General features: G+C 40.7%; 3 protein-coding genes across 3 annotated transcripts in view; 1 reads left to right on the top strand and 2 right to left on the bottom strand.

Annotated features, from left to right (window-relative positions):
• The first annotated feature begins 40,791 nt into the window (after positions 1–40,791).
• YES1 (YES proto-oncogene 1, Src family tyrosine kinase) lies at positions 40,792–92,848 on the top strand. Its single transcript, XM_035317696.1, has 12 exons — positions 40,792–41,012; positions 72,835–73,107; positions 81,276–81,375; positions 82,406–82,504; positions 85,333–85,436; positions 85,621–85,770; positions 85,987–86,142; positions 86,412–86,591; positions 88,442–88,518; positions 88,846–88,999; positions 89,565–89,696; positions 90,554–92,848. Exons 2-12 carry the CDS (start codon positions 72,843–72,845, stop codon positions 90,760–90,762), a joined length of 1,626 nt encoding a protein of 541 aa, XP_035173587.1. The 5' UTR covers positions 40,792–41,012; positions 72,835–72,842; the 3' UTR covers positions 90,763–92,848.
• Positions 92,849–112,536: 19,688 nt separating this feature from the next.
• TYMS (thymidylate synthetase) lies at positions 112,537–125,524 on the bottom strand. Its single transcript, XM_035319000.1, has 7 exons — positions 125,213–125,524; positions 124,456–124,529; positions 123,066–123,240; positions 117,564–117,665; positions 116,220–116,395; positions 114,124–114,195; positions 112,537–113,197 (listed from the first exon to the last, which is right to left on the bottom strand). Exons 1-7 carry the CDS (start codon positions 125,382–125,384, stop codon positions 113,060–113,062), a joined length of 909 nt encoding a protein of 302 aa, XP_035174891.1. The 5' UTR covers positions 125,385–125,524; the 3' UTR covers positions 112,537–113,059.
• A 1,664-nt stretch (positions 125,525–127,188) lies between these two features.
• CLUL1 (clusterin like 1) overlaps positions 127,189–136,386 on the bottom strand; it is a 14,131-nt gene continuing 4,933 nt past the window's right edge. Inside the window, exons 4-9 of the mRNA XM_035316235.1 lie at positions 135,858–136,025; positions 133,582–134,026; positions 132,197–132,334; positions 130,534–130,748; positions 129,221–129,391; positions 127,189–127,398 (exon numbers count right to left, since the gene is read on the bottom strand). Of these exons, the coding sequence (XP_035172126.1) occupies positions 129,224–129,391; positions 130,534–130,748; positions 132,197–132,334; positions 133,582–134,026; positions 135,858–136,025 (1,134 nt within the window). The 3' untranslated portion in view covers positions 127,189–127,398; positions 129,221–129,223. The remainder of the gene's footprint in view (positions 127,399–129,220; positions 129,392–130,533; positions 130,749–132,196; positions 132,335–133,581; positions 134,027–135,857; positions 136,026–136,386) is intronic.

The following is a 136,386-nucleotide window of genomic DNA, read 5'->3' as shown; positions in this document are numbered from 1 at the left end:
CCCTTTATATATATATATATATATATATATGCAGATTTCTATAAAGAAATACCAAGAGCAATCCATCAAACTGTCTGGAACTTTATTGGTCCGTAAAGCCGGATGATATCTCACGCACACTTGTTGGAAGTGCAGCCACTCTACTGATGTGTTTTTTTTTCTGCGCATCCCACCTTAGCTGTGTGTTTTAAAAGGAATTTGAAAGACTGATGGACCTGGAATATGTAATGTTATCATGAAAGGTTATACATTTTTCTGCCAATATAGAAAGGAATGAATTGTTCTTTTTCAAAAGCAAACAACCCTACCAATGCAGCTGCATCTCTCTCACACACGCCTCTATGGGTTTCTGAGTTTCTGGTCACTATCTTTTCCCTGGCCTTCTCTCCTATGGAAATGGCTTGGGAAAACCATTGCAAACCAGTCTGCTGGTGAACTCTGTTCATGTCTGCATCAGCTTCATGGTTGTAATGCCATCCTTCATCTTCTCACAGCCCTCCATCCTCCTCCTCCCCATGATCTGGCACCTGGGAAAGACAGAGGTAGCAGAGGGGAGATAATCTTGTCATTGGAGTCATGAGGGTGTATCTGTGGCCATCTGATGATGGTTAAAGATGAGGTCAGCTGGCAGAACAGAAGTTATGAAAGCTCCAGGATGGGAAGCTAGGGTTTGTTGGATATCTCAGCACTTCCAGCTGAGATCTGGCACCCACGGTGGAGACAGGAAAACCTCACTTTCCTCATTGAGGTTAGATCGCAATAGGCTCAAAGACAGCAAAGGATTCACTTATAAAGATGGTTTTCTCTGGTTAAACTTTCCTGTCTTGTGCTTTCTTCTGCAAGTAAAAGCAGCAGTACATTTAGGAGCACTGTGAAGAGCACAAACACCAGAAAAAAAATGAAAGCAACAACAAGGAACAGAACAGGGACTGCAACTCTAGAGACATGTACAGTGAAGGGTCTGAAGCACAAAAGCACTCTAAAATCCCAGGAGGGGAGGGAAATGCATTGGCTGGACTGAGAGTGCTTACTTGCTGATGGAGTCCCTTGACAAACTCATCACAGGTGACCAGCAAGTGTTAGATATAAGCATCCCACAGCAAATTCTTTGGGAGGATTTTTCTGATAATTCCTTGTTGACTTTTATCGCCTTACCTCCATTTCCAAGCAAACAGTTGAAACCCATTCCTAAGTATGTTCTGAGAAAAAGGGCTGGTTTTTGTTTTTCTTTTCTTTTCTGAAGTGATGAGCCACAACAGCATTTCTCAGGACAGCAGCGTGGGAGTACGGCGAGTGCAGTCATCCCACTCTTGTCCCTGTGTAGAGCTCATGGTGAGAGACAAAGGCAGTGGGCTGTCAGCGCCTTGCTAGACTGCCCACACAGGAGTTCAGTGCTTGACCTTACGTGACGGGTGCCCTCCTCCCCCTGTGCAGCAAACCCAGCATGATGACTGCGACAACACAGATGCAAAAGAAGAGTCATTCCTATCAAAACACAAAGGCAAGAAAAGCACTTTCTGGATTAATGAAAGACCTAACAGCAGACTTGGCTCCACAAGGAGGTGCCACCATGCTACGCTTGTGATGGCTAATTTCCTTGGATGAGCAATAGGTATATTTATAATCTCCCATCTTTCGCCTGTGTAAATTCATATTCTACGAGAGTATAAAACTATTGTTTTCCTTGACCCTTTCTGACAATGGTTCTTTGATCAGTCATTTACATTTCAACAGTGGAGAAATAAAGTACGAAAGTCAACAACAACAAAAAGTCACCTTTTGAAGATTAAATATTCCAAGGGCCTACTCTGTGAGCCAGCAACCTACAAAATGTCTCTGAAGGTCTTGCTAGTCCATGGGGTGGAATAAAAGCCCTCAGCAATGGCAGCAGATCCGGGCCTATTCCCTCTCTCCTCTCTATCTGGTCTAGTATTCACAGGAGAAAGAATCCTTAAACAGGCTGAATATGCAAAGTTTTACAGAGTGCTGCTGAGCTACAATAATTTATACCAGACAAATAACAGCCACTTTTTTTCTGTGCTCCAGGTTGCTTTTGCTGAAGCTGTAACCCAGCATGAATGGCAAGTACCAGTTTTGTACCCAAATGTGTCGGAGTTTTGGGTACACCTTTAGAAACAGTGGGACTGCCTCATGCCTGCGTCCAGAAACTAAAACCCATCTGTAGTTTTGAGGTATTGCTAATGGCATATCTAAAGTTATTCATAGTTTAGAATTACCAGAAATAGTTGGAACAAATTAATAATGAATTAGAACATTTCTTATCATTGCAGGAGCCAGAGAGAATAAATAGAACCATCCATATTTTCTTATTACCAAACAGTGTGCGGCCTGTTACAAAACACTAATTCAGTGATGCTTGTGCTGGAAAACTGTCGAACGCCCCCCTGGCTTCTGACAGAGAGGCTTCATCCTGCCTGCTGGCAGCGAGGCTGTACAGAGGCAGCCCAAGGCGGCCAGGTGAGGACTGTCCCAACAGGGGTGGGCCCCAGCCCGCCAGAGCCGTGCTCCGCTCAATAATTCCAATTAACCATGCTGAAGATGGCAGGGACAGGTCATGCAGAGCCCGGTAAATATCAGTCAGAGCTGCACGTTGCGATGACAGAATTGCAAAGGCTGTCTCATTAAGGAAAAAAGGAAAGACATTTGGTCAGGAATATGACCTTTCTAGGAGGTTTTTACACCCCACCGTGCCAGGCAGGACAGACAGACACCAGAACCGGCAGCCAACACATGCTTTGGCTGCTGTTGCAGCTGGGCTCACGGCAAACAACAGAATATCTACAAGGTACTGTCCCCAGAGAGGCTGTGGGCTGGATCCCTCCATCCACAGCCCTTCACGCTCCCTCCCACCCAAGGCCACTTCTCCAGCTGTCAGCGACCAGGGGCTATTGTAGCACCCAGTTGCCTTCAACTACCAGTTTCTGGGCTTCCTGCCCCAAAACACACCATAACCAAATTTCATGAAATGAACATCTAGCTCCACACTCAACCCACAGGGGGATGTATAGGGACCAAAGACTGCAACTATATTTTAATTTATTTTTTATTCATTTAAGTTCAGTAAAGTACTTGAGTTTACTTAGCTTAAAGAGAAATGGGTGATTCTTATTTTTTATATATAAAGAAAGCACAAAGAATTTATTTTGTATGTCTTTATGGCCCAATCCATCTCTATCCTCTAATAAAATGCATTTCTGTAACAGCTGAGGCAATTAATCACTTAAACAAAATTGGATTACAATCTCCATTACTTGAAAATCTTTAAAGTCAGGCTTGCTGTCTTTCTAAAAGATCTTGAGCTATTGAGCAAAATTCCTTGGCCTGCTTTATGGAAAGGTCAGATGAGATGTTCGTAATGGCCTCTTGTAATGCCAAAAATCAGTCTCTGACCCTTGTAATGCCACAGGAAAGGATATCACTGACTTCAGACAGAACTGGATGAGATTTATTGACCTTTCTCATTAGGAATGAGGGTTGTCTGCAGAAACTCCTATGTGATTTCTTAACTCCAGGCATGTGTCTATTGAGCTCATTATGTAAATACTGTTGCCTTTGGTCCTGTTTGAATTTCATAGCAGTTTAGAGAGCTCAAGACAACCAGAGGTTGCTAGGACATTTCAGGACTGAACTTTCTCTTTCGATCCTCAAATCACCAGAGGAAACTGTATTTGTCAACAATAACCACTGTGTCTGAAATAATAAACTACATTATTCTGTGGAGATGCTTACAATCCTGAAACTTTAACATGATTTTTTGCACTGTAGTGTAATTCCTTTTCCTGGGGCTTTCTTATTTGCAAGTACACTATTGACTCTGCATTTGGATCCTAGGGGCTTTTAGAAAAAGGAGTTAATTGCATGTAATTTGGGGTGATTCTCTGACATATTTCACTCTACAATGAAAACAGCTTTCTTCTAAGTCTCAGCAGCTCTTGAGATTGCTGTAAAATGTATACATTGGTCTCACTGGTCTTTTAACAGTCTGAAATGAATGTTTTATCACTGGATAAATGAGATCTGGGGGTGACAAGGATTTGCTCTGAAACACAAAAGACAGGAAGTATGAGCAACAAATTATAAAAATAATCTTATCTCATTATCTAATTGTAGCTATTTAAGGTAGTTTGGCTTTTGGGTTTCAATTTTGCATTGTTGTTAATAAGGACTCCAAAGGGAGGTACCTTTATATATTTCATGCACTTCTCTGAAGGGGGAAAGAAAATCTTTTCATTGCAAACAAATGAAACCTGTTGTCAAGAATATGATCTACTGAAGCCCCTCTTCTTCAGAAAGTAACTCTCTTTTGAATATATCTGCTGAATTTATCTCTTCAGATCAGTTCTCCCAGTACTGTTCTGAGCTAGGGATTGCTTCCTCCCAATGCAGAATATTTTTATGTAATTATCCCAGAGCTTGAACTAGGTAAATACAGGAATAAGGGTTTAAAGTTCTGTTTATGAAAGGGGCAAATATTTGTTCAGTTCTGAGAAAATTATGTTAAAATCCCTACATCACAGAGTTAGCATGAAAGATAATCTGCATGTGATCTGCTGATGACATATCCATACTTACTCTATGGATTCTTCATCATTATAAAATATCCTACAATGATGTTATATCTTTCATCAAAAAGCATTACTGCTAGTCTCACAATGCTCTTATAAGGCATGTATTTATAAAAATAATTTACTTATTTTACCCAGTACAGCATGATGTACGGCAAGTATGTACAGCAAGTTCAGTGACTTCCTTGGGAGCATGCAGCTAAAAAACAGAATAGCTCTAAGATAAATACCTGACCTCACTGACGTCAAAGGCAAAACTCCTAGTGACTTCAGTGAGGTCAGATGATCACCTTTGGTAATCATTTTTTTTTTTTTTTTTTTTTTTTTTTCCATCAGTGTGGCTTTGCTACTCAGGAGTTACACCACCCCCATACCTCCAAACACTCAATGCCATTAATCTGTAAAGTAAATATCCCCTGATGGGTTCTGTCATGGATTCAGGGAAGTACAGTGTTCAGCCTCTATACGGGTGATTTTAGCTCAATAAAATCCCATCCCACCTCCCAAGATAGACATCACTGAGTGGTGGCCTTCACCAGGCTAGGTAGAAATCAGCATTATTTTGAATAACAAAGAAAACTACACATCTGAAAAAGAAAATCTACACTGAATGACATGAAACACTGGTGAAATCTGTAGTTGTTGATAGCTTGAAGATGATTAATAACCTTGAACTAAACTAAAAATAATTAAAACCACATTACTCATCCTCAGAGAACAAGGTAATCAAAGGAGACTTTGCAACTGAGTAAAAGCTGTCCTTCAGAAGAAATCTTTCCCCATCTTCCAGTGTTGATTGGTGAACAGTACTATTAGTCATTACATTCAATATTGTCGGTGTCCTTCCTTGATTTTCCTGGGGGAAGAAGAGGCAGTAGGGAGAGCTGAATCATGAGTTTTCCTCATACTTTTCTTAATGAACAATTGTGTGTACTGCTGTTCTGGAACATGGCACCAGGTAATGTCAGCACGGTCACTGGATTGCATTAGAAAGATGACAAAAGTTCCCAAGCATGGATCCATAAACTAAAAGTATAAACTTGATATTAGAATGTGAAAAGAAATGTTCAGCAATGTCTCCTGTTTTCAGAGCCTGCATTTGGTTTAAGTTAAACCTATAGTAAATATTTTCACAGGATCATGCCTCCCTGTTTCTGTAAATACCAAAGGATGGGAAGCAAAACATCCTAGAATGTATGATTCGTGGTTATAAAATTTAGGAACGGTTATCAGGGAACAGCACTGCAAAACCTCAAATCCTGGTGGTATTCTGTGCTGTGCTACATTAGTCCTAAGCCTAAATGAGCCTGCAGTGAAAGGGAAGCTCATCGTGGAGAACAAAATAGCTTCTCTGTTCCAGTTAGGCAATATAAAACTGAAAGGTCACAGGGATATTAGATTCATTTTTTTTTTAATATATTTTTTTTTAACTGGTAAGACATTGGGAAAAGGTGAGGGGGCTGTGGGTTTCTCTTTTGTGAAGTTTTTATGAAAGAAGCGAAGTGCAGTCAGGTATAGCTCTCTAATTCCACTGAGACGTGAGCAAAGCACTTACAGTTGCTTTAACTCACAGCCACTGCCTTGTACTTGCTGAACACTGCATCCCTGCATCTCTCAGTGAACTATTACATGTTGCTAACATCCCTGCGTGGCCTGGAGTCCTGAGTAGAAACCCCCAAGTTTTAAATATTAAATACAACGAATGGGAGTGTTGAATGCCTGACATCCTCAGGACTTGGCTGTTAATGGAACCGGCACAGCACCAGGTGTAAGAACTGTATATTTTGTTTATTTGATATTATCTTACACCCTCAGATGGTCTTCTGTGTGAAATGTTAAGGCAGGGGAAGAAGGAAGACTTTCTCAGGGTAAGAACTATTCTTGCAAGGGGGGCAGCAGAAGCTGCACCTCTGATGGAGACTTCTAAACATCATCCAAACTACACAATGGGAAGTAAGATATAGGGAAAGCTCTGGCTCCGCCAGAAGCAGTATTGCAGAGAGAACAGCAAAGATCATAAAAATGCATTTCAAAGAAGCCCCATCATACACTCTTTAATAACGCAGCCTCAGCTTCCCTCTCTCTCTACCACATCCTCATGACTCAGTTTCACCTCAGCAAACACTGCAGCAGTACAAGATGCATCCATCCGTTCTGTCCCATCCTGTCCTGTCCACCCCCAGCCGGCCATAACCTGCTGAATGTCACAGTCATCACATATGACAGAGGTATGACAAATGCCCCAAGGAAGGACTTATTTGCGACAGAAGACGTCAAGTGTCTCACACTTAGGTCTCAGTGCAGAAGGCAGCTGCACCCTCCTGTGTCAGTGCTTTTCCTCATTTTGCCGGATGTTATATCTTTTGTAGATGAGGTTGAGAACGGAGATATTAGAATAGCTGCAGTGGGGATAGCTGCTGCTCATCTGGGCTCTTACACCCTGCTGCATAAGACCTGTTGCAGGCAGGTGAGCGCTGTGGGCTCGCTCCAGCTTCATGTTCTGCTCATGGTCTGCTTTCCTTAGCCTGAGTGCTGTACTATGTTTGCAAGGCTGCTCTTCAGACACCACTGACCCTACAGGACAGAAAGTGGCAGGCCTCCTGGGGGGCATCTGAATGGGAAGGGAGGATTGGTGCAAGAGTAGGCATACACCCAGGCTGGTCTTAATCTAACCAAACTGAGAAACAGCAGCCACAAGGACATAGCAGTGCTGCCTTTTGTACACAGCAACCTTCAGGGTCTCCCCATACAGCTCTGCAGGCTGGGGGAGACCAGCACAATGAGGGAGCAGATGACCTGCTGCCACTCGATTTCATGCATTTCACAGAGCAAAGCCTTCGTGCCACCTTGTGGCTGCAAGATTACATCTGGGATGCCACCCCTTCCACTGTTTGTGGGCATGCTCTGAATAAAACCACTTTTCCCCCGCAAACCATGGGGACATCAATCTGTCACTTCAGGGGGTGTGCAAGCCCTCACCTTCAGTATCCCCTTCAAGCACATTAAGGGTCCTGAGTCATCCCAAAGAGCACTTGGAAGAAGAGGCCGTTGGGTCTCCAAGGAGAGGAGGACAGGCAGGGGTGCCCACCCCACTGGTTCTGCCTGTGAGACGTGGGGAAAATCACCTCCCGGGCTGGGTACACGATGTTCCAGGCGAGCTCCATGGCTGGCCACGGTGAGAAAAACATTTCCTTGTTCTCTCCCGGTGCATTACGAAAACCCACTAAAAGGAGCTTTTCGCACCACAAAACCTTTTAAAAGGATTCTGTCAACACAAAAGCAAACATTGACAGCAGTTTCCTTTAAAAGTACTTGAGTCTTCAAACTCTGGAAAACAATTCTTCATTTTATTTTATTTATTTATAGTTTTCCAGACTTGGTCTATTCTCAGGCTTCAGAGAAATACATTCTGTAATTGCATGAGTAAGGAAACATGTCGTGAGATTAATTCCCATAACAATTTCAAGGCAATTTGTAAACATAGTCTTTGCAAATTGGATATTCAAATACATAGGCCTTTGCCTCAGTGCTAATATAAAATTGCTGTAGGGAAAATTTACCAGAGGCATCAAGAGGAGGACAAGTCCCATTAGCACATGGTGGCCATGGCCCAAGTCACATCACCAGATGATCACTACTCTCTCCTGTATTTACTTCCCCTTCTCCTTTACCCTTCACCCACAGGTATCAGCATCCTGGCACTGGCTGATAGGATGCAGAAAGCTGATTTTCCTAACACAGATTTTCCTCTTCTTTTGATGATATTAAGAGGCAAGTTGCCACACAGAGAGAAACATGCCCATCTCATATACTTCAAGTACATTGCTGTCATTGCTATCTCTGGGAGAACATATGGATGTGGCGCCACGTTCACCTTTTTCATCTCTCAGCAATTAGGTAAGTCATTTTTCTTAGAAGGAGTGGGCACTCAGAGCTCTGTCTCCTAAAACTTCTCCCTTGGCTCTCATTCTGATCATCTCATTACTGTAAAGCTTGTGCTTCATATAGAGCAATTTCAGCACAGGAATTTGCAAGTCAAAATAGCCAATTAGTTTATAAATTACCAGACTTCCATATTTTGGAGATTGCTTACAGCTCTGGCCACTGCAGCATGCAGTTAAGAATGAAAAATCTAGAAGATGTTAGTGCTGATGCTGCTGAGAAGGAATTGTGTTTTTGTACTGAGAGAAACTAGTATTACAGTAAGAAGAGCCCACTGGCTTGGAATAGTACCAACCACCAACTTATTTTGTGTTTAAAAAGCTTTTTATGATCATTCAATAGGAAGCATCAAAGATGCTAGTAGCTAAAAATTAGTCATCCTGCACCAAAATATCCTGCTTCCAGAAATAACCATGCAAGTGATAAAACTTGGGTCAGCTGATGCTTTGCAAAGAGTTTTTAATCTCTAACAAGAGGGCAATCTACAGCTTGCGTCAGTTCCTTGTCAATCAGAGAAAACCAACCTTCTTGGACAGCTAGTAAAAATGAAATTTCAGATGTTCAGAACCAATTCAGTTTGTGAAGACTTTGGAGCTCAGGTTGACAGTTGACCCTGACACCTGTCAATAACAATTACTTTGCAAACTGATCCCAAAAACGATACCCTACATCCAAAGGCTGGAGAACATCCCTTCTTAAGATGCAGTTATAAAAAAATCTCAAAATGCATAATACAAAATTCAACATCACTTTTTAATTATTTTTTTAATTATTAAAATACTGTGTCCAAAGAAAAAGCAAAAATACTTCATCTCACTGCAATACAAACCCTGAGGAACTACATCAGGACTGCAACATACTAAACATTGAAGATTATGAAGGACCATATGGAACTTTCTGCATCTGAGGAACATTAACTCTGGATCATGTGGAAAAGTCTAAAATAAGGACATGACTAAGCTGGCCTCTTTAATGACTAGAAAAAGAAACAAAATGGAAAACATCCACCTTCTAGGCCTCACCCTGTGCAGTGACCTGGAAAAGAAAACCTATTGGCACCAGCAATCAAGCTTTCCTGTATTATCTTCCCAGGGGGTTGATTGCACTGTCCTAAATGTGGGTGACTGCTTGAGGTCCAAAATTCTTTACACTGTCACTATTTCTCTGAAACCCAAACTTAATTAGAAAAGCAGAAATTTCCAGTGGTAGCCAGTATACGGTATGGCATACCATAACAACAGTAAAGAATTTCCAATCAAGCTGGGTAAGAAAACAAAGCTACCAGACTGCCAGCTGTGAATTTCATGATTTTAAAGGTACCTTTTACAAAAAAAAAAAAAAAAAAGGTAGAAAAGTGGTGCTGAAATTGGAAAATCACTGCAGTATTACCTTTGTTTCTCCCAAATGGGCAATCTTTGTAGTTATTTTGAATGCAAAAACACACACATATTCTTGAAGTACCGTTCACCAGAACCCATTTTTTCTGTTCTATTTTTAAGAAATTCTAGTTTCATCTTGCATACATGACTTGATCAAAGGATGCTTGAAAAGTAAACTTCTGAAACCAAAAGCTTTTATGCATTCTAAATAGTTAGGTGATGGGTTTGTTTCATTCATATTTCTAACTTACTTCACTCTAAAATTAACAAAGAACAGCAAATGTTCTTCCATTATTAGAATATCACACTGACAGAGAGTTTCTCAATGTTCCCCTCAGATTTTTATTCACATTAGGATCAAATCATAATGTATTGGCTAGTACAGGCAGTGTATTATACTAGGCACTGTATGCACCTGCTTGAAACAGCTCTGGTCCAAAGACCACAATCTGAACAGAGAGGATAGAGATGAATGAGCAACTGTAGGAACAAGAGTGATTGCTTTCCCTATACAGGGAAAGAAAAATAGATGCAAATTGGTCTCAAAGTGGGAGATCAGCTCCATGTCTCCACTTTTACTGTTCTGTTTCTTTCACCACACAACTCTGCAGTACACGTCTGGGGTTTTGTTTGTTTGTTTGTTTCTTGTTTTTGTTTGTTTCCTCTTCATTTATTATGATGAATGTAGAAGGAGATGTAGGGATTTAACAAGGTTTGCTCTCAATGGCAAATTCCAGCAAGAGATTATAGGGAATGTTTTCTGTGAAATACAAGTCTAAAGTTTCTGACCAAATTTGTGCTTGCCAGCTAACCAGCAATATTGGTGTGGTGTTAGCTACTTCACTTGCAGTGTTCACACTGGAAACAGAGATCAAACTGTATGGACATTTTTCCTTTCAACTTCAATAAACAAGCATTCCTGCTGCTTGCACTCCCGTGGGGAATTCACATTCAGCACTATCATTTCCAATTCTTCAGACTACCAAGTATTGTTGATGCTCTCTCTATTTCATACCAGACAACAGAGCAGAAGTTGATTTTTTTATTTTTTTTTATTATTATTTTTTATCTATAAACTTGTAAATCCCCCTAGAGGCCTTAAGGGGGAAACCATATCAAGTTATGTAAGAAAACAACAGTAAAAATCATGTGAAATTTGTGTATATCCATAGTCTTATAACTGCAGTGAAGGTCAGCTAGTAATAAAGATGACATATACTTGTCCATATTTCACTTTATATGCTAATTCAATACAGTTTTTTATTATAAGGTTTGGAAAAAATACCTTTCTGTAACAGTATGTTGATCCTTCATCTAAATCACATAACTTTACGTGGAAACCTATCCCAGGAAAGATCGGTTAATATTTATAAAGTGCATTAAAGATAAAAGAATGCCATACTTATACATTTTATTGCATTCATGGCATTACTATAAGCTTAAACCTGAAGTGAATGTTTCTTCTGTTGAACTGTAATCTGAACTGAGAAACTTTTTAGCAGTAGAGGTTTTTCTTCACTTGTATTGAAAGCTTCAGCCCTGAGGTGATGAAATCACCCTGAATGCCACATGGAGAGAATGCCATTCAGTAAGCAGTGATTTTCTAGTTGGAAAGACCAAGAAAGTAATTTGTGGCCTTTTACATCTTTAATGCAGGACAGAGTTTAGTCATTTTGGACAGAGACAGATTAGATCTGTCTGGGTGAGTAACCTGAGGGCAATTCATTAATTAGGGAGAACATGCAGCTGCATATGGGAAAATTCGGAAGAAAACACATTTATGGAAGAATGAATGACAGCATCAACATTTTCTTCTCAATATTTGTATTTATGCTGTCATAAATGCTTGATATTTTTCTACAACCTGATAATTCATTTTTGAGAATTCCAAAAGTCCCTTTGGAAGTACAGGTGGATGAACTCCATACAACAAAACCTATTCCAAATTGCTTTTATCCAGCTCCTCATGATTCATTTCAGATTTGCACTGCATGGTGTTTTGGCCAAGACAAAAAATGTGGTTAATTGACATATGAAACCAGGTTTGGGAGCTGAATGGCCTTTCTCGTGGGTAGCTGTACCCAGAGCACTGGTGGTGGGTGGTAAGCAAAATGAAAGGTTGGACGCAGCAGTGAGGGAGATGAGGAAATGAAATAACTTTTATGAAGCTGGTAAATATCTGGTGCTTTCTCTCAATTTGCAAATTTCTGATGAATAAGAATGCTTGCAGAAATCATATTTAATACAGCCAAAATAATGAATGTCATTATACCAGTCACCGTTTTCCTGTTCTCTTGACAAAATGATTGTTTAGAGACTACAGATTGAGGCAGCTTGAAATCAGCTGTCCTTAAATATGATGGGAGTGGAGGAAGGGTTGGCAGTGCAGTAGATTCTCCTTTAAAAGAATTTCTTTCTCTATACACCATGCTTCAGAGATCAGACACATCATTTCCTTTTGCAGTTAATTTCATTACTGACAGATGTAGAAGATATTGAGAGAGGGGAAAAGAAAACAGCTAAGCAAACAGAATCGTCTGTTTAACATGAGAACTGAGCCTGTCAATGTTTTCCTCTACTTGCTTTACAAATGAAGACCTCCTGGTTCTCACATTTAGGCAACCCAGAATCTGCTCTAGGCTTCTAAAATATTGTAAAGAAAAAAAAAATAATAAGCTGGATTTTCTATTGATATTTTTTATATTTAAAGTTCAGCCAAGGTGCTTGAACTAGAAATAATACAGCAAAGTCCTTAGACATCAGGTGCAGCAGTGGATGTTGTTTTCTTTGTAGGCACAGAAAGGAGCATAGCTTGGTGCTGCGGCACAGTGCCTCCCTAAAGTGATCAGGACTATCTCTGGTTTACATAATTCTTCTGCCCCCAACCACCTCAACTTTCACTCCTCATTCCTCACAAACCAAAAATATTTGCAGTGAAGATGGATGAAGACAAATAAAGTAGGCCATGCCCTTGGTGCCTTAAATCAATTAATTAGCCAGGTATGACAGCCTAAACTACTGTTTGTGAGTTCCAGCCTATGGACCAGTTTATTGTTTCGTTAAAATTGAATCTAAGCATTGTGTGCTTAACCTAGAAGCTTGTGCTTTCTGCATCACACAAGACAGCAACACAGGTTGCCCCTGAAGTGTCCCTGCTTGTAGGGCAGGAGAGAGGAGACTTTGAGAATAACAGTAAAGAGCTTAGAAAGGCGAACCATACAAAGTTGGCTGTCTGCAATCTGCCTCAGAACCAGTGCCACAAAAAAGGCATGAAGGGTGTTAGTCACTGGAGATTCCTCTCTGAGAGGCACTGAGGCACCCATTTGCCATCCAGATAATCTCCCCAGAGAAGTTTGCTGCCTGCCCAGAGTCCACATACGCAATATTATGAAGAAACTGCCAAGCCTGGTGGGTCCTAAAGACTACCACCCCTTCCTACTTTTTCACATAGGATGAAATGAGGTCCAATGGGTGGACCATTCAGTGGATAAGGAATTGTCTGAAGGCTGCACTCAGAGAGTGGTGGTCAATGGCTCCATGTCCAGGTGGAGGCCAGTGATGAGTGATGTCCCTCAGAGGTCTGTACCAGGACCGGTGCTGTTTAATATCTTTTATCAGTGACACAGACAGTGGGATTGAGTGCAGCCTCAGCAAGTTTACAGATGTCTCTAAGCTGTGGAATGTGGTTGATACAGATGAAGGAAAGGGTGCTATCCAAAGGGACCTGGACAAGGTTGAGAAGTGGGCCCACGTGAACCTAATGAGGTTCAAAAAGTCCAAGTGCAAGGTGCTACACCTGGGTAGGGGCAATCCCAGACACAAACACAGAGTGGGAGAACTCACTAGAAACAGTCCCGCAGAGGAGGACTTGGAAGTTCTGGTGAACAAAAAGTTCAACAAGAGCCAGCAGTGCATACCTGCAGCCCAGAAGCCAACTGCATCCTGGGCTGCATCACCAGAGCAGTGGCCAGCAGGTGGAGGGAGGTGGCTGTCCCCCTCTGCTCTGCCCTCGTGAGGCCCCACCTGGAGTGCTGCATCCAGGTCTGGGGCCCCCAGCACAAGAAAGATGCAGGGCTGTTACAGCAGGTACAGAGGAGGGCCACGAGGATAATCAGAGGGCTGGAGCACCTCTCCTATGAAGAAAGGCTGGGAGAGCTGGGGATGTTCAGCTTAAAGAAGAGCAGGCTCTGGGGAGACCTCATTGCAGCTTTTCAGTACCTAAAGGGGGCTTATAAAAAAGATGGGGAGTGACTTTTTGCTCAGGCAGACAATGAGAGGACAAAAGGGAAATGGTTTTAAAATAAAAGGAGGGAAAGTTAGATTAGATGTTAGGAAGAAATTCTTCACTGTAAGGGTGATGAGGCACTGGAACAGGCTGCCCAGAGAAGCTGTGGATGCCCCAGCTCTGGAAATGTTCAAGGCCAGGTTGGATGGGGCCCTGATCATCCTGAACCTGGGTTGGCATCCCAGCCCATAGCAGGGAGTTTGGAACTAGACAATCTTAATGGTCCCTTCCAGCCTAAGCTGTTCTATGATTCTATGATTCCATGAAAGCTATTATCACTGCTGTCTCTACAGCTTTCTACAACTAGGGTGGAAACACCATATCTGAATCTTTGGATATTACCTTTGGTAGAAAAGTTTGGGATTCTGAAGCATTAAGGATAACACAAACTGAATTACAAAGAATTTGGTAAAGTCTGGATTAGCGTATAAACAGATTTTTTTGCTGAGCTTGCTTGGAGCTTTTTTTATTATTATTTCTTTTAGAAGCAATGCCTTTAATTGGCAGATCAAGACTGCTCCAGATGCAGGAAAATGTTTAAATAGGAAAGTTAGACCTGAGGTTCTTAAGAGCAGAATTTAGTTTCTTAGTTTCTGAGGATCATGTTTCCTCTTGGATGAGTAAAGTAGAAGAGGTAGAAAGATACAATTGATAATTACAATTCGAACCATGGGCTTACACAGCAGGATAGCTCACTGAATGAACACCAGTTTTATGCTTCTTCCTATGTCTTCCTAAAATGTCATTCCCTGTACTTCCCCAAAATAAAGGCAAATAGCAAAACTGACAATAACACTGATAGGGATCCACAACTGAAAGGGCAGATGTTTTAGAGGTCAGTTCAAGGCTGGTGTGTTGCCAGCTTTGGAGTTTACACAGTAGATTCCCTTGCCATGTCTATTAAATTCTGTGTCAGAAATCAGCCAGATGAAGTACAGACTTACACTGTCAGAGCTGCAGGTGATTCCTGTGTATAGGAACGTATCTTTTTACAGAATCCAGGACTTATTTTGAATGTGTTTATGTTAACATTATAAATCATCTTTCATCCTGGACTGCACATTATATTTTGGGATCTTGATGTCAAAGAAATGTGCATATGAACAGATGTGCATATGATGCCAACTTAGGCATCAGAAGAGGTACTCAGGTTTTCAAACTCCTGGCATTGGTTGTTGGGTTTCTCTGAAAATCTGGACAAAAATACTGCAAAGGTGATTTTCTGAGGTCTTAAAAAACATTATTTTTTGAAGGTGGGTGCTCATTTCTTTTGATAATCTCTCTCTTAATAACTAGCAGAAAAGCAATTTTTTCAGTAACATAAAGAAGAAATAGAATGCCAGAAAAGACAAATCATAACATATAATTAGAGAAATAATTTGACATGGGCATGCACAGAAAGCCTCCATGACTCTCCCAAGCATCTAAATTGTCAGAAATTAACATTATTTTAAGGCTGTTTTTTATTAATTACCCAATAAACCCTATAAAATATCACAGAAGCATCAGTTAATACTGGAATGGAAGCAACATATAAAAATGTAAAGAATCATAAAACAGAAGTGCCTAAAAGGAAATCAGACACTATTAGCAAATGAATTTGCATGTGTCTGACAAGAAAGGGCACAAGAGAATTAGTTATGCAAGTTGTGCACATACTTATGGGAAAACAGATGCTTACAAACTTTAGGACAGTAAACCAAGTACAAAATCCTTCAGATACTGTAGTTACTTTAGTATAGTTTGAATGGACCTCAGGTTAGCAATTTTGAACGTGTCGGAGTAATAAATAAAATCCTTGGCAGAAAGTAAAACTGTGATAGCTTAAAAGAGGAATTCCTTGAGGAAATCTGAGAGGCAGAACAGATGTTCCATTCTTCAGACAAAATGTGTTCAGCAAACCCGTGCATCTACTGTTGTTTAATTGCAGATCAGTCCATCCTCCATTTTCACAAGGTGAAGGAGACACTTGTTTACTGATGGAAGAGTGTTAACAGTACCTCCTTTTTCAATAAATATTTCATTATATAACTACAAAGAGCGACAAATGAAACCTCCAAACACAAGCTAATAGGTCCAAGGCTTAATGGTGCTTTACAAAGTAAAGGACACATGACAGTTCTTTCCCACATTTGCTTAGAAACGATTAAGTACTTCAGTTCCAGGAAAAAAAAAATAATAAATAAATCTTATTCTGGTAAATTACTTCTGTAAGATCAGAAAAAAATAGACTTCTTTGCAGACATATAATAGTCTCTAAAGGCAAGATATTTATTTTCAAGTAAATGTAAACAACAAGCTTGGAGTTTAGACAATTCCCAGTTCATTTTAACTAACAAAGGCAGAGATGAGATCAAAAAATAGTAATTGTCAGCTGACAGCATACAGTGTCTCACCTTGATTTGCAACTTTGGAACTTTAAGAGCCAAGTTTTCAGAAAGGCTCTGCTTTCACCCATGGGGCCGTATCACTGCAGTCACAAGTGGCTTTCATCTGCCCCCGCTTTAGTAGGGAAGGAAGGACTGTGATTCATACCCACTCCAGTGGGCAGGAGGAACTGCAGTGCTGTTCTTGGCAGTTCCTATCCACATTTTTAAATTTTTGTTCTTTCACACCAGAGGGGGAAATTCAGATGTTTAAGTTTCATGTCTTAAGCCTTGTTTAGCCAAATAGCAAACAAAATAAGTTATCAGTTGACCAAACCTCACTTTGTTTGACCAAATAAATAGATAAGCTACTGGGTTTGTTCTGAAGATTTGCTGGAACAGAAAACTTCTTGTCTCTTTTTTCATGGCCCAAAGATCCTGGCAAAATCTTGAAAGAAATTGGATGCAACAAAAAAATATCCAGACAATGGATAGACATGTGGTGGGCTTCATTCTCTGAATAAGCTTTTTACTGCACTGAGGTAGCTCACATTTATGGAAGGTGACCAAAGAGTCTTATTTCTGGGCATCAGGACACTGAGTAGGAAGGCTGCCATCACTCCTGTAGTGCAGGGAAATCTGTGAAGTGCTATGCAGTGAAGAAGGAGTGTGCTGACCACCTGAAAGAAAGTCAAGAAGAAACCACATTAATCTTCAGCCAAGACTAGCTAAGTGAGATATGCAGAGGACTTTCTAACTGGGAAGGTGACGAGTCTCAGGGCAAAGCCACAGCAAAATCCTCAGGGACATCCTTCACTCAAGGCATTTAGGAATCATTTGACAAACCTCTTTGCCAGTAGCCTAGATATACTTGATACCTCTCACCAAAAAAATAGATTAGGTCATTTATTGAGGTCCTTAGCACATTAGATTTCTATGATTCCTATTTCTATTATTGCTGAGAGTAAGGTATAGAAATACAAGCAATATCTTACCCATATTTATTATGTCGTATGAAAACACATACGTATTCTGGAGCAAGACCCCCAGTAACAGTCCAAAAAAAAAACCAAAATGAAAAAACAAACAAACAAACAAACAAACAAACAAAAAAAAACATATTTTTCATTTCCCACTCTTAAAAGAAGGATTGTCTTTGACACCTTTGCATTAAAACAAAATTTTGAAAAGCAGAAAAAATTGTCATCTCCTACCTGAAAAAAGGAAAAATAAAATAAAATCCAGAGTGAGAGGTTGACTTTTTCATCCATTTAAAAGAAAAATAAAAGGAAGAAGAAACCATCTCTTCTGAAAGTGCTAATCCCAATGGCATCGTAATAGCTGAAAAATATCTTCTTCAAGTTCTCTATGCAAATAATCTTTATCCACTTTTAGATAATGACATTTGGGGAGAGACGAATAGATTTCCTGTGGGAATGCTTTTATGTCACATGTGGCATTCAGTTCCTGAAAACTGCAATTGATCTGTGGGGGTCAAATCTACTTAAACCATGTTTAATATTACCAGAAATTAGTCCTTCAATAGTCTCCTCTTCAGGCAAATTATCAATAATCAACTGGGTTTTCTTCCATACTGATATAATGCATACAATATTGTAGTTGCTTTGCAGAGTACATACTTTGCATTTTTCCCACTTTCAAATTCACAGTTTGGTTGGTATTAATAGATGTAAACCCATAAACTGAATTTTCACTGAGATTAGTACAATCTACAGGGCTCCAGGCCTTCAGTTTTGGTAGTATCAATGCTACCTTAGCAATGAGTCTCTGGTGAGAAAAGCTCTGTGCAGAAATTGCACTGTACTCACATGATAGCTGTTGAATATGTGTTTGAAATGAAATATCAGGTGTGTTTGCAAATAAACTGTGTAGGGAATCCTCAACACAAAATGATAGCTGTCAAAATCTAGTCTTTCTCCTACTCTAGGGCAAATCTTTGGAGAGATGAATTTATTGCAGAAGCACTAATAGCCGAGACTAATAGCAATCTGCTGAGCCGTAAGTTTGAGACCCTACTCTTATTTTCTTGGAGCACTCTGGTATTTGCTTGTACGGACAGCAAAGGAGCTGCACGAGACTTTATAGATGCCATTGCTTTCTGTATTTCCTTATGAAAACCATTGCACTTAGAATACTTGTTCAAAAATGCACACAGCCCCACATTGGAGGTGTCTGTCTCCAACACAGGGGACACAGATTGAATTTCCTGGGACTAGAGCACCTCAGAGCTGTAGAGAGCAGAGCTGGGGTTGTAAGAGTGTAAAACCTGCTGTACTATCTCAGAGCAATGGTCCATCAAACCTGCTTGCCTACCTCTAATTGCAGCTGCTAGCAGAAGCTTGGGAAAGAATAAAAGAACAGGGCACACATATATTGATGATTTCTCCTCACATACTCACAGCTTCTGGGTATCTGTGGCTTAAGGAATTATTGAGATTTTAAGTGTATCCTCATTCTGATGTTCTGTCCTTGTTTGACTTTTCCCTGTGAATGTGTCTAATTGCATTTTGAACTGGTTTATACCTTTGACTTCCATTAGATATGTGAACAAGTTTCACAGCTTAATTAGGAGCTGTGCCTAATCAAGTGTCTATTCTGGACTGGACTATGAGTTTTTTTCCCCCCTTCATCTTGTTTCAAAGGGATCTTTAGTGTGACTAGAATTTCAGTTCAACACTTTTCTGAAACCAGAACTGCTACTTATTCCATGCCTTTGCTCTTATTCTCTGGTATACAGGGCAATACAGAATTGCCCTCTGTGGATGACAACTGAATTCTTTATCTGCATATTATTAGCACTGTTGACTTGCCCTTCAAACATAACCAAAGAGTCCACAGGCAACTTGGAGGCTGGGTAGCTCAAAAGCTTGTGCCAGGTTCCCTGCAGACAAACATGCTCAGAATCAAGTGCCAAGCAGATGTAACTTAAACTACAGCTTTCTTACTGAGTAGGGTGGGAAATAACAGAGCTGACAGTGTCAAGCTTTCCACAATGATCTTGGCTACACTCCCCTTATCAGGCAAGAAGAAGAGATAAGCTAATTGTCTGATCAGGATTAGCATTCTCAGCTACCAGTCACTAATGTCCATTTAGAAGCAAAAATCAGTCAGCTTACAGTATTTATATATACATATTTACAAAATATTATTTTGCACTTTAATTACTAGTGTGAAAAAGGGAGTATTGTTATTTCACTTAATTACTATATGGTATTTGTCTTTCATATTTATCTTACAACCATATCGCTGTGTAGCACAGAAACCAAATGAGTTGATATTATTGGAGGCTGTAGCAGTGCAGAAAAGAACATATCTATATTATGGATTTTTAAACTGATGTAGCAGCATAGCTGCAAACCTACTTTCTTGCCTTGATTGAAGCCAGGCTTGCCCTGAGGTGATCCACTGCAGTATGAATACCTAAATTGCGCTGGTTATAATACCATTTTACATGGAGCATTGTGTTTCTCTGTTCACTTTGCTGGTATTATGACCAATGTACAAAATTCAACACCTTGACAGCAGGCATAGCTTTTGTATTTAAGTGACAAACAATATTTTCCAGTGTTAAGAGTAAACACAATTTATTTGTTTTAAGGAGTTTTTTATTATTATTATTTATTTAAGCATAACTTTTGCAAATGTTATATGGGTTTTAAGCTTTTATTTTTTCTCTCTATTTCTAGTGTTCCCTGTAGAAGACCAAGAAAGGGACAATTTTACTGTTACAGAGACTATTTCACTTAACAAATAAAATTCTGTACTGAAAAAAAAATGATAGCCATTCTACAAAGAGCCAGGAAAAGGAAGGAAAGAAGACAGTTTAGACTGTCAGTAGCTGCCATTGGGATGTTCCTCCTGTGCTCAGTCTCAATCCAGCCAGCAACAGAGATGGCACAGAGCTACATCTCAGTTTTTACATCAGAGTAATATGTTGTATCTGCTCTGTTCTGATGAGCCTGCCAACCAGTAGCACATACAGGCATTTCTGGGACACAGGAATTCCCTTCTCACAGTTTATAGGGAATCCTTGGAAGGTCCAGTATTGATGTGGAACCATCTGTGGCTGGGTAGATAAGGAAGAGGGGTGAATATGTCCTCCTGATGCATTAGGCCATCCCAACGTTAATGCTGGCTAGAAGGAAGACCAGGGCCGACAGCCACATGGGATAAAATTAAAGAAAAGCCTTCAGGTTTTGGCTCATTTTCTGTTGGAGCCCATAGCACAAGAAACATCTCAGAAGAGCCATATTTTTGTTTGTACAGGCCTTTCTGTTATGTCAGCCATTCCCGGCTGTTTCAGCAACCAAGAGAGGCAAATGCAGCAAAGATTTAAATCAGGGCAGATTTGCCCTGTACATAGGACAACAGCAAGCTTCAAAGAGATCAGATGGCCCAACCCATCCATGTTTGTGCCATTTCCCCAGTCTGGCTCCAAGAGATCTTACCAACGATGCACTCTCTCCCACATGAACAGTTTGCATTGAGTTGCAGAAGGGCTGCTCTTTCTCAAGCCAGCATGTTACAGATGTACACTGCTGGACCAAGAGTTAATTGTTTCAGTTTTCAAAGAAGGGGACAAAATTTAGCTCTGGAAGACCATTGAGACTTGATTAACAGAGCCTGTTGGGGAAGCAGTTTTGGAATAGAGAATTCACTTTCATTATCATCGACACATTTGCAAAATGGCATAATTTTCTCTGTAATTTCGTTCAACAAGTGGGAACAAAGAGCAAGAGAAGTTCTGAAGATGTTGAAAATGCTCTTTTTGTCACTTTTGGAAACATTCTGAAATGTACTTTTTTTTTTTTTTTCAGAAGGACCATTCATTTAATTTTATATTTTCCTATAAAATGGCCACATCTCAAAATGAAATATCCAGGTCAACCTGAAACTAATCCTTTATGAAATACCCTTCTGCATACAACCTGTGAAGTTACTGGTGCTGCAGCTAATGAGGACAAGTGTCCAGTCCTTTGCCAGGTAGAATTTCCATCTTTTGCAAGGCTCTATTAATAAATTGTAACTTCAAGGGGTCTGGAAGGTCATGATTTTTCTCATTGCACACTTGTGAGAATCAGATTTTCTCACCACAGATAATAGCAGCCTGGATACAAATGATTACTATATGGTCTCATTACCAGACTGTCTGGCCTTGAGACAGCTTCTGCTGAATGGCTTCTGTAGTCAGATAATACGTTGTTACCCATCTTCTAGGATTTACCTTTTGCTGATTGTTTTGTTCCCAACTCACCTAGCATGGACACTCATTATTTCTCTTCTTTCTCATGAGCTTTTTTTTAAATAACACTACATGGTATGGTGGTAAGTTTAGAATTGGACCCATCCTCTTATTACTGTTACCACATCTCCCATCACCCCATCACAATCCACTTATTTTTCTCATTCATCTGCTCTATCTTGTCTCCTAGCTGATACTCTCTTTGAAACAAGTACTGTCATTTTCTCTGCGTATCTAAATGGCACCTGCCACAGTGAAAGGCTAGGCCAGCTGAGAAATGCTATTATATAATTGTGTAATAATTATAATTAAGATCAAAGAGAGAGAGACCTATAACTAAAATGCGTAAAACAACCTTGTCTTTCTGCTTCCCTGGGGTGTTCTTATCTCCCTTTTTTCTTCTTCTTATGCTTTTTTTTACCCACTTTTTTAAAAAATATGTTTAAAAATCAACAAAAACAGGTAACTTCAACTAATGGGCTTTCTCGGTGTCCCTCTGTATTCATCTGGTACATGTGCTGGCTGGCACTCTTATTGCAAAAATAGTTATCAGTGAGATTTAGGAGAATTGGCTGAATGGTGTCCACCTTCAGGAGCAGTGTCATTAAAAGAAAAAAAAATGCTGAAGTTAAATACAAACTCACACTCTTTTGTTGTGCCCTAGTTCAAAAATGCCCTTCAGACAGATGGATAGCTTTTACTTCACTTATGCCCTGGCAGTGAAAATTAAACACTTGAAAGACAGCAGCAGTCTGACTCCTTCTCAACCTTCGCGGGAGAAAGACTATGCTCGTTGCACAACGGGGTCTGCATGCTCTGTGATTTTGCATTTTGACCACAAGATGTCTCCTGCAAACCATGGAAATAGCAAAAGACTGTAGGAGGCTGCATTCTGGCGAGGTGACACATTGCACAGTCCTGGCACTTAGGGTCAGCCTGTCTCACACCTTCCTAGCAAGAAACCTGACTCAGACGCATCCCACTTGTTCCAACAACTCCAGCTCCAAAAGGTCTGGAGCATGGGCAGGATTAGTTTTGCATGAAAAGTTTACAAATGTCACAGAGTGACACAGTCCCTGTGCAGTTGTGAAAAAAAGATGTGGTAAAAAGAGAGTTTATCATACCAAGCAGCCTTCGGGAAGATGCACAAGAGGAGCTTTCCAAGGAATGGAAACGCAATCCACACCATCTGCCACCCTAGGGAAAAGCCTCCCAGCAAGCAGTGGTCAAGTCTGAGGAAAGAAGGAAAACCTGCTTAAACTTCTTGGAGAGACCGACTAACTGTAACAATCTGCAAGCATTTACAGAGAGTTTATAAATATCCTATGGGTAGTACAGACCAAAAGACTGGCAAACACTAGTTGCTGAGAAAATCTCATGGAAAACAACAATGTGCACAGAAATGAGAACTTCCTTGAAACACAATATTTGGGGGATTGAGAGAAGCTTCAAAAACAGGCACGAGTTAGTTTGTGAGAACACAGAGAGCATTTAGCTTTCCTCTTAGCAGAGTTATTTTTACACTTGTCCAACACTGGCTATTGTCTCTGCCCATGGTGGATGGGTGGTGAATGTAGTCTGCACTCATTGTTTCCTCTCATGTACAGCGAGGCCCTCAGCATGCAGCCAGTGTTTCAGTTAATGTATTTCTTCAGCCGTACTCTAATGCTGCATTAAAGAAAAGGCTTGCCCTTAGACTGCTTTGTTTCTAGTGTAGGTTCTCCTTTCACAAAGGTAATTGAGTGTAACTTGTAACTGAATTGCCCACTTTGAAGTTGGAGTTTGTCAGCGTGCTTGGAATATGTGTTTCTACAGCTTTCCATTAATAAAAATCTTGTATTTAAAAATGTAGTGCATTTGAGTTTAAAAACAAACAAACAAAAATACAATAAATAGAAGGTTTGGGGTATTTTTTTTAAGAAATCTTTTGAGATCTTCTGTCAAAACATTTATTTTTGTCCTCATCAATTATCTTTTCTGGAAGAAACTGGGATTGAAATGAGTTCTTAAAATCAAAAGTGTTGGTTATATTGAATGATACACTCTTTGAGTCTGTCATCCTATTGATATTTATAATTTATAACTGCAGCTTGTAAGGCAAAGTGGCATAAAAAAAAAAAAAAAAAAAAAAAAAAAAAAAGTAATATTAATTGCATCCTACAGATTGACAGGAGACATCATTTGGCTGAAGCAAACAAGAGAGGGAGGCAGGGAGGGAGAAAATCCTGATCTCTGGATTACCAATGCTATACCAGATCTACTGGCCTGCAGAGATTTCTGAAACTTCCACCTGAAATCATGGTGTTTGACATGGTGTTTCACCAGCCAGCAAGCTGTGAGGGGAAGAAGAAGCCTTAAAGGATGAGCAGCTGCTGGGAGTGGTGTCCTGCAATGTAACCCCCTGAGGCTGTGCTTAAAACCAGAGCCACCACAGAGAGAGGAGACAAGATTGTTGTCCCTCCTTCACAAGCCCTGTACTTCAGCATTTCTTAAAGCTCTTACCTCAGCAATAGGCTTCTTTTTATATATATATACATTTATCTGCTGTTTAGCTCTACAAGACATGCATGTCTGGTACATGTCGTAATGTATTTGAAGGCAAAACTGCCTGTTGCAGTGAGGAGAAGGGTGTAACTTCACGTGGGTAGTTTTCAAGTTACATTCCTTGTTACGAAAAGGTATGCTCTCCTCAAAAACTTTTTCTGTCCTGAGCAGCTCCACTGAGGTCAACAAGAGGCCTTTACAGGCAATTCAACTGTTGTTGAATAGAAGTAATTACATACACACACACACACACAAACACACACACAAAAATGAAAAAAAGACTGGCTTTTAAATATATTATACATATATATATATGAATATATGTATATATATAAGTAGTCTAAATGATAGCAGAGGCTATTGTCAGGTGTAATATATAAACTGATTTGTAGTCTTCATGTGAAATTGTCATAGAATCATAAAAGTTGGAAAAGACCCCTAAGATCACCTAGTCCAACCATCCCCCTACCACCAACATCACCCACTAAACCATGTCCCTAAGCACCATGTCCAACCTTTCCTTAAACACTGAATATATACCTCCAATGTGTACTACCAAATAATACAATATGAAAGAATTGTTCTAAGCATTTTTGTAAGATTTTGTTCTTGAAGTATTGATTCAACAATTTTGAAGGGCCACTTGGATTTTCTGTAAATACCAAACCAAGGTGGGTAACAAATGTGTTGTATGGCTGCATTTCTCTATGCAACGTACATTATGCAATTTATTATGTATGTATGTTACTCATCAATAATGAATCATTGTTAAAAGGAGATGTAACTCAGAATGCTTAGTAAGATGGGTGAATGTGTTGTAATTTCAAATTAACTGTGGAAAAATTATAAATAAATTGGTAATTACTACTCTCTTAGTTGTATGACGGTAACTGCAATACTTAATAAGAATTTAATTGAATGGTAACCACTGTCTTTTCTAAAGCTAGTAGTTAGGCCTTGAGCTGAAGTATTCTGATTTTCTGAAACCTTCCCACAGTGATGCCTCAATTCCTCAATTTTCTGAGAGCCCATACAATTAAATGTGTGTGTTTGCACGTGTGCATTTTCTGCATGGGACCCTGAGATTCCTGGTTAATCTTTGATCTGCACAAACACCTTCGTACTGGTCTAAGTGTATTTGTTTTTCCTACTGGTCTTAGCCAGAATACCAGAAATCTGACTAAAAGCTTAGAATACCTAAAAGTTATTTATTGTTAGAGTCACAAAATATGTTCAGACAGAATGAATTCTAGCTTTAAACTCACCAAAATTGTTTTTGTCCAATTTAATTTTCTCCATTCCCAAAAATAAATTAGCTGTACTCCCATGAGGAGGTTTCTGCCTCACTTGTCAGAGCTGATATAGAAAGAAGTAAACACTAACTAAAATAATCTTAAACTAATCTAATGCTTCTTTTCATTTTAGTATCTGTACTTACCAGATTAATCAAGAAATCAAACTCTTTTGTACCAAAGTAGCAAGAAATTAAGCCTCACTGTACTTAATCTTAAATAGAACTGTGGGATTAAGTATAAACCACTCCTTTGTTTGAAATCAGCTGCTGCACTTAACCTGAAGTAAACTCAGTGCTTTAGCCCTTGGTGTCCTAATCCTTGTACTTAACCATCATCCAGAAACTCCTAATTGACTCTGAATGAGCCATAAATTATTTGCCAGTGCTGATCGTGTTTTTCCTGTATGTCTTGCAGAATTCAGCAGTAAACTGAACCCTTCAGTTCCTGTTTTTCTGGAGCCAAACCTAATTTCAAAGCTTTGATATAAGCCTAATTTTATTCTATCCCAGAGCAGATCAAATTTTTGTTGCCCTGAAAATAAATTCAACCTACCCTTGCTTCATTCCTCATCAAAGTCCTAGAGGTCTCAGTAGATCCCAAATCTTCCTGAATTCGTCAGCTTCCCATGAACTGAAACGTAACACTAACCCTAACCCAAGCACAGGGTTTACATACATCCCAGCAATCTATTCCAACACGAGCTGTTGGAAACAGCAGTCTGTTTTATTTCTTTCTCCTACCAATGTCAGTCCTCACCATGCGCCTCTTGAATGCAGCAATGATCTGAGTCCTCAGCCCTCTTGAGCCCTGGGTTACAGCCAAGCTTTAGAGCTAGCATTAATCACAACTCAGCATCCAATTTGCAGTTGTGGCTGGCATCTTCTTCCCCATTTGCATTTCTGGATCAATCCTTCCTATCTGAACATCTAGCTGCAACTCCAGACTTCACTGCAAGAACCCACATCTTATGCTGTTCTGATTTTCATGCCCTCTTTTTCTGAACCCAGTTCTCTACCCATATCTATCACTAACCTTGGAACCTACCTTTCTCTGTTCTGCTGCCACAAACCTTTCACCATGCCAACCCCAGCCATCGTCCCACTTCTGTGATAGCAAGGAATGAAGAAATTCATCAAGATCCTGCAGCGTTCATGAGGAGAATGGCTGGGTTGACTGCGGAAGAGTGTTTAGAAGAATGGCGATGGTGCTAGGTAAGGCCTGCTGTGAAGCACAAGTGACTCACACAAAATTTAGAAAGACTGTATCTTGTTGGGGGTAGCTAATATTTGAGTTAGTTTTTTTTAAAAAAAAAAAAAAAAAAAAAAAGCTAAAAATTGTTTTTGTTGATTGATGGGTTTTGCAAATCCTAGTGCCAGAAGCACCCAATGTTAACAAGTGAGGGTCCATGGTTAAGGTTTAAGCTGCACGAGATGATTAGCAAGATTCAGGTTGCCTTTAAATGAAGGTATGGGTTTCTTTATGGAATTGCCAGGCCAGAAGGCTTGTGAGGAAGAGTGCCATGGGCACAGCGGTTTGTTATTATGTGCTCTATAGGTATTCTAGAACTGGGTTATGGGTGGAAAGAACTGAACATTTTTCTTTTCTGCATTTGTGCACCCTAAAGCCAACTTCTGATTAAAGCTAGGGTTACAATCATAGAATATCTGAGTTGGAAGGGACCCATAAGGATCATCGAGTCCAACCCCTGGGTCCCTAAAGGACCACCCCCCCCAAAAAAAAATAAAAATAAAAAATAAATCAGACCATGTGTCTGAGAGCATTGTCCAAATGCTTCTTCAACTCCAGCAGGCTCGGTGCCTTGACTACTGCCCTGGGGAGCCTGTTCCAGTGCCTGACCACCCTGTCGGTGAAGAACCTTTCTTGATATCCAGTCTGAACCTCCCCTGTCACAGCTTCAGGCAGTTCCCTCAAGTCCTACTCCTGGTTGCCAGAGAGCAGAGCTCAGCGCCTGCCCCTCCACTCCCCTCGTGAGGGAGCTGCAGGCCGCCATGAGGCCTCCCCTCAGAAATAGCATTAGATTTGGAGTATGGGATGAGTATGGGCTTAGGATGGGGGTTTTGTATCCAACAGAGATGCTCAGGATTATTAAGTGGGGGATCAATGCTAGGAATTGAAAATGGCTTTTTGGCATTTACTAGCCTCACAGGAGCTGTTCAATCTGTGTGTAGATCCTTGGATTTCAGCAATGTTTATTTTAAATGAGGCTGGACATGCTCCTTTCCCCAAGGGAGACTGGGAAACGAGCTGAAATCATGCAGAGACATGAGGCACGGCTGCAGCAGTGAGTTCCGGCTGCATGAGCTTGAAAGAAACCCGGGCTGCAGAGGACTGGGTAGTGTGCCAGGATTTCAGCAGGGAGGCAACCTCTGTGGCAGGCACCCAGGGGAATCGGCAGGCTGGTTCAAGCAGCGAGCAGGGCAGTGTGGGATCGTAGCTGAAACGCTCGGAGTGATATAATTAACTTGAAAGAGGGATGCAGCTGCAAAAACTCCACATCCACACTCACTGTGGGGAAGGAGCAAGCTCACGTGATGGGGAGCCCTTATGTGCTTGGCAGCACAAAGCAGTTCCTCTCGCCAACCAAGAAGCAGCTTTCCCATACATGAGGGTGCTCACTCCTCGTTTTGCTCATCCACCTGCATGCACTTGCATGCCCTGTGGGAAGACGTAACCGAACGATAGGGTCAACAGTCTTGAGAGCACTTGACCTGTTTCTTTACCTTTGTGATAGACCTTGGAGCAGAAAGCTTGCCATGGTGTGAGCCTCCCTCCAGAGACCTGCAACCATAGCTGCTCCACCTGAGTGCTGGCCCTATTGCTCATCTGGGAGAAACACACAAAGCAGAGCATGCAGGACAAAGACTAACAGGTTGGAGATATGAAAATGAGGCTCAGATCCTTATCCTGTGTAAAGGACCATATTGCTGACCAGTATACCTCTTGCGGATGGCAAAGGCCCTTGAAAGCAAAGAGAAAAGCACAACAGAAAAACAAATAGAAATATAATTTTTTAATAACATAATAGTTGCTGTGGAATTTTAGAAAGTCAAACAAATCTGTTGGGGATAAGATGATGGGAATATACAACCATGGCTCCTTAAATGTACCTTTCAGACCAGACTTTTGAAGGCTGCTACCCCACCCAGCCACATGGATAGGTCGGACTCCACTGCTCCCTGAGAGACGCTGGCAGCCAAAAAACAAGTCCAGGCATAAAAGTGCAAATCTGCTCACCTCATTAAATCCTGCGTAGGGCAGAGGATCAAATTGCTGTGTAACAGTTACCTTTTTAAAAAATTATTATTAATTAACCATTTTTTTAATTAACCAAGAATAAGACAAAATCTTCCAGATTTGTAATTGGCACTAGAGCAGGCTCTGGGTTAATTCTTTGCACTGCAAAAGGCTAGCACTGCTATGCCCCATTAGAAGTGGCTGGTGCTTAAATGAGAACGTCATTCATCCAGTTACTTTAGCTATTAAAATTATAGCATTTTTTTCACCGTTCTTTCTTCAAAATTTACTTGTGAAAAGTTATATTTTCACAAATACTGTGTTAATATCTTGCTATTTTTTTCCCTTTTCTCAGTGACTGCTTCTGCTTATGGAAAACGTGATGAATTATTATTAAATATATATATATTTCCTCCATTTTATCTCATGGAGAAATCATTTTTCTCCATGAGATAAAATGGGGGGGGGGGGGGGGCGGGGGGAGAGAAAAAAGAGAGAAAAAGAGTTAGTTCGGGGATCTTGTGCAGAAAAATGAGTTTCCTGTACACATTTTTTTTTCTTAAGTTAAGGAAATATTGAATAAACCTCTCTCTATGAGCCACTGTACTACAGGGTGGAAGATGGACATGCCCATACACTTGCTTCACAAGTTGAAGGAGTTCTTGTTTCGCCTGCCCCCACTCCTCGGAGACCAGCACATAAATGCACTCATGAATTTAAATTCACTTGTTTTATATAAGGTGTTCACAGGAGTCTCAGAAGGAAGGAAAAAAAAAAAAAAAGACATCAAGATTTAGAATTGTTCAAAGCTGAACCTTTAATGTGCAGCCTAACCTACACTCTTCACAAGCATATTTCCTTCCAGGAACATACAGTATTTCCATTAGTGCGTATAAGGAGACTGATGTCTGAACACATGCCTGTTCATGAATTTATACATGTAGATAATAATGAACATAAACTAGTTTTCAGGTCTATGCTGGATACATATAATGAATTATTGTCCTTAGACTTAGTTGTAAATGTACTGTTTATATGCATATAGCCTTATGAACTCTGTTTTTCTTGAAGAATATATTATGATAGGAATCCCCCCAAAAATCAAGAGCACAAAGGTTTCCCAGGGTGCCTTTGAAGGCGTTCTCCACAGAAGTTTGTCTTCAAAGGCTGCCAGAGCTCAGACATTCCTATGTTGCAGCTAAGTTTTTGAAGTTCTCCAGGAAGCTTTGTTTCTGTGTGGCCTCAGGACACTTCTGCTATTTGTTTTTATTTTTCTTGCTCAGAAAAAATAAACCAGGAGGTACCGTGAAACCAAAATAATCCACGTATTAGGTACCACAAGAGGGTGCAGTTGCATTTTGTTAAGTCTGGAGCCAACCACAAATAAACGGATTGCAGCAGCAGCTGCCTAGCTGCCTACAGAAATGACTAACAAAAGCAATTATAGAAAAAGAAAAAAAAAAAAGAAAAAAGAAAAGAAAAAAAAAAAAGACAATAAAAAATATATCGAAACACACTGAATACATTAATAAACAGCACTTTGTCAGGTGATGTTGGCTAAAAGAAAAAAAAATCTAATACATTTATACATTTAAAGTACCTTTGAAATCGTAGCAGGATCCATTTGTAATTTGTTTTCTCTGAGCTAGTGAAGAGCCACAAGTGCTTCAAAGGGAAGCACTCACCTATGAAATGCATCCGTCCATTTTAATTTGACTCCACAGACATTCTCAGAATGATCATGAAGCAAAATAGCATTTTTCACTTTTACCAACAAATCTGCAATGACCCTGGTCTTTAATAGTTGGGTGTGATGAAGTCCAGAATTGTTAGGATTATTTTGCATGTCTGCCTAGCAAGGCTTTTTTATATTCCTATAGCTCTTATTATGAAAACACCCAACGGGCTCGCCATGGGGACTAGCATCCCATTTTGAAAACCGTACAAAGAACGACAAAAAAAAATAAATAAATAAAATAAAATAAAAAATGATGCATGCCTGCAAGTACCAGATAAGCGATCATATAACATAGCTGACAAATGATCCACATGCTGATAGCAGTCATCACTGTCAAACAGCAGGCAGACTCCTGGTCTGGTTTGTTGCTCAGCTCTTCATGCTTGTTCCCTTAAGCCTCTGCCACCCGAAGATGTGGACTCCCCACCTCTCAGTGTCTTCTGGTCTATGTGGGACACTTTGGTCTGGCCCAGGTGATGGGTTCATGTGTGGGAAAAAACTGAGAGGTGGTGATCTGCAGAGCTTCACTCACTGATCTGTTCGTCACTTCTGCTCCGAAACTTGCTGAATTACCTGTTTATTACCCTCGGAGAAGCATGTGATTAACTTGGGTTATGGAAAATGACAGACTTTGTTTTCTACCCACTCTCATCATGATGAAGTCTGCCCTGATACAAAGGCAGCCAGGACAAAGTTTTCCACATTTAACATGGAAGTTGCCCTGAAATATAGATATTGAGATGGCTGCCAATTCTAAAAAGTCAGAGGCTCTCTTCTACTTTGCAGTCTCCACCTCCCATTAGGGACTCAAGGCCACTTTTGCAACACCAAGGTTATAGGACAGCCTGGCAGGTTACCTCACTACCAGCATCCTAAAACTTCAGTAAGAGAACCCCATCCCAAATCTTCTACTTTTCAGTAGAATTTCAGAATTAGTAAAATTTAAGTGCCCTTTTCTCAGAACTAAACCTAGCAGTTTATTTCTGGATAATAAATAACAATGAATGTTGCCTTATGTTTCTATAGCTACAAGTATGTCTGTAAGGCTAAAATCTGGAGCTTTTGCTTTGTACACTGTTTTTATTTATTTATTTTTCCCAAAAGCAGTGTTCTGTTTTTTAAAAAGTGCCCAGTCCCAGCTAAACAGTTGGGAAATCTTGTGTGGGATTTTTCACCTCAAGGGCCTAAGCTTTCCACAAAAGTTCTTTTACATTTTTAAACAAGCATGGGTTTTGAGGGCCTCTGTGAAACATCTATTTTCAATGTGTTGAAACATAGCAAGTCATGCCACATGGATTTCATCACGGACTGTTCACTGTCTATGAAATATACTTACCTTTATGCTTTGTGTAAAATATGGAGATAATATAAAATTCTTATTGCCAGGTTGGAGCAGTCCTAGTGCTCTCTAGGGAGGGTGTTTTCAAATGTGCTTGGTTTTGGCTTGACATCTTCCCCTATTGCTGCCCCAGAATTTTCTGTTCATGCTTTTTAATAGAGAAGTGGTTTCTGCAATATTCTGTTTTTCCACAGGAAAAAAACTGGATATGCCAAAACAATGTAATGTCCCTTTGGGAAAATAAAAGAGAATCCAAAATGTTTTGAACTGCCTAAGTGAATCTAAATGTTTTCCTTCAGGATGGCTTGTCATTACTCATCGGGAGTTTGTCATGGTTAGGTCCCTCATTTCTCCCTGTCATCTGGGGTCCCTGAATGGATTACATTTTCCATAAAGAACAATAGAGCCCCTTCTAGCTGTGGTATGATGATCCATCAAAGATGCCCTAAGCCCACATTTCAAAACCCAAATATTTTGGAACTTTCCATGTTTTATTTTTCTTCCCAATCAGAGAACAAAAGCAAAAATACAGGACAGTGTAGGACAGAGAGTCTGATTTTCAGTAGGCTGTGTTTTGAAAGAACTAGGAACAGGATAAGCAAATTCCTGTGCTTTGGAAAATCCCTCTTTAACCAAAAGTGAAAGGGAAAAACAGGCAGAAGGAAGCAGCATGTGAGCCACATTAATGTAATCTTTAACACCACATATTTTTCTTGAGTATTTAGTATTTCTCTTTGTCTTCATATTAATTAACCTTGTTCCATTATTGTGAGGAGAATGATAAATGTTTCTTTATATCCCATAATTTACAAATTATCCTACAAACAATCAATTATGTGATGGTATTTGGCTGCCACAATCTGTTTAAAGAAATGTAGCGACTATAAGCAGATAGTGAAGTAGCATGTTACTTTTTAAAAAAAAATAAATAATTAAAAAATAATAATAATAAAAAGATTTTGATATTCTCTCTGCAGCTTTGCAGTTCTCCAAAACAACAGGATCTATTACTTACTTACTTAAAGGAAAAAATAATACCTATCAGATCCTTTTTTTTTTTTCTAAATGATGCAAAATTTGAAGAAATTCATGTTGACAAAAGTTCTTCCTAAAAAAATAAAAAATCTTAACATTGTCCTTTTTATGTTTTCAGTTCTGAGTTCATGGCATGTACAGAGTTTTCTACTGGGTTGTTATAGCAGCTTCCCTACTACAACCCCCTTTTGAAGAATACAAACACACAAAGTTTGGAAAAGCTGTGACATATCACCAACTTAAATGCTCGTATAAAGGGGCTCAGGCTGGATTCTACTCTGCTCGTTTCCCCACTAGCGAGTCAGCTTCTAGAGAAATGTGCTGGCAAAAGAGCAGGACAGCAGCGTGAAGCACAAGAAGAGAGGAACTCGGAAGCAGAGTCTTCCTTATTTATTCTTTCCTGTATTTTTTTGTTCTTTTTAAGCAAGGGGTGGAGAAGGGAAGGGCCGCTACCACTTTCCCACAGTAATTGTTTCACGGTGGGAGGTCCATCCCAGTGCTACGTTCCTACCTAATTGCAAAGAAATGCTGGCTTAGCCTTTGAAGCCTCGGAGCGGAGCATCTCCAGTCTGCTTGGCAAGTAAGGCTTGTGGGAGGATATGCAGATAGTCTGGGGAGAGCTCAGCTTAGATGAACTAAGCCCCTACATGTGAAGTGAGACTGTGCAGAGGCTTACTCACCACCAGGTCAAATGTGGGTGTATTATTAAGAGATACCACAAAAGTCATATCCCTGACATCAGCATGGGAGATTTGCTAAATTTCAAATGACTGTTCCCAGTTTGGAGGCCGAAGTACTTCTGTACAGATCAGCTGGAAAAGTTACTTTCTTCTAACATGAGAAAACAGCACTTTTTCACTGTGCAGGTGTCCCTGCAGCGAGGCAGACAATTGCCAAGAACAACCTCAGCCTAAGAAGTTGAGGCTGGGTGGTTGCAGGCAACTGAAAACTCACTAGGCATCATTAACCAGCAGCAAGGCTACCAGCACTGCTTTTATTAAATCCAGGCTTCTTCCACTTGTTGATGTGTTTCTCGCATTTTAAAAACGAGTTTTTCCACCCATGCCTCTTGTCTGGCATTCGTTGCCTTGACTGTCCCACCGGCCCTTACGCCGATCCTTACGGAGGAACCAAAGAGGCTGCAGCTGTTTCAGTGGAGCAGAGCAGGTAACAGGGAGGGAACAAAAGGGGGTTTGTCTGGAGCAGGGTGGGAGCTGGAAAAGAGCCACGGATAGCCAAGTAACAGTTAAATATTAGGGAACCAGAGCCCCTGGTTCTTCCCTCCTCCCCACCACTACCACAGGCTCCTCATCTATCAGTGCAACCACATTGGGGTTTTCTAAATTCTGAACTTTAGCAGAATTCAGGCTGTGGCTGCAGCTGAGGAGGATTAAGGAGTCACTGGTCTCCTCCTTATGCGGTTACCTCTTTCCTCATAGCAGTGAGCACAACTGTATATATCTCATTCCCTAGAGAAGTTGTATCTACCATATCTCAATTTTTTATAAAACTGCGAAGAGACTTAAACTGACTGCGATCGTGTTGACAGAACTGCAAAAATACAGGGAAAAAATGATAGCTGTAGTTGTACTGGCAGACCTGAGGGGACTGAAGCCTCCAGTTGAAGGAATAGTGATGAGAAAACTGAAGACGGGGGAGAAAAAATACAAGATATAAGAGATACAAGGCATGCCAAGAAAAGAACATCACATCTGACAGCTGTCCAACTTTCTGAGATCTCTAAATGGTGCAAACCATTCGTGTTCACCTATAATGGTGAACACCACGACAGTGAACAGTCCCATCCTGATCAAAGCTCCGCTCCAAGGATTTGTCTGGCATCCCAGACTGAGGCATGATTTTTCTCCTGGAGCTATTCCTAAAGTAATACACTTCATCACATTCATCTCCAAGTGAAGAGGAAAGACTTTCTGGTGCCCAGGGACACCAGGCAGACAATTATCCTCAAAACACCAGGGCAAGAATAAACAACCAGGCATGGAAAATTCAGATCTGTTAAGGATTCATGCGTAACAAAGAGCACCGACACAGGCACCCAGAGTTTGTCCATCTTCGGCCAGGGTGGGAGCAGAGAGGAAAGGACCCCCCTGAGATTCAAGCGAGGCTGAGCACAGGAACTACCAACCAGCCATGAGGTGGAGGAGAAGACAGGAGAGTACAGAAGGGATGTGAAGGATGGGGTGGGCAGAGGAGAGACTAATTAGGGAAAGACATGTCCCACAGGGCCATATGAAGATGACGTATGTAATCGCTATGTCTTTGTAAGAAGAAAGCTGAATTTTGCTTCACTTTGCTTAGTTTTATGAAGTCGTGTATAAAATTTCTGTATCTGCACATGTATCCAGCAGCTAAAACTCAGGGTGCCCTGGAAAAGAACTGAATTTGGCGCAGAATCCCCTAATGACTCTCTCTAAATGCTGTATTAACATGGATTTTGCAGCTAATAACATTAATAAGTGTGTTTCTTCTTTCTTCCACAGTACTATCTTAGGCAGTCAGCACAATGTACAAGAATAACTTAATAAGTAAAACCAATATGTGTATGTGCAAGTCTCCCAAAGTCAGCAGAAACTGCTCCTTTACACTGGCTGCCAAATGAGGTCAGAAGTCTCTTGAAGGCTCTGAATGGCTCTAGCATTGATGTCAAAAACAAAACTAGCTGAGGTCAGTTTTAACACGTGTATTTCTTTTTCCTCTTACTTTCTGAATAAGAGTGCACGACCCGCTTTGTGAGGAAGAGAGTATAAATTCCAAATCTCTCAGAAGAACACAGTGACTCAAAACATGCATTACATTTTTCTGCACATGTGTGATTTCACAGGTTTCAGATTTTTCAAACGTGAAATTTAAATGAAAGCACTTATCTGTACCTATTCATACCTGTGCCTGCGCGGCTTCCACATTAAATCATGCAAGAACCAAAGATACAGGATTTGTAGCTGCTACCAGCGTTCATCATACATAACACTGCCCTTGAAATAAAGGCAGCAGCTATTTTAAGTAACCATAAGCAATACTTATGTGCAATTCAAAGGAGATCGGATATAAAGAGATAAAGATTAGAGTACAGCAATACGGCTTTCATTATACAATGTAATCCAGCGTGTCTGATATAACTGGATGTGACACAAATGTAAATAGCAACAGGTTTGGAAGTGCAGTGTTTTCCAAGAGTATAACATGCTCTCACAATAGTTACTTCTGAGACAGCAAAAATAACATTTGATTCAATCTTAAAAACAAACAAACAAACAAACAAAAAAACTCCACACACTTGCTAAAAGCATAATATGTGTAAGTAGTCAGTCATGGTTCAGAAGATCAAATGGAAATGTTATCTGAGTAAGAACAGAATACTTAATCTTGCGAACAGAAGTGAGCACCAAACACGACGACCCCGGCTGTTTGGAGATGCAGAATCATTTTATGGCAAAATGGGATATTTGTGAAGAAAACATTTTGAAGATTAGCATAAACTTTAAATAGCATGCTTGCTTCAGAATAAGAAACAATGACAGATCCATCACTTGGTGACTTGACACCCCTTCCTTACTGAACTACTAGATACATATGCAATTTGCATTATATCCAAGGAAGATGTTTGACTTTCAAAAATCAATGATCTTATTACTAACTTCACTTTAAGAAATGAACATGACAAAACAAAAACTACTCAACAATTAGAATAATCAGATTCAAAAGAAATATCTATGCTTTGCTAAACTCCCAGTTCTTAAAAATATTTACTTAAGTACTAAAAAGTAAGTATGTGATGAATACTAATTAATTTTAAGAACTGCTTTTTGTAATTTGATTACATCATACAATAGGCAATGGGAACTTGCCGATGAATTTTAGGAGGCATTACCATTATTTTCCACACTTCTAAAGCTAAGATGAGGCCTTGACTACCATTTATTTCTCAAAATGAAAGGATGAATTTAGGTCCAGGTTTCTTTTAGAAGTTATTTGGAGGAGGCCATGAACCTCTACAGTATTTTATTTTTTATTCCTATTTATTGGGAAACAATCCCACCAGTTTTGTTCAAAAATGTCTCAACATTTCCAAGTTACTCTATCCCTATAATGTGTACCATACATTAACCTTCAGCATGTATTGTTAACGCACTTCAGAAAATCAGTCTGCCCACCTCCTTCAAAATCTCAGGATACAAGTCCTGTATTCCTGTACTGGGTCTGGCTGGGATGTTGCCTTTCCCTGCAGCAGCCCATCCAGTGCTGCGCTCTGCACTTGGAGCTAGAACAGCAGTGGTATCACACCGGTGTTGTGTCTGCTGCTGAGCAGTGCTGGCACAGCATCAGGACTCTCTCTGACCCTCCTAGGGGGTGGGCAAAAAGTGAGAAAGAAACATCACCAGGGCAGCTGACCTAAACCAACCAAAGGGATATTCCATACCATACGATGTCACACTCAGCAATAAAAGGTGGAAAAAGGAAGAAGAGGGGAGGGGTGGGCTCTCGTTGCGAAAACGTCTGTCCTCCTCCCGAACACTGGCTACGTGCGTTGAGGCCCTGCTTCAAGGACGTGGTCAAGCATCGCTCATTTGTGGGAAGTAGAGAGTAATTTCTTTCCTCTGCACTTCCACATAGCCTTTACTTGTTTTGTTTAGTTATTCCCTTTCCCCCTCCCTTTTCCCCTTTCCCTTTTTTCCCTTTAGTTGAATTGTTTAATTAATAATAATATTTCCTTAATTATATATATATATATATATATATTTCCCCTTTTTAATTAAATCATCCTTATCTCAACCCGTGAGTTGTTCTTTCCTTTACTTCTTCCCCTCCTCATCTGAGGAGGGGGAGTGAGAGAGCGGTTGTGGTGTTCAACTGCCTAGCACGGTAAAACCACCACAATTCCTCAGTCACAAATCAGTGAACCCATACAAGCACCTCAAATAACCCAGTTTGCCTTCCCCCATATCTGTCCCCCTGCTCCTCCTTCTTTCTTCTCTTAGACCTGTATTCCCTCTTACATCTCTAAAAATACTTCATCTGGCATAATCAATTCTTGATCCTACCAATCACCAGGTAATTTGAACCAAAACACATCTAGAACTGTATAAATATAAATGATTCCCATCTTTAGAAATCAATTCAAATACATAAGAATTTTCACAGATAGCCTCTATTTAGGAATTTACTTGAATCTTTGTGATTATGCTAATGCCAGCCTCAACAGCAGCAATTCTCTTAAAATACTAAAAATACAACACAGTTGCTGCGTTAACAAATGCTGAGCCTGTCTGAGGGGCTGGTCAGTAAATCAGACCCAGCACATGGCAGCAGCTAAGCTCTGCAGTGGTAGCATCTCACTCTGCATCCCAGCTGTGCTACAGCTCCTCCTTCCCCTTCCTGTACATGGTCAAAAATATAAATTTAAACCAACAGCATAATAGGGAGGAGAGATTCTTAAAAACAGGCACTTGTCTTAGCAAACTCTCAGCTGAGACTGGTGCCAGCTACATCTGATGCCTCCTGAGTGAACAGCAAGGGGTTTAAGGCCGACCTTTAAGGCTTAGAGCACTGCAACAGATTTTAGAGCCCACCCACTAGCAGCAGAGCAGTAACAGAAGAGAGATTTACCTAGGTAAAATGTGACAGGCTGCAGGCTGACTCACAGGCAGAAAGTGGCAATGATGCCCTGAGTCCCTTCCAGAGCAGAATTAAAGAGTGAGCCACCAGCAGCTTGATGGGTTTAAGTCACCTGTTCAACATGGCCTCATAAAAACAAGGAGTGTTCAGACTGCCAGTAACAAGTGCAAGACTATTTAAGAAGCGGCCAGTTTTTCCGCTGCAATGAAAGCATGTCTAGCCTCCACGACTCCAGACTCAAACCCTAATCTATTCTTTCACGTCCACATGGTGCGGGGCTGAGCTTGTTGCCAGCTGCAAGACCGGTCATCTCCTCTTCTCCCAGGCTGCTGTGCTATTTTAACCACACCAGGCTTGAAATTAAGCATTTCGGTCTCTTCACTATTGAGAGAAGCTGATCGCCAGTGCAGCCCTAGTACTATTTGTGGAGGCACATCTGGGCAGTCAACAGCATACATGCTGTAAGAGAGCAAACGGAGGCCACAGTCAACTGCTGCCTTTCAGAAACCCACCGACACACTTGTATATTGGTCCTTGGGAGAGAAAGCAATGGGAGAGGTACAATGTACTGAAAATCCCAGGTAACCTGTTGCTACCGTATGCGTACAGCCAGGCGCCAAGAGAAATCCCATCCATCTACCGCAGGCCTGAAACCAAATTGCCTCTACCCATAAAGTTTTGGCCCAAAGCTGCTCCATTCCTTACCAAAAATGAGTAACTTTGAAACCTTATGATGACGACATCCTAGGGGCTCAGACATTTTGTTCAGATAAGCAAGTTCTACCACCGAGATGTAAAATTAACCAGGCAGCAGTGCCTGCCTCTGCATAGGCAAACGCGACTGATGCTGGAGGTCAGACTGTGTTCCCACCAGTGCTGGGAAGCAGCGACAGACTCAGGCCTCTGCCACTCCGCAAATATCCGCAGTTAAGTAAATCGCTGCCCAGCTCGATTCGTAAAACTCGCTGTTGATTTCTAAATTAAAAATCAATCCTTTATAATGTGATTTAGGCTCCTGACAGGGCAGGACAATGATAAACTCCACCACGCTAACAGGATTGCATGAATATGATTTATAGTAAGGAGCCTCAAAATCTGATTATTATTTTTTTTTTTTAATTTATCTTGTTAACTGCCTGCTTAGTGTGCTTACGGTCTTGTAAAAGCAAATACGTGTATTGTCTTAAATTAAAAATTACAAAAGACTTTACTCTGCATCCTTGCCTAGAGAACGGATCTCATGTTTCGCTTGCTTTAACAATTAAAATACACTGTATTAGATTATCATTACAGATCAATACAATTAATTTTATATTCAGCCTGTGAACCAAATAAAGATGCAACAGACATAAACACTATTAGAGCACCAAATTTTGCTATTAGCGAGCTGAAAGCAATAAAAGATAATTCAGAGTGATAACCACCAATTTGCCCGCTTAAACTTCAATAACTTCGTCTCCTTCGGGTGGTCTGTGTTATTTTCTTCCACTTCTTCCTGCAGTCAGTAATTCGGAAGGCTGGATGTGTTGCAGTGACCTTTCTCCTTAAGCCCACCTCGACGCAAATCCAACCTTTTTACTTCAACGTGAAAGGCTGGCCTCTGGAATTGTGGCTGGTGGGAAACCCATGACTCCAAACATCTCGGAGCTAAAGGAGAGTACAGTGGGAAAAGCCAAAATCCGAACATGAGGGAGCTCAGGGAGCCTTGCTCCCTGCTCGCCGGGCGTTTGGGAGCCACTTGGCGGTGCGGCGGAGGGGAAGGAGCTCACACACCTGAACCGGCGTGAAGCCGGGGGTACACCAGCCGAGCTCGGGCTGCTCCCTGCTACCCCGGGGGACCCCCCTACACCCACCCCAGCCCGCGGGGGTCGCCCCCGGGGAGCGGGAACGGCTGCCCCTCGCCTCCCTCCCGTCAGCGCAGGGCCGCCACCATGTTGGCTCGGTCGGAGGGGGCCGCGCCGCCGCCATCCCGCGGCGTGGGGGCCGCCCGGCTCCTCCCCGCGGCCTCTGACTCGGGCGGGGAGCCTCGCCCGGAGGCAGCGGCGGGCGAGGCGAAGCCAGGAGAGGCGAGGCGAGGCGGAGGAGGGGCCGGCGGTGCCCGGCGGAGAAGCCCGGCCGTAGGGGCGGGAAGTCTCCTCCTCCCGCCGCCAGGCTCCAGCTCCCCGCACGCACCGGAGCGCCCGGCTCCCTCCTCCTCCTCCTCCTCCTCCTCCCGCTCCTCTTCCCTCCTCCCTTCCCCTCCTCCCCCCCTTCCCTCCCCGGGTCGCCGCGGCTCCGGGAGGAGCGGGGGGGGCCCCGCTTCCTTCCCTCTCCCCCCTCCTTCTCCCACCGGCGCCGCCGAGGACAGGCAGGTGAGGACCCGGCCGCGCTCCGCCGCCCCGCGGGGAGAGGCGGCCGCGATGGCGGCGGCGGCGGCGGCCGCAGCGGAGGCGCTAGGCCCCGGCCGCCCTCCCCCGGCCTCTCCCCGCGCCGCGACCCCTTCCTCCGCCCGAAGTTTCTCGCCAACTTTCCTGCCGGGCCCCGCGGGGGCACCGAGGGGGGAGGCGGCGGGCTTCGGGGGGACCGCACCGGGGGGGCGAGGAGGCACGGCCCGGGGCCGGCTGCGGCTCCCCGGGGACCCCCGGGGAGGGCTTGGAGCGGGGCTCCGGTGGCCGTGGGGGGGAAGGGGGGGGGGGGCTCGGGGCGAGATCCAGGAAATTGGTTTCCGAAGGGGCTGTGCGCCCTTATATGTATATATATGTATTATTTTTTTTTCGCTCGGTGTTCTGGTTTGCGTCCCTCCACCTAGCAGGAACACGACTGCTTGAGATTTCTGAGTCATTAATTTGAATATTCAGTCATAACACTTCATCAAACCTCCTCATGTTCCTTACAGATTTTTTTTTTTAATTTAGAAATAATAAATAAAAAAAAAAGGCATTACAAACGCACAGGCCCCCATCCCCGCAGACAGCGCGTGCAACTTTCCTTGCCGCAGACCCACAGGCGTGCGGCGAGTGAAGTTCTGTGCGCGTCCCTCCGGGCGAAGGGCTGGCAGCGCGCTGCCTCCCCGCCTCACGTACACCCTGCTGCAAATGCAGGGGTTCGCTGCCTTGGCTTCAAGATGGGCCCTTCCAGATGTCGGATACGTACGGAGGCACGAGCCGGTTTGTGTCAGAGAAAGTAGGATACGAATACGTGCGAAGCTCGTGATTGCTAGGAAGGTTCGTTCAGGCCTACCTGCTGCGTTTGAGCCCAGGCAGAGGCTGGTTGTTAATTAGAAAATAGCTGTATGAATTTACTTTAACTGGCAGGCTGAGCCAAAACCAGCTTAAAACCCAGAACGTTTTGCCAAGGAAAGTGTATTGTATTTTTCTTAACAATTCATCAGCACCTGAAATTTCAGGCAAATTTTGCAAGCAAAATTGACCTTTAGTTGAGGAAGTGAGATAGAAAAGTTTACTTGTCTCTTTTTCATTTTTGGAAACCAAGACTGCAAAGAAGGCTTTCTAATGAAAGTGTGTTGTTAGTTACATTTGTAACACTGTACTTCATACACCACAACAACTGTATGTTTCTGCAGGCTTGGTAAGTTTAAGGATTGTTCCTTTCCTGCAAAAAAAAAAAACAACTTGTATATGTGTTTCCTATGTGTGTTTATAAATTCAGCTGGAGAGGGTTTGTACTGAACCTGTGCGTAAAGCAGAGATCCTGGGTGTGTTTTGCACAGCCAGGGAGCAAGGGTTAATTTCAGGATGAGGTAGCGTTTGTGACATGAACACAAGGAGAGCAGCACTGGCACTCACAGGGACTGTGCTGAATTTCAGAGAAAAAAAAAAAACAACACAATACCAAGTATATAAAACTGTCAATAGTTGGTAACAGTGATTGCCAATATTTCTTTTATTCCACCAGCTTTGTTAGCTTTATTTCCTCAAGAAGTGCAACTCAAGTGCAACAGCAACATCTGTGTGCCTGTCAGTCCCTCTAACAAATCTTCCAGCTGTTAGCCAATTTCAAGCAAATTTGGCAGCAGAAGTCTCCCAGGTGGACAATTTGTACGAAATTTGCGAAAGTAAGGAAGCCAGGTAGAAAAGAGCTCTTAAGCTGCACACTGGAGAGTTTGCGTGAGCACTTCATTCAGTCTGGAAATTGACGCAGGAAATTAGGCTTCACCGGTTCTGCTGTTCGCAGAGCTGCCTGTGTAGTTTTTAATAACTTCCTAATTTTTGAACCCCTAATACTCCTCTTTGAAATCTGGAGAACTTCATTTGGAGTGAGGGTGAGGCCATAGTAGATGTAATCTGTATTTCATGTTATAAAGAGGGATTTATGTTATTCTGGTTTTTTAATATTTAGGACCTAACAGTGCTCTGGCTATGAAATAAATGAATGGTACTAGAAGTATATTGGAATTGCCAACCTATTTGAAATAGCTAGAGGAGTGTCACACTTAATAAATCTTTGGTGTGGTGCGTAGTGAGTACCAGAATTATTTCTTGAAAAATTGCAGTTTATAATTCAGTTATTTGTTTGTTTTTTAACGATACTCTTCTGCACCGGAGGCATATTCTTTGTTTTGAGACCTGTGTACTTCCTGCAATTCCAGAAGATAAGTCAGGACTGTGCTCGCGCTGATAAAAGATTGTCATCATGTGACAGGGATGTGAACGTCCGCGTCGTGGCTCATGTCAGTTCAAGTGGCCAAAGTTTACTTTATGAACGCAGTCGCTGCATGGTTTTACTTTCCTATGTGCTCTGTATGTGGGCAACAGCAGCGCGTTTTCAGTCGCTAATTCCCCGTGTTCAGACCGACGGTTAAGAGAAATACATTCTTTCATCTTTATTTCCCATTTGGATCAAACTGTTTAGCCTTGTACTTTGATCACAGTTTGAGTACGCTAGCTTGATGTTAGTTTAGAAATCGGTGTCAGTATCAACACGCAGACTACTTCAGGAGCGCTTGCTTATTCGGCTGTGTCGTATTGGGCAGCTGTTGTCAGGTAGGACACCTTCCATGCCTGTGCAGTCTCCAGTTTTTGAGAAGCCCTTCTGAAAGGTTTTGGCTTTTCATATTTGAAATCCTCTGTAAGTTGACAGAACAGATCCAGTACTGAGGAAGAAATGTAGTTTCTAAAACTAGTGTTAAAATTAGGGGGTAATTTTTAGGGTCCCAGAGGAACCACCTTTGACTACGAGAAGATACATCATTCTCTGCCTTTATTTCATTTCTCCTTGAGAAATGCCAGTAGGGTGCCGCTTTATGGTGCTGGCTTTTACGATGTAGCGACCACTGTTCCTTGTTAATGATTTTTATTTTGAATACAAACTGCCTTACAGTTGCCATATGGTAACTTCTTTCAATCGCTGCAGTCCTGGGCTGCATTCAAACCAGTGACTTGGAGCTGTGGGGTTCCAGAGCGTGTTATCAGTTGCCAGGTTTTGAAGGCAAACCTGAACAAATTCCCATCTGTATGCTGAAGGGAAAAAGTAGTATTGAGAAGAAGCTGTCTGCTAACTGCAGGACAAGTTTAATTTTAGTCTTTCAGAGGTCATTCTTACTGCCAGTTCCACCTAGGGGAATAGGATTTATTCTTAATGGTGCCAGTGCATCAAAGCAGCAGTCTTCACCGAGGCAAGTTGGTGAAGCGAGTGGGACTGCACCCTCAGGTAACGTTCACACGCACGGCTGGCTGAGGGATCGGGATCGAGATGATAGTAACGTTAGTGACGGAAGTAAAGTAAGGAGAAGTTATTCGTTGTGCACAAGTTTTATTCTCTTTAGATTTAAATAGATATTCTTTAAAAACGTGACTGGCAATGGGATTAAAACCACCAAGCATCCCTTTCTGTTGTCCCTTCAGGTAGGTGCCTGCGTGGAGTGCTGGGTCTCGCACTGGGTCTCACGCTCTGTCCCAAAAATTAGTAAGTGAAAGCTACACTCTGCTGCAAAGAGTCCCTGGACCAAGGGTCTCCCCTGGGGACTGCCTGCTGTAGGTTTTTGTCCAGCCCTGCAGCTGATCGGGATGCTGCAGAAGGGATCGTCAGCAAGCGCATCTTTAGCCATGCTGACTGTTATCGCTGAGACTGGGGCTTTGTTTCGATTTTTCATGACAGTACTCTTACTTAATGTTACAGGATATGCTTGAAGAGTGCCAAGGAAGTAATGACCACCAAAACCTCAGGCAGGCATTATCTGGTTTTCAACTTTTTGAGTACTCAGAGAGGCCGCATATGGGGTTAGATGACCTTCTTTTGGCTAGGCTAGCTCTGTTTTATCTTTGTATTTTTGGAAGGCAAATGTTATCGTAATAGCATTATATAAGATGTAATCAATACAGATACTTAAATCTCAAGTATATATGTAAGTTGTGAATTCTGATGGTGCTACTGATCTTCAAATAGCTTGTCTTTCAAATCAGTACTTCAGGAGGAAGCAAAACTTCTGTGGTTTAAGATACACGTTTCTGTGGTTTTCTTCACACCAGAAGTCTAGAGACATCTGAGAAAAATAAATGATTCTTCAGAAGCTTAGAGCCACCCTTTCTGTTCGGATTTTAGGATGAGGCTTACAGAAGTAACTTCATTTACTTACACTGCTGGTGAAGTTGCTGAGTAAACATGGTCACGAGTAAATCTTTGTAGTTTGGGGTCTCTAACTTGATTCTGGGGAAACTTTGACACGTTTGGTGGTGTTAATCTGATGTTTCAAGTTAGTCTACGTATCGGGGGGCTTGGGTTCACTGGGGTTAACTTCCTTCCTTTGCACATGCCCAAAGCACCTTCTGACCTTATAAAAATGAGACAGTAGAAGTGTTTTATCCACGGTGTGTGGTCTCAGGTATGCTTACCAGGATTGATGGCCCCGTAGCAAAAGAACGGTAGGAGCAGAGGACAGCGTTCATGTTTGTCCATGGTCAACTCCGAGTGTTTGTCCACGGTTCAGGAAGACCTTCTAATGTTTCTGCTCCGTGCTTGGAATTTTCAGCTACAGGAAGAAAAATGCAGTTATCTGGGCTAAAGGTTCTGAAATTTTCAACCATACTTAATACCCTCACGACTGTAATAAAAGACAGTGCTTAAGTGAGGTGTTTAAAGAGTAATTAGAGGGTACCCTGAATCCCTTGTGTATTGCAGTTGTGTAGCGTGGTAACTGCTTTTGGCAGTCAGCCAGGAGAAGACGACATAAAACAAATTAATGCTGAACAATCCCATGCTAATAAGTTATTTTTAAGTGCGGTTAGACAACAAAATTAATATTTATGCTTTAAATTTGACAAAGGAAAAAATAGGTCTGAGTTGTGTCGTACTTTCTTGCTTTTCAAGAACATTTTATTGGAAACTGAAATCACTACACTTGTAATGAATTAAAAAACAAAACAAAACAAAACCCTCCCAAGTGCTTATGTATGTACTTAGCTCTACTCATTCTACACTCTTCATGCTTCTGGTTGTCTTCACCAGCCTGGCTTGTTCAACACAACTTCTCTGTTTTGCCAGTGACAGTACCACAAAGTCCAGAAACTGTCCTTGGCATGGGCTTTCTTGGTTCTTATGCTCCTGAACACCCTGAAGACGGCACAGCTTGCCATCCCAGGCAGTAGGTGCTAGTGGTAGGCTTCTGATCCGATTCAGGGAGAGATTTGGGTTAAATGGACTTCTGGTGAGATGTTCTTTCAGTGGATTTAACTGAATGATGTATGTGCATCAGAGAGGAGACACAGCTAAGGTTTTGGTCAAAGCATGCTCCATTGAAAAATGAACAGAGAATTAATGTATAGGCAACATTCTAGTTTTCAAAATTTGCATTTACCTGTTAATGCTGTTTCCCACAGATTGGAAGAAAAAAAATGTTAGTTTCAAAGAGCTATTATGTGGTTGAGAAAGGAAATCCAAATGTAAAAACAGAAGTTCTATACTTGACTGTAAACTTCTTAAAATCAGGAAGTTTAGTAGTACATCTTCCTTTTTTTTTAGTTCCTTTGATTCTGATATTATTTTTCTGAGTGTCTGCAGTTTGAGATTAAAACCTTATAGTAGTGCTTTCCAAACTGAGGTCTTCAGAAGCATATTCACAGGCAAAATTTGCAGTGTTTCAGGAAAAAAAAAATAACAAAGTTATCCTGTGAGAAACTGAAAATTAAGGGCCATGTGTAGGTCTGCAATATGTTTGGAGTGAGTGGTCTCTAAACACACTTTGAAAATATTTTATAAATCTATTTTACACAATTTTAAACTGAAAAATTTGCACAGAACCCAGTAGCAAACTTCACATGGTAAAGATGTGGCTTTTATATTCATGTAAGGATTAAGCAAGGGTGCGATGGAATGGGAGGAAGGCATATGGTGATAGAAGTGTATGTTTCATGGCCCTTTTCCTATATGTTTTTGAGTTGAAAACAAAATGTGCAGGCAGAACGTTTTACTTCTGTGGTTTTTTTTTTGTTTGTTTGTTTTTTGTTCTTTTTTGTTGTTGTTGTTTTTGTTTGTTTGTTTGTTTTTAATGCTATTAATGATTTAGTATTTCAGATTAGCTCTGATTTCAGTAATTCAGTTGAAGTAGCCCATGTTTCCCTGTAGGTGCAAACTCATTTGGTGCTACTGGGAAGCTGCATGCCTTACGTACCACTGGGTAATTTCACTTAGTAGAAAGTCTTGCAATATGCGACAAGTGAACCTGAAAGCACAGATTATTATGTTTCCTAATGCAAATTTATGTAAGGCTTAGGTAACATCCCTGGGGCAAAGGCCTTTCTCTGTTTTGAGTGATGGCCAGCCCAGGTGAGCTGTGCATTGCTGTTGTAAGAAGGCTGTTCCTACTGCATGGGTGTGGAAGGCGTGGGTTTGTCTGTTTTTTTGTTTCTTTCTTTCTTTCTTTGTTTTTTATCTTAAATCATAACAGTGTTTTTCCTCTTTGATGCTCATATTCAGTACGTAAAGCCTCCTGAAAGGACAGCTGTCATGAATCAGACAATATCAGACCAAATATCTCTTTATTAAGAGATTATTAAGAGATATTAAAAGTTTGGGATTTTTGCCAAAATATGTTTTCTGTGTGTTTTTGTGTGTGTCTGTGTGTCTGTGTCATGTTTCCCCCGTCCCCCCCCAAAGTTCTAGGTATAAGTTACATTAATAGAATGACAAAATCCTGAAATCAAAGAGAGGGAGGAGTTGAACTGATTTTTAAAGATCGGTTTAAAGGAGTATTAAAGGTTATAATATTACTGTCCAGATCTCATCTATACCTTACTGGAAGGCATGAGAGAGGGAGTATGCTGTTCTCTCTGTGGACACCCATATTTGATTCTTTTTTATTGTAAAATTAAGTACTCTAATCAGGAAAGTATACAGTAAAATACTATTCCTTTTGAAAACAATTACTTGTGAAACAAAGAAGAGTAGGGAAAAACAAGATAATTCCTGAGCTGTTACTGCTAATTATTGGAAATTGTCCTGAATAAAATTGCTTTTCTCAGCGGCTATACTTTTTCAAACCTGAAAAATAAGTAGGTATTGTATCAATATTCTGTGAGGGGTAGAAAAAAAGGTTATGATTTTTTATTATTTTTTTTTTTTTCGGTGGGTTTTGGCTTTTTTTTGGGGGGGGAGGGGGGTTGGGTTTTCAAATGAGTGAGTAAAATTCAAGGACAAAACTCTAAACTCCTGAAATAACACAAAAATAAAGCAGTGACTTGTACATGGTGTTAGAGGCTAAGATGCAATAGTAATATGACTATATATATATTTTTTTAACTTTTTTTAACTTTTAAGTACAGCTTTGTACTTGAAGTACAGTTCTACACTTAAAACACAATTCATAAATCATAGTGACTGAGGTTGCTCTTATCGCTTTAAAAATAGCTTGCTGAATAATTATATATATTATATAATTTGCTAAAGATATCAGTCTCCTTTTTCATTTTAGGAAATATTTCATACACTGTAAAAACCTGTAGAACTGTTTGATTCAGGATATCATGATACACAAAAAAAGGCACAAGTGATAGTTTAGAGATGGAAACCATACTGCTCTGAAAATAAAATTGGTTTGTTCATACAAAGTAGGTATATAAAAATATTTTCCAATTATTTTGTATTGGTTATTAAAAGTAGGACTTTCTTATTACCTTTTTTTTTCCACCTTTACCTTAAGTCTGATGTAGCATCCAAATACTATTTACAATTGGTGTGTACGTGGTAAAACCATGGCCAAGTTAATACAGGGTGATTTGTAAAGTGACTTAAGTTAACAAGCACGACACCTTGATTTTATATGGTATTTTAAATGAATATTTTAACCTGTTTTGCACTTGTACTTCTTAGCTCTTTTCTCAGACAAAGAGGCTGAGTATTCCTGGTCAAAAAAATGTGTTGACCATAACTGTATACTACGGTTTGTGCTAATCTTGCTAGTTTTTTTGCCAGTGACATGGATTTTCCAATTGTGCTGTTTAATAATAAAATGTCTTAATAACTTCTTTTAAGTTTCATGTATAATTGTAAAACAATGAATGCACAATTTATTTGCAAGATAGTTTTTTCTTCACATTTTGTCTTCAGTGGCATTTGAATGGAAGCAGTGATTGAAATTCATATAAATAACCAGTGTTATATTTTAAGGTATAAGTTGTTAATGTGTTGACTTTTAGATAAGGTTTTAGAAGGTGATAATTTAAATGGAAAGCACATTTTGTTTTAAATCTGATGGATGTATTTACAAGAGGGAATGTTAGCTTCGATTTAATTGGTTTTGGTTACCAAAAACTCTGAAATGTTAGAATGAATGGATATGTACTTGTACATTTTAGTTTTCTTTGAAAACATGAACAAAAATCTGGCCTCTTCTGATCATATCTTGCCTGAATGTTTCACAAATATTTATATAATATTGAACTGATATTTATATAATATTAATTTGGATGGAAGTCCTCTATACTTGTAACAGAAGCTGGTGGTTAAGGTACATCAGCATTCAAATTCTGATTCAAGGTGGTTATGAGTGAGCTCTGCCTGATTTGAATTTGTTTAAAATTTTGTTAGCTAGCATAATTTGAATAAAATTGTAGTTATTATAGGTTATCCTAGCAGTAAATTTAGGTCTTGCTGTAAATAGATGTTGTAATTAAAAATAAATACTTATTTCTCAACTTTAAATACTAAAAAATGCAACCGGACAGGTAACTTTCCATTGTAACATGGTTTGTGCCCAGCTAGCATATGACTCTGTTTGCCTGTGCAGATCTGTTATATTTTCCTTTTCCTCTTGCAAGCATACTCAGAAGTTAATGTTAATTCCTGCGTTAGACATCATGTAGTATACACAGGTAACCAGATAATTTAGATGCCTGAATGAATTCATCTTCAGGCTGACAGAGGAACCTGCCAAAACTTTGGGGCCAGCAGAATAGTCGCAGCGTGAGAGATTCTTGAGGAAACCCCAATGTGCTGATGGGCATTTGGGAAGTTCGTAAGTGTTGTTGCTGCATGGCTTGTGCAGCTTGGAAACCGTGCAATTGACCTGTTGCTTCTGCTGACCTATTTCCTAGACTTGGACTTTTCCCCGCCTCTTGGTTCCTGTGAAAGTTAAAAGACAAAGCAGGATGCATCAAATGATGCAGTTCTACAGCCAGAAAATTGGAATGGGGTTATTACTATTATTTTTAAAATCTTACCACATTAAACAACTTCTCACATGCTTTAAACTGAAGTGGAAATCGGACTTTTTTCCATTTTTGAATTGTTCTTTTTGTCAAACCAATTGTATGATTTTTTTTTCAATTAATTAGGAAGTGGATTAGGAAGTGGAAAAACCTGAATCTGTTCTTATTCACGGATATTTTAGTTTTGCTGTTCTAGGACCTGATCCTTTTTCACGTTGAAGTGAAGTGCAAAATTCCTCTTGACTTCAGGGAGAGTTGGATTAGCTTTACATAAAAGGACCAAATTGTCTGCTGGGATAAGTGGAGGCAACTGTATTGAAGTAGGCTTCACTGGAGTATAAAATGAAGACAAAGAAGTGTGGCCTGCCTTTACAGGCAATGAAATTGGATCTGCTGTCTCAAACAGCTAGGCTCATTTAGCACTGAATCAAAGAAGTTTTTTTCCTTCTTCCAGTTAGATAGAATCGGTGGTTCTGATTCACTGCACTGAGCAATTTGAGATGTCACTTACTTTTGACTAGAGATATTTTACAGCATCAATCTTTTAGCACCTGAAAGCCGCAACCTGTTTATGAACTCTTGTGCGTGTGTGATATAAGAAATACGAGGAGAAAACACAAACGCTTTCTAAGCTGTTAGCAAATTTTCAAGCCGCTCACCCTCTCCGTTGCTTCAAGGTCTCCACGTACCATTTAAACTTGATACGTTTTGTATTACGAGTTGTGTGGGGTTTGGGGGGCTTTCTTTTTTTCACCTGCTTCGCGTAGCCTCAGCATCAGGGCGGGTCTTCTGAGCGGCTCTCTGTGGTCTTGCTGAGGTGGGAAGGAGATTCACTGACACCAGAAGCTGGGCTGGATGTCAGCCTGTGTGTTTACCAGGGGGTATGCAGAGTAATTTCACTGACTTCCACAATAGACAATAGCATCTTTGGCATCTCTTTTGTGCTTTACGCAGCAGTGTTGTCTGTGTTGTGTACACAAACAAGGGAGAGAATTTGCAGAATGAACTGAAACACAGTGACTACTCGTACTACTGTGTAATACTTCATGTAAAATGTATCATGTGCCAATTTTGCTTATCAAGTCTTTCTTTCAGTGCTTCTAGTATCTGTTGGGATCGCCAATTAATTCAAATCTCTGCAACAGTTTTGACCTAAGCAACTGGATGGCTTTCTTTTATTGCCTCTTCAAAGCTCCACAAAGGGAAGAAGGGCTGGCACATTGTAATCTCCTTAGAATAATCGTAGAATGAGTGCTTAAATGCTGTTCAGCATTCCTTTATTAATGTTTCACATGCAAAATGAAATCCCATCAGTGGGAAGAATGCAGATCCACTGAATTCTAAGCTGTTTAAGCTTTCACAGCTCTGCAAAAATAAAAATTCCCCAAATCCTGACTGCTGCTGCAATATTTAGCTGGGGTGGGGTTAAGCAGTGCACCAAAATTCACTGCCATACTTGAGGTGTTAAGTTTACAGAGCAAAACCTAAAAAGGGCTTTAAGATTAGTCGTAGTTAGGAAGGTTATTGAAGCACGGGCTTCTTCCCGGAAACATCCTGTACTTTTGTTGTCTTCAGCTAGCTTCATCTATTCAGCGTCCTAACTGCTTTTCTGGTTTTTAGAAACTCTTGCTGCAACTTCTTTGTGACTAAAGCACATTGTCAATCAGCCCAAACCTCCCCATGCCAGCCAACTGTCCCCTTAATGCAGCAATTCAATGGAATGAATGGAGCTCATACTTTAAGGAGACAATTGGCTACCAGAGCGAGTGCCAAGTTGATTTAACTTTGCACAAGTGTGAAAGAGTTTTTAAATGGATGCTGTCAACTAGTGTTGGCCCAAGGTTTCAGCTGCCTGAAAATTGTTATAATCTCATTGGGAGTATGTCCAAATTTGTTTAAAATATTTTAGTCAACCACTTCACTGCAGCGGTATGAATATCCTAGGAACTATTGTTAGACGATCATCCTTGCTGTATCAAAACCGTAGTAGACGTGCCCTGGCCAAATGTACAACATAGCTTTTATAATGGGCTCCTTTTTTTTTGGCAGTACATCACTAAATTGGTGAAAGAATACAGGATTCATGTTGTAATCTGCTCTTCCAGTGCAGTGTAATGCCACAGCTTGTGTTTGAAGCACTTGGTCAGATGCATAATATGGTATAAAACCACAACTGCAGCCTGCCATCACTGTAAGACTTGCGGAGCTGAGCCACCAGTAAGCCACACAGCTACTGGCTTATCCAGTACCTGGAAATGTTTAAAGCTGGTTGGGATTTAGGAATACTGCATCATTTCTTTGCTGGACAGAGTTTTTTGGCAAATTTGTAGCTGGTTTGAAAGGATGCTTACGTTCTGGATACATAAACCCACCCTTGGTTGAAGTGATGGTGTAAGCACAAGGCACCTTCTTAGCACAGTTTGTGGTCTGATAATTGTCTTCACTGCAGCCTGAAGGGAAGACAAGGTGAAAAAAGTTGCAGAAAAAAACATGGAGAAGATGCTCCCTAAAATTCCTAGTGTCTCTTTTGCCGAAAGGCCAGGGAATCTGTAAAGGGGAGCTACTTCTGTCAAGAGCATGACAGAATACAGGAATAAAACCAGATCTGCAAAGAGGACGTTTTTAACAAAATGCCTAATTTAAATTCAAATTTCTCCTAATTTAAATGTCTCCTCCAAAATGGAGAAAAGTTCTTGTAGGCATGATCTTGTAGGCAAGTGTGCCTGATAAACTTCTCTTTTCTCACCAGTAAGTAAGGCGTGTGTTTGGGGGGTGGGGGTGTTTTCCTTGCTTCTCTGAGATCATTTGGCCATTACAGCTGCAACAGCATTTCTATCAGTTTAGATACATTTGCCAGAGAAAAAAGAAGCATTGTTATTTCAGTGCCTAGCTGGGATAAGCAGTTTTTTAAGGAGCGGCGTGAGATTGTCGGTTGTTTTAAGGACATCCCAGCTATGAGATGTGCAATTACTATTGAGTGTATGTATTTGTGTAGATGTGAAAAATATTTAGGTTGGAAAAGATGAAGAATGGGAGCTGGAATATTTTCCAAGTATGTTGGGCTGGAAGGTGGTTAGGAGCTGTCAGCATAGGATGGTTTTATGAAGGGGAAGTCATTCAGCATCTTCACCACCAACCTGGGTGATCAGACAGCTGTGCCCTCAGCACATCTGCAGAGAGTATGAAACTGGGGTGAGCAATTTGTAGACCAAAGGGCTGTGCTGACATTCAAAGAGACCTTGACAGGCTGAAGACCTGGGCAGAGAGGAACCTCCTGCAGTTTAGCAAGGGTAAGCGCAGGGTCCTATGCCTGGGGAGGAACAGCCCCAGGCACCAGGACCTGCTGGGGCCACCCTGGGAAGCAGCTCTGCAGAACAGGAGCTGGGAGTCCTGGTGGACACCAAGTCAAACATGAGCCAGCAGTGTGCCCGTGCAGCAAAAATGGTAACCTGGGCTGCGTTAGGCAGAGCACTGCCAGCAGAAGGGAGGTGGTGATCCTTCCCCTCTGCTCAGCACGGGTGAGGCCACCCCTGGAGTGCTGGGTCCAGTGCTGGGCTCCCCAGTACAGCAGAGGCATGGACACACTGGAGAGAGTCTAATGAAGGGCTCCAAAGGTGAAGAGGGGATTGGAGTGTCTGACATATGAATAGAGGCTGTGAGAGCTTCTAGATGGAGAAGAGAAGGTTGGGGAGGATCTCGTGTCTGAATACCTCACAGGGTGAGTAAAGACCACAGGGCTAGACTCTTCTCAGTAATGTCCAGTGAGAGGACAAGAAGCAACAGGCACAAATTGTAATATGGGAAATTCCATACAGACATAGTAGAAAAAAAAATATTGTAAGGGTGATAAAACACTGGACAGGTGGTCCAGAAAGGTTGTGTCATCTCCATCCTTGCTCGTAACTTAAAACCTAACTGCATACAGCCTTTACCAACTTGCTGTGGTTGACATGGCTTTGAGCAGGAGAGTTGGAGTAGACGACCTGCAGAAGTCCTTTCCAACTTTATCTGTGCAAGGTATTTTTATGTTAGGAGTAAGTGACACAGAAATAAGTGTTGTAATTGAATTTTAACAACACACGGGTGTTCAAAGGCAGAATATTTTTGTTCATTTGTTTTGCCAGCCAACTTTTTTTTTTTTTTTCTGACAGTTGAAATTACTGTTTGCAACTGCATTGTTCTCTGGGGCTTCTTTGCTTTCTGCTAGTAATATAAAGTCTGTGTATGGCCTCGTTGTCTGTCCTGTCTCCCTCCTCTCCATGGAAGGAGTGGAGAGGAGTTGGGATTAATTTCTCTGCTGCCTGGAAGGCTGAGCAACAACCAGAGGCTTTTAAGTGGAAGAAAAGTTTTCATCTCATGTTTAGGCAGGTTTTTTTTTTCAACATCTGTGATAGAATCATCTTTTTTGTTGTTGTTGTTCCTTAATGCTGTAAAAACTTAGAATGTGAACTCTATACTTGCTCCAATGCTGTATTTACCGATGGTGAAGAGGTGTTTTTTTGGTTTATTTTCCTCCATGCATTTGACTAAACACCCTGAATTGCTGAATCCATACTGTTGTTGTGTCGGTATTAGAACTACAGATTTCTGTTAAGCTAATACAAAAAATAGAGAGGGAAAAAGAAACTGAAACTTGCATGTGGATTTATATACACTGTTATATTTATCACTAGAAATAGGGTCACAAGGAAACCTGTCACAGGCAGGCATATATGAAACTTTTGAGCTTGCATCAGAAAAAGGCACCTGATGAGTTCAGTGAGATGGGACTCATTTTCAGCTCTGTCTTTGGACTTGTGAGTGGAAAGTGACAGCATTATCCTGAAGAAAAAATGGGTGAATTTCGACTTGAAAGTTAGAGAGCATTTAGCAACCTTGTAAAATTTCATACCATTGGTAAGAATAAAAATATTTGCGTATATTAAAAATTGGCTTGGGGCAGTCCTTCTCTCAAGTTCTCAATGCCAGTCTTCCAGCAAGATGTTAAAAGTCATACTTCCCTTTGAACAGTATCTTATTTATAAATGAATAACTGTGTTTTTACACATCTCTTTGTGTCTTCTGGTGATTAGGACCACTCTTAAATAGTTAACTAGCTCCTGCTGCACAGCAGTGCATATTTATGAAGCTATAATTTACAGACTGGAAAGATAAGAGAGTTATTTTGATACAACTAAATCTTTGTAGTATTACTGGTAAAGTAAATCTTCATTATGTACTGATCTCCCCAAAGATACTGTTTAAACTGTCTAAAGAAAATAAAAACATACACATCTCTTTCTAGAGGCTTGCATTTATGCTTACACCCTGTAAGTCTAGCTTTCCAAACTGCAAGCAAGCAAAGGAACGTTGCACTTACTGTACACAGTAAGCAACAAAGACACCATCTAGTTTAGATACAAATTCGTTTATGGATGATTTCTTATGGCTTAATCTGTATGTAACACTGATTTTATTATTATTATTATTATCTTTTAAAAGGCTTCAGGAGAGATCTGAGGATCAGTAAGCTTGACACCTGTGCCAAGTAAAAATAATAATGGAAGACAACATGGACAAACATGTGTTGAGGAAGAGTAAGGAGCTTGCTATGAAGGGATGTCAGCTTTTGCAGACTCCCTGGAGCTTTTTGAAGGTGTCAGGAAGCACATGAATAAGTGAAATCTGACAGAAAATAGTTCATTTGAATTTCCAACAGTCATGACAGGAGCCCCCACCAAAAACCTTTGAAGAAACTAAGCAGCCATTGGATATGGAGAAAGGGCTTTGTGTGACTAAATCGATGACTAAAATAAAAGGCATGGAGAGTTGGAGTAATTAGAGTAGAGAGGAGTCCTGGTTTTCAATTCTCCATGGTTTTGTTCATGGGGAATGTTCATGACAAATATGGGAGACAGGTGAGCTCTGAGTTTACTGACAGGTAGTAGACACAAAGACAGACCATAACACCACGTAGGGACTTGATAATACTCAGCAACTGGACATGAAAACGGCAGAGTTGTTTCCCATCAGTAGCTTAATGTGGTGCATCCTGGAGGAGTAGGGGAGCAAGCTTACCTTCACATCTAAAAAGGAGAGGTTAAAGCTGAGTATTGTCCCTCAGCATTGCTGTCAAAAACAGCCAAAGATCAGAAACGTTTAGGAAATAGAGACTAATAATTATACTGTTGTGTTTTTTTGTTTGTTTGTTTTTTGTTGTTGTTGTTGTTTTAATGTCATGAATTATTTTATGTAGCTCTGCCCTACTCACCCCTACTTCTTAAGACAATTTAAAATAAAAACCAACCATAGTTTCAAAGCATAGTTGAAGTGTTACAGAAGAGCAAATATGAAAGTAATAGGAAGCAATTTGTGTAAGAGGAACAACGTGCATTCTTTTGGGTAGAAGCAATGACTGAAAAATGGTGTGGTAGAGTTCTGTAAAGTGATCAGTAGCAAACGGGACATAAATAGACAGTGAACAAACACTCCCTTTTTTTAGCGTGCACACACCAAGAGGTATCTAATGAAACTAGCAGCTGATGAATTGAAAACAGACAAAAGGAGGTGGTTCTTGACAGAACGTGTAATTAAGCTATAGAATTTCTTGCCTCAGGAATTTAAGGAGGCTAAACATTTCCCCTCAGTGCTGATGTCAACTGCCGTTTCACGGAGGAAAAAATCATCAATTGCAAATACCTGCTTGTTCAGGAAACCCTACTTCTGCAAGCTGTGGAGGATGTTGGAGGCTCCTCAACTAAGGAGTATTCAGGGGAAGTATTGCTGTGTATTTATCGTGTTCTTCCATGCTTCTCTAGATATCTAGTATCAGGTACTGTTAGTGAGGGTGTGTTTGAATGGACCTTTTGATCTTGTCAGTACAGGCATTCCTTTGTTGTAAAGCTTGTTTTCTTTTTTTTTTTCCTTTTTTTTTTTTTTTTTTTTTTAATTTCTCTGCTGACTCGTTTTCCAGAATCCCTACTACCAGTAGCAGTCAAACTTTGGGCCATAGTGAGACAATAAGTTACACAGGAGGTGGTTTAGGTCCATAGGCTACATATTCTGTGTGTGACCTTGTATTTTCCACCAAAATATACAGTCTCCACGAAGGCAGGGTCATGTTCAGGGCAGAGAGAAGACTGCTGGTACATGTCAGACGGTGGATTGATTTTGTATGACTTTGTCCTGTTACTGTTGCATAGTATTTTTAAGGTTATTTAACGGATGCCCTTCCAGTCACATCTATCTCATGTTCCGTGCACAACAGAGGCCTTTTGGGGAAAGAGGTATTTTGGGAAAGAGGCATTTTTGAGTGGGTACTGATGAAACAAATGCATGGCCTGGGCTGTCTGTAGGCTGGTTATTCCTGCTTTCCCTTCAGACTCCAGTGATTTTTGTCTTGCTCTGCCCTCCCACAGACATACTCAGCACCCTGTATCTCCGTGTTGTATGTGACCAGTTTATTGATGAAAAATGTAGTTCTTTGTTTCTGCAGTGACTAGAGAGCTCTCTACGTAAGTGGAGGAGTAATATAAAGAAGACATACTTTGTGCTGGATAGAAGTACTGCATTTGAGCAGATTCATGCTATTTGAAAAAAAAAAAAAAAAAAAAGAGAGAGACTGCTATTTAATATAGCTGCTCTCTTCTTAATGTGGCAGCTGCACAACTCATGATTTTTTACTCTCTGGCTCAATCTTAATTGATTACTTTGATTTAATAATGTACCTTAGCATGGCACCGATTTTGAATCCCATGTCCCTGTTTTCCTTAGAAAAGTTCTTGAAGTTCAGGCAGAGTTTAGGCAATTATTAATTTCATCTTAACATTTTCATCTAGTTCTGTATAATTTTATAAAGCATTCTGTATGCATTTGCATTATTTTAAAATAATTATTTCATATCCATCAGGTGTTACAATTTGTACTAAGATGTCAGATGTCTGGAGCTTATATTTGAAAGATGTGCTTGTTTTCATACGAAGAGTACTCTAACCATGGTGCGAGGGGAAAATAGGAGTGTGAGTGCTAACGTTTACACCTAGCTTAAGCTAATTCCAGATGCTAATTTAGGGCGTTGCTGCTTCTCACCTTCTTGAAAGGAAAGTTTTCCAGCCTAATTCTTTGACTCAGTAATAGATGGCGCCATGAAGCATGCTGTACAATGTGAACTTCAGCATGAGCTATCGGGAGACAGGTTGGTGAACCCCAGCTTCGGCTGCCTGTGTGTGAGCTTGTTCTGTAGGCTCCCTTTATAGTCAGTGGAGAGAAATAAGCACTTCACTGCATGATTCATCTCGTCCTGAGCGAGATCTCTAAATTTGGAAGATGAATTCCACCTGAAGTCCATTGCTGAGTATAAATGTCATTTGTTTAAGCTAGGGAGTTTTTTAAAAGTACACTGACTTGACTAGCACAGCAGTTGAGTAGGAGTCTTTTGTTTTCTCCCATGAGTTAGTTTTCAGAGGTTTAAAATCAGTGCTCTGTATCCTATTTGGCGCCTTGTGTTTTCTGAAGCTGTTCCGCTTTTATGGCACATTTGCAAGTTGACAATTCGGGTACATTCACATAGCCTTGCAGAGTCATGCAGATACCTTCCTTAACTTTTGTTTCAATTTCTCTGAAGTTGATGTTTGGAATAGCTCACATCCTTTTTTTTTTTCCTTTTTTTTCTTTTTGAACATGCCGTGCCATGTTCATGCACTCATGCACTCCATCGTGCTTGAATACTCTCAGTCCCTTGCCTGCCCCCTCCCCTAAACTTATTTCTCCTTGTTTATAGGTCTTACTTCCTTTCAGGGGAGATCTGTTCTTTTTATTTCCTTTTGGGATTTTTGCTTTATGTCAGCATTTGTGGCAACTTTATCTTCTTGATCACACTAATCAAGTCCTGCTACCAGACTATCCCTGTATCTGGGGGAGGGGGGGGATTTTACTGTACACTTCTCCTTTTCTATCATATTCATTATATTTACATTCAGCTACATATCAAAAGCTGACAAGAGTTTTGTCAGGGTTGTTGTGTTTTTTCTCCACTACAGTTAGTATTTTTCATTTCTTATATCCATCTTGACATTCAAGACAAGTAGTTTTGGGGGTAGAAAATAACTCACAGCATCATCTCGGGTTATATATACCTAAATAAATGTGCATTTTTCAAACGTTTCCCTTGCTGTGAATTTTAGAGCACCAGATAGAAACACCAGGGAAAAAGGAGCCCCTCACCATGAGCTCAGGGTTATTGCAGCTCACAACGGGGAACTGGGTGTCAGACACATAGTATGTGCACTCCTTACTTGTACCAACAAGGATGCAAAACAGTTCTGGGCTCTGCAACAAAAATAGCAAAAGTCAGAAGCCACAACTATGACGTGCCGCAGAAACAGGACAGATGAAGCACACTGCTGGCCTGTCCTTAACACTTGCAGAGCGATTCTCAAATAGAGATTGCCATTGCACTGTGCAGCTCTTACCAGCCTTCGTGAATGAACCGTACCCTTCCCCTGGTGGCTGAAGGTGCAGGTATTTATTTACTCCTGCTAATTCTGCTCGGCCCCAGGCTTATCACTGTTGCTGTTTCTGGTGGTGAATAGCAGGGCATTCCAGCAGTGAGCCATCCACAGATTGCTCCGAACAGCAGAACTTGTTTTCCAGCAGATAGCGTTAGTGTTTTGTCTAGAAGACAGGCTTTAAAAATACACAGAATTGGTTCTTGAAGTTAACCTGTGGGATGATGGCATTGCATTGGCCCTGCTTGAGAGATGAGATGTTGAAGCACTGTGGTTATAGAGCTGGTGAGGACCTCAGGGATTTCTGAAGTTTAGAAGACTTGAAGCAAAGCAATCCCATTTCTGATGGATTGGGAATACCTTTTAATTTTCAGGTAGATACAACTTGCTATTTAAACTTACAAGAAGTGACAAATACAAGTTTTTAAGTATTCGTAAGCCACTAGTTTAGATCGGTGTAAGTAATGGAGCACTGAAATGAATAGGAAAACCACATAAAAGAACTTAAAATACCTTCCCTACCACCTCTGGAAAGACACAGAACAAGGTTTTCTTCCCTCTCTCTTGTTTTCCAGAAAAGAAAAAAAAAAAAGTAGAATTATTTTAAATGCTTTTTAAAATCTTACTTGTTTTTCATAAATACTTTGTTGCACAGAAAGTTTCTGTTGGAGCTTCTCAGCTCTGCTGTGGGATACATACTTCAGCTCTTTTAAGCACGCTGCTTATGTTTGAAGAGTATGAGTTCTGGCATCGCAATCTTTCTATTTTAGGCAGCACTAATTCTTTCTAAATGTCGTTAATTTGTTTCCTTCGTTGTTACTCGGAATTTAAATCCTTCTGACCTGTGACCAAAATGTAAATAACTGCCAGAAGTTACTGAGGAATACGTTGTTTGACGTGCATGTTTTTTGCTGAATCCTGGCTGTCTTCCCCCCTCACCTTTCAGTATCTCCATCTTTAACATTTTATTAAAATGGAAATTGACCTTCCTTCTGGTTATACTCTTCAAGTCAAAAGAGCACTGCTAAAAGCTCTGCTTACTGGGTAGGATTGAGAAAATTTGCTACTGAACACTAGTTAGCCTGAAGTGAATCTTTAAATAAAAATTGTGTGTTCGGAAAAACAAGTACCAGAATGACTGAAAACAGAAAAAAAGGCTAAGGCATCTTGCCTGCTTGTTTAGAGCAGTGTTATCAGAACCTACAGATAAAAACTGAAGGACGCCCTTGTACTATGGTGTCCTTTATTGTAGGTGAACAGTATTTACCTATGTGAAATGCCTCAAAATAAAAATTATCTATTGTTCTTTCCTTTGTTTGCTGCTTATTAATATTCTTTCTGATTCTTTTTCTAATAAGAACCTGTAGCACTCCAGTGGTACCTCTTCACACCCTCCTCTCATCTCTTCCCCTTCTGCACCATGTGCAGCAGCTAACTTGTCGTTGGTTGTGTTCCCTTTGCACGCTGGGGAGACGAGTGGCTGATAATGTGCTTTACGTGTTGCTCACTTGGATTTTCACATTTGGATTTTGTTGACTGCATGTTAGTGAGTAATCTGAGCTGCAAAATGCTAAATTAGAGGGAAGATCTGTTGCCTGCTGTGGAAGACCCTTTACAGATAACAGATAACTAGATAACTGCTGTAATCTTTAACATATCTTTAGAATATGCCTGAAGACTTCGTTTTCTTTTTTTATTCATTTTTATTTTAAGTCCTTTCAGCAGTTTTAAGTGGTAAGGAAAAATCAGCAGAAGATCCATCTGAAGGAAAACAAAGGAGAAATGGGAAGCAAAGGCCGTGTGGTTTTCCATTACATGTCATCATTGCAGGCTTGGTACATCCTGTACATGCCACTCTAATTGCTAGTCTGGAGCTGGAAAGAGTTTTTTGATTCCTTAGGCAAAAGAATCAGCGTGAACATGAGGGAAAACAGCACCTTGCTTTTGAAAGCAAAGAATTGAGATATATTTTTTTTTTTTTTTGGTAGCAGGCTCACAAATCACATGTGAAATGCTCACATTTAGAACAAGACTTGCCTGTTGAAGAGAGAGGATACCTTGCAGGAGCCAACCCTGGACTGGGACAAGTGATGCAGTGTGCAAGTAGTCCTGTTTAGTCCCCCGAGACAAGAGGAAGGTGGACACTTCCCTGCCTCCCAAACAAATGGGCACTTTCCTTCTGCAGTGTGCATGCTGTGGTGCAGCAGGAGTATCTTCCTCTTGCAGAAGCAGATAAACTGAGGGACTAGAGCTGCTGCATGGCTGAGCTCCGTACTTGTTGCAAGGCTGTGCCAAGTGCTTGCAGGGCAGCTGAATGGGACTGTGGAGTACTGGAGACATGTGTAAGAAGCCCTGCACAGGGTAATGGTGAGACTCTGCTCTTACCGTGTCCGGTTGTCTCTGATTTCAGATGAATTGTTTTCTTTTTCCAATTCTGCCTCACAGCTCCATGATTAGAATAATCTGCATTAGTTGAGTCAGGGGCTGTTTTGTACAACAACATATAATATACCTGTAGCGAGAAGGATGAGGGCTGTGCTTTCAAGATGAGGGAGCTTCTGTTCTCTAAAACATCCCTGAGAATCATAAGAGACAGTGGCTGCAGCTGAAATAAATACTATAATCTCAAAGAAGGATGAAGAACATTCCTTATCTGGGGTGCTGTATCTGTGCCTGGAGATCCCTGCTAAAGGAAAGCACTGAAAAAAAATGAGGGGGCTTGGAGATGATGAGATTGAGTGCCTGGAAAGCCACTCACAGGACTGCATTCAAGTGAGATGCATCACACGTACCAGAGGGAAGGGTGAGAGTCATGAAATACCCAGAGAATGTTGTGGCTGAGGTGGGAAAGACCTTCTGGAGGTCCCCTGGGGCAGCCCCGGGCAGGGTGCCCAGCAGCCTGCATGCAGAGGGAACGGAGGCTTGGTTCTGGTGGGGCTCTCAGGCAAAGGTGTTACAAGTGTGATACAGTGCACATATTTTAGAGGTTACTGTGTTTAAAATGTGGTACTTGTCCAGTGTGGGTGGCTTCTCATAACAGGTCATTTTGAAATGTAATGAATTTGAACATGGGTGTACTTTCAAAAATACAGAAAAAGAGAAATGAATTTAGCACAGCCCTATGGCCTCTATTGTGCAAGATGCCTGACTAGCTAATTAAGGTAATTTCTTCTGGTCCTCTTTCCTATGACAGCTATTAGATCTGTCAGTATAGAAAGTAACATAACAGCCATAATGATAGCTATTAGGGATATAATTCTTGTTTAGTTAAAACATCATCCAGCTCTTCCCTTTTAATAAGGCTATTATTTAGCAGGTGTCATCGTACATTTTTTTTGTTTAGTTTTGAATTTCTTTACAATATAATTGTACTCTTCACTTGTTTTTTATGTGCAAAGGGAAACACAAGCTATTGAATCACGAAGAAGAGCGTGCATGTCTGGTTGTAATTGTTTATACATACTTTTACTTTTTGTTTTAGCCAAAAGGGTGATGTTTTCCAGCTGGCTTCCTGAAATTCCTGTTGTTCAGCAAAGAACTAATTGCTGAAGGAGATCTGGGTCTGTGGTCTTCGAATAAATGAGCTGTAACATTTTATCAGTAATTGGATTTAAATACTTTAATTACTGATTTTTGTTAACATGCTAATCATGTCAATTACGTTAGTGAGGATAAAATAGCTTTAGAATAAAGGGGAATGTGCTTTCAACTTGGAGTGACGTTTGGCAAACAGTAGGTGTAAAAACTCATCTCTACAAAGCAGGTATGTGCAAATGTAAAGTAACTGTTCTGTCAAACACACACCAAATTAATTAAGTCTAAGCTCCATCAGATTCCTTAGCACTGTTCCTGTGTTATAAGTTGGGTGGATGTAACAATCATTTATTATAACTTTTTTTTTTTTTTTTGGTTCACTTTCTAAGTTGCTGTGACTGGTCCTTGCTTTAGTATTTCTAAGTTGACTAACACTGAGTAAATGAAGTTGCGGCTGGAGTGTTGCTGTTACTGAATTCCTGTTTGCTCATCTTAAATGTAATTGTCACTTTAGCTGTATGCCCAGCTGAGAAGATGCAAAATACTATAGATTCATATAAATTCCAGTATCTCCGAACTTCTGTGAGCTTGGGCTTTTTGTAACCTGTTTTTTGTATGTAGTTCATAATTGAACTTTGAAAAAAATGACTTCTTAAATTTTCACAGATTTTTTCAGAACAAAAATGCTGCAAATTGTTCTTCTACTGCAGAAGTTTCACATCCATTTTTCTCTAATGCAGACTTCCCTTGGGAAAGCAGTTTGCATGCTTCTTGCTGAAAACAGAACAATTATTTTAGTAAAAAATATTTTAAAGGTGCTTTTTAAATTACTTCTGGAGACATTGTTTTCTGAAGTAATATACTTAAAATGGTATATCTAAAAGTATTATGTGATACCAGGCATACTTTTTGTTCTTTTCCTAGGATTCAATGAAAACAAAATCTTTCTGTTTATAAATAAGTTCGTAAATCCTGTCTGAAATAGACTAGACAGCTTGACAAGTTATGACATGCATCTTACTGTCATCTGCAACATTATTTTGGAGAGACTTCTTGAATATTTCAGGCTTTTAGTTTTCAAGATAATTCTAATTATTTACAAATTAGTAAGTATAAATAGCTGTTGCACTAAATTGTCCTTTTCTGCTTGAATTTATTTATTGACTGTGAGCTTAAATGTTCAAGACAATGGAGCAGCAATAATGCTGTCTAGACAATATATTGGTTGTTTTGTCTGTGGTATTGTCTGTTGTCAGAGAAAATTTCTTGGTGTGGTGAAGGCTTCAAATTGTATGGCTTGACATTATAACTCTAAATTTAAAAATAGCTTCATGTATATGCATTATATATTTCAGCACATAAAATTGCTTTTGCAGTTCTGATATTTCAGTTAATCTCTCCCTTGTGATCTTGGCCTCTGGAATAAAGAAAATTAATCTCACTGTTGTGTATCCATTTTGCATCATCTGCCTTAGGATTGTTGGCAGGTCTTTGTTGGAAGTATAAAAAAGCAAATTATTTGTTACTCTTTCTGGATACAAACACTTGGCTGACTCCACTGAAAATCTACAGAGTAGATCCCGAAAACATAAACTTTCTTAAAATAAAAGTTCTGCATAGCAATTTGTAGGTTTTTTTTTGTTTTGGTTTGGTTTGGTTTTTAATGAGCTTATGCATTAAAATTTGATGATTTTGTCTTTGCTGTGCTATGAAATTTAGAAGCAGTTCCCTTTGGCACAGTCTGGCTAGGCTCTGCCTAGTTAGTACATGTGGGCTTGGGGTGCTGTTTTTTTTTTTTTTTCTTGGTTGTTTTTTCTCCCAGCATCTGCTTCCTTTCATGTTTTCTGTTACCTTTCACGCAAGGTGGGCAGCTTCCAGCTGAAGTGGAGTTTGAAATCCTATCCATGTGTTTCATGAACGTAACATACATTGGTTTAAATCTGTTAGCTGGTTCACACCTGCAGGACTTTTCCAGTGTAGCAGTCACTTGTCTCCATCTGACTGTGGAAATCCGGAGTGGATCAGTGAAGGCCAAGGACATTTCAGCCTGTGCTTATCCTGCTCATCTCCTCTTCCACAGCATCTGCTGCTGGTCACGCTTCCTACAAAAAGACAGTATACTTGGTTGTCAGAGGCTCTGCCCAGGCCCGTGGTGAATGGGGAGGTCTAGATTGGAGGCAAAAGCCAGTACTGAAGACAGGATGCTAAGCTAGGTCAACTTTGGTTAGAAAAGTCATTAAAATTACTGTAGGCGTGCTGTCTTCCACCTCCACTCTGTCTTTCCTGAGCATACATTACTCTGGTTGGAAAAAACATCTTTATTTGCTGTCACAGGATCATAGAGCTGCTCGGGTTGGAAGGGACCTTAAAGATCACCCAGTACAGCCCCCTGCCATGGGCAGGGACACCTCCCACCACACCAGGCTGCCCAAAGCCCCATCCAGCCTGGCCTTGAACACCTCCAGGGATGAGGCATCCACAGCTTCTCTGGGCAGCCTGTGCCAGTGCCTCACTACCCTCTGAGCGAAGAATTTCCTCCTAATATCTAAATCTCCCCTCTTTAGCTTAAAACCATTCCCCCTTGTTCTGCCATTGTCTGCCTGAGTGAAAAGTCTCTCTCCATCTTTTTATAATCCCACTTTAAGTATTGAAAAGATATGTTGTCATATAATATGTAGTCAAAGCAAACCTACGTTATCTCAGATAGTGTAGGCAAAACCGTGATTATAAACAGTTTTATGAGCATATATTTTGCAGAGGAGGCTGTGTGTCATCCATGACATGATCATTTTCTCCTGTGTGCCCCCAAAACTTTTGCCTGTATTTAAAATGAAAGACCAGCGCTACAGCTTGAGCTGTCCAAGCACATAAGGAGTGGGAGGAGATCCTACATGTTTTGTTCAGACAGAATAAGAGTGTGACTGAGAGGGAAAACTGAGAATACACACGTTTTTCTTGACATTGCCACACTGATGATCTTTATTTCCATTTTGGTCGTTAATTATTTTTGTTGCAGCGGTTATTTTTTCCTTTACCTCTGTCACCTGACATCCGATGGAGCCTTGCAGTTAGATGATAAAGCCTGGTGTGGATTGGGATGAGGGTAGTCCTGCCCTCTGGAGCAGCTCCATCTCCTCCTACCTGATAGTTCCAACAACAGTAGATCTTTCTTCTGGAAAGAAGCCTTTGTCTGAGACAATTCAAATTGGAGGATTGGAAATCCTCGGTCTCCTTCATAGACTGTATGTTCAAAGTCTGATACACGTGTGCAAGTGTCCCACGTGTAACCCAGTCAAGCCTCAGAAGAAGCACACTTCATCAGACTCGTCTTCCATGCCAAAATGCTAAGAAATCATTAGAGAACGGGAAAGACTGAAGGACTTCATTCTTTCTCATGCAATTCCTGCTTATATTGAATTTTCAGGTAGTATTTTGAGATCTGTTGTTCCTTCAGAGCATAGTTGTAATGATCTTGTCAGCTAGTTCCTCCAGCCACGCTCAATGTCATTACTTTACTGTAAATTTTAAAATCTGATTTCTGTAATAAGTGGTAGCTAGAACAGAAATACATAATATTGCAACAGTTTTTAACTCTCTGAAATACCCAAAATTTCCAGTTATAAAAGAAATTCTGTACTCATTTTTTCTCTTTGTGCAGTGTCCTCTGTTTGCTATACTAGTTCGCCATAGCGTTATTAGCAGCCAGCCTAGCTGGAGTTTGTTCTGCTTCTATGAAATCAAAAGCATTGCCACAGGAGCCTCATAATTTTTCCTTGAATGTGTTTTTGCAGTCATATTGAAAGCAGGATTTGGTCTGTAGAAACATTAGGATCAAAAGTTTCTAGTTAGTGATAAAGGACATTATTTTTTTAAATACCTATTTTAATGTATGAGCAACCTAAGATCTAATAGTGCTGGTTTATAGTTATTTTCCTGGATAGACTTATGCTCAGATGAGTGGTAAACACTGAAATTGTAATAGCCTAAGTCCTTGCTTCAATGTCTTGTTTTATGCTTCTTCCTTTATCTTCACTTTTCGCTCCTTATTAGATCATTAACTACAAGGTCATGTCAGTGGCACTTAAAATGCATAATCATACAGACTGTCTAAGGTCTCATTATGCTAATGTTACTGCTAATTATAAAACTGAATCCAGGGGAACATCATTCTTTGAAATGTCATGGGTTCTTCGTAGTAAAATAAGGAAATGTTGCAAGTTATGACAGCTTATAAAAGATAAACTATCACATGGTTAAAAGTACATAATTTGAGAATGAAAACTGTGTATACTGTGCAGAGAACACAAGCTAGCTTTGGTCGTTCTTTAGTGTATTTTACTTTACCAACATGCTTGCTTTGTATTTTAAAAAGTTACCATATTTTTGTATCAAAGCAGTGAATTTTAAAATTGAAGTCAGTTAGTTGAATGGAGTAGTATTGGCCAAAAGGGTTACTAGCCTCTTTTCTGATTATTTTTGTTTCGTTCAGTCTGTGTCACTTCTAATAAATGAGTTTTACATGCTGCCATCTGAGACCACCTGTTTGGTGAATGCTCCGCATTGTTTGCCTGGTGTACAAAAAGCCAGTAGACGTTGCATGTCTCCAGTGACATACGGCGTCAGCTCTGCACTTGTTTAAGCAAATAGTCAGCTGTTAGCTAATGGATCCATTAGTGTACTTTCCGTAGAATATCCTGTCTTTGTTACTGCATGAAACTTTAATAACTTCAGATCATGGCTCTATTTAAAACTTAAGAGGACTTTCTTGTGGAGGACACTTTTCACATTTGAGAACTGAAGATGCTACTTTTATTGATAGAAACTATTTTTGTTGTTGTTAATACTGAGAAATGAAAGTAGAGTAGCAGTGGAAATACTTTTTTGGTCTTTTTATTGGCAATTTGTGAATCACAAATGAAATTCATTTTTATATTATGTATCATAGGGTTTTTGCTGTTATTTTTTAGGAATAAAGATGCTTGCAGTTTTGCTTTCTTGTTCTTGACAGAGGTTTGACTTCCCCAGTGTTCTTGGAATGACTCCTCTTCATAGTGAAAAACGACTTAGGTGCTCTTTTCAACACCGTGAGCGTTTTCAGTAATTGAAAGGAGTGGAGAAAAGAAGTGTTATATTTCACCATCCCACTTACTGATTTTTCTTTTTTCCTACCTCTTGTATTTATTCCCTGCATGGTTCTAGTACCTGATTTAGTGAAGAGGTTGAGTGAAGAACAACTCCCTAGAGCATCTTTCCCTTCACAGTGTGTTAGAGCCTCTTTGTGTGGCTGCCGTTTGCTGCCTTATGTAGTGATGAAGTCTCCAGAGGACTGGAAGTGATGGTTCGTAACAAAAGTGAGAGAGCAGAATACCTTCAGTTTGGCCTCTGGAGGAAACTCCTTACTTTTCTTGATTCTTTTAATATTTTTTTTTCATAGCGAACAGGTTTTGCTCTTAAATCAGTGACAGCAAGCAGAACAAACAGGAGGCTCTCCCAGCTTTTGGTCTTCACGGTTGCAGAACCTAAACTGTTGCCCTCAAAGTCTTGATGCCAATGGGAGAGTGTGAAGGAAGTGGAAATACTACACTGTTTTGAGGTTATTTGCAGACTGCTTTGCTCTGAGAATGCTAGCTGTTGCATTGTTGGTTTATCTACCTAATGTTCTTTCATGCCAGTAGGAGACCTTTCTTGAAGAAACCTTGAATCCCAAGGAACCGGTGAATAAATAACTTCTGTAACTATCAGGAAGAGCTGGAAGGAACAAAGATGCATGTGATGAATGAGTGGGTTCCCTTGTGGCACCCACCTCTCTGGGCTGGATGGGCATCAAGGCTGCAGATGCCCTGAGGGAATGGTTTGATAGGATATGACAGGTCTTGGGGAAAAACTTGTTTATCTTGGGCTGGTAGGTCATCCTTCTGAAATGAAAGCAGGAAAAAACAAAACACAGAGGCTTTACTAGCCATACCTTTTGATTTATTGAACAATGTTTTGCTTGTGATCTAGCACTCTGCTGTAAAATAGTCAGGAAGATAAGGGGGCAGTATTGACTTTCTTGGAGCTCTCATTTTGACAGAAGGCTTGTTAAGGTGCCTTTGTTATTGAGGTGTTTGTAGAGTATTGAAAGACAGTGAACTTCTGCCCTTTGTATGACTTCTAAAATCCCAAGTCAAATTAGATGTCACTAAAATCGTATTTGATGACAACTACTTTCTGGCATACACTCATTCTATTGATTTTTGTGGGCATCCTGCTAACCTTCATCCATCCTTCCAGTAATCGTTTCAGCTTCTGCTTCTTGAAAGCATTCTAATACAGGATTGTTTCCATCTAGATAGCAGAACAAGACATCTGTGGTTTCACCCCAGGCCTTTCAGACTGTGCTTTCCTGCTAGTCCTTTAGCAAGCTGACTCCTAACCCACCCACCAAAAGTATTTTTTCAGAGAAGGAAAAAAGCTACTGAAGTTACTCTGTCTGATGTACAATAAAGGTTTAACTAATGGGAATGGATCTGTGGTTTATGGATTACTTACCTTGGGTCAGCATTTCTTTGAATAGATGGACTGACTTCGGCAGAGCCATCCAGGAACTTCTTATATTTCTGTTTCTAAAAAGAATTTGGTGCTTCAGAAAGAGCCATGAATGTTATGGCAGAAACATATTTCTTAGTGTTTTGTTTCTGGTCAAAGAGCAATGAAAATTGTTGTAAGTTATTCTAGTTACATAAATTTTTAATAACAAGTGCAGTACCAGAAGAAACAAAAACACTACCAGCTGCTTAGGTTTTATTATTATTATTATTATCCAGTAATATATTGCAAGGCTAAACAGTAATAAGGCTTTTTTTTTTTTCTTCATTGTGTGGGCAGTCTCTTCCCTACTAGTCACCCTTTATGCCATATTCCCTGTCTTTTCTCCTCATAAATTCGTACTCAGTGTTTTACAGAATTTTTTTCGCCTATGTTTTGACTTTCAAAAGCAAATTATTTTGCTTTTGTGATTTTGTTTTGTGGGTTTGTAATTATAAAAGTAGAATGATTACATTTTTGTTTGCCTATTGTGAATGTTTGTCTCTCTGAAGTGCTGATTGAATCTGTTGTTAATCCCTTTTACCCCTGAATGAAGATTACTTTAGCAGTGAAATGGGTGGGGAGGGAAGAAGCAAGCAAAAGAGTGTATTTCTCCAGAATGAGTTCAGATCTTCAGTAAGGGCTTTTCGTTGCTTTGAAGTACACCAGTGGTAACTTTTTACTGTAAAACCACTACCAAAGGACGTGAGCACATACAGGTGATATTAGTTATAATTGCAGCATGCGATACTACTGTCTCTTAGTGTGGGCAGAATCCACCAGTTTTGTGAGGACTGGTGAACTTGCTTCTGTCTCTTTTCTTTTTCAATCTCGAAGTCTTGTCAGCCTGTTACAAGTTAACCAAATGCCTGAAATATTGGAGGAAAAATATTTGTGATGAACATGTACGAATGTTCCTACCTTTACCTTTTAATCTACTTATTGACATAAGTACTTTTTAATCATGCATGATGCTTAAATTTTTACCAAGGGTAGGGAATCAGTGCTATTTCCAAACCCATTTTCACAAAGGTGTTTGGACTTGTATTCCCTGTTTACAGAAAACTTTGATTGCGGTTGTTTGAGGAGAATCAAAGAAAGTAAGACAAGAATTCACAAACAGCCAAAAACCTGTGCTTCAAATTACAGTGTCTATTTTACAGAGGTAGAGAAACGAAAAGGATGTGTTTTGTGTGTTTGGCCCACTTATATCATGAATTAATAACTAGCTTTTCTACTATAGATTGTAAGGCTTCCTTTGGAAGGTATTTAGACATTACATTCTTCATGTATGTATATGAGTCATTAATTGTGCCCAAATGTTAATAGAATAAGCTGGGAATAATAATAGCAGAAGTAGAAAAAAAAGAATAAGGTGTGCTTTTGAGATGATTCATTATTCCACATAAAACCCTTAGATGAGATTTGTAAAAATGCAGTTATTTGACTTTCTTGCTTCTTGTTTCTGCACCAGTAGTTCTCTGTAACACATTAGTGTTAGCAACTGAATGTCAGTTGAATATTCTTAGTTTTAGATTTTATATGGTGCTTCAATAGCTATGGATGTTCTTCTTTCCAACAACACTGATTGAAGGTTTTTGAGGAAATTGAAGCATTTTTAATATTGTAGTAGTTATACAGAGGAAATAAGAAAACTTTTAGATTGGAGAACTAAATTTTCTTTTTGTGACTCTATTAAGGCAGTATTTGCTTAGTAAGATTTATTTTGTTCTAGATTTCATTACTAAGAAACTTTTTTAGTGCTTTCAGATTGCCGCTATTATTTTTTTAATTGATTTGTTAGAGAATTAATTTCCAATTTTTTAGGGTTTTCTATGTTTGAGGTTAAAGCAGGGGGGGGGGGGGGGTGTTTTGGGGGTTTTTTTTTTTTATTTTATTTTGTTTGTTTGTTGTTTGTTTTGTTTTTTTCCCCAAGAACCTAGAAATTTTCATGTCAAATTAGCATTGCATCTAAAACAGGCTCCTCTCCAAATCTCTCTGATTTGTTTCCCAGCTGGGGAAGCTATAAAATGCCTGCTATCAGTTGTCACCACCTGATAAATGACAGGTGGTGACTTCTTAAGACATGGTAATTTTAATTGCTTCTGACATGTCTCCTCTCTGATGATTGTCATCAGGTAAGAGGTGTCCCTGCAGTAAGCAGCTCTGGCACGGTCTGCCTCTAATGGGAATCTGTGGCCATCCTGGGCTGCCAGGGCCATAAATTGTCACCTGCCAGGGTGCAGTTCAGTTTCTAAGCTACCACAGATATTGTAATTACTCTTGTAAATTTTTTTCTAATTCGGCTTCAGCACTGGAGCTTAATTCTATCCTGTGGCGATTAATATTACGAGTTTATTTGTGAGTTGCATTCGGGGGGTTTGAAATGGATGGAAACTTGTTTACATCTTTAAAGACATCCTTAGTTGTTACCATCAGCAGCTCTGGACCTTATTGCACAGGTGTTTAAAAAAGAGAACAGGGGTGCCCCACTTGTCCTTGTATCGTGGCTTACATCACTCCATACTTGTCACGTCTGGTCAGAATTTATGGTCTTCCCCAGGTTTCCTGCTGTAGAAGACTTCGATGTCTTTTCCTCCTCTGTCCGGCTGCCTGTTTTTGTTGGGTTTTTGTTGGCTGTGTACAGTCCAGCAAGGACCTGGGGTGAAGAATAATCCAAATGTATTGTTTTCATGTGTTGTGGTAGGGGGAAATAATTATGTCCCCTCTACTCCAGGAATGGCTTAGATCTTATTCCAGAACATGTTATTACTGGCATTTAAAACCTGCACGTGGCAGCAGTTGCTGGAGGTTTTTGTTTTCTTGTTTGTTTTTTTTTGTAAACATCAATAAAACAACATTTTCAGTAACTTTGGGGGAGTCCTGTATTAACTAACAAAAGATGCAAAATCCAGATGAACTCATTTTTTTTCCTCTTGTTCTCACAGAAGCAATCATGGGGTGCATTAAAAGCAAGGAAGATAAAGGTCCGGCCATGAAATACAGGACTGAAAATACTCCAGAACCTGTTAGTTCCCACGTCAGCCATTACGGGTCAGACTCCAGCCAAGCAACACAGTCGCCGGCAATAAAGGGATCAGCAGTTAATTTTAACAGTCATTCCATGACTCCTTTTGGAGGACCCTCAGGAATGACACCCTTTGGAGGAGCATCGTCTTCATTTTCAGCTGTGCCAAGTCCATATCCTAGTACTTTAACAGGTGAGTATTACAAAAAATTCTTTTTGTATTGCTATTTATATGTAAGCTTCACAGTCATAGTCAAAAAAAAATGCTACTACCCCATGCCACACAGAAATAAATTTCAAATTTCAAATAAATTGCCTTTTGGAGATTTTTAATTTTCAGTATCTTTATTGCTCAGATAATAATTCAGCCCATACCAACTAGTAACTGGGGCTTTGTGGATGTTTTTTTTGGCTTTGGTTTTTTTTTTTAGAACCACAGCACAGAGATATTCGACGCATTAAAGGCAGTAATAAGAGTAGATGATAAAAATGCTTTAGAAATTCTAAGCTCTGGAAGGGATGCACATGCAGTAATGGCTTTAAACTTTTGGAGAGAGAGGCAAAATGTAAAGCATCTGAAATTTAGGAAGCTGATACTTTGATTTAAACTGTTTTTCAGATCTTTTGATTAGCTGTAAGTTATTTACATTAAGGCAGCAAGAAATCTTATTTTTTATATAAAGTTATTAAATATATGAGCAATATAAAACAAACCAGTAGAATTCTCATTATTGGTGGTCATATTAAAAGCAAATTTGAAAATATGGAAGCTAGAATTTACAAGGTGCGGAGACCTTGGCTGACACGTAATCTCTGAAGATACAGCATTTAAAAGCAATATACCCTTGATATAAAAATCTTAAAACTTAATTAAAAAACACTAGTTTTGTGCACATGGGTAATCTCAATACTTCACTTTGTTTTGATGTATATTTTTGAGAGGAAACTGTCATTTATTCTTTGAGAGAGAGAGAGAGAGCGAAGAAACCTTATGCAGACACTCCACAAAATATAGTATATAATTCCTTATTAGTCTACTTCTGGTTTTCCTACAAAATTCCGTTGTTAGCACAGTTATAGCGGTAAAATGTTTGCTGCAGTAACATCTAAAATGTTTGCTGCAGTAGCATCTAAAAACATCTAAGCACAAAAAAAATGAGATCTATGAAAATCCACTGTGGCCTTGACATTAAGAAATTCAGGAAAACAAATATGAATTGTCAAGTAATGATTACATCATATTCCCTATGTGGGAATTCGTTAAAAAAAAAATGAGCATCTATCCTGACTCCAAGTTTTTGAGCCTGCTCTGAATCCTTTTTGGATGAACATGTGCAAAAATGAAATAATGGCAGCCTTAGCGTGATTACAGAAATCTTCATATCCTCCAAGAAACCCCTGTGTATTACTTCTTGCTAGATCTGGTTCTTTCACGTGGGAATCTCCTGCAGTGCATGCAGGCACTCCTGGGCATTACCAGACATCAGGAATGTAGCCCCCCCGGATACCATAAATCTTTTTCTGCCTAGACCAGCAGGGCTGATCTCCTGCATGCCTCTGTTCCTGTTAGTACTTAAGCATGTTGTATCTTGGATCAGAGTCAATAGAAGGGATTTCTCATGAAAAGATAGGCTTGAATCTCATTAGTGTGCATTCAGTTATTTGCAGGCAAGTTGATTTGGGTGAATGCCGCAATCATTTTATGATCAGGTAAAATGATACTTCGTACTTAATTATTCCATCTTGTTTTGCTAAACCAGTCCATCCTCAAATACACACTCTCTCCTTTTTTCTTTTTTTTCTTTTTAAATAAAAATTGCACCAGCAGTTGTTTGTTAGATCCACTTCTGATTTTTCAAATCAATCAAAACTGGGTATTTTTGTGAATGGATTAAATGACAAACTTCATCTGGCTGTAAGCTTCCAGTCTTTGTCACAAATAAAGCACTAGATCACATTCTGGAGCCCTTTGTTTTGCAAGAGAGGAGAATAGATGGTCTTATCAAACAGGGCATAAGTGTCAGTAGTACTTATCCAGTCCATCGGTGATGTCTGATAAAAGGATGATATGGCTGTCATCATAGCTGGTAGTGAGGCTGAAAAAGAGTTGATCCATCTTTTATTCTTCTAGAGCAGAAAAGAAGAAGAAATGTGAGTTAGTTGCACTGCTCCTGTCCTACACATTCTCAGTCATCGGACACTATGAATTCACAGAATGTTTCTGAAAATCATAGCAGAATAATTGACTGTCATTCTTGCCTTTTATGCAGCTGCATATGCACTAGTGCTCTCTAGTCCTTATGCTGAACAGGAAAGTAAAGTCTTCTCCAAAACCTGTCCTAGATTAGAGAATGAAAAATCAGCACTAATGAGAGGATTCTCTTTAAGGGAAAAGTTTTGATCCCACATAACTTGAACAACTCATAATTCACAAAGAAAACATCTGCAAGAGACTTAAATCATTTGAGCTGTTATCTGTTTAAAATACTCTGTGCTGATGCTGTTTGCCTGAAGCATTTTATTTTTCTTTGCTATGGAGTAAATTACACTCATGAGTGAAAATAAAAAGGTTTTATGATACCTGAAGTGTTGAAAGCAAAACTTTACAAGGATTGTACATTAGCTTTTTCAGTTCTTTTTTACAAATAATTGAGCTCACAAATAATGATAATTTTCTTATTGCATTGTTTACACTTGAATACGTTGTTTCATTACTCTGATACAGGGTTTTGGATGCTGTCTCCCATAACATCTTCATAGGCAAGCAGCTCAGGAAGAGTAGGTTAGATGAGTGGACGGTGAGGTGGATTGTGAACTGGCTGGATGGCAGAGCTCCGAGGGTTGTGCTCAGCGATCTAGTTGGAGGCCTTTCGCTAGCAATGTCCCCCAGGGGTCAGTACTGTGCACAGTCTTCTTCAGTTTATTCATCAGTGGACCTGGATGATGGAATAGAGTGTGCACCTTCAGCAAGTTTGCTGATGTTACAAAATTGGGAGCAGTGGCTGATCCACCATAGTACTGTGTGGCCATTCAGAGAGACCTGGACAGGCTGGAGAGTTGGACGGTGAGGAACCTCATGAATTTCAATAAAGGCAAGTACAGGGCCCTGCACCTAGGGAGGAATAACCCCAAGCACCACTAGAGTCTGGGTGCTGACCTGCTGGAAAGCAGCTCTGCAGAGAGAGACCAGAGGGTCCTGGTGGATAGCAGGTTAACCATGAGCAAGCACTGTGCCCTTGTGGCTAAGCAGGTCAAGGGAGATGATCCTCCCCCTCTACTCAGCCCTGGTGAGGCCACACCTGGAGTGCTCGGTCCGGTTCTGGGCTCCCCAGTACAAGAGGGACATGGAGCTACTGCAGCGAGTCCAGAGGAGTGCAATGAAGATGATTAAGGGACTGGAGCACCTTCCATACAAGGAGAGGCTGACACAGCTGGGCTGGTTTTGCCTGGAGAAAAGAAGAATCGCCTGGAGAGAGGGTTTTATCAATGTGTATAAATATCTGGAGGAGAGGGTGTTAAGAGGATGGGGCCAGACTCTTTGTCAGTGGTCCCCAGCAACAGTACTAGAGGCAATGGGTAAAAATTAAAACCTAGGTAGTTCCATCTGAGTGTGAGAAAACACTTATTTACTTTGAGGGTGACAGAGCACTGGCACAAATTGCCCAGAGAGGCTGTAGAGTCTCCTACTCTGGAGATACTCAAAACCCGACTGGATAGGTTGTCCAAATGCTTCTTGAACTCTGGCAGACTCAGTGCAGTAACCGCTGCCCTGGGGAGCCTTTCCCAGCGGCCGACCTCCCTCAGGGTGCAGAACCTTTCCCTAACCCCCAGCCTGACCCTCCCCTGTCCCAGCTCCATGCCATTCCCTCGGGTCCTGTCGCTGTCCCCAGAGAGCAGAGCTCAGCGCCTGCCCCTCCGCTCCCCTCGTGAGGGAGCTGCAGGCCGCCATGAGGCCTCCCCTCAGCCTGCTCTGCTCGGGGCTGAGCAAACCAAGGGACCTCAGCTGCTCCTCATATGTCTTGCCATCTAGACCCTTCACCATCTTCATAGCCTTCCTTAGAACTACTAGAGAGTGTCCAATGTCCTTATTATACCGTGGTGCCCAAAACAGCACACAGCACTCAAGATGAGGATGTACCAGAACAGAGCAGGACAATCCCTTGATTAGCTAGCAGTGCCATGCATAATGCACCCCAGGACACAGTTGGCCCTTTTGGCTGATAGGGCACACTGTTGACTAATATTGAACTTATTGTCAACCAAATCCCCAGATCCCTTTCAGCAGGGCTGCCCTCCAGCCTCTCATCCACCAGTCTGTACATATACACTGGGTTGCCCCATCTCAGGTGCAGAATCCAGCACTTGCTCTTGTTAAAATTCATGCAGCTGAATACTCAGCTGTCTAGTTTGTCAAGATCTCTCTGCAAGGCCTCTTTACCCTCAAGGAAGCCAACAGCTCCTTCCAGTTTAGTGCCATCTGCAAACTTTGAAAAATAATTGAGAGAGGTCTCATGATGACATCAGCAAGCTTTTTGAGTACCCTGGGATTAATCCCATTGGGCCCCATAAATTTACATGCATCCAGCTGGAGCAGCAAATCCCACACAAGTTTGGGGTCAGCTGGAAGTTTATCATTCCCACAGTCACAGTCAGGGCTCTGGGACCCCTGGAGGCCATCATCGGTGTTGAAGAGAGAGGCCAAAAAGGAGTATGTTTGACATCAAGGTGTTTTAGGATCTCCTGGACCTGTTTGTATCATCTGTATGTTTTTTTCCAGTTAAAGTTTGGCAAGTTGAAGTCACCCATAAGGACATGGGTGGCTGATCTAGAGCTATCTCTTAGTTCCTTAAAGAATAATTCTTTGATGTCATCATCCCAGCTGGGTGGCCTGTATTAGATTCCCACAACAACATCAGCTTTATTTGGTTGTCCCTCAGTCCTTACAGAGGCTCTCAGCCGTGTCATCGCTAAAGGCGAGCTCTGTGTTGTCCAACCACCCCCTCCTCACCTGCCCTGCCTGTCCCTTTTAAGAGCCTATAACCGTCCATTGTAGCACACCAGTCACAGGACTCTTCCTTCCCACAGGTTTTGTTTAAGCCAGTGATGTCATAGCTCTGGGACAGAGCCAAGGCTTCTAGTTCCTCTGGTTTGTTCCTCATGCTGTGTGCATTGGTGTAGAAACATTTCAAATGTGCTTCATTGTAGCCAGCACCTCATGAAGCAGACGGAAGGATCTCATTAGCACGCAGTCCCTCAAATTTTGGCATGCCTTCCTTCCCATAGCTTATCACAGGCAGGCCTGGTTTTATCCCTTTCCTCCTTCAAATCTAGTTTAAAGCGCTATTGAACAGCCCTGCTAACTCCTGCACAAAAATCCTTTTCTTCCTCTGAGAAAAGTGCATCCAGTCAGGCAGCAACAGGCCTGGTGTTCGAGAATCCCATGTTCAAGAAACTCAGACTTCTGGTGACACCAGTCGCAGAGCCATGTATTCATAAATCACACAATGGTTTGCACTGGAAGGGAACTCAAAGATGATCTAATTCCAAGCCCCCTGCCATGGGCAGGGACACCTCCCACCACACCAGGCTGCCCAAAGCCCCATCCAGCCTGGCCTTGAACACCTCCAGGGATGGGGCATCCACAGCTTCTCTGGGCAGCCTGTGCCAGTGCCTCATTGCAATGTCAGTGATCAGCTGGGTCTGCCTGTTCCTTACAATATTGCTCCCTGCTTCTGGGAAGATAGAGGAAAACACTACCTGTGCCCCTGATCATTTAACTAATTGCCCCAAAGCCCTGAAGTCCCTTTTGATTGCCCTTGGACTTCCCTTTCATTGCTGCCAACATGAAAATCCAATAAAGGAACATAATCGGAGGGCTGTACCAGGCTAGTGATTTTTCTAGTAACATCTCCTACTGGGGCCCCAGGGAGGCAGCAGACTTCCCTATGGGTTGGGTACAGCCAGCATATCAGGCCTTCTGTTCCCCTCATATAGGAGTCACCTACGAGAACATTTTTTTTTAGTGCCAAAGTTGGTAAAGGGCGTGGGCTGACTTGTCCAAGGTGACCCCTCTAACCGAAGGCTGGACCTTCACCCGCATCATCATTTGCTTGTCTGTCAAGTTCCAGAGCCTCGTGCCTGTTGTGTAAGGGCACCTGGGAATGTGAGGTACGCAGGGAGGGGATTCACCTCTCACCCTGAGGAGAGGCCTGCTTCCATTCCCTCCTGTCTCTTATTTCCCCTCCTACTGCTTCGTGGCGAGAGGGTAGAGGATCCTTCATTTCTTGTGCTGCGGCTGGCTGATAAATCTGTCTCAGTGGTGGTAGAGTATGATCCCACCAGTTGGTCTTCTCTGACTCCCTGATGCTCCTCAGCCTGCCTACCTCCTCCCGAAGCTCTACCACCAGGCTGAGCAGTTCTTCTACCTGGGCGTACACCCCACAGGCATAGTCACTGCTGCCATTTGACATGGACAAAAAACTTGGATATAACCTACAGCCTGAGACCTGGTATCTCTCTAGTCATTGTATGGTTTATTTTGAAGTTTTGGAGTCTCCACATTGCTTTATAATAGTTACAAGTGTTTGTAATATTGTAACTTGAGGGTAGTGATTTTCTTAATCTGCTGAAGAATTCCCTGGGGATAGTTTACTTCCTTTAATATTCAGTTTCTGATTGTGTGAATATGATATCTGTTGCCACAATTTTCTTGCTCCATGTAGCAGTTTGTGTCATCAAAATAATGCAGTAGCACAGGAATGCAGGCAAAAATTGGTAGAACTGTGTTGATTTTTAACTTACCATAGAATGACTTGGGTTGGAAGGGACCTTAAAGATCATCTAACTCCAGCCCATAATGTTAGGTATGTTAGATACTGTTAACTTCTGGGGGATAGTCTAATTTTCAGTTTGTAAATCATACTTCAAAATAAACCCTCACTTATTTCATAATCTTAGGGAGATTTTTCTATTTTTCCTAGAGGAACTTCAAATTCATTCCCATTTATGGCCTGCTGAGATAGTATCAGCACAGGAAGACTCTAAATCAAACAAAAATATTTGACTGATTTGGAACCTTAATGTTAGAAAGTATCCGTAGTACAATAACACCAGATGTAGACAATACCCATTGCATTACGTATTCTTCCTTTCTGATCACCATCGTTTTAATTGCCGCATCTAAGATTAGACACAACTTGTTTCTGTAGGTGGTCTTCTGTGTATATCCTGGTACATATATATGCGTGTTAGAGATGTAATATTATACTTTCAAAAATTAATTATTTTATTCCTCCGATTATCATTAGGCTTCCTAAATGCCCACTAGACTGTGAAATAGCATTTCGAGAGCTCAGGAAGTGTTTCTGAATTGCCCATCTGCAGTTTTCGATTTTAAATTTCCTCCAGCTATGGTCCTTATTTTTGCTCATAGCTTATACATCTCATCCAGCTTGTTCTCCTTTCCCTCTTTCTCTTCTTTTAGCCCAGTTTTATTAAGTAGTTCTTTCAAGCATAGAAAATGTGTTCCCACTGTAAGTGTAGGAGCCTCCCTGCCATCATTCTCTCACACTTGTGTCATGTTTGTGGGTCACGCTCAGCAATGCGCCGGGTACCAGAAGGGGGACAAGGGAAGCAAATTCCCTAGGGCTGGGGGAGCTCAGCTGCTTGTCCTGTGAAATATCTCAGGCATTGTTCTGTAGAAGAATGCACTGATGGATCATCCTCAGCAAGGGTATGCTTCAGTGGTTGGGATATTTGATGGAATTTTAAAAAATTGTTAGTATTAAAGCGGAGAGATGTCTTTGTCCTCAACAGAATACTCGTATTTCTAGTTGAATTCCTTCCATAGATCGTTGTTCTGTAGTCCCAGAAAGTTGGAAATACCACAGTTATTTACAGCTGAGTTCAACAGGAAACAACTTCTGGAAAAAAAAAATATAATTAATGGCTGCCAGTTGACTGGTTTTGTGTTGTAGGATCATTTATTACCAATTTTCTTAAAAAGAAGCTAACTTAATAAAGAAGCTAACTTTTTTAAAAAAAATAATATTTTTTTTTACTATCAATGTGTTCTTGCAGGTGTCTCTGTTTAAATACTCTAACTGTTAAGGTACTTCTAGTGATGTATCTAACTGCTTTTTTTTGCTGTGGTAATAATATACTTTTTAGGGTTATTTGTTTATAGACTCTCCTTTATCTTAAGAAATGAACCAGTTATTGATCTAGCTGCCAAATCAGATGGAACCCAAAATAATAATTTACTTCCATATTAAAATTGATGAGTTGTTTTCACAGACTAGTCCTTAAGTCAAGTGTTGCATCATTACTTCTATATCTTTTCTTTTTTTCCTTTTTCTTAAGGTGGTGTTACTGTATTTGTGGCCTTATATGATTATGAAGCTAGAACTACAGATGACCTTTCATTTAAGAAAGGTGAACGGTTCCAGATAATAAACAACACGTAAGTATTCTCATTCACAAACCTCACTTGGGCATTGTTCAGAATGAATAGATCCTTAACCTTTCTTCAAAAGCATGTATCATATTTCAGTGCAGAGTAGATGGATTTTTTTTTTTTTTCAATGACAGAGTCAACACGCATGGGATTAAAATAATGATACTGGGAAGGTGATAACTTTCAGGCTGAGGTCATGTTTGGGTGCAGATGTAGAGCTGTAGTGACTGGGGAAGCCCAAAGTCGCCTCCTCCCCTGCTGACAGGGATGCGTCCTCGCATTCCCATCTGCAGCAAGGCACAGCTATCCCCTTCAGAGCAGCAGAGGTGTCACAGGCTCTTCGTGTTGCCAGTTTCCACGTCTAACAAGGAGGTGTAACTGGCAGCACTGCACCACAAATGCAGGAGTGAGCCAGAGGACTTCTGGCCATGGAAGCACATCTCACTGGCCCCCGTAGTAAACCCATACTAGGGTAGCTTAGTAGTAGTTTGATGTTCTGTAGTGTTAGGCCTGATTTCTAGAAGCCCAGTAAAGAAGAAATTATTTTTTTACTTTGGAGACTTCTTTACATGCAGATTTTGGCTGTGGTAATAGTTCTAATATGTAGATGGGGCAGTTTTCATTCATCCAGTTCTCTTAATGTTATTCGCTCACTTTCTGCTTCTCTTGTTGCTGTCAGCATACAGGCAGAATGATGTGGGTGAGGCAGAGTAAGACTAGAGAACAGGGAAGTTTGTTTACACACCTCCATCATAAAATGTTTTACTGCAGGCTTGTATTTTGTATATATAGATAAACTCCTTTTACTTTAAACAAAGAATCATTTAAAGTACAAAATTCCACTAAGAAGCACTCACACTATTCACAGTGAAAAGAAAAATACGTTCAGGTGTAGCACAAATTATTTTAGATTCCTTCTCAATTAAAATAAAATGCTACCTACATTTAACCCGTCTTTCATCTGTGAGAATGCTGTAGCTGTTAGGGAATGATGTATTGTTTATGTGCAAAAGAGATAACTCATCTTGCATTGCAGGGAAGGAGACTGGTGGGAAGCAAGATCCATTGCTACGGGAAAAACAGGCTACATCCCAAGCAATTATGTAGCTCCTGCAGACTCCATTCAAGCAGAAGAGTAAGACACTGTATCCTGTCAATCTGTTCTTATTATCCATTCTGCATTTGTACCCTATGGTGATACTACTCCCTTAAGTCCCTGCATGTAACATTTAAGGGATAGTGGGATAACACTACTAACTAAAGGATAGGAATGCTATGTGGGTAGTGTCAAAGACATAATTATTACTGGTGGTAAAGTGGATACTTGTGCAAATGTTTTATGCCTGCTTGCCATGTGCAGGGCTAAAGGAGAAAGTTTGGGAGAGGGTAATAATGGAGGTGAGAAGTATGGGACATGCACTGTATTTCATGTAGAGTAAAAATACATGCTGTTAGTTAAGAGTTCACACATCCTCAGCTCTAGGTTTTTATCCTTATTTTTGCTTGCTAAACCCTAAGTTTAATATCAGCCATATCCTCAGTAGTACTTGTTCTCACATTATTAAAAAACAGTGGTATGGATAGCTATTGCTAATCTATTAATCTATGGCAACTTTGCCGTGACAAAATTGTTAGGCACACTAAGGACAACTACGAATTGGGAAATTTTCATGACTTTGGGTACCCGTACTTCGTACATTTATTTACAAAGAGCGCTTACAGAATTGTGTGAAGTTATTTTGGTAGTTGTGAGTTGGGGTATACTTCCAGGTGATACTTGTTTCAAGGGATTAGTTGTATTTATTGTACTAGCAATATAAAGCTCCACAGCTCTTGCTGTGGTACACAGGCATGGTTCTGCAAATAAGCAATTCCCCCATACATGATCTGGGCACTTTTGTGTTTCCTACTGCACTTTTGGGAAAACTGCCCAGTTTCCAGGACATTCCCTGAATCTCATCTGAGACTTAAGCATGCTGCTGTTCTCACGTGGCTTTTTGCTATTGAAAAGTGATTGTGCCACAGGCTTCTTTGTTATTTTATGCCTTTGCATTTCAGCTACTTTTAAAATTGAGTTTTTTTGAAAAAAGATATTATTATTAATATTTTTTTAACTATGCAATAAAAGCATGTTGTCATTACAGCTGCAGTAGTGGTAAAATGGGAACAGTAGTCCTTTGCAAATGAAGAATACAGTGCTTCTGCAAAGGAAGTATTGCTCCTAAAGACAGGCAACATGGGGTGGTTGGGATTTGTCATAGTTTTTGTGATGAATGGAGGTGAGAGGGGTAATGAGTGAGGAAGCTGTTTTGAACTGTCACTATTTTAAAGAACTAGTGCTAATTTTATTAAATATTACTACAGCATTTGAAATAGAGCTCTTTTGCTTTAGAGCTCATTTGTTAGCCCTTAGCCTTGATTGTGTTTATAGATTTTGTGTTGTGATTGCAGCTGGAGTTACGACTGCAAAGGCAACATACATCCCCAAATTGCTAGGATTTTCTTTAAAAGGTCTTTTCTAAGCCTGAAGGCATTTATATAACAAACTGCTTGTGATAGGATCCATATTATCTTTGTGGCTTTTGAATGCTGTTATAACATAGATATTGAACACTCATTAAAAAAAAAGTTAAACCTGCTATTATTTCATAGGTACTAACATAAAGTAACACTTCACGATATGGTTTGTAAATTGTCATAGTCTTGGGGTTTAACTTTGCTTCATTAAGGCTAAGAGTTACTTCAAAGTTGTCTCAAGTGTATGTACGCTCATGAGCAATTCTAATTTCGCATGTCTACTTGAACAGTCAAACTATGAACACACTAAGAAGTAAAAATAAGTTTAAAATTGCTAACTGATTGCACAGGCTGTTCTGATCACATGCCAACGATCCCTCCTTACCTACATTTTTTTCCATATTCCAACAACCGTAAAGCCAGATTAGCTTGATGCTACAACCGTCCCAAATTAAAATGTTAGAAATTACAATTTGCATCATTTAGTGACTTTTATGAATTTTATGAAAATTATCATTTTCTTCTAGTAGAATAATTTCCTTTTATGAAATAACTTCGGGCAAGAAAAAAAACAGATGTGTTAAAACATCTAAATACTTTTCATTATTAGAATTCAAAGATGGGAGTGTTGCTCAGAGGGAAATACATGATACCTACCACAAGGGTATTTCTAAGTGAACAGTAGAAAAAAGTGCTCCCCCTACTGAGGTGTGCAGCAAAAGGATGAGAGAGAACAGAAGTTGAACAGAGGAGGTTCCAGCTGGAAGTAACAAAAAGCCTTTTACCCTGAGGACAGGCAGCCAGGTAGGGTCACAGTTGCACATGGAGGCTATGGCCACGTTCATCCTTTAGGGTTTTCAGGACTGAACTGGACACCCCCTCAGCAGCCAGGTCAGATCTCACAGCTGATCCTGATCCTGCTTGCAGCAGGAGGCTGGACCAGAGATGCCCCCAGGGGCTCTTCCAAGCTGAATAAACATGTGATCCCATGATCTTTCTGCACACCCACTTTGCATTAAATGCTTTTTTTTAAAATATATAGCTAAAACTTCCTAGAGAAGGTAGTTTTGGCTTCTGCAGTGTTTTGAGTTTGCCACCAACAATATTTCATTGTCATCTGATTCAGCTTGACCTATGAATTTTACTACAAGGAGGGTGTTTGTTACTTTCAGTGATGAACACTATTGATGTCTATTGTTGAACCATAAGAAAAACATAATATTTGCAGAGGCCTCTTTTGATTTTGTGAACAATAGAAATTAGAGTCATGTAGAAATAGGTCATATTACCTTCCAATTATATGGGCATTTTTACTTTTATTGATTTGTAACTGCTTTGTAATATTAGTAGTCCAGTCAATGCTTGAGATTTATAAATCTTCTATTTATATGACTAGAAAAGCATAGGAGACTTTTATTTATACAAATTTCCTTTAACATTTTCTAGGTGGTATTTTGGTAAAATGGGCAGGAAGGATGCAGAAAGGCTACTTTTAAATCCTGGGAACCAGCGTGGCATTTTCTTAGTAAGAGAGAGTGAAACCACTAAAGGTATGTATATCTCTGTATATCTCTTCTTCCTCTTCTCCCCAGGGTGAGCATGACGACTATTTTTACACTGATTACATGACACGTATGCATGTGCACACACACATGTGTATAATGACAGTAGGGGAGATGCATTGAAAATATTTGTAAATTTTTGGTGAAACAGCAGGTATGACTTATTTCCTAGGTGCTTACTCCCTTTCCATACGTGACTGGGATGAGGTCAGAGGTGATAATGTGAAACACTACAAAATCAGAAAACTTGACAATGGTGGATACTATATCACAACCAGAGCACAATTTGAATCTCTACAGAAGTTGGTGAAGCACTACAGAGGTAAGCCTAAATTCTAGTGTTCCAATACTAGCTTGTGCTTACCATAAGGAAGAAAAACTTCATATGTAGCTTATTTTTAAAATTCACAATTATGAAGTTTCTTTTTGATTTTGACAAACAGTAAATGCAATAGTTCTTTTACCAACATTAGGACGTTACTTCTGCTATAGTGCTACCCCGTTTAACTATTAAGCTTTTTTTTTTTCCATTTTCCAGAACATGCCGATGGGCTGTGCCATAAGCTAACAACTGTGTGTCCCACTGTGAAACCACAAACACAGGGACTAGCAAAAGATGCATGGGAAATCCCTAGAGAATCTTTGAGGCTGGAAGTTAAGTTGGGCCAAGGATGTTTTGGTGAAGTATGGATGGGTAAGAGCTTAAGCTGACATCTTTCAGTTGTCTGCATGAATGTTTTAACAGTATTTTAAGTAAGTCAGTATCAGAATCTGAAAATATAATCTTATAAATAATTGAAGGAAAAATACTGATTATGATCAGTCACGTAAAGTTAAAAATAATATTCAATGTTGTTAGTAATTTAAGATTTCTCTGTTACCTAACAAAACTGAAGCAAAAAGTTCTAGCAGAAAACCTCTTTGGTTTTGTATTGAAGAATAACATTTAATTTGCTTCTCTAGGAACATGGAATGGAACCACAAAAGTAGCAATCAAGACACTAAAACCTGGAACAATGATGCCAGAAGCTTTCCTGCAGGAGGCTCAAATCATGAAGAAATTACGACACGACAAGCTTGTTCCGCTGTATGCCGTTGTTTCTGAGGAACCAATCTACATAGTCACTGAATTCATGACAAAAGGTGTGTGACAGAATAGTCTGAAGATACTGTATCTAAAAGATTATTTAAAATCCCAGGAACAAATTAAATGTTTAATTAATGTTAGGTTTAAACTAGCTGGAGTATACATGATCATTCTGATTAAATTAAAATGAGCAATGCTTGACCTACTTGAAGCAGTTCTGATTTAGATCATGGGTGGAGGCATGAATTTTTTGATGCATCTGTGTCACCCTTGCTAATCTTCCAAGTACATGATTTCATTTCATTTCATATCATTTCATTTTTCCTCGGTTTTTTAGTTCATACTGCCTGGTATATTTAAATTGGGTGGTATAGCTACGAATACCATTACAAGAATATGCCTTCCTTCTGTTTGTGCTCACAGCTACAGAATCAGTTGTTTTGTTTTATTTTGTTTCTTGTTTAGAAGAGTGATGAATTTTAAAATGGTTGGCTATTTTTAGCAGACTCTGGCCTTTATCTCTCCTTGTTTTCAGTCCTTCACCCTTCTTCCCTTGATATATCCCCCTGCTAGTGAAATAGAGATTTAGTCTGAATGTGGAAATAAACTTTAAAAGCATATTAGTAGTATTTAGAAGGAACGGATTCTCGTGTCAATTTTTCTACATTTTGAAAAATGCAAACTTCTGTTCACCTCAGAGAAATTTTGCTATCCTGGTAAGAAATAGAAATAATGCCAAATGCCACAGTAGCTGCTTGTGTTCTGTACTCTTCCACAAATATGGTTTATTGTGTGTGGGTTTTTTTTCCCCATTTAAAAAGATTTTAAAGTGTTTTACAAGTTTGAAAACATGGGAATAGAAAATCTAAGAATTTCCTTCTGCTTTGTTGTTTTTTCTAAATAATAGTAGACAGTCTCTGTCAGATCTTAAATTAGCCATGCAAAATCAGTTTGCATTGTTCAGAAATCGGGTTTTAGCAAGGCAGTCAAGACAAACAATTGCTTTCTAGGGATGTTACCTTGAAAAAGCAGCCTTGAGCCTTTCACACGCTTATTTTCAATGAAAAAATACAGTGACTAAAAACGCATCAGAGAGATCTAAGTCACTGCTACTGCCATGAGTCCACTGCAAGACCTGCCGTTTAGTGACTTTTTCCCCCACCATCGCCGCACTTTTCATTTTGTCTGTCTTAAATTGACTGCAATAAGACAGATTAGGGATTAGTCTTTTTTCATTCTGTTCCTCTACCCTTATGGAAAGCTGTTATGTCAGAAACAGGATTTTAACATACATGTAAAAATTATTGTCTTAAAAAAAAGCGCAGGTCCTTGGAATTAATTTCAAATACTCCTAGCGTTGTAATATTCTGGACACAATTTTGTTATATAAATATGAGAACATAATATATTGTAAAGTATGGAAGATGCTTTTGTTTTCCCATGTAGGGAATTAAAAGCAGCAATTTCAGAATTGCTTCTCTGGTATAGAATTGGAGCTGGCAGAAGATTTAACTAACAGATAGGTTGTTTGTTTTTTTGTCATTGTTGTTTGTTTAATTATAAATTGTGGAAAGTCCAGCTAGGAAAGGCATTGATACCAGGAAGGTCAGGCAAAATAATCATCAGGCATATAATCAACAAATGGCAGTCTGCTTTATCAGTGTCTAGTTATCTGAATTATTAAAATTGATTTAAAAGCGCCTAGATAAAACTTGCAGAGTAGAGTCAACTGTACAGGCATACTCATTGAATATCACTCTGGTAAATTAGGATTTTCAAACTCAGATTTTGGGAGCTGAATGAATCAATCATAACGTCTAGGAAAAAAAAAAATCTTGTTCATGTTATCAGGACAAATTAGTGTATTTTTCTGTTGTTTTTCACCAAACTGTGTCATATTTTACAGGCAGCTTACTAGACTTCCTAAAAGAAGGAGAAGGGAAGTACTTAAAACTTCCACAGCTCGTCGATATGGCTGCTCAGGTACACTTTATAAACCAAGAAAACTGTATTTTTTGCTCAGAAATTTAAAACTATATCAAATATCAAGTAAATATAAATATTAAACACTAGCAATTGTATGCTCTTCTTTCCTACATTTTCTGTTGCAGGTTTTTGTAATTTGTCAGAAAGAAATGGTCTGTTACAAATTAATAGATACGGTAGAGCCAAGCATGCTCAAATCAATGTTGTCACAAGCTGTGCTTTACTTCCTATACTTACACAATGAGAATAGAGCTAAAATAAAAGGATATAACTTAATGCTTGGGATAAATGGAAAGTAATTTTTAATAAAACTTTATTTTTAAGATTGCTGATGGCATGGCTTACATTGAAAGAATGAACTACATCCACAGGGATCTCCGGGCAGCTAACATTCTTGTAGGAGACAATCTTGTGTGTAAAATAGCAGACTTTGGTTTAGCAAGGTTAATAGAGGACAATGAGTACACTGCAAGACAAGGTAAGACTGATTTATTTACTGACTAAATAAATCCAGTTATCTTAAAACTAAGAACTATTACATTTAGCAGAATATCTATGTGTGCTGTCTGCATGAATAAAGATAATGCATATGTGTGCTTTCACAGCTATGTTTGGGTGTCCCTCTTGCTTAAGTGCACTTCTTGTAAACTTTTTGATGTTCAAAATTATTTAGCAAATTGCTTATGTTTTCGAAATACATTTTAAATGATTTTTTCAGGTAAAAACTTGCTATAGTTTGAAGGGAGCTGAGGTTCCAGAGAGGGTATTCCTCACTTTCTGAAGATCACCCCACTTTTAGAAACATCTTTAACTAAGAATCCCAGATGTCTTAACTGCTTCCAGAAATTATAGCCAGTAGTTGCTGTTTTGGTTTGAAACTCCTTTCCAGCTTAAAATACTAAAATGCTAACCCACCTTGAATTTGATCAACAAAGCAAACTAAAAATTTTTGAGTGCGATATTCTTTTTAAAATATTTTGAAGTGTAAGTAAACGATGCATGACCGAGTGTTAATTGAGTATCTGTCTTTCTAATGTCTGCAGGAGCTAAATTCCCAATTAAATGGACCGCTCCAGAAGCAGCGCTGTACGGTCGGTTTACAATTAAGTCAGATGTGTGGTCGTTTGGCATTTTACTGACAGAGCTGGTAACAAAGGGGAGAGTGCCATATCCAGGTAAGAAGAAAATGTGATAGATTTATCTTCTGCTTTTTTCTGTGCTTCTGAAGTTACCTTTTTTACTTTTTACCTTAATTCAGAGCCCACAGTTGACAAGCAGAGACAAAAGCTTAGTAATGCTTCACTGGTTCCTTTGTTCACAAAGCTATTTTTTTATTTACAGATTAACTATTACATGCTTTTTAAAGTGTTTTAAGATTATAGCATTTGCAAATGTGACTGATAGTTCTTTTCAGATTAGTGGGTGTTCTTAGGTTTTCTTGTCTGTCAGTTCCTGAAATTTCTACTTTTGTTGACATTTTCACAGTCTACATTCAGCATCCCTCGAGTGAACCTGCCAGACCTGTTTTTGAAACTAAGCATACGTAACATCTTCTGTCAGATATTTTATCTGTGACTAGAGTTGTAAGATAGTTCTGCTAGGCATATGCATAATAAAAAGGCATAATGCATTTTTTTTTTTTTTGGCCTAATATCAAATTAAGTGGTCCTTTAATAGAACTTCAGGCAGGCAGAAGGTATCTGTGCTAGAGTCTCCTTTTAGAAAAAACAGGCCCAAAACAATGGTAAGTGTTCTGTTGCAAAGCATGCAAGTAACTATACAAATGGAGGAAGGACCAGGTATTGAGGAATTACCAGAATAATGAAATAGTTTTCAGAAAATGTATTTAATCCAAGAATTTAAAAATTCATTCAACATAAAATGCATTCATGAAACATTCTGAAATGGTAGATTCACATGCACGTTGTAAACAACATTGTGGCTGGAGAAACTTGAAAAGCTTTGGCTAACTTGAAGAGCTTTGGTTCTTTGTATAATGTCATTCAAAGGTAAAATGCTTTCTTTTTAATAGGGATGGTGAATCGGGAAGTTCTGGAACAAGTGGAACGTGGATATAGGATGCCTTGCCCACAGGGCTGCCCAGAGTCTCTCCATGAGTTAATGAAACTGTGTTGGAAGAAGGACCCTGATGAGAGACCAACATTTGAATATATACAGTCTTTCTTGGAGGACTACTTTACTGCTACAGAACCACAGTACCAGCCTGGAGACAATTTATAAGCCAACAGTCTACATAACATGCACAAATCTGCCAAATGTAAAAGACTTGCAAAGAATTCCTGACGTCTATAAGGAATCAAAGGAAAGAAAATCTTCGCTACTTTGCATGCTCTTAATGGCAAACTGGAATTTCATAATACAGTTGCACAAAACCACTTTTAAGGTGTTATAATCTAATTTACCAATGACATGTATTTTTTTTTCCTATTTCCCAACTTACTTCAGGGTCCAAAGGAAGCTTACTGAAAATATGGGCTAGTAAAATGAGTGTTGGTGTGAATGACAGCAGAAAAAAACCAATGTTTCAAATCCTTTATTTTTCCAACATTTAATCATTTACTAAGGAGGGAATTGTCTGGAATTAAAGTGATCTTGGGGTAGGACATTTTTAAAGCAGAAGAACTTTGTGGGACCAAGCAATGCTATTCCAGTTCTGTAAAACTTCCTGTGTTCAAAATGACGTGTCCCGTCCCCTGTTCCACCCCTTCAGATGGTACAGCCATATTTGATACATAGTCTTGATCTTTAAGCTTCCTCTTGCATGGACTTAATTAGGGTAGGCAGGTTAAAAGAGAAATTGGAACAGTGAATGACAAACTTGATCTAAACGGTAGACCTCAATAGTGAAATTAGAGAGCATAATGCACTGTGTTAATACTTGTATTGATATAACTGGAAAGTAGCATGAGAGATTTTTCTTTTTTCTTTCTGCGTAGCTAATTAAGAATAATGAAGGTAACTAGAAAATGAGGTAATATTTTATAAAATTATGTTGCTAAAGTATGATGATATTTGAACTTGAAACTATGTGATACAATCATGGGGGGAAATCCTTTTATCTTTTAAGCTCCGATCCTACAGAGAGCTTTTGTATGGGAAGACTACCTGAACAAAGCTCACAATGAAAGCAAGACTGAAGCTGGTAAATGGCCACTTTTTAGTCCTTTTGCAGAGACAGATTTGGTACTGTTGTATGTGGCTTATATGTGTTAGCAAGGGTGGGTGCCACAAATGTTAATTGTCACTAGTTCAGGGATTTGATTGCACTTTTGCTTTTCTTGACTATTAAGACACCCTTACACACAGTTGCTCTTCCCACTTATGCCCTTCCTACAGAATTATTTAACTAAAAATAAAGAAAATGTGAAATTTAAAAACTAAAGGGAGAAAATATATTTAATATTGACCGAATATAGTGACATTGAAATTTGCTGGCTTTCAGCCCAGCTCACACAACATCTAGATTTATTTTCTTTGGCTACTGACATATCAAGCAATAACATCATGTCTTTTACTCAACAATTTGCATGACGTTTTTGAATTTCTGATCAAGCTTATATACTTTAATTTTGAAACACTAAACTCTTACGTATCTATCGGGTTTGAATTTATATTAGCATTGTAAAACTATCCAACAAATGAATTTCAGAAAAGTTGGTAATATAGTTCCGGTACTAAACCTACCATTTTTCATGGGTTTACACTACACTGAATCCAGCTACCAAACAGATCTTTGTAAGTAGAGTGCCATCATTTTCCATTTTCCTTCATCATCACTCATCACCTGTACATCTGTGGTTATCAAATTTTAAAAGGGCTTTATGTAAGAAAAACAAAACAAACAAAAAAAATACAACAAAAATCAAAAAATACAATGGAATTTTAATTTTTCTAAATATTTTAAATGAAATAACACAATCATATGAATTTATGTATTAATACAGCTATAACAAAAAATGCCAAAAATGACACTGGCATTGTTTGGATTTTAATTACAGAATGGAACAGTTCATTGTAATAACACTTGTATAGCAAAGGAATAAAACACTAACTTAATGAACGTGTTCATTGTAAATGGTTGTGTATTATAAGACTTCTCCAAAAGAGTTTGTATGTTTATGAAAATTTATTTGTTTCACCTGAGGATCTTGATGTGGTTCTTACCCTAACAGAGTTTAAAATTCACATTCACACTTTTTATATAAATAGTAATAAGTTTAATTATGTAACTAAGTATTTTTATAAAGTATGGCATTGTTGAACTGTTTTGCAGAATTGGTTCAAAATAAATTTCTCCTTGATTGCATCTGCTTATTTGGGGGGGGTGGGGGAGTGGAGGAAGAGGAATGGGGTAGGAGGAGAACAAAAACCTTCATATTGAGGGAGAAAGGAGGGGAATAAAAGGGAAAACCGGACTTTGAATCTGTAGCTGTCTTGATGACTTTGGGGTGTATTTTTATCCTCTGTAAACTGTTTTAATGTACTTCCATAAAAGACACTGAGTTCATGGTGTGTTAAAAACTGTTGCTGTGAAAAGGGAGACTTTTTCTAGAGCAGTTCAGAAGTCTTTGGGAAGAATTGGCAAGAACTGTCCTGCCCAAACTTAAAATAAATGCCCCGCAATGGACAGACAGACAGACAGGCTTGGGGTTCTGATGAGAGAAATCCCAAAGCAGGCTCTGGGCTGGCAACCACTGCCACGCTGTCGGCCAAGCGCGCGTCCCCTCTCTCCCTTTATCTGCTGTTGGCAGTCACTGCTGATTTCTGCGCAGTTTTTTTCAGGGAACTTTTAAAATCATTTCTTGTGATAGCTGGTGTTTTATCTCAGCTTCGTAGACTGTTGTCTGTCACAAAGACCAGTGCGCTCAAATCACAAATCCTGAAATTTATGTGCGGTGCCACTAGATGAAGCAGCTATTGCTGCCAACATACGGTTTGAGTTTCAATAACAACTCATAACTAGGAGCTGCAAGGTTTACTGTATTTTAAGTATGTTCTGTACTGTAATTAATGTTTTGCTATTTTTAATGGCAACAATCATGTAATTTCTGGTAATCTGTGTGCTCCCCATTGTCCATCTGAACGTCATTGTGTCCAGTCTTCATGGTAGGCCTGCAGATTGTTTCTGTCATTCGTTCTTTCACACTGTAGTATTTTAAGAATATTTTTATACTTTTGAGTAAACTTCCAAACGTAAAAATGTCTATGATCCTACTGTTTAGATAAAATACATCCCTATTTTAGTGCAAAGCACGATGAAAAGAACCTTATGTGTTCTTACCCTTGCAACCACTGAAATGTCATTTCACTGGGCTGAAAACTAGCCTTAGAAAGGTCTTTTACAAATAATAAATAAATAATAAATACATAAATAAATGTTTGTTGAAGGGTAGAGACGGGCCAGAATGCTATCTTACCCTTAGTCATCTAGAATACTGTTTATTCTGAAACATTATCAACACCACTTTGAGAAAACTCAAACATGGGAAATGAATCTAAACATAACTAAACTTAATGAGCCCTCACTCTTGTTATTTATTTTGATCTGTTTAATCCAATAAAATCCTCAGCTTTTATGTTTTCTGTGAAGATGCTGTAGATGTTTATACTTGTACCAACTTTACCCCAGTACACAGGACTGCTGTGGAGCTACACAGTCATCTTGGGTTTAAACTTCAGCACTCTCATAAACTAAGCAGCACGTTGCAAACATCAGGTTCAAATCATCACACAATCAGTCAAGACTTTAGGGCTAATTTTGTGTAACTGATTTGGGCACCAAAGGCAGGTCTGGGTGGACAGCTGCTGAAGTCAAGAACTGATATTCATACGTTCCCTTCCTAGCTCATGTCTTGTGCAGTGGGTACCTGGGCTCTTATTTATGTAAATGCCTAGAAGTGCAGGTGCCTTCGCATCTTGCACCTGTGTCAGCCTGGTCCTAGAGCAGGAATACGGCTGCCGTCAACCTTGCATTGCTGGAGGCTTGCAGGCAGTGCAGGATGAGGGATCCTCTTGATGCACATCTCCAGCCTTTTTAAGCCGGATGGGAAGAGGCGGTAGATGTGAATGGGGTGGTTGCATTTATTTTTGATATAATGGCCTAGAGTGGAAAACTTAGGCTCTGATCTGGAGCCCTGGATTACTGCTGGATCTTACAGAGGTGGCTGTTCAGTGGGGAGTGGAACCCTGTGCAGGACTTCATCTGCAGGCACCAGCTTAAGCGTTTTCTCTAGGACAAGGTTCCTAGTTTCTGCAGCAGTCCCTACTGACACGAGGAGAAGATGAGCTGGAGAAACATTGACAGTTTCTCTGCTCCTGCAATAAAGGGGTGGGAAAGGGAGAGAGCAGAGTGACGAATGGAGGTGAGCAACTGAGGTAAGAAGTTCAGCACTTCTCTGGAGGGCAGGGGGAAGCAGGTTGAGGGCTGTGACACTGCCCGTATCTTGTGCTCTATTCCATGTTGTATTTGGAGAAGGAGGTACAAACAGGCATGCAGGGGAACTGAGGAGCTTCTGTTGTCCCAAGCAATGTTGAAAAAAGGCTAATGCCAAGTGCTGCTTCTGTTCTCTGGTGTGCTTTTGTGTCTGGTCTGCTCACACTGCCTGGTTCCTAGCAGAGTGCCTTGATATTACGGGGTCCCGATATAAAAAGAGAGTATCATTCTCCTGTCATTTGGAAGAAAGAACCTTGATCAGTTCTTAGGCAAAAATGATAGAGAGATACCAGTCTCTGGATCCCAGACTGACCATGCCTGCCTCTGGAGCTCGGCCTCAGAGTGATGGCATTTCAGATACTCTGGCAGAGTTTAGCATTTGTTTCCTTGTGGGGGTATGTTGATGTAGGATTTCAGATTAGGTTTCCTTCCCCTCTGTGTAGGTATAGAGTGCTTCAGAATCTACTAGAGTTCAGGCATTCATCACAGGATCCATGATCTTTATGGGACCCACTGAGCTCAGTTCTCTTGTCAGTTCTGCATACAAACATTTGCTTATTGGGCATAGCAGACTGGTTATTTTAAACATTTGCTTTTAATTTAAGTTATATTTATTGGTAAAGTGTACAACCCACTATTATTGGGGGCATCAAGTTATTCAAAGCACTGTGTGTTTTTATAGAACACGGTCCATCTCCCCCAAGCATTTCATTTATTTTGAGTAGAAACACGCACTGGCCCTTGTGCTGCTTTTGATTTGTTCTTCCTAAAGGAGAGGAGACAGTTACCTAGTTAAACTCAGCAGGGCCTGAAGAACAGCCTGCAAATTTAAAAGGGAAACCTGAGTACAAGCATTCATGATGAATCAGTCGTGCACCAACGCTGGAGCTAACTGCTATGAAAGCATTCCTTTTTTTATCAGAAAGCTACTCTCAGTGGGAGACCACCCCTCTCCTTTGTGCCCCACTGCGAGGTCACTCAGTCTCTCCCTGAGGCTACTGATAAGTGCATACTGGCAGATGGATCCCTGAAAATCCATCCCGTCTTTGCTAACAACTCCCTTTTTTTCCTGGGCCTCAACAGGTGCCACGTGCTGCATTCACTGCTTGTTCAGTACCCCCACGCTCATTCTCATTTAGGGCAGTCTTCCAGGGGGTTGGTGGCTGATGGTGCTCCTCTGTTTCCGTGTTTGGAAGCACTGAGGAATGACTGTCTCTTTCAAACTGGCTTATGACTAGCATAAACGCATATTCTTTCCTTTGAGCTAAAGGACTGCAAGTACAATAGAAATGCTTTCAGTATTTACATTTTAATTCAGTGCTATTTGTTAAGGTCATCCCATCCAAATCTGCGCATTTCATCTTCTTGCCACCTTTATCAAAGGACAGCCATTTTCAAGGAAAGATAATATTTTCATACAAAACCAAAGTTCAGCTTCACAGGGTTTAAGATCATAATAATTAGACTACTGTCAGGCTAAATATAACCCCTGGTGACACTGTCGTAAGAATGGCCCCAGCCTTTTCAAAATGTGCAATATTTTGTGAGCATGTCTACATATACTTTGCGATCGATTTGCCCCAAGTTCAACTGTCCATTGAGGTAGGTGAGAAGGAATGACAGTCTCTGCGGCTCCGGGATGGCCGATGACTTTCAGGCGGTTAGCGAGATACAAATCCACTTGGACAGGCCAGCCTGCTTTGTACAGGTGCTCTTGGATTAGCAACAAGCTGACACAACCCTCACCTGTTTTTCGTCCCAAAATTGACACTGTTCTCTGCCAGGCAATAGTGGAAACCTACTGATAGGCAGTGTCTCTCTTTTGGGGTTTCCAAGGCATCTGCCGTCTTACCCAACAGACTTTACAACATTTATATACCCAGCATAGCATTTCTCACTCTCCAACACTTCAGAAATGAAATCTGTTTCATTATCTCCAAATGGGAAATCAAGGGAGGGTATCTTGACTAATCCAGGATCAAGTGGAAGACAATCTCTTGCAGATGGGTGGATTTTAGTTCCTCCTATCAAACAAGACTCCTGGTCTCAAAGATGTGATTTCCTAAGAAAAGCCTGCAGTAATTTCCCATTATGCCCCACAGCAGACACCTGACCCACTCCAAAAAAATGGAAAAACCTGGATTAAACCCTGCCAGCTACTGTCACACTCGGCCTAGGCCCAGCTGAGGTGCAGCCCACATGGGGTGGGCACTGCCCATCCTGCTGCCACCACATCCATGCTGTGGCCACCTTGGGCCTGGCAACCCTTGCCTCAGGACAGGGGTCTGTAAGGGACCTCGGGGCATGCTGCAGCCCTGACAGCGAGGATAGAAATCCAAGCAAAAAATACATGAGTGAGCTTTTAAAAAAAAATGATCCAATTGAGCTGAATGGGGTTTCTAAACAGTGTTTTTATTTGTGTAAGCATTGCCCTTGTTTATACAGAACTCTTCCTCTGTGTGGTCGCTCATTCTCTGTCCTGTCCACCAGCTGCACTCTCAAAGCAGAAATCTGTGCTTCTCGCCTCCTGGGAGGCGAGAACTAAGGGTTTCCTCTCTCCATGCATGCAAAAGGGTATGTTGTCATGAAGAGGCAGGGCTGAGTTGCATGGGATTTTGTTTGTTTGTTTGTGTGTTTCATACAATATTGGTTTGTGGCAGTACTTTATAAGGCCTTTCTGTTATCCTTTTCAGCCAGTGGGTGCCCTAGGCAGCAGTTCAAGCAATTCCTTTGCCACTCAATTTGGTGTTTCACTGACAGTGCTGCATGCATCAAAAACCTCCAAGCAACCAGCTGAACACCCACAGATCTGTGGCCTCATGATATCATGGTTTTTCCTCTCTCAGCCTACCTTTGCAATTGTTTCTTATATATAAAATTCAACACACACACTCACACATATATATATATTAATTCAACTAGCAATCTGGCAACTACCCACTCAGCTATTTTAAGCTTCTTTAAGGATTCATTATTATTTTTAGTCAGCCTAAGATTTGAGCCTGCATGCCTCCTTGCCTGTTACCTGCTGCTCCAGCCCCAGGAATGCAAGATGCTGAACACCCTTCCATCTTCACAAGTGAAATGAGCCTGGTACGACCTGCCTGCACACCTACATGACCTTAGTCACCCTAGGACATGGTTCATTGCATCCAAGGCAAGTGGGATGGGACGTACTCCCCACAGATCAGGTGGGAACAGTGGAGAAACTGAGGCACAGGCAAGTGTCTTGCCGAGAATCACACAAAGAGGCTCCTACAAAACTAGTTTTTTGGATCTCAAACAAATACTCTGAACAGGAGAGACCTTACAGAACTGGACTCATGGTCTTGTATTCCTTGAGACTCTCGTTATTCCTTGCTGCTGCAGAAAACAATGGTTTGTACGCAGTCTCGTACTGTGCCTGTCCTCCCTCTGACCCTCTGCAGCTTGCTAGGCATGATTTGCATGCATTTTACCCTAAAAAAAAAAAACCTTGCTGGGAATATATGTTGAGTGAGTAGTGGTATGTAGGACTGGAAACAAACATAATTCTGCCTCAGCCCTGAATCCTGGGGACTCGAAAAGGCTGGACCGCAACCACCGCCATGTCATTCCCAGCAGCTGGGTGCCTTGTTAGGAGACGGGTGCTAGGACGTGACTGCAGGTACCAAAACAGCTCTGGGAGATGTGCTCCACTCCCAGTTATAGAAGTGCTGCTTTCTCCAAAGAAGATGAGATCCAATGGCCTCTGTCTCCTCCACAGAGTCCTGGGCTGTCGGATTGGAGCTTACACCGGTGGCGGTTTTGTTCCCCTGTGTGGCAGAAGGGATAAAAGAGCAACTCTTCCTCTTGAAAAGCCTTATTATATGCTTTGAGGAAGGGATCAGTATCCAGAAACAGACAAGTGTGAGATGAAACACGGCCATGGAACGAGACAGAGAGTGGCCACCTAGACCTGGGTGCCAAGTGAGGAGTTTGACACCGATCCATCACGCTCACAGGCTGTTGGGAAAGGGATACTTCTCTCAGCATCACCTGCAGAAAGGGAACACAGCCGTTCTGCTACAGGTATTATGCTGTAGTGAGTCAGGAAATCCTACTGTGCTTTGCAGTTGCTTGTGCTACCAGTGCTCAAAAGAGCCATGGAAGAAATTGCCAACAGCTCTGTTGGCTTCCACAGAGACCTCACCAGTAACAGGCAGCTCTGCTGGTGAGATGTGCTGGGGGTGGTGTCATGAAATGGAAGGTAATAAATGTGCAGGCTGTGTATTTTCACAAAATATTGCAGTTTTTATTCTTGGAAACTCTGAACATATAAGGTGCTAAGGGCAGGAAGTATGAAAATGACCACTGAGAGCACTCCGGATGGGTGGTTGATACAGACTGTGCGTTCCAGCATCTATGTCTTCTGTAATGTCTGTGTTATCAACGTTGATGTGCCTTAATCTTTGGGGAAACAAATGCGATTTAACAGAAACAGAGGTACTGGTGAGTATCAAAGCACGGCGGATGCCACTGGTGCATGCACATCTGTGTGCTCAGCAAATTGGAGCAGAGAAAGGCGCTGTGCACTTGGCCACCACTGCTGTCCTGAACGCTCTGTGGGATCTGTAGGCCTAGCAAGAGGGAAAGATAATGCTCATGGGGTCTGATTGTAAGTCCTCTCATTAATCCAGAGAGATTCCCCACTCCTGGTTGTCCTCGTTTGCACATCTGGCCTTGATTTTGCAGTAATTTCTACATATGTTTGGCTTTAAAATATCAGATAAAGTACAGGCATCACAGTTCTTGGAGTCTCAGCACAGGACTAAGTTTTTGCAGTGTGGAAGGTTGCAACAACGGTGCATTGCTTAGCAGTGGAATTGATCAGAACACTTCAGAGTGGTTTTGTTGGAGCTTTGGCTGAAAGAAAATATTTTTGCCTAGCTCTGCTTATCAGATGTTTCTTTGTATTCCCCTCTCTTGATTTTTTCATTCACACTTGGAGATTTTTATCTGAGATTTCAAACTTTTAGTCACTTCTTTATTGACTATGCTCTTGATCCAGGAGTCAAATTTCATATACTTACCACGTTACTGAATATTAAAAATAGCTTATTTGGGCAGAAATTGGCTCCTGTACCATGTGGCTCTGCCCTGAGCATGCAGCTTGCAGGGCAGCAGTCATCCCATGGGCTCAGGGCTACCAGCATCCACTCCTGTCCTCGCTTCAGCTCAGTTGAATGGAGCCCTCAAGTATCATTCCTCAGGAAATCAGTCAGCAGCCTTCAGCTCGCCAAAGTCCAGGTGTGTAACACAGTCCTGAAAAAAAGGTTCATTAAAAATTCACAAAGAGGCATCTTAAATGTAAAAAGGCTCATTTATATGGCGATGCCTTCCAGCAAGGGAGGGGAGCATGGAGAAGGTCAGCATTTCAGGTCGCTGATGAGGCTCACTTATTTTGTTTCTTTTTTAATAACCACCAATATTGCTTCCATAATGAAACCAAGATGGATGCTCAGGCCTTAATGATTTTAAGGGGAAAGCATCAAATACTCTTGCCTGGGGTTGAGAACCACATCGCTTTGCTGTCAGTAATTAATTTTGTGTGCCAATTGTAAACATGTTTGCACTTTGTGACATTTCCTCAATGAAGAAAGAAGCAGCTGCACGTTACCTCCTTTATGACATCCATGTGGTTCCAGTTACTCAATCTGTTTTGTCTTCTGGCTTCTGTGGAAGTTACTAGGTGTCATGGTAAGGAAGTCTTCTTGTATTTCCAGTCTAAATGCAACCGGGTGCTGTCCCCCAACTGAAATGCTCCCACAGCTCCTTTTGGAGAGAAGCAGCTTCTGCAGCAGTGGATATTACTTTCTGCTCAGAGATCCCCTTCCCTTCCAGCAAACCTTGCCCATGTCCCACCTGATGTGAGACCCTCCAGGGAGGTGGCTGCAGTTTGCCTTGTGCAGCTCTGGAGTCACAGCTAATGGGAACTGATGCCGACTGCTAGCAGGAAACTGTGTACATAGAGATTACACTATAATCTGTAGGTCTTTGTTTATGACTTTGCAGAGGAGCTACTTTTCTTTAAGACTGGATAACTGGGAGCTTGATTTAATTTTTTTAATGGCTGGGGTCTTTTTTCAACAATAGCTCCCTACTGAAAACTGAAACCTAAGTAACTGAACTTTATTTGCTGCCACTGTCTGCTAGCAAATACTTGGGCCTCGTGTGTTGATCTGTTTGCTGAAGTGATCGGTCATTTGGGGGGAATTCTGTTCACTTCCAAGATCAACTTTCCTGTTCTAAAAGAGCCTGCTTTTCCCTGGGAGCAGGACGTGTGACAAGAGGGGGTGCTTCTCTGAGTAAATATGACAGCTGAGATGTTTGACTTGACTTTCCCATTTAGTTCTTCACTCCTGCTTGAACAGACTTTAAAAGGAAGCTGGAACAGGCTTATCCCAACTACTCACAGCCATGGAGTTAGATATGTGGCAGTGCAACACAGGCCGATGGGCTGAGTTAGAATAGCTGCTGCGTCTGAGCTCCCTGCTGGTTTAAGTGGAACAGGGAAAAGATTGATAGCCATGTCTTAAGTGGCTAGCATTACTTCACCTGTTTTCATCATACTGTCTTTTTATGCTATGCTTTTTATTTTGTATGCCATCCTTAAATCAGGATGCCAAACAATTACTGTGCTGCATAGATTTCGGATACGTTATTGCCGTGCTAACAAAAGTCATAGCAAGTCATCTTTCCTTCAAAGGTAGACCTTGGCACTCTCCTTCTTCCTAATCCTTGAGTTGTGTCATCAGTTTTGGAGTAGCTCAGGAATATCCCACCAGTCTGTGCAACTTAGGCTGGAGGGGCAATCATAATGATGAAATCCAGAGGGCGAGGAGAAATTCTTCTTTGGTGTAATTTGAAATATATGTCAAATATTCCCCAACAAAAACACTCCAAAATAGCCTGCTTGGGAAAAAGGAAAGGGATGAGCCAAAGCAGATCTGCACCTGATGAAAACCATTACTCTCCATCTCATAGAGAATGGAAAGGGGACTGTGTGAGATGAAGGACGTTGTTTGCCAGCATCTTCGCTTGTGCCTCAGGAGCACAAAGTCAGGCATTTGGTTTGTGCTGCATACAGCTGTTTGTGTTGGGTTAGCAAGGAAATCATGCTGTTCTCTGCTTCTTCCAAGGATTTTTCTGATTTGCAGTTCTCTTGCAATGAAATAGCTAGAGAGAAGATGGAGGGTGTAATTCAGCAAAATTGATCTATTTAAACAAAATTATGACTTTTAAGGAAAAACAAAACAAAACAAAACAAAAAAACTCCGCTCCTTCAGTTTCCCCAAAGAGCCCCAAAGATGGGCCATTTAACAAAATAATCCTCTGTTGACTAAAACACTACCTGCCTTGAGACAGTCGTCATCTGCTCCAGAAAAGCAAATGTTGAAGCATGGATATCCTGCTTATACAACATCCTGTGCCTGGCTGCACTACTCTGACCAGCAGGTAAAACAGGTTTGAATGTTCACTCTTACAACAGGAGGACCTAAAATGGTATATGGAATGGGGAAATGCTAACAGACGAGAATCACTTCTCACTACTTGCTCCTAAACCCTTAGAAGTTTTGCTGGACTGAGTTAAAAAATAACCTTCAGAAATGTTTTGGGAGGTAAAAACCAGGCCCAATGCCATTTAACTAACTCTCCCAGTAAGACGGAGTGTTACAGTCCACTCTATTCCTTGGGTTATACCCAAAGAATTTGCGTATTAAGAACTTGGTATTAAGGTTGAACTGGAAGTCTCTTTGTGTTGGTGTGCTGTGTACAACGGAGAGTTTACTTTGGTGCAGCTGTGTTGGGTTAAACCAGGAGCTGAAGCACATAGAGACAGTAGGAAATGGATGTGTATTAACCAAAGGTGTGATTGTTATGAGTTAATGAAAACACATTGAGTCTGTGCTAGGATGGCTATGATTAGAAACATGGTGCTGTTAACCTGCAGTAAATTCACGTTTGAGAAATGGGGGTGTCTCCTTGGCAGATAACACGACCCTCTGAAGTCCGATAATTGCTCTGGTTGCCTTGGCTTTGAGGGATACTTTGGAACTGTGAACAGGAGAAGGGTCCCTATCTTCCTTTGGGGAGCAGCATGCCTCCTGCCTGAGAGGGTGGCATGCACAATGGACTTGGCTTTCAGTGAAATATTGTGAAAGCTTTTGACACTTTATTGATGTCAGATTTAGTTGATACAACTGGGATTTGTCTTATGGGAAATACACCTCTTGGTATATCTAGAAATAGCAGTGCTCAGTCCTGAGATGTTCATACCTGGATTAGAAAAATTTGTCATATATTGGCTGAGTTGAGTTTGGTTCCTGTATTGCAACTGGATGTTATTCATATGTCTGATCTCATTTTCTGCTGGGTTTCTGCTAGCTCCTAGGAAGAAATAAAAAAGTTATATACATTTTTTTTTTTTTTCTAAAGATGTGTAAATTAATATTATTCTGGAGTTACTTGAACGTGTGCAATTGATATAACTTTACTAGCATCTATGCACAGAGGCCTTGAGAGAGGGCTGGACAAGGTGCAGAAAACACTTAAATTGAATGTATTGAATGGTATTCTGTGTTTTATGCTTTGAACGGATAGATAGATTAAATCTTGTCTAACTCTTTCAAGCCTATGATAAGGGCAGTGATGTCTTTGCTTCTGTGTATCTCTGACACCTCCCCACTTCCACTGCTGCATAATACTGCATTGCAGAAAAACAGTAATGGTATGGCAAAGCTGAGGGCTGATTGCAAATGACAATAACCACGTTTCCATTGATTGATGAAAAAGCAACAACAACAAACAAACGTTGTTTTCAGAGTAGGATGAAGCCTACTCATAAGAGAATAAGAAAATTCTTTCATTAAGATGGTGATGCTGCAATTGTGAATTCTAGTTTATGGATCCCAGTTTACAGCTGCATTAATCATTCAGAAGTGATCTATATCTTGTTCCAAATGTGCATCTGGCTTCAAAATAAAGGTGGGTGCAGATCTGCAGTACAATATTCACAGATGCAGATTTATATGACAAATGACTGGCCCTGGCAAGATAATGGGGAATATCACCTTTCGTTACTATGCTACATCAAAATCCTTAGATGAAATATCTCCCATTATACACATTTCTTGATAAAATTATTTTTCATTTTTCAGATCCTGAATAATAATGGCAATGAATGGTGATATAATACCAAAAAAGAGCAGTATTTGACGTGATTGAGGTGGATGTATGACTAAGTATTTTACGTGCCAGAACTTTCACTCAGGTCTGTGGAGGAACCTCATGTAGAGGATTGCCTGCTAGAAGATTTAGCATGTCTTTTATATTCAGGGAGGCTTCCAGAGGAAAGCTTGTTAAGGAATAATTAGATGGAAGTCACACACTTTGATTCAGAAATGTTACTCTGTTGGACTGCTATGGGCTGGAATCTCTGCCCCATTTGTTCTTTACTTACCGTGGGTGCTGCAGTGCAGCACGGGGCTTTCACGGTGCCATATATCATGAAATCCCTATTCAGGAACTCTGAATGCAGCATGACAAGGACCTGAAGAGCTTGCAGAGGAAGTGTCCTTTTCAGGTGTTTCACTCTTTGAAGGCAGGAAAATCCTCCCTTGTGTGAGAGAGATGTGCTGCTCGGGAAGCCATCTTATTTAAACTATGTTTTTTGTCAAAAAAAATCTTTTCCACTGAAAACTTTAGGCAGCCATGCCTGTGCTTTAGGGTGCTTTGATCCAACACATGCTGCCAAGATGTACTCATTCCCACAGAAGACTCTGCTCTCCTTCCTGCAGCTCCCAATCTGCTTGGCTCAAACCTAGTTTAGATATTGCTATAGTCATTGCGAGCTCCTGGAGTAAGTGTGGCCAAAAGCACACAATACAGACAGAATGTGAATTCCAGCTTTTAATTTCCTTTCTATTTCCTGAATTCCCATCACTTCATATCAATGTTTCAACTCTTTTTATTAGAGTTTGACAGAAAAAGTCCATAGGATCCCGCCGCGTATTTGATTCTTATTTTCCTGATCCCCAGATGCAGGATGCAAACCAAAAAGGGGAAATAAAAGCAATAGAGTGGGTCACTAAACGGGCTGAATTTAAATCTTCATGGAGTCAACTCCTCCAGATGATATTCTTTGGAGGGTTTTTTTATTATTATTATTTGTTTAAAAAATGACACAGTGAGTTCAGTCTAGAAAATTGTGGTGTAAGGTTGATACCGCTCCTTGACATACTCAGAGTTCAGGTTGAACTTGTTATTCAGGGTGTCATTAAATATGTTCACTACAGGACCCTGACACACATTCTGCACCTGTATTCCCTTAAGTTTAAAGGAATAGCTTGTTCCTAAAGAAAAATATATATGTAAAATGACTGTAATGTCTGCATGAGGAAGGCAGCCAACTTTTGGTAGGAAATGTGAATGGACTTTTTTTAAAATGTGTGGCTTCCAATGAAACTGGAAGTTTGGTTCAGCATTTGTGCTCCCCACATGCTGCGCTTGGCAGCTCCATTAAAAGCCCAGACGTACAGAACATGCATTTCTTTACTGCTCCACACACACTGCTATATAATTCTTCACTTTTTTTTGTGGAGAAGAGACGGCAGAAAAAAGAATCAATAAAATGTTTTATAAAGTGTGTAACATTTTCTATAAAATGAGTATGCTGAATCAAGTGTTATTCCATCCTTTATGCTACTGGGTAACTCTGTTGGGAATTAAAAACCAGAAGCAAGTCTTGAATGTTTGTGATTTCAGGCCTTAGCACTGCTAGGAGTTGGTGTGGCAACCAACAGCGTGAGTGTATGTGTAAGTGTTCTGTTTTTTTTCCTAATTACTATTTGCTTAATGCAACAAACTCCTAGCCTTTGGAGCTAGTGCCAAAACTCCTTTGCATTTCTCACTAGAATTAAATACTACAGCTGAAAATTACCTGATATCTATTTCAGCCATTGCCTACCAAGGCTGCCTCCCTTCACCTGCTCTCCCTGGTTCCATTCTTCTCACACGTAATTTCTGTGAACAACCTGGAAACACATGATTTTTATTTTTATTTTTTAATTAAGAGAGTAGCTGCTAACATTATATCCCCTCAGCTGTAAGAACCATGAAAGTATGCAGCTGTGATCATCAGTGCCTGCACCACAGGCAGAGAAGCAAGGCACATGGAGAAGTCTGTGCCACTCAGTGTGGAGCGCAGTGCAGCCCCATCCATGACTTGAAGCTGTCAGGAGCATCCCTGCAGAACAACATGGTCTGGACAACATGGTCTGGACAACATGGTCTGGACAACATGGTCTGGACAGGGCTGCTGATATCCCATGGTAGCCCACGGGTTACTAGCAGAGCTGATTTTTCCTCTGTGGCTGTGGTGCTCAGGTTGTGCTCAGTGCTTAACACCTTCCTGTGGCTGTATAAGCGAGCAGTTGTAGGAATGGAAAGGTTCCTGGCACTTGTTCTTGTGTCTATTTGTGCTGCATTAACTCAGCTGCAGAGACCAAATCCGCAGAAGGTTATTCTGTTACCAAGTTGTACTCCATCCTCTTAAGCCTGCCAGGGTGCCTGTACACCATTTGCTTAAGAATCAGGTCTTCTGAAGACCCCACAGAAATGTAACCCGTCCAGCATTATGCTTGTCTCGTGCTCACAGCTCACAACAGATGCAGCGTTGAGGTTTCATAGCCCAATCTCTGCATCACCCCAGGCAAAATTTGGCTTTTCCACCAGGCTTTGCTCAGGTGAGGCTGGCACATGGGCAGCACTGTGCTCGGACAGACCCAGCCGTGCCTGCACCTTTAGCCACAGTGCTGTGTATCGTGGTGGGCTGGAGCAGTGGAGAAGAAACACGTTTCCCCTGAGGCCAGCTCTGCTGTGCAGGCAGTAACCTCCAGAGAAGGGGAGCCAGAAGGAAGGTGACGTGCTGTGCCCCTGTCAGGGTGCAGTCAGGGCTGGCTGCTCCCCACAGCACTCCCGAATGGTACATATGTAGCTGCTTTATAAGGCTGTACGTAACCTTTCCCCCAAGGAAACTCCTTGTCAGCATCAGTATTAAGTCATCGCCATCGGCTACACCTAAACACTTTTCACATTAAATATTTTAATGAGTCCAAAGACCAGAACTAATATATATCATAACCGTATCAAAACATACCATAAGCAGTGAGGTGCCAGTAGACCAACCTTTCAGAACAGCAGTCTCCAGCCTGAAGTAAATGTTTTCTTCCTGGATCCATCTTCTTGCCAGCTCTTGACACTAAATCGACAGAGCCAAACAACGCAAATTAACAAATTCTCATTCCTCTGCAGCAACTGGAAACAACATGATTGCATTAGCATAGTTCCTCTGCTGCCAGTTTCTCATGCCAAGCCCCGCTATCAACACATTTCATTGTACTTCTCGCTGTCAGCTGCTCTCTATCAGTAGATAAGACACTTAATTTGCAGAGGGGGTGAACATCTCTTAGCAAGCGTTTGAATCACCCATTAGTATGGCTCTGTTTTACAGAGTAAAGGCAAGTCTTGAATATTGGCTTTACTTGATGGTTTGTGTAATCTTTTTCTTCTTTTCACCATAACATCTGAGAACCACATTAAGTGTTTAATGTATTTATCCACAGAACTCCCCTGCGAATAGAGGGTGTACCATTATCCATACTACAGACCCGGGAAATTAACGTGAGGCCTGAACTGATTGAACAACTTAGCCAAGCTCCGGGCAGGAAATCTGTAGCACAGATAGAAATTGAACCCTGACTCTTATCCAAGTGCATCTTTTCTACATGGCCATCTCTCATCTGGACAGGTCTCCGGGAGAAAGAACGATTTCCTGTAGCAGAATCGCTGTTGTATTCACTTTGGCTGTCTCAGAATGGGAACAGCTGCTTGTTCACAAAGGCAAGCAGATCCCAAAGCTGCTGAGTGTGCTGAAGTACGGCTAAGACAGTCCAGCCCCCAGGGCATCTGCAGTCCTTACCTGCAGACACGGAGCTTACGTGACCAGAGGGGGTTGAGTTGGCTCCCAAAGGACCCTAAATCCTGAAATGATCTTGAGGCAATCTGGGAGGCAACTCTCTGGCAGAGCTGCCAGATCAGTTTGTGCGAGCATTACCTAATGGCTTCCCTACAAAGACAGCCTTATTTTCTTAGGTTAAAGCCGCTGTCCTTGTCCTGTAATGGAAGAACCATTTTTACTTTGCATCCAGGTAAGGGACAGGAATTTCTAAATGCACTCCAGTGAGGCTCTGCCCCTCAAACACACTGATTTTTTTTTTTCTTCCGTGTAACTGAGTTCATCCAGACCTGGGTCAGGTGTAGCCCTTATAGTAACTCACAAGTGTAATCCAATTCTTTTAATATTGATAACATCCTTAAACATTGTTTCATCCAAATATTCATGCAACCTTTCATTTAAATGGAGTAATTAAAATAATTTGCATTTATTGAACCACACAGAAGGGATACTGTACAAATGTTTTGGTATCAGTTGCCAGCAGCTCTTGTAGCAGCACTTGTAATATGTTAATTTGGGAGACTTCAGGTCCTGTTATTTTTCCCTTACAGTGCCACAACAAAGTGATATTTAATCAGCTCCTACAAAGCTAGTGCCTTGAGTTATTGCCAAAGTGACAGCTGCAGGCAGGGAAGGGTGAATGAAACCTTGTCTGTCACTGATGGACAAAAAGCTCCAGAATAAGGCTCTGTGAAACGCATCAAAGGCAAGAAAATCTTTTTCTCCCTCCCCTCCAAACTAGTTCAATTAGTTTCTTCAGTTGTCTTGTCCGTGATTTCTAAGCATAAGCTTGTATGCAGTTCTGCAATTTTCTTTGTTTCATGTCGTGCTATAGGGCTGCACCAAGAGACCTTTGATCCCCAGTATTGGTCACTGTCTTTAGTATGGATTTGAGGGGGGGGAAATGTGGGGCAGAAAATGCCAGGACAGTTTGTCAGGAGCCGTCTTAAAAATCTTGAAAGAATAGAAACATTGTTGATTTTTATCATTTAGTCCTCTATCATTTAGTCTATCATTCAGAACATTCCTCTTGTGTATTTAATTAAACACAGGCATTGCTGTTTTGTTTTCAGTGCCTGTTTGCTTTCATGCTGAGTGTGTTGGCTTCTGTGAATTGGTCCAGCACCCGATAATATTTGATGATATTTCAGCATCAGGAAGCCTTGAAAGCATGTTAGTTATACAAAACACTCTTGTAACAATTTACCATGGGGTTCCTTTTTTTTTATTAAAAAGATGTTGTTGCTTGGTGTTCTCAACCTGCATTAGCCTTGTTACCCTTGTGGGCCACAAAGAGAAGTTACAAGTGTGATTAAATTTCAAGCAGATGAAAGTGAAAAGTTTATTTTTAATAAAAGGTACTCAAGAGCTGGGCTATATTCAGTCTTCAAGACACTTCACAGACCTCAGACAATAAGGTGGCAAACTCACCAAGGCAGACAAATGACTAGACTATGGATGAGGTGTTAGTCTCAAAATTCAGAGACAATTCCTTCTTTTATGACCCCTTATCTCTCATAACCACATAAATAATACTCTTAGTGGTATTGCTGCACTGCCAATTTTGTAGCATATAAGACAAAAGGAATAATGTGGGTTACAGAAGCTTGACTAACACAGAAGGAGTTAGTGTGCCAGACAACTGTGCTGGCCTTCTACAGTGGGGTTACAACACTGGTGGATAGGGGAAGAGCAGCTGACATCACCTACCTGGACTTGTGCAAAGCATTTGACACTGTTCCCAGTGATATCCTTGTCTTTAAATTGCAGAGACATGGATTTGATGGATGGACGACTCAGTGGGTAAGGAATTGGCTGGGTGGCCACACAGAGAGTTGTGGTCAGTGGTTCAATGTCCAGGTGGAGATCAGTAAGGAGAGGTGTTCCTCAGGGAGCAGTGATGGGACGGGCGCTGTTTAACATCTTGGTTGGTGACATGGACAGTGAAATTGAGGGCACCCTCAGTAAGTTTCCCAGTGACACCAAACCATGTGGTGCAGTTGACATGTTGGAGGGCAGGGATGTCATCCAGAGGGAGCTGGGCAGGCTTGAGAGGTGGGCCTGTGAGAACCTCGTGAGGTTCAACAAGGCCAAGTGCAAGGTCCTGCACCTGGGCTGGGGCAATCCCAAGCACAAACGCAGGCTGGGTGGAGAAGGAATTAAGAGCAGCCTTGATGAACATTAATTATATTATATCATATTATATTTTATTATGTAATTATACTATATATGTGTATGTATAATAATAATTATTAATTATAATTTCAGCCCAGAAAGCCAACTGTATCCCAGGCTGCACCAAAAGAAGTGTGGCACGCAGGTCAAGGGAGGTGATTCTCCCCCTCTGTTCTGCTCTCTCAGGTGAGACCCCACCTGGAGCACTGTGTTCACCTCTGGGACCCCCAACATAAGGGCATGGACCTGTTGGAGTGAGCCCAGAGGACCACAAGGATGATCAGAGGGATGGAGCACCTCTCCTGTGAAGACAGGCTGAGGGAGTTGAGATTGGTCAACTCAGAGAAGAGAAGGCTTCAGGGAGAGCCAACAGCAACCTTCCAGTACCTAAAGGGGGGCTACAGAAGAGCTGGAGAGAGACTGTGTCAGGGAGTGTAGTTATAGGACAAGGAGGAATGGCTTTAAACTAGACGAGTGGAGACTCAAGTTTGACATTAGGAAGAAGTTCTTTACTCCGAGGGTGGTGAGGCAGTGGAACAGGCTGCCCAGAGAAGCTGTGGATGCCCCATCCCTGGAACTGTTCAAAGCCAGGCTGGATGGGGCTTTGAGCAACCTGGTCTGGTGGGAGGTGTCCCTGCCCATGGCAGGGGGGCTGGAACAAGGTGATCTTTGAGGTTCCTTCCAACCCAAACTATTCTGTGATTCTATTATCTGAGTAAAGTGGTAAGAAATTTCTTTGCTATCTCCAAGTTGATTGTATTGCCCCTAGAAACTGGGGAAAGAAATGATGAAAGGATGCATTTGGAGAAGGAATGATGAAAGACTGGAAACTTCAAGGCCAAACTGAGAGGCAGAATGAGTGTAGCATTCAGCAGGGAGAATGGCAAGGACTCAGAAATGCTACAGCTATGCAGAGCTAGTAATGAACTGACTTCTAATGCCACCTGTAGGGCTCTTTAAGTCATCAGTTGGAAAGTGTGAAGGATAGGAAGCTGCTGGGGTCAGCTTATTCATCATAAAGAAAGTCCAGAAACACCCCCTTCCCTCAAAAGGCCTATGGGTTCCTTTCATAGCTTCCCAAAAGATCTAGCAATGTCCTGTTTTGTCTAAAATACTGCTCTGAATATAGTCTTCAGTCATACCAGTCTTCTTTGCCAGCAGTGAATAGTCTTCACATTCTGTAAATTCTTTGAGTACTTCCTGTTTAAGTCTACATATTCAAATATCCTGAATATTAATTTCCGTTGCCTGAAAATATGCAAGTCTCACACTCATTAATTTAAATCACGTTAAAGTCTGCTGTACAAAAACCACTTCTTATATCTCTCTGATCTCTTGAGCAGCGTAAACTAGCTTGGACTTTAAGGTCCATGCTTCAGTTCAACAACTGCTATCAGTACTAAATCATGCTAATAAAGGAGAATAGTGATGTTTTAGTTAATTCCTATAGTGATAAGAAGTAGCTCTTCCAGAGCTATGTGTTGGTCTGTTACCATGTTTAAGCATACTGTGCATGTCCATATACCTGTGGGAAGATAGCCCATTTGTCATGCTTCATACTTAAAAGATTTTATTTTTTTATGGTTGGACTAACTCATCTTCAAGTTATGAAAGGCAGGCAATGATTCCCATTCTACATTCATTCTTCTCATGTCTGGGTGTGTCTGTACTGGTCAACTTCACCATGTGCTAATTCCCTCTACTCAAGCCTTGAGGCCAACATTTTGCTTCATGTTCTCTCTAGATACACTTGCCAGAACCCCTGCACATTCCACCTTCACTGAGGTGTTACATAAAGTGGTTTCCAGCAAAAGGAACTTAACTTGCTAAGTGCAGGCGGAACTGTTGAGTGAATGCACAACCTAAACTGTTTTCTTGTACTTTAGAGGACTGTAAATATGCTCAAGAATGGTTAACTTACAAAAGTATGGTCTTTGTAAGAAGCTGCTGACAACCTAAAGCTGCAAGTATGATTAACATAGATAGCACCCCAAGAGCCTAACTAGATCTAGTAACAAGAATACTGCTACTGCCTGTGAGCTCTGTTTTTTGAAATACGGTTAAGCCCCAAGTGTGTTTAATTACAGGCTTGCTTCTGAGCATCCATTTAAAGGATCAGAAGAAGTTAAGGTTTGATTCTTCCATGTATTAAGCAAGTTTCTGGTATGATCTCAGATGAAATAGTATGTACAGTCTGATCATCTCTGTTCAAGAGATTGGACTGCTAAAATAGAACTTACCTTTGCTTTCCAACTCTTATTAACTAACAGCATTTACCCTTGTTTCCCAGCTCTTACTTACTACTATGAACAAACATACTAAAATTAAATTTGCATCATCCATTCCAAAAGACTTTTTTTAAAAAAAGCTTTATTAAACATATGTATTTTAAAGGCTTCTATGAACTTGAAGAAATCCTCTATCACACATAGAAGTTCTTATTTTCAGTACTAAATGAATCACCTAAGCAAGTATGACTCGGAAATAGTAGATGAATGGTAACTGAAATGGCCACTGTTAACTGCAATGATGTGTAGAAAACCATCTCACAAGCAACCTAAAGCTGGGGTAACCTCTGCATAGCACATGCATTGCTTACACAGCAGGAATAATCCAAACTCTTCCAACTCACAGAAGCTAAGAATTCTACTCTGCTTTGTAACAGATGGAAAAAAACAGCAGCGCTTTCCATGCCTAGAAATTTGTTTTGTTATGACAACTCAGTACTGAAGATAACATTGACCTATTATCGCCCATTTTTCAATAATATAGCATATACCTTTTGAAGTATATAAAAAAAAATGTTACTGTAAGCACAGAGAAAGCTAAGTAGCTTAGGTAAATTTCCATGTTAATAGAAGTGTTCCATAACATTAAACAGCCATCTCCATTTTAATAGGTGGATGAGGATTATAATCTTCAATCTCAAAGTCTTCTGCCTTAAAGTCACAGATGTCGTCAACCTTACGAAGAAATTTGAGTTTGGGGAAAGGTCTTGGCTCCCTTTGAAGCTGAAATAAAAGCATGTCCCAAGTTTATTGTACAAAGGTAATACTTGGAGGCAGAGATTTTATGTTATAAATTCAATCTCATTAATCTCAATTCAGATTACACCATGTAGATTCTCCCTCCTCCCCAAGAAGACTTAAAGGCAAATAATTGTAATACAGTTTGGCAGTATCTAATTTAGTATTTTGATTGGAAGCAGCAGTGTCCGAATGCACTGCAAGCAGTTTCAGTTTGTAGAGCAATTCTCATGGATGCAAATTAAATTCCTTCCAGAGGAAACTAAATTGGAAATTCTGACCCAGATGTGCATCCAATGTGCTGCAGTTTCTCATGGGAACATTAGGGCCCAAACCAATAACTAATTCTCTGGATGGTTTTGAACCGTATGAATGGTGAGGATATTCACTCCGAGCCAAGTCTAATCAAATAAAATTCTAATTGTTTCTACTGCACCAAATTAGATCCTGAAAAAAATATACCCTTATTCAGCCAAATAGTAATAGTGACTAACTACTGTGAATTGATGAGTTAGCCTTTTCTTCTATACTCCAAAGACATTTTATTTTGTGTTTATCCTATTAGGCAGAATGGTTTTCTAAGGTTTTGTAATGATGAAGGCAAAAGTAAAGTACAGATTCTGGATTTCTAACTTGGTTCTAGAAGAGTACATTTTAATCTGGAATGGTACGTTGATGTACTTTTCAGTCATGTTTGTATTATATTTCTGTTTGCAAACTGAGGTGAACATAGGTTAAGGGCCAGTTTATTAGGATAATACCCATTTTTGATACTACATTAGCATAGAAATGTTAAGAAAAGCAATACAAATGAGTATCTGCAAAACAGCAATTACAACACCAAGGTAACTTTGTACTGGAACACCTTTGTGGAAGATAAAAGGATACAAGAACACACAGTAAGTACTTACTTGAATTTTTAGAGGTTCCACATGATTCAGATATATGTGAGCATCTCCTAATGTGTGTATGAACTCTCCAGGCTGAAGAGAAAGGAGAATACAAGTGGTCTTCAAATAGTCAGATTTCAAGAAAGCACAACATTACAACGCCTACGGTGTTGATTCTTAGTATCATACAGCTAGCATGGAACTGCAGCTTCTGTACTGGATTAAATTATCATGACATCCTTGCAAACTTCAGAGGACAGTCTCTTCCCAGATGCATGCATGGTTAATAAAAACATAATGAAATTCCCATTAACTTACTAAAAAATGTATCCTTGAAATCTTCTTCAGGAAACAGGTACAGTGACTGAATGGAGTACTACTGAGCTGTTCACCCAGTTGGAAACAGGTGTGACAATGACATCCAGCTTTCTCTTCCACATCCTCAGCAAGTAGGACTTGCTGAAGTTGTTTCAAACTAGCAGCCTTAGTCACTACTGAACAATGTAGTTTGTGGCAATGGAGGTGGCAGGCATAGGCTAAAGCATTTATCCAGCATCCAAATGAATTTTGCAGGCTTGAAAGTTCTGTGATTTAGCAACCCTGAAAAATCTAATTTAACTTAAGTTTTAGTGGCTATTTATCAACCTCTGATCAATGTAGATGAGCCTTTGGATACATCATGCTAAATGCTGTATGTCTGATACTCAGAGATTACACTGCTACAGTACAGAAAGGGCAAGGAAAATTTCCTTGTACTTAGTTACAAAGGAACGGCATGGAGCTGGGACAGGGGAGGGTCAGGCGGGGTGTCAGGAAAAGGTTCTGTACCCACAGGGTGGTCGGGCACAGGGACGGGCTGCCCAGGACAGTGGTCATGGCACCGAGTCTGCTGGAGTTCAGGAAGTGTTTGAACAATGCTCTCGGACACGTGGTCTGATTTTTGGGTAGCCCTTTGTGGAGCCAGGAGTTGGACTTGATGGTCCTTGTGGGTCCGTTCCAACTCAGGATATTTTATGATTAGTTTAGACACCTACCTTGAGTGGTCAAAATTGTCTGTCTTCAGAGGCTGCATTACTTCTCAACTAATGATAAGTAGGGCAAAAAAATTTGAAAACTAAAATTTATCACTACCCAATACACATGTTTTAAAAATCTATTTAATTTGCAATTTTATACAAATCAAGATATTAAAATACTTATTCTGTATCACCTAGCATTTCTCCTTGTAATATTTCACAGCGTGCTGGATTTTAAAAGCAAAGATTTGTGGATCTCTCCACAGGGAAAAAGAAACTGTCAAAGCTGTGAGGGGAAGTGGTGGAGAGGGAAGAGCTACTTTATGGACATAATGTTATTTTTACTTTTCCTAGTACTTTGACCTATTTTTTAAAATATGTCTATTCTCTTGCTGTGAAGTTTGATTCTTCTCTACTTCCCTATTTTATCTTAAGTTCCCTTTCATATCGTTGGTGGCAGGGGTTAAGTCCTTTAAGTCCTTTAAGTCTTCTAAAGTCCTCCTAAAGTCCTTTAAGTCCTCTAAAGACAAAGTGGGTTTGCTTGTTTAAGACTGTGGTCCACTTAAATTATTCTATCGAGCTGCAAAATACAGCTCTGGAGTCAGGGCAGTACATATTCGAGCACATACCGCCACTCTACATAACCATCAACAGTAGGAAAAATAAACAAATAAATAAATAAATAAAGACACAAAACTGAAGTAATAGCAGCAAGTTAGGTGGGCAGAATATCCAAATTGAAATCTTGACAGCAACTGCTGAGCTACTGTTCACTTACAACAAAATAACAAATTCTACAAAATTTAATCACTTGTATGTTATTATCCCATAACAACAAATGCTCAGTTAAGATTTTTGAGTAGTAGAGAACTGGAACAGGTCAGTTGTAACACATTCAGTTAAAGAGACCTGGAGGACCTCCTCTGTTTGACCTGAATTTAAGAATTCTTACACTGCTGATCCCAACTGCCAACGTATTTTACATATATTTCAGCAAGATTTTGAAAAGTATATTAATTCCAGTTTTTTTTGGACATGACACCAGCGTCTTATCTTGGTCACTCTTCAAACAATATCAAGTAAAATGATTGATTAGCCTACCTTCAGCCCTGTGACATGGGCAATCATGTATGTGAGCAGCGAATAGCTGGCAATATTGAAAGGCACTCCTAGCCCCATATCTCCAGACCTCTGATAGAGTTGGCAAGACAATTCTCCATTTAGAACATAGAACTGGCAAAGGGCATGGCAAGGTGGCAAAGCCATCAGAGAAATATCTAGGAATTGCAATACAGGAAGAAGGGGAAAAAAGTCAAAACAGCATTAGTGTCATAAATGTGGAAAATGCAAAAACTGAACAAGCACTTGGTAGACAGCAATATGAAGCTGCACTATCATTCTGTTGCATTTTCTCTTGTTTAAAAACACCTGCTGCCTGAGCAATTAAGACTGGCTCATGACAAGCTGTCTCCTGGGCTGCATGATTAGAACAATCATAATCAGATATTCCACAGAACAGATTTATGCCATAATGCTGCACAGCAGTTTGGTTTTACTCACCTAGGTGAGCCAATTGATTTCCCTAAAGGAAGGCATTAATACTAAAATTAAGCGTGTACCCTAAAGCAACTTCCAACAGCTTCATCTTATGCTCTTCTCACTGCAATGTATCTCTACTGCTTGTTGATATAAAACTGAGTGATCAACAATAAACTAATTAGCAAACAAAAGATCTTTTGAGTGCTTATCTACACTTAAAGGTGAAGATAGTGAATTTACAGCTAGGTAAGTTAAACTTTGACCCACTCCTGATGTCAGAGAATGTTTAACCTTAAAAATACCAGCAACAGTGCATGGAAACCTCTTTTAGAGACATGAGTGGAAAATGCTGGGGGATTTTTTTGTGGGCATGGAACTACTGCTGCTGAAGTAAAGCATCCTCTAGCACCAGCTCTTAGTTAGAAGCAGAGTTACTGAGTGAACAGGCATCTAGACAACTTATATCCAAAGAAAATGATTACAACACAAATAACATTTTTGTTCTCTAGTTGCAAAGCTTTTTTTTGTAAGTTTACAGTTTAATATATGACTGAAAAACAGACATACTGCTTTGGTATACTTTTTTTTTTAAAAAAACCTTTTAAACATTAGTACTTCTGTCATTGGTAACCATGTATATCCCTCACTCTAACCTTTTAAGAAAAACTTTGGAGTAATCGTACAAAAATTATGAGGTCCGAACATGAGAATTAAGTAGGAAGTGAACCAAGCTGATAACCCCTGACTATTTTTATTGCATCCAGTGAGCTACTTTCCTGGTAGTTTTATGAAGAATAAGCAAAGAAACCAAGACAGAACTGACTGCTGACACAGTACTTAGAACACAGGTTACCATACAGCAAGCTAACATGCAATGGCATTCCCTTAATGCGTGTTTTTCAGTACCTTTGGGATTCCAAGCACACATAATGATTCTTCTGTCATCTGGATTGGTTTTGATCGTATCAATCACATTTTTCAGCTGATCAACTCCTTGGTTGGAATAATCTGAAAAAAGATACCAAATATGATAAGATTCAAATCATGATTTATTTCTAAAGCCCACCTCATACCCCACTGAAAAGTCATACCCAAAGAAGAGCCTCTGAAGATTTTAGTGGAACTTCGAAAGTGACTAGATTTATCAGTTTGCACCTTCCAGGTGTAGGCTATTCTTGGTCTTCCTTTGGGTGCTCTAAGGCTTGTGAAATTCTCATGATGGTATTACACTATGCCCCACCATCTCTTATGTGCTTCTAGTACCTTTAGCACCCATTGGAAGGGGAACATTCCTATTTAGAACATTTTCTTCCAAGCATCAACAACTAGACATTTTATAAGACCAAAGAAGCCTGCATGAACAGTACATCCCAGAAAACAATGGTTAGAATACAAAAACATTAATAGCACAAAGCATGTTACTTCATCATTCATGACGACTTGTTACCTAAACAGCATAAAAGCTGTACTGGAATGAGCAACATAATAGTTATTCTAGTCATCTAGTCATTCACATTATTTATTCTCCCACTGCACTTCTGGATTAAGATGTCTTTGTCTGTAGCTATTAAACTTACATGCTACAGATCTCCTTTAAAATATAAATATATATTTATATATTTTACATCCAGACCACTAACATGGAGTGCCATGAATTCTTTGAATGCTCAAAAGGAGAAAGTTTTTGACAGGTGAATATACACATCCATCTGGGAGCCCTGGGAGCAGCAGTAAGGAACTCAGGAGCACAAGTAGTTTTTTCATCAGTCCTCCCAGTCAAAGGGAAGGGGATTGAAAGGTCCAGTCAGATCCAGCACTGATGTTTGGCTACCGAGACCATGGGACTTGCATTGAGAAACCTGGGGACTGATGGGGTCCCCCTGTCAGAGAAAGGGAAGATCACCTTCAGTCATAGGCTTGCCAAGCTGGTGAAGAGGGCTTTAAACTAGAGTTGCCAGGGAGGGGAGCACAATAAGCTCACTACCCTGGATTTTGAGAGTGCAGGCTCTGTCCTCTTCAGGGTTTGGCAGAGTACCATGGGACAAAGCCCTGGAGGGAAGAGGAGCCCAAGAAAGCTTGTTAATATTCAAGGATCACCTCCTCCAAACTCAGGAGCGATGCATACCAACAAAAAGGATGATGGGCAGAAATACCAGGAGACCTGCATGGATGAACAAGGAGCTCCTGGCCAAACTCAGCTCTAGCCACACAGCCCAGGTCCAAGAAGGCAAAGGCAGAGACTGGGAGAATGAAGAACCACCCACTGCAGAAGATTAGGTATGAGACCATCTTAGGAACTGAAGGTGCATGAGACCCTGGGGACCTGATGAGATGTATCCATGGGTCCCGGAGGGAACTGGCAGATGAAGTTACTATGCCACTGTTCATCACATTTGAGAAGTCACGGCAGTCCGCTGAAGTTCCCACTGACCGGAAGAGGGGAAACATAACCCCTATTTTCAAAAAGGGAAAAAGGGAAGACCCAGGGAACTACAGGCCAGTCAGTCTCACCCATGTGCTTGGCAAGATCATGGAGCAGATCCTCCTGGAAACCATGCTAAGGCACATGGAAAATAAGGAGGTGACTGGTGACAGCCAAGATGGCTTTACTAAGGGTAGATCATGCCTGGCATATCCGGTGGCCTTCTACGATGGGGTTACAGCATTGGTGGGAAAGGGAAGAGCAACTGACATTGTCTGCCTGGACTTGTGCAAAGCATTCGACACTGTTCCCAGTGATATCCTTGCTCCTAAATTGGAGAGACATGGATTTGATGGACAGACCACTCAGTGGGTAAGGAATTGGCTGGATGGTCCCAGTCGGAGAGTTGCAGTCAATAGTTCAATGTCCAGGTGGAGATCAGTAAGGAGTGGTGTTCCTCAGGGTTGCAGTGTTGGGACCGGTGCTGTGTACCAACTTTGTCAGTGACATGGACAGTGAAACTGAGGGCACCCTCAGTAAGTTTCCCAATGGCACCAAACTGTGTGGTGCAGCTGACAGGTGGGAGGGCAGGGATGTCATCCAGAGGGAGCTGGACAGGCTTGAGAGATGGACATGTGTGAACCTCATGAGGTTCAACAAGGCCAAGTGCAAGGTCCTGCACCTGGGCTGGGGCAATCCCAAGCACCAATACAGGCTGGGCAGAGAATGAATTGAGAGCAGTCCTGAGGAGAAGGACCTGGGGGTGGTGGTTGATGAGAAGCTCAACATAAGCCAACAATCTAATGCAACTGTATTGTGGGCTGCCTCAAAAGAAGCTTGACCAGCAGGTCAAGGGAGGTTCTCCCCCTCTACTCTGGTCAGGTGAGACCCCACCTGGAGCACTGTGTTCAGCTCTGGGGCCCCCAACATAAGGACACGGACCTGTTGGAGTGAGCACAGAGGAAGGCCACCAGGATGATCAAGGGGATGGAGCACCTCTCTGATGAAGGTAGGCTTAGAGAGCTGGGATTGTTCAGCTCAGAGAAGTTAAGACTTCAGAGAGACCCTACAGCAACCTTCCAGTACCTAACAGGGGCCTACAGAAACACTGGGGAGAGCCTCTGCCAAGGTGTGTAGTGACAGCACACAGGGGAACGACTATGAACTAAAAATAAGGTAGATTTAGATTAGATATTAGGAAGAAGTTCTTTAATATAAGGGTTGTGCAGCACTGGAAGAGGTTGCCTGGAGAAGCTGTGGATGCCCCATCCCTTGAAGCGTGTAGTGGGTTTATGTGGCAAGGTTTTGGTAGCGGGGGGGGGGCTGCAGGATTAGCTTCTGTTAGAAGAATCCAGCAACTGCCCCTTGTTAGGTAAGGGCCAGTTTCAGCTGGCTCCAAAGGGACCTGCTGCTGCCCAGAGCTGAGCCAATAAGCGATGTTGTGTGTGCCTCTGTGACAGGAGATTTAAGAAAGGGAAAAAAACTGCTGCACAACAGCAGCTGGGAGAGAGGAGTGAGAACCAGCGCTGCAGCCCCCAAGGTCAGTGCAGCAGGAGGGCAGGAGGTGCTCCAGGCACACAGCAGCAGTTCCCCTGTAGCCTGAGGAGAGGCCCCTGATGAAGTAGGCTGTCCCCCTGCAGCCCATGGGTCCCACATGGAGCAGATCTCCACGCTGCAGCCCGTGGAGGAGCCCCCGGTGGAGCAGGTGGATGTGGCCTGGAGGAGGCTGCGGCCCGTGGAGAGCCCCACAGGAGCAGGCCCTGGGCCGGAGCTGCAGCCCGTGGAGAGGAGCCCACGCAGGAACAGGGGAAATGGGGGGAGCTGCTGCCCGTGGGGGACCTGTGCTGGAGCAGTTTGCTCCTGGGGGATGGACCCCATGGTACAGAACCGTGTGGGAGCAGTTCTTGGGGAGCTGCTGCCTGTGGGCAGCCCCCACAGGCTCAGTTCTAGAAGGACAGCATCCCGTGGGAGGGACCGCACAGGGAGCAGGGGCAGAGAGGGACCGTGAAGGAGCAGCAGAGACAAAGCACTAGGGACTGACCACAGCCCCCATTCCCTGATCCCCTGGGCCATTTGGGGGGACGATGGAAGAGGGTGGATGTGAGGAAGGTGTTTTTAGTTCTTGTTTCTCACTTCTCTAGCTTGTTAGTAATAGGCAATATTTTTCTCTAATCCCCCTATGCTGAGTCTGTTTTGTCCATCACAATAATCGTTGAGCGATCTCCCCGTCCTTATCTCAACCCCTGAGCCTTTTCCATCATATTTTCTCCCCCTTTCCCTTTGAGGAGGGGAAATGAGAGAGTGGCTATGGTAGAGCTCAGCTGCCCACCGGCATAAAGCCACCACAAAGTGTCCAAAGCCAGGCTGAATGGGGCTTTGGGCAGCCTGGTCTGGTAGGAGGTGTCTCTGCCCATGGCAGGGGGTTTGGAATTTGATGAGCTTTAAGGTCCCTTCCAACCCAAACCATCATTGTATGATTCTATGATCTGGAACTCACAAGGTCTTTTATAAAAACTAAATTTCCATAACATTCAGTGCCAGAAGGTAACTTTCATCTCGTACATCACAGGATATTACAATTCACCCACTGACCCCTTGTGCTGGCTGATTTTAGGCTCAATATCAATTATATATGCAATTCACTGGAATTAACTTACCAGCAGAATGGATTCCAAAATAAAAGAGTCATTAGTTGTTATCCATTATTCTGACTCAAGCCAGTGAATCAGCATGGTTAGTAACTAATTTTTTCTAATAATTCTTATTGCAACACAACACCAAATTATGGTTACAGGGAGAGACCCAAGCTGGCTGGGAAGCAAGGTAGTAATACATAATTAGCATCTCAGGGATTTCTTCTGCCAGCAGCACTGTGCCAGAAGCCTTTTCAAATGGTTTTGTTAGCTCCTAAAGCTAATTACCTATCCATTAGCAGCAAAACATAACAAAATCCATTAGCAACAAAAGTTAAGGGTATTTATCTCGTTCATTTTTGCTACACTATGTTAGGCCTCAGTCCTTTTAAATTCAGTAAAGCAAAAACATTTTTCTAAGTTTGTAGACTTGTCAGTTCACCATTTGGACCACCTGTGTTAACATAACACTGTACTCTGCCAGCGGTGAGATATATGCCAATATAATATGCCAATATTAAGTACACTATCTATAATTAATGTTAACTTTGAGAATGCATTGACAAGAAAATGCAGGAAAAAATATAATTAACCATGTTGATATTCTACATGAGTTAAAAAAAAATCGCACCAACCAGACAGGGATATTCTTTTTTTTTTTTTTTGATTCATTTTTTATGGCAGTCCTTCTAAGTTTTTGTATGTCCTCTGCTTCGAAGATTTAGAAAGAGCCATCCAGACACTTCAGAGTAAGTTTAATGGACCAGTTGCACTGAAAATAATACCAGCAGATACTGCATCACATCGTAATCTGTTACAGCTATTCTATCCACAGCATCATCAGCTATGGATGCATCCTACATGGTTTCAGCAGCAAAATGGAAATACTTTTCTGTTCCACAGTCTCCCATGGTGCACTAACATCAGCTCCTGCCAGCACAAGTGCATCATGGAATTAGGATCCTGTGTTAGGATTCAGAGTGCAGTCTGTGTTCCACTGCAATCAAACTGAGCTAGCTCACATTTCTGGATTGCAATACAGATAGATACCTTTCCATCTATCAACGCACATGCCAATTCTACATTAAAGTAAAATTATACATGCCTTATGATTCCTCTGTTCTACAAATGCCAAACTACAATATACAACACTACTTCTTTCAGGATAATTAGATTCAGTTAATTAAAAAACAAAAAGCAAAACTCACCCTTCTCTGACAGATTATTCATTCGTTTTCAATTCACCCTGTGAACAGTCCTTTTAACAATAGTCCAAACCGTCCACAGAATTCTGGAAGTGAGGCGTTACAGTCATCTCACTAAGCAATCAAGGTTGCATTTTTATGTGATTACCTGTGTGCATATCTTTGTATTCTGCGCCAAAGTGCCTCCACTGGAAACCATAAACTGGTCCCAAATCCCCCTCCTCTCTGGTGCAAAACCCCTGCTTATCCAGGAATTCACGTGATCCATTGGCATCCCAAATCTTCACACCCTTTGCAGAGAGCTCTTTGGCATTTGTTGAACCCTACAAAATACAGACAGTACAAATTCTACCTCCTAATCCCAGCAGAGATGACATGATTCAAAACAGCTGCATTAAGCTTTGCCACTCAACAATATCTCTCCACTTTTAACATAAAGGATAACCAGTCTGATTATTATACTAGATGCTGTTCTTGCACTTAGAATAAACCTTATGAGCAACATCCTAGACTGACATTGGAGATGCTATGCTCCTGTTAACTCAGGATTATTTTAACTGTGAACACACAAACAGTACAGTCTCAAGATCACCTGCAGTATATCATTTCACATGCACATCTACAGAGAAAAACATTTTGGTTTTCGGATGGATAAAAGTAAACAAAAAATGTATGGCCTAGAAATTGTCTTTCCCAAGCAACCTATAATGAGCTTAAGGTCTTGAAATCCCTCTTGTTAGCATGACAGAAATTTAAAATGTGACAAAATGACCTAGAGTCATGCAACAAGAGTTGTACAACAATGAGCTCCTCAACAAGTCGGAATCAGCAAACTCAGAAATCCAACATAACAAGTGTTCTGTTTTGGGAAGTATCTAGTCTTTTATCTTTGGAAAAAGGATACTTAAAATAATATGCGTGTATTTGAGTCCTGCTATTTAGCAAATGGTTAGGTAGATTTTCTCACACCAGTACACTGTCACAACATATCAAGAACTCTTGTATAGCAACATATTATCTACAGAATTTTAGTACTCTAACTACAGCTATTAGCTCTATTAGGTCTCATTTTTTTGCTGCTAAAAAGCCTTGTGTTTACATCAGTCTTACCGCATCTGTGGTTCCTCACTGCTTGTTTCTATTCAAATCAATACAAACTACCTCAATATTAAAAAGCGGATCATTACATTGTTTGCAAGCTACTTCGTATTATTATTTCTTATGCAAACGCTACTAAAAGAGGCTGTATTAGGCTTCGCAACTGCAGAGTATAGCTAAAATAGCACAAGAACTCACTGTATGAGACTATTGCCCATAAAAAGAAACAGACAAAAAGGAATTAATTTGCAACAATGCAATAGTCTTCACTAAAATACACGGAGTGTCTTGAAGATAATGGTCTTGTGCATGCAGTGTGTTCTGCTGTATGAACAGAAGCACCGGCAGTCATCCCAAATTCCTTAACCTATTCCATACCAGAAAGTTGTTTTGACATTATTCTCAGGCGTGCTACTGATAGAGACATCCAAATACTGAACCTTGATAAACCACAGCAGCTCCTCCAACACGCCTTTCCAGAACACTCTCTTGGTTGTTAGCAGTGGAAACTGATCTGAAAAACAGGTACAAGGTGTCAGAGATGATCACCAATGTGGCAGGGTGACTTACGGTTTTCTCCAGAGGACAGTGTCCTCATCTGATACTCAGGAGTTTGGAGACAAGGTAAGAAGCTGGGAAAGGATGTGTAATGCTCATATTGGGACCAAGGAAGATGATAGCCCGACTTTTCTTTTCCTGGAGCCAAGTGCAGCGACAGATGGAGGCCGATGGCTTGCAGAGGGGGATTTTGCAGAGCGCCGCCAAGGACGCCATGGGGCTGCATGCGGGGCCATGTAGGCCTCGCATGTAGGAAGTAGAACGAGGAGGCTTCGGATAAACTTTTATAGGATAACCAAACCTATTTCAGAGGAAGCTTAGGATAAACTTTTATAGGAAAAACAAACCTATTTCACGAGTTCTCCCTCCTCTGCCCGCATGGCAGGAAGGTTCCCTCCCCATCTTCACCGTTTCACCACCACGCCCCACTGCCACCCCTCCCCGCGATACAAAAAGCATTGCCGGGGTTGTCCCCGAGTCGTGGCAGCCCGGACAAGGGCGAGGGGGCTGCAGGGCTGCCCCCAGGCACCTCCGCAGCCCCCCGGGGCTCCCCCGGCAGAGAAGATGGCGCCCGAACCCCGGCGCTGCGGGGCGGTCCCCGGGAGGGGCTGGGGCCGCGGGTGCCGCCTCGGTGCCGACCTCTGAGGCTGTAGCGCGCCTGCATGCCGAAGACGGAGATGGTGCCGGTGCCGGTGCGATCGTCCTTTCGGTGGCCGTGCTGCAGGATGTGCCGGACCTGCCGCAGATACTGCAGCTCGTCGGCCTCCAGGACATCGGCGGCCGCGCTCGGCGGCTCCCCCGCCGTAGGCATGGCGGCGGTGGGCAGCCCGGGATGTCCCTGCGGGCTGGGGGGGAGCTCCGGCTCCGGCTCGGGCTCTCCCCAAGCCGCCGGCCGCCACTCGTCCGAGACCGACAAAAGGTTTTGCTTTCCCACCAAGCAGCGCGGAGGAACGGACGGGGCAGGACTTCCCCCTCCTTCCCCCCCCCCCCCCCCCCCGCAGCGGCCTTCCTCGCGGCTTTGCCCGGGACGCCCCGGGGCTGAAGGGGGCTGAGGGGGGCCACTAGTGAGGGCTGCAGGGATTGCCAAGTGGTGTCACGGCAGTCACAGTTGAGTGACTGAGTTGCTGAAGGGACCCCAAGAGAAATCCTCAGTAGCATTCCCCTTGCACGCACTCTGACAGGCCTTTCCTGAAAACCTAACCGAGCCTGTGCACCAAACTGTCCTGACTTTTTACTTGTTGCACCCCACGGGCAAATTAATCCACCTCTGGTCTCTTTGGAAGCAGGCACTGCTGAGCTGGGCAGGACAGAAGGCTTCAGCCTGTGCTGGCAGGCCGCAGCACCTCAGGAGGGATTGCTCCAGCCTCAATACCCAAAGCCCCGAGTTCAGCCCACACCTGCCTCCTCTATCTTCTGTGAGATGCTCCTGCAGCACCATGCCTCCCAGACGGACTTGCCTTCTGTGTTACACACACCCATGCTTTTACAGCTGGGCTCCTTTCATGCCATACCTTCTCACCAAGGGTAGCACTCGGTGCTGGATTTTATTGAGTTTCATCTTGTTGATCTCAGCTTCTCTCCCCCGTTTTTCAGCATCTTTTGCAGTCTGACTTGTGCCTTCTGAACTGATTGAAATGATTCCTGATGCAGCATCATCTGAAATTTTTCTAGGTACATGCTCTGTTCGTCAAAACAAACTCTTCCCTGAATACTTCTTCGCTAGTAAGTCTTAGAAGTTGAACGTTTCCTAAGAGTCACTTATCTCTCAGATAAAACCCAATTTTCTAACTACTAGTGAGATTACAGGAGTTATAACTACTAATCTCTCAAGATTAGGATCCTGCAATGCAGGCATGTATAATGGAGGTTGAGTGTAACAGAGGACTGTTTACTAGACAGCATTACTTCTTCTTACTGCAGGCAGGAAACTGTCTCTTTCCCACTATTTAAACAATTAAATTACTATTTTTCTTGTGTCTCATGCATGGTTTTGTACATTTTGAAATGTATACAACTTAATTAGCAAAGACACAGTTGAAAATGGTGATAACCATGTGCCAAAAATTCTAAGAAATATCGGGCACAGTAAATGAAGCCAAATTACTTAGAACTCTGCTTCTGAGAGATGTATCAGTACTTAACCTTAATTTGCAAATACTGTGCAAGCTAAAGTGTATAATGTAGGAAAAGACAAACATCTTTTCTGATAAAGGATTCCCTGTTAATTATGGCTCCAGAGGCAAACTACAAATAAAAAAGTGCCAAAGGCAGAAGACTTACTCATTAGTGCATATTCAGAAAAGTCAATTAATGTGCGTTATAAACATCAAAAGCAACTGGAAGAAGAGATGGAAAGTTTTCATTGGAAAATAATATGCTATATGCTTATGGAAATCTGGTTGATTCAGACTTGGCTGAATGTGCAGCATCTGTAGGGACCAATCTGGAAAAGGCTTAAAAATGTGCCTGAATTTAAGTATGCAAATAGGAATTATTTGCATGCTTAGAGCTGATTATTTCCTTAAATCTTTGCATAAACAGGACCATAGCTGGTTGTCAAAGATTGCCTAATTTACAACATAAATAATATTTTATTTAAATAAATGACACTTAAAATGGGCTTGAATTTGTTTTCCAGTTAAAAGATTGCTACAGTCATCAGTTGCTAGCTCATACGTCATGGTATTTATTAAGCAAAATTGTGTTTATATGCCACTACTTTAACCATAGGCATTTAACAATTAGCTGTACATTGAGCTAAGGAGTATTTCACCTAAGGAGAGTATACTGGATTTCAGGAAGTAAGATTTCACACATCTTCTTTCCTAGGAGAAAAATAAATAAATATTTTATTTTTAATCTGAAAAATGTTTGACAAATAAATATATGGGGAATGTATCAGTGCCCTGCTGTAAAAACATATACAACGTGAAAAACAGGCCGAAGCGGATTTTTTTCTCTTTTTCACTTCTTGTAGAGCTTCCCATTTTTTTGAGCTTCTGTTTTTTCTTTCATCATACTTTCATGTACCCTGAATTTGTTGTGCAAACGGAACATAAAATGGTATTGCAGTTTGGAAATTAACGCCACTTACTTTTCTCAGGTATGAAATGCATATACAAGATGTGTTGCGCAGGCAATTCAGGCTAAAAGTTATAGTCAGACTAAAGAAATTAATTCTGTCATCATAAGGGCATGAAGATTAGTCTTATATGATCTGAAAGAGTATATATTATAAATAACTGTAGAAATTACAGAGAATTTTGAAGGCAAAGTGTATATCAGCTGTGGGAGAATTTTATTTTGTATGCTTACAAATATTAAAAACTATGTATTTTAAATATAATTCCACCAACATAAACCTAATCAAAAATCGTGGTGAGGCTTATTGTATTCTGTCTAAATTCTGCAGGCCAGGCCACCTCAGCCTCTCTGAGGGAAGACCTCTCATCTGTTTAAAAATATTGAGTCTGACCTCAAATAATGTCAGTCAATAAAAAAACACTGACATTTTCTTTTCTTCATCTATCTTGGTAACTTTAATCCTTTTTATGTTCCTTTTTAGTCTTCTACATGCGTTCAGGTTATGCTTCCCAGCTCTATTTGCTGAGTTGAGGCTGTCAAATGCTCAGTGACCTGAAGTGGAGCCATCTCTGAATCTAGTGCCTCTTCAGCAGATGGGTGGGACACTGCAGTGCTTGTAGGTCTGAACCTCCCATGGCTCTGGCCTCTAGAACTGCCATTTGTGAGCATTGGTGGCTGCCAGAGCTGTGCATGACAGAGCTCTCCAGGTTTCCTCCAGGTTTTGTGGCTAGCCCCATGGCAGCACGGTATCACCAGTAGCATGATACCACCTAAAAAAGACACCATCTTTCCTGGAGTTTCCCCATGGGGTGAGATAATGTGAAGCAATGTCTGCTCTGCCTCTCTGGCCTCGTTCCTCCCTCCCCATCTGGAAACCTCTTAAACATGGAGCGAGGCCTCCGTGAGCAATTCCTACAAAAATGGTTAGAAGGCCATGGGAAGGATTTTCCTCTGCACACTCCTATAAGTCAAATTGCAGACTTGGTTAACTGCTACTCTGAGCTATACTCTGCTAATGTGCAAATTTTACGGCAAAGCAACTCTTTCAAGTCAAGATGCTGGTTCTAACTTTTCAGTCCTTTATTGTCAAAAATAACATGGAGCTTGCTCTTAAACACCACCTAAAATAAAATTTAAAAAAAAAAAAAAAAAAAAAACACATAATGACTAGTGGTAATTTCAGTTTGTACTTGATTAGTGAAGGCGAAGACATGGTAACTGATGCCAAAGCTCCGGACTGTGGTTGCGAGGCAATTCTTTTCTGATGGAATATTTGTCATCACATTACCTCATCCCAGATGTTACTTAAAGATCGAGGGTTTCACAGTTAAATAAGCGAAGTCTTTTAAAATCATCTTGTCTGCATTTTGCAGGCTAGAACATTGAGCATTTGTTTTTGTTTTCTGTAAGGCTTGTGTTTGTCTCTCAATCAATACATTGTTTCTAAGGAGATGGTCTTGAACATACCATGACTGAATTCTGCTCCATCTAATGTTTATTGCAATGTAAACATCTCTTATGAAGAACTGTGTTCTCTATAAAAGGAAAAGAGAATGAACTTACCACTTAAAAATTCTGCTTGTATAGCTGCAGTGCTTTTCCAGCTATGTATTCAATGAACTCAGCACTCTGTGGGTCTAAGTTGGGAGGAACTTTAATGGTGAAAGTAGGCGAAGTCAGAATATTCACATCTACCACAGTTTCATTTGCACCAGAGGGATCCCCAGGTACCACCTACAAGATGGCAAATCAGTACTTCAGACACTACAACCTGCTGTGTGCTTTCAGTTTTGTTTACACGTACTGTGCCTTCCATCTTTAATAAGAAAAGATTAAACAGAAGAATATTTTAAACTTGTCTGCTTTCTTTAAATTACTTTGTTCTGAAAAGACAGTGGGTGTCTTGAGTTTATGCCAAAGCTTGTTGTAAGCAGCGGGAAGAGGTGACATGGCACTGCAAGACCGTGTTTAACAACTGTAAGTTAATATGTAAACCATGAACTACACTTATAAAGAGCTTCTGATCTCTTAATGAAAACTTATGTGTGAGTTGTTCCATTAATTTCAAAAGAAAGTTTGCATGGTTGAAGTTACTCATGCCTATGTGTTTTTCTAAACCGGACTTAGTTCTGTAGCTTTATTTTCCTGAGCAGATAGCTCCGATTTGGTTGGGAAAGTGTGCTTAAATATTGCTCATCTCCTTGTGCCTGATTTTGGGGGTAAAGGGGGTGTGAGGGGGGTGTTGGTGGACTGCACAATTATTCTGTATAAAGTTCTTGTAGTAATAGTAGTAGTGTGCTGGATTTCTGAGTTGAAAGGGAGAATGGGATTTGTCCCTGCCCAGTAAAGTCGGTTGAATTTACCTTGAATATATTCTTGTGGGCAAGATATAGTTAATCATGATGTATTCACTGCAATATTGACAGCTGCTCTTTATGATATGCAGCTTCCACTGCAATAACCTACATAACAGTTGCTTTCTTTGTGCTTTGGGATATATAGGTAGAGACAGGTACATATATTCAGTGATCCATTAGGGATGTATTACTGGCTGGTACAGCAAAATTTGTCCAAGAAGGTAATCCGAGGCCAGCCAAAGCTGCTAGTATCAATTTGCTCTTATCAGAGATGATTCGGGTTAACCTGTCAGGCAGCCATCCGACTAAAAGTATGTAGAGGAAAATAGTTTCTAATCTCTGGAGTGTCAGCTCATTGAGGGATTATCAAACATATGTAAATTCAAGCTGAGTAGGAACTTTCCATTGTAAAGACCGAAAATTACACGTATGCAAACAGCCACAATCCATAAGAGCGTACGTGTGAGCAAGGTGGAAGACAGCACTGTGCAGTAGTTCCCTTTATTAGGTAACCCTTACCTTAACTATATTGAAAATGTTTTCTGGTCCAATGGTCGTATTGGATAACTCAGAGACCCACCCAAATCTTTCTTTCATCTTGTTCAACAAGTAGGAAGTGTCTTCTGTATGGCGCTGAACCATCTGGAGAATCTGCTCATACTGCTCACCAGAGAGATTAACCAGTTTAAAGGCTTCATCAAACTTGATGTGCAGTTCGGGAACATTTGGGCAATCTGTTTAGAAAGACAGCCAGGGTGAAGCTTACAGAAAGTCATGTATCTTCTCCTCGGCCTTCTCTGTCTCAAGTATAGAAATCTAGGAAAACTACAAAAACAGTCCAGCAAGGAGGCATATTTTTGGGTTAGTGTTTAAATAATGCTAAATAAAAAAGTGTAATTCTTGCTGACCTATTTTGGTAGCTTTAGTTTAGGCTTATAATGAATAAAATGGATTAATTATCCCATTTGCAACGACTTACCAAGTACTTTAAGGTTTGTATCATACTGCATAGCAATAGATTGTCAGGTATGGTAACAAAGAACTGGTAGCTGTTACCTTTAGCAACTTCTTAATCTCCTTATATGTTATCTCTTTTTTTAATTGCTCCTTTATCAATCCATCCTAAGTGTGTGGGTTATTAGAAGACTGTAATTCATGATGTTAGTATTCCTACTGAGTGTTAAGGCCTCATTTGCTTTATCTAACAATTGCTAAACGTTAGTATGTGACTGAGGATTTTTTTGTAAAATGTGTAGTTTAAACAGGAATATTATATTATTCCTGTGCAAGAATTACCATGGACACATTCACTTTATTCTCTGTCAAATAGGACTGTCAAGGGACACCTTCAGGCTGATAGCACAGCAACCACAGATACGAACTGGTATGTGTAATACGCAGCTGTAGACAAAAAGGTATTTCTAGAGAGATGGAAATGGTCCAGTGCTCTCTCCAAAATGTGTCATTGGATCATTTAAATCTGCAACACTGGAGATGTTCTGAAGATACTTGGATTTAAGTATTTCCTGTGGTTTTTGAGGCATAAATAACTCTGAAAATACAGGCATGTTATGCTGCAGTGGGAGCCCTGACAGCGTTTCTGTGTGATGCAGTCTGATTTTTTTGCAGGTGCCCATGGAGAGTACATGCCAGAGCTTTGCCATCTTCTTACATACTGAGAAGCATTCCCCTTTTTATTCGCCATGTCAGCCCTGTTTTACAAGCTCTTCAGTGCTTGCTTTCGTTGTGAGGAGTTAATGCTGCCTGGCATTGTGTCTGGTTGCCTGCAGGAGAAGCCAGTGTGTCCGGCGTTTCAGCTTCACCTCGCTTTCTGCTTGGCACTTGTGCACCCAGGCAGGACTGATTGCTGCCTGACCTCTTGCTCCTCAGTAGGATGGCAACTCTCACAATGTATGGGGGTATTTTGTGTTCAGCTTCGGACCTCCAGCAGTATGTTAACAACTGAGTTATACTGACACTGTGTGGAGACAGTGGGGAAAGGTAATTGAAATCATCTGGGATGACTAATAGTGCTTAAATTCCTAATTGCTGTAAAAACCCAGTGACTGGATGTTAATTTCAAAAATATGGAAACAGCACAGTAGAAAATGACAGCCCCAAGATGTACAAACCAATGGCCAACACATTACAAAAATAAATCAGAAAATCAGAAAGTATTTACCATGCAAAAGATTGTCTTGACATTTCTGACATCTCTCGTGAAAGTGTGTGCATCCGGAGGAATTCTCTCGAAGCTCTTTGCACAGAGTTCTTTGACGTCCTGACACAATTTTGGAGAACATGCCACTTCTGTCAGAATCTAGGGCGAAATTACAGTATTTTTAGGCTGACAAGTTTAGGTTCTTAATAAATACACATTTGTTACTTATTACGATTGATTATATATAGATACTTTTTGCACTGAATCCAAAATAACTGGCATAAATCCAAGCAAAAAATAGGGATTAAACATTCAGAAACAGAAATCAGGAGATGATGTAAACCCTGTTTTCTTCCAAGGAATTCATATTATTTCCTTACAAAGGCAAGGTAATGTATTTCCCACTGATAGTCAAACAATTCCCAATATTCCTACAGACCATTTTTACAGCATGAGCATTCTGATAAGATCTGCTTGACCTTTAGAAATCAGGATGTTTTGCAATTGTGTAGAGCTAGATGAGAGCACAGTACCTAGGTAACATGGGTCATGATTCAGGAAAAATTAAAAATCGCTTTTGTAAAGTCACTTCCATTTATGTTTTCTGATGACTGTATAGTGACTATGCCACCTCCCACTCAGAGCTATTGCATGTCCTTACTGTGATCTCTTTATAGATAGGCAACAGCATGTATTTGAATGATTGTCTTTGTTTTTTGTTTGTTTGTTTGTTTTAATTTTCATTAATAAGATAGGAAGGATAAAGCTTATTTGTATTCTAAAGGTTGACTGAGGGTTGTTTCTTCGATCAAGAGTTATCACCCAAACCAAAGTTATGCCCAGTATTTTCCTGCTTACTGGGAAATCCCATGGCTGTTTGTATTTGACTGGTACACTACATTGCACTTTTAGCTTCAGGCAGGGCTTACAGCTGTCTGGCAGAGCTTAATGTCATTTGGCGAGGGCAGGCATATGCCATGACATCTCGCAGAATTACCCTGACTTTTCAGAGTTGGAGACATGTCAACATGGCATGATACATAAGTCTTCCTGACAAAGGCTGAGATCAGACCTGTCAGCCTTATGAAAACCTGCATCTGCCATGATTTCAAGAGCTCCTGAGGAACTCCTGAAAACACTTTGAGAAATACCATGAAAATCAGGCTGTGTAGGACCCGTAAGTCCCACTATAATATTTCTATGAGGTTTCTAGGTGATTTCTTCTTTTTAATTTATCAAATGAATTTATGCTTGACCAATGCCTGTTTAACCAAGGTAGCCTCCAGAGCATCCATACCATATCTTACACTAACATGCCACGGACTGAGCCATGAGCTATAGTTTAGCAGTCCTGAGAGGTTTGATGTCACTGACCATGCAGCTGAGTTTTGTTTTCCAATACTTGCCTTTGGCTTGTTCTGTCAAATCTCTTCTATTATCTTTGTATTCATCAAATACTTCAGTAATCACCTCACTGACACCTTCAAACACCGTCTTGCTGAAATCAAAGACTGTCTGTAGGAAGCCCGGTATGCCCCAGTCTTTCTGTAAGCCATCACTTCTGGTAGTGTCCTCAGGTAAAGCAGGCATGCTGGGGGACTCGTTCAAATCCAGATCAGACATGAAATACGCTTGAAAAGACTGGTCAAATTCTTTTTGCATGTGCTTGAAAAAAATGAAACTTCTGTCAAATATTGAGCCCATATCCGATAATAGTTGGCTAAATAAATCTTCCATTTTTACTAGCTGGGTATCCTCTTTCTCAGGCTTTTCATTAACCTGGATGTCTTTTCCTTGATCATCATGAAAAGTAAAAATAAGCATAGGTATTTTCCTCAAAAAATCTTCAACCTGAATATAAGAAAGAGATAGATCATCTGACAGACAATTTAACAATTTTTCATCTCTCAGGGAAGTGCCTCTAAACTTTTTTTTCAAATACCTACAGTAACAACGCACTCTCAATTTTTCAATTCAACAATGCACTCTCAGATTTACAACTGAAACCACAGCAAATTCTCGGAAGTAATTTAAGATGTTAGACTCAAGAGTACAAGTACATTTAATCTAAATTATTAGCTCCAAATCAGGTCTGGAGGAAGAAGGTTGCCAGTTATCCTTTAATCTGTTGAGGCTCAAAGTTAGTATTGGCTTTTGGGTTTTATCCAACATTCAGTTTGAACTTTATCTTGGGAATATTTATGTGGTAGTTATGTGTCATTTAGAGAACAGAAGGCAGTTGTTCTCACCGTAATCTGTAAACACCCTTGCCTCTCACCAATGGCCAAGTGCTCAAATTACTCTGCTAACTCAAAGCCATTAAAATCAATAAATCAGTGGCTCCGAGTCCATGGTTTGATGACGGAGGAGACTGAGTGACAACTCTTCTTGTTCCCATTTCCCAGGTCTCAGCTGCATGTTCCCTGCTTCTCACTTTGACACAATGCCTTCACCGAAGCAGAAACACTGCCTTGTGGAGCCACAATTTATGGCATTAGAAAACTGGTAAGGGTTAAGAAGCACCATGTCAAATATATATGTACACATATACATACGTGTATACATCTACGTATACGTACACGTATACATTGACAGGTATTTTGGCAGAACCACGGGGTGGTACATTGTGAGCCAACCCTGGAGGATCAGCCTCAGCTTGTATTGCCCCCACTGCCTGTATGCCATCAGCCACAGCTAGAGTCTTTGTCCTCTTTTTTTAAACACAATTTAGGTCATGACACATTTCTCACTGTGAATGCTTCAAATAAATCATACTGCTCACAGAGGAAGTTACCGAGAGTGTCAAAGACAGTGACAGAGCAGTGTATGTTTTACTGCAAGGATTTCCACCTGATGCCCAAAGACTCCTGAAACTCCAGGTGATACATCAGGAATTAATATTTAAAAGCCCAAATAATCACCAATAGGCTTCAATTTAATACATCCCACACTTTTACTTGAATAACCATGTGTAAGATTTCAGCGAATTTTTCAGTGCCTGGGGATCTGAAAGCTAGGTAATCTGGCTGAAGTTTCAGTGGCAGTAATTGTGCAGGATCTGTTGTTAAGCTGCAGCTAAACCATATGCCCAAATTAAAATAATAATAATAATAATAATAATAATAATACAGTTTTGTTAAACCTTGTAATAATGCACCAGCCAGGAAAGCATACTTTCTTTGTGGTAGAACTTGGGGAATCTCCTCTGCTAACAGTTTCCTCTGTTAAAACCAATTAAATACTTAAGAATGATAGATGTCGTATGAATACTTAAGAATGATATAATGATATTAAGAATGATATCATGTAAGCAGATTACTTTTTCCATGGGGAGTTTTCCTAATTCTATCTACAATTTTAACTGATTATCATATGGAACACAGAGAATCTATGCGGTATTTTTCACAGTTATTGAGCATCTTAATGCAAGTCCTACTGTGAGATACATCACTGTATATCTAGAGAGACTCCTTGGGAGCCAGGCGAATAATCAATGCCCATGGAGCCACGCCAGGGTGCCACAGAACTCACTTTGGCTCAGTGTTCAGTGAATGTAATTAAATGTAATCTGTGCTTTATAACTTCACATTTCCAGGCCCTCCAAATCAAATTAATTTTAGTAAATTGATATAACTGAAAGAGCTGGCCATGAGTATTTCCCAGATAAAAAAATTCTTCCTACCTTGCTTCTAAATGTTGACACACCACGTCTGCAAGTTGTAGAAAATCTCATGCAGGTACTTTCTAAACAAGATTCACATTCATCCCATAGATTTTTCACGGATACTTGGCATAGCCTTTCTTCTTCTTCTAATCTTTCCTTTACTTCATCCATAATTCGCAAAGCTTCCTGAATAAGGAAAAAGATTCAGTTGATGGCAATTTTCAGATTAATATTCTGAATATTTATCCCAGTGTTGATCACTCATTTTGCCTATTTATGGATCATTTTTTCTAATCTTTAATCGTTGGGGTAGGTTGCCTCTTCAGCTGTGATCACATGTGGAGGGAAGAGAAAATTGAAAAGCTTTCCCATATAGAGTTTTCCTGACACTCAGAGCATGCAATATACAAAACCAAACTGATCTCTACAGTCAACCGGGATCTTTGAGGTTATGAAAAAAAAAAAAGGAAGGAAGGAAGGAAGGAAGGAAAGAAGGAAGGAAGGAAGGAAGGAAGGAAGGAAGGAAGGAAGGAAGGAAGGAAGGAAG

Source organism: Oxyura jamaicensis, chromosome 2, assembly GCF_011077185.1.
Source record: "Oxyura jamaicensis isolate SHBP4307 breed ruddy duck chromosome 2, BPBGC_Ojam_1.0, whole genome shotgun sequence".
Classification (NCBI taxonomy): Eukaryota; Metazoa; Chordata; class Aves; order Anseriformes; family Anatidae; genus Oxyura; species Oxyura jamaicensis.
Note: the sequence above shows the minus strand (reverse complement) of the source record. Positions and strands in the feature narration are given on the sequence as shown.

What these genes read in the sequence shown, in the direction of transcription:
- YES1 (XM_035317696.1), top strand. Translation starts at nt 72,843, where the DNA reads ATGGGGTGCATTAAAAGCAAGGAAGATAAAGGTCCGGCCATGAAATAC. An exon ending in TTCCAGATAATAAACAACAC is followed by an intron (nt 81,376 to 82,405) that starts GTAAGTATTCTC and finishes CTTGCATTGCAG; the next exon opens with GGAAGGAGACTGGTGGGAAG. An exon ending in TTTTGGTGAAGTATGGATGG is followed by an intron (nt 86,143 to 86,411) that starts GTAAGAGCTTAA and finishes TTGCTTCTCTAG; the next exon opens with GAACATGGAATGGAACCACA.
- TYMS (XM_035319000.1), bottom strand. Translation starts at nt 125,384, where the DNA reads ATGCCTACGGCGGGGGAGCCGCCGAGCGCGGCCGCCGATGTCCTGGAG. An exon ending in GTGTGCTTGGAATCCCAAAG is followed by an intron (nt 116,396 to 117,563) that starts GTACTGAAAAAC and finishes TGCAATTCCTAG; the next exon opens with ATATTTCTCTGATGGCTTTG. An exon ending in CCCATGTCACAGGGCTGAAG is followed by an intron (nt 114,196 to 116,219) that starts GTAGGCTAATCA and finishes CTTTCTCTTCAG; the next exon opens with CCTGGAGAGTTCATACACAC.